The 142,835-nt window shown below is 39.4% G+C and overlaps 11 protein-coding genes across 13 annotated transcripts in view; 6 read left to right on the forward strand and 5 right to left on the reverse strand.

Moving 5' to 3' along the window:
• The window catches only part of LOC145466437 (uncharacterized), a 96,893-nt gene extending 94,557 nt beyond the window's left edge, over window positions 1–2,336 (forward strand). Inside the window, exons 7-8 of the mRNA XM_081450159.1 lie at window positions 948–1,244; window positions 1,951–2,336. Of these exons, the coding sequence (XP_081306285.1) occupies window positions 948–1,244; window positions 1,951–2,336 (683 nt within the window). The remainder of the gene's footprint in view (window positions 1–947; window positions 1,245–1,950) is intronic.
• LOC145466452 (uncharacterized) overlaps window positions 1–10,511 on the forward strand; it is a 23,132-nt gene extending 12,621 nt beyond the window's left edge. The window contains exons 5-7 of the mRNA XM_081450174.1: window positions 5,290–5,460; window positions 5,750–5,845; window positions 5,919–10,511. Of these exons, the coding sequence (XP_081306300.1) occupies window positions 5,290–5,460; window positions 5,750–5,845; window positions 5,919–6,526 (875 nt within the window). The 3' untranslated portion in view covers window positions 6,527–10,511. The remainder of the gene's footprint in view (window positions 1–5,289; window positions 5,461–5,749; window positions 5,846–5,918) is intronic.
• Window positions 10,512–17,245: 6,734 nt separating this feature from the next.
• Window positions 17,246–18,704, forward strand: LOC145465090 (angiopoietin-related protein 7-like). The gene is made up of 3 exons (XM_081448875.1): window positions 17,246–17,519; window positions 17,791–18,173; window positions 18,345–18,704. Exons 1-3 carry the CDS (start codon window positions 17,246–17,248, stop codon window positions 18,660–18,662), a joined length of 975 nt encoding a protein of 324 aa, XP_081305001.1. The 3' UTR covers window positions 18,663–18,704.
• A 3,293-nt stretch (window positions 18,705–21,997) lies between these two features.
• Window positions 21,998–50,268, reverse strand: LOC145466427 (uncharacterized). Of its 2 annotated transcripts, none has more exons than XM_081450145.1 (19): window positions 50,068–50,268; window positions 48,379–48,601; window positions 47,772–47,903; window positions 46,505–46,773; window positions 45,973–46,162; window positions 43,947–44,317; window positions 42,961–43,550; window positions 42,055–42,321; window positions 40,961–41,088; window positions 39,999–40,246; window positions 38,899–38,991; window positions 37,594–37,651; window positions 29,519–29,762; window positions 28,907–29,027; window positions 28,170–28,228; window positions 27,663–27,742; window positions 26,287–26,399; window positions 25,590–25,797; window positions 21,998–23,441 (listed from the first exon to the last, which is right to left on the reverse strand). In XM_081450145.1, the coding sequence occupies exons 1-19, from the start codon at window positions 50,150–50,152 to the stop codon at window positions 23,132–23,134; spliced, it is 3,789 nt and encodes a 1,262-aa protein (XP_081306271.1). In that variant the 5' UTR covers window positions 50,153–50,268; the 3' UTR covers window positions 21,998–23,131. The 2 variants fall into 2 exon arrangements, with proteins under 2 accessions (XP_081306271.1, XP_081306270.1); XM_081450144.1 differs by having other exon boundaries at window positions 27,651–27,742.
• An 86-nt stretch (window positions 50,269–50,354) lies between these two features.
• LOC145466434 (nucleolar protein 9-like) lies at window positions 50,355–58,209 on the forward strand. Of its 2 annotated transcripts, none has more exons than XM_081450155.1 (7): window positions 50,355–51,056; window positions 52,196–52,517; window positions 53,058–53,256; window positions 53,825–54,106; window positions 55,063–55,299; window positions 56,116–56,412; window positions 57,306–58,209. In XM_081450155.1, the coding sequence occupies exons 1-7, from the start codon at window positions 50,432–50,434 to the stop codon at window positions 57,528–57,530; spliced, it is 2,187 nt and encodes a 728-aa protein (XP_081306281.1). In that variant the 5' UTR covers window positions 50,355–50,431; the 3' UTR covers window positions 57,531–58,209. The 2 variants fall into 2 exon arrangements, with proteins under 2 accessions (XP_081306281.1, XP_081306280.1); XM_081450154.1 differs by having other exon boundaries at window positions 56,116–56,505; window positions 57,306–58,128.
• A 1,212-nt stretch (window positions 58,210–59,421) lies between these two features.
• On the forward strand, window positions 59,422–65,787 carry LOC145466439 (ATP-dependent RNA helicase DHX33-like). Its single transcript, XM_081450161.1, has 5 exons — window positions 59,422–60,353; window positions 61,475–61,563; window positions 61,974–62,156; window positions 63,409–63,740; window positions 64,178–65,787. The coding sequence occupies exons 1-5, from the start codon at window positions 59,521–59,523 to the stop codon at window positions 64,850–64,852; spliced, it is 2,112 nt and encodes a 703-aa protein (XP_081306287.1). The 5' UTR covers window positions 59,422–59,520; the 3' UTR covers window positions 64,853–65,787.
• Window positions 65,788–68,733: 2,946 nt separating this feature from the next.
• LOC145466468 (guanine nucleotide-binding protein G(o) subunit alpha-like) lies at window positions 68,734–82,016 on the reverse strand. Its single transcript, XM_081450188.1, has 8 exons — window positions 81,553–82,016; window positions 81,187–81,229; window positions 80,927–81,068; window positions 80,634–80,794; window positions 75,314–75,442; window positions 74,186–74,315; window positions 71,574–71,727; window positions 68,734–70,511 (listed from the first exon to the last, which is right to left on the reverse strand). Exons 1-8 carry the CDS (start codon window positions 81,668–81,670, stop codon window positions 70,324–70,326), a joined length of 1,065 nt encoding a protein of 354 aa, XP_081306314.1. The 5' UTR covers window positions 81,671–82,016; the 3' UTR covers window positions 68,734–70,323.
• A 10,414-nt stretch (window positions 82,017–92,430) lies between these two features.
• LOC145466429 (GATOR2 complex protein WDR59-like) lies at window positions 92,431–122,500 on the reverse strand. The gene is made up of 24 exons (XM_081450147.1): window positions 121,905–122,500; window positions 121,420–121,469; window positions 120,630–120,765; window positions 119,575–119,660; window positions 118,468–118,548; window positions 117,257–117,294; window positions 116,785–116,873; window positions 116,311–116,427; window positions 114,154–114,231; window positions 112,190–112,364; window positions 109,018–109,097; window positions 107,592–107,804; window positions 106,556–106,720; window positions 105,480–105,575; window positions 104,794–104,935; window positions 104,105–104,177; window positions 103,241–103,403; window positions 102,061–102,188; window positions 101,169–101,360; window positions 100,445–100,628; window positions 95,821–95,999; window positions 94,954–95,096; window positions 94,583–94,690; window positions 92,431–93,786 (listed from the first exon to the last, which is right to left on the reverse strand). Exons 1-24 carry the CDS (start codon window positions 121,962–121,964, stop codon window positions 93,650–93,652), a joined length of 2,913 nt encoding a protein of 970 aa, XP_081306273.1. The 5' UTR covers window positions 121,965–122,500; the 3' UTR covers window positions 92,431–93,649.
• A 1,713-nt stretch (window positions 122,501–124,213) lies between these two features.
• LOC145466555 (Wilms tumor protein 1-interacting protein homolog) lies at window positions 124,214–137,388 on the forward strand. Its single transcript, XM_081450270.1, has 8 exons — window positions 124,214–124,928; window positions 127,936–128,037; window positions 128,788–128,855; window positions 129,546–129,602; window positions 132,453–132,583; window positions 132,682–132,733; window positions 133,376–133,444; window positions 137,170–137,388. The coding sequence occupies exons 1-8, from the start codon at window positions 124,895–124,897 to the stop codon at window positions 137,371–137,373; spliced, it is 717 nt and encodes a 238-aa protein (XP_081306396.1). The 5' UTR covers window positions 124,214–124,894; the 3' UTR covers window positions 137,374–137,388.
• Window positions 137,389–137,426: 38 nt separating this feature from the next.
• On the reverse strand, window positions 137,427–141,170 carry LOC145466532 (chromosome transmission fidelity protein 8 homolog). The gene is made up of 3 exons (XM_081450256.1): window positions 140,698–141,170; window positions 140,420–140,531; window positions 137,427–139,389 (listed from the first exon to the last, which is right to left on the reverse strand). The coding sequence occupies exons 1-3, from the start codon at window positions 140,718–140,720 to the stop codon at window positions 139,171–139,173; spliced, it is 354 nt and encodes a 117-aa protein (XP_081306382.1). The 5' UTR covers window positions 140,721–141,170; the 3' UTR covers window positions 137,427–139,170.
• Window positions 141,171–141,294: 124 nt separating this feature from the next.
• LOC145466475 (ataxin-3-like) overlaps window positions 141,295–142,835 on the reverse strand; it is an 8,505-nt gene continuing 6,964 nt past the window's right edge. The window contains exons 10-11 of the mRNA XM_081450197.1: window positions 142,672–142,781; window positions 141,295–141,932 (exon numbers count right to left, since the gene is read on the reverse strand). Coding sequence (XP_081306323.1) covers window positions 141,874–141,932; window positions 142,672–142,781 — 169 coding nt within the window. The 3' untranslated portion in view covers window positions 141,295–141,873. The remainder of the gene's footprint in view (window positions 141,933–142,671; window positions 142,782–142,835) is intronic.

Consider the following 142,835-nt stretch of genomic DNA (forward strand, 5'->3'; position numbering starts at 1 on the left):
ACTACTTTCCGAAGTGGTCGGATAACTGTAAGATCAGTGCAGTGGTGGATCCAGACTGGCATATGAGATTGATGACGCAAGAGTACCGGTCTGAAAATTCTTCGTCTCTCCGTTTTTCTTCAAATTATAGGATGTGGACCTAGGCCACTCGACCTCTCTCTGGGATCCGCCACCCTATTTTTCAATCCAAGCAAATTATTGACGGATCAAACCTTGCCAAGATATTTCTTTAACGGGACCACCTAACGGATAGCAAATGTCGCAGAAATAGTCAACCTCCTTGGGAGAACTGCTTGAAATCCGTCTCCAATCTTCAACATCTGCGTTTCTTTTTTGGTTTGTTTCCTTTCTTATACTTGAACACGTGACTTTAGATTAAAGCAAATAAGTTGAATTCGAGAGAAATTTCGTTAAGTTAAGAAGAAAATGTGGGAAAAAATTCCAGAAATATCGATACGTTGGGGGACAAGAAGATGCGAACAGGGTTTTTGTTTTAAAGGCATCGCACAGTGATAATTTAAAGTTAAATCCTTTATCCATGCTTCACTTAAGCCCTTCGGCTTTATAATAAGCAGCGCGGGTGTACGGCAAAAATATAGAAAATCGTGACAAATACTTTTTGATCAAATCTAAACAAATATTTCCTAGGAATTGTTTGGGTGGTGTGTAGATTTAGGCTAGAAACTAAAAGTAATTAGTTTAAAGGCAAATCAGTTATACAGGAATTCGGAATAGACCACTCACACGAATTGCTTATAGTGTATGATAACGAAGCCAATCAGATTTCACCATTTGATAAGATAAGATAAAAACTTTATTAATGTGTCGAAGTCAGTAGCATACAATGTACACTAATTGGGGACACCTAACTACAAATACTTATCTAATAATTAATAATTAGTATACTAGTAGGATTTTGCTAATCGTGGTTATTCACTGCTTGTCAGCTGCTCCGAAATTCACAGTACCACCGGATAAGCTATCGCGCAGCCTACTCGCATTACCAACCGGCAACTCAGTGAAGCTGGACTGTTCTGCCGAAGGGCATCCTCGTCCTACCGTGACATGGTATAAAGACGGGACGCGGTTTCTGAAGAGAAAAGATGGAAGCAGAATCTACTTGGGTCGATGGACACTCTTGCTAACCATGAAGGACTTAGTACCGACTGACACTGGGAAGTATACCTGTAATGTGAGCAACGCGTATGGATGGATCAACCATACTTATTATGTGGATGTTCACGGTAAGATTTACGTTCTGGATAGACTATAAGTGGTCTGTCATTTCCCTTAGCTCTCTTTCCCGTGTGTCTTTGAGCTACTATTTCTTACCAAATTTCGTGGAGGTTGAAAAAATGAAAAAACAACGTCCAGTGTATAACATTACCCCGTGTAAAGAACATTCACGAACTCTTTTGTTGCGTAAGAACTTGTTTTGTTTGTACAGATACGACACAGCTTGATATAGCACGTGATATCACATAACTATAATCAATTGTACATTAGACTTTGATCAGTCCTTTTGCGAAGCGAAGACGAGAACACGAGATAGCGATTTTACGAAGTTTTATGTTGTAAATAGGGACAAATTTCAAATTAAACGGAAATCATTCAAAATACAATCTCGAAGTTTATTAAACCCCGGGAAAACTGAGTATCATGGCTAAAAATTACTCGAAATGGATTCTCTTGGGAATGAGGCTAACTGGCTCTCTTAGCTTTCATCCTCTCCTGTTATGAGTACTTTGCTAGTCAGTTTATTACATTAATCATGGCCACTTTTTTGTTTCTAGTTTTACAAGCGTTATAGCTATTGCTTTTGCCGCTTTTAAGGGTGGTGCCCGCTATGTTACTGATAGTGATCACCAAGAGTGTAGTAATTCATTTTCGTTTTTAAGTTACAAGTTCAAAGGTATGTGATATTAAAGTTAGCCTCTTTAACTCTCTTAGAACGATCTAGAGCTGAGCCAGTGGTTCTGCCGATGGATAACGTGACGGTTTATGAGGGCGAAAACGCCACCTTACTGTGTAAAGCGTTCAGTGATTCGATGCCTCATTTCCAGTGGCTGCGATGGCATTCATCTCCTTCAAACAGTACGACCAACAGTACAATCGAACATCCACACTACGAAGTAATCAAACGTAACGTACAAGATTCAAACGATCATTTAGTTTTGCCACCAACCAACAACAAGTTTGATTTCCATGGAGTGAAGCTGACTTTGGTTAATGTAACTAAGAAGGACGAAGGAAAATACACTTGCATTGTGGGAAATGCGGTGGGTTACGCCATGGAGCTGGCCTACATCATTGTTTACAGACAGAACGGTAAGTAATCATTGCTAATTGTGAATGAGTAGCACAGTTTTCTCACTTTCGGAATTCTTTTGACTTTTTCCTGCCACTTTACGAAGCTATCAAACCGGAACATTACTCAAACCAGCATCCACGTTTATCGAAAAAGAAAAACAAGTTTGATTTCCATGGAGTGGAGCAAATTTTGGTTAACAACAAAGAAGCATGAAGGAAAATACGCTTGCATTGTGGAAAATGCATGGGGTTACGCCATAGAACAAGCCTAAACCATTGTCTGCAGACTAAACCGTAAGTAATTGCCTGGGCAGGCTTTCCGGGCAGAGCCGGAAAGCCGAGGAGGCACCATAGAATCCGCGCGTGTATGAAAAAATGGATATAAATATTGTAGAGATTATAAAATCGATTTGACCAAACTTTGGCGAGTCTAAGCGTAGCGGGTAATTTTTCAGCAAGCACACAAAGTGCTCTGGGTAATTTATTCCACGAGGTTGCTTCGGCAGGTCCTTCGGGAGTATTCTTTGCGCCCTCAAGAACGGTCAATCCAAACGTAACCTTTTAAAAGTGCCTTGCTTCTGACATTGATTTCTTTGAAGTTATTGAGCAATACTGGAAATAATTTTGCCTTACACAACTTGATTTGTAAGACATGTATCAGCCACGGGGTAGACGACAGACTCGATCGAAAAACACAACACGCAGACAGATCAGAATCTCAACAGAAATAAGCTTAAGACCTCAGTGTTGTTGTTAACATTGCACAGCTTCTCTGGAAAATATAATTAACGTGAGGTGGCAGCTCTAGTAAAAACTATTTCTTGTCATTCAGATTTGTGAAGTCATGATGGTGACTCTTTCCGCCCGTAGTTCGGTTTCTTAAGTGAATATCAGTTTAAAACATGCTGGTTAGGCAAACATGTAGTTTGCTATTTGTTGGCGCGACCTGACTTTTAAACTAGTCATTCTATTATGACTGTAGAAATGCTATGGACACTAAGACACAATTTTTTACCTGGTGAATGATGATTGTGATTGTTAAATGTCATAACGAGAGCTTTTTGATGAGATGATAAATTGAGAATTATGAGAAGAATTGTTAAAACCAGTGACACGCGTCTCTGCCCTGCCATCATGCGATGTTGCTGAAGGAACTTGTTCGTAAAATTCATTCAGTGTTGATTATGGTGGGATTTCATTCCGATTAAACCCGGATTGGAAACGAAAACTGTAAATCTGAGATGATGCTTGCAATTACTGCTTGCCTTGTTATGTGAACATATTATTGCCAGTAAGGTTTCATATTAGTGATTCAGTTATTCCCCCTGTTTGGGACAAATCTTATGGTACTATACGGATACCTGCGCTCACGTGTTACCTTTCACTGCTTCCCATTCCCCTAGGTTTAGGGGTTGCTTGGAGTGACAGTTGTGAAAAAGACTATCTAAACAAACTCCCCCGGCTATGCTGGGTCATGATTGTCACCCCTAACTGACCTCATGAATTCCCCGTCGTTATTTTTTCTTTTCTGTTCCTCGGTTTTCTACATATTTGTGGTTTTATTCTTTTGTTAGCCGAGTTGGAATTTAAGAACTCCTCAAGGTTTTCACCTAGACCTATTTCTTTTATACAGTACTCTCTAATGTTTCTCAGTTAGGTCAATTGGGAGGGGAATCTGGTTGGGGTCATCCTAGTTTTATGTAAAACTGGTAACTACCGGATTTGTGTATCGCACGTAACTCGTTTTTTTGATATTTTAGGGTACATATGGCATACGAACCACAGTAAATGTTCGAAAGGGTAAAACTAAGCGGACAGATAGTTATTTTCTTCATTGTCTCTCGACGTTATTGCCATAACGTTTCAATTCTTCTTAAGGTGGCCGAACACAGTTTTCGGGCACGCTTTTGCTGATGCAATTCAGCGTGCGCACAAGGATTGCAAAAAAACAAACACGCCGTCAATAGAGCGATCATTTAATTTACTTAACACTGGCACTATCTGTGCTATTTTTCTCTATATTTGAACGCAGTGTATTGATGGCTTTAGTCTTTTATTACAAAGATATGTTAGAAAGGTAACGATGCAAAGAACCCAGCAATTCTCAGCTTTTTCTTTGTTACCGAAAGAACCCAGTCAAATGCAGCGCATGCGTAGTAAGCCAAAAAATTGCGATTGAATGAAAAATTGCACTCTCGGAAATACGCCTATTTCTCGAGAACCTCTCATTAGAATTTCACGAAATTTTGCACGAAAATATTAAGAAATAAGTAACTGGAGTATTGAAAATAAATGAACTTTAACAAAGGAAATTCTAGATGTTCTAGAGAACCTTCAACAAGGGATAATTAAAGATCTCTCTGTTAAATTATTAGCAAAATGGTGTTAACTTGTTAGGATCGTTACAAGGTTGTTGCAAGCAAATTATAAAGAAAATCTAATGACTAGATTTTATACAAATAAACAAAACCGATTTTAAAGGCCTGTTTATAGTTATTCATGTTGCCATGGCAACGGCACATACGTCAGCTTAACCATCAAAAAACCAAAGTTTGTGTTAGCTTGCTTGCTTGCTGCCATTTTTGGCGACAGAGGGATCAAGAGTTTTGGAGAAAAAGGTGAATGAAACACAGGTATCAAAACTGTGTTCAGCCACAATTTAAATTTATTCTCTGTCTGCGTTTTGTATCTAGTCTGTAGTCTGCAGTCTGTAGTCTGTACCTAGTCTGCATTTTGTACTCGGTCTGCAGTATGCAGTCTGCAGTCTGCGGTCTACATTTTATACTGACTGGTAATGCTATAAGGTCCTAAAGCAGGAATGGCGAACAGACATTGAGCTAATTTATCACCCATTTGCGATCCCGAAAAATACCGAAAACGTGTCAGATTGTTGCAGTTGTCCACCAGGTCTATATCCTGGTCAAAATATATTCTTAAATTCATGTGTGCTAATGATTATTTTCTTTGGTTTATTTTCAGAAAATGCAACGATGTCAGATTGGAGTCCTTTCACTACGTGCTCAGTATCGTGTGGGGGTGGGCTCAAAACACGCTATCGTGCTTGCAACACATCGCGTTTTGGGGGAAAAGATTGCTCAGCGCTTGGCCCGCTCTCTGAAAAGCAGCGATGCAATATTCACGACTGCAACGGTGAGTCATTGCTTACTTAACTTTGAGATCGTACGCAGTGCTATTCAGGGTTGCCACAGACATCCCTTTTCAATTAATCTGATATTTGCTTTTGACTACACAGGCAATATATTGCTCTTTTTAGTGTAACTAGTAACTTTAATACTTGATAATTGCTTACATATCGTGATGTATTCTCCTTAGCTTGCCCGGCCAGTGTATATGTGGTATAATAGTCGTCTAATTCCGAAGCTTTATGCTCTATTTTTATGAATAATCTGTTTCTTTCCATGTTTATGTGTTCTTTTAGGGCTGACGTTCAGCAAAATCACCTTAGTTTCAACCGTCGGATTAGTGTTTTTCATCGTTGTAGTAGCACTGGCTGCTATATTTTTCAAGAAATACAGTAAGTCAAACAAAAATTGGGTTCGCTGCCTTCAGCTTTTCAGAATTTTTATTTAACTTCGTCATTCCTCCAGGGGCACGGCGTAAACCAAATATTCCGGATGGCGCAGATGAAGAAGAAATAGCACCATATGCAACGGTTCATCTCAGCAGTATTTTTCTGCTAAATGCCGAAAATAACGGCCCAGGCAATAATGACATACCGCTGGAAACCTTGCCCTTCCAGCTGAGGACACCCCAAGAAGAAAGAGCCACTAGTAGAACAGAGTTGCGAAACTTGGCGTACGAAAACACCGACCGCCTTGGAAGGCCATCTGTGAGTCCTGTCGAGTATCTGTTCTATCAGCCTCGTTATGAGAATGAAACAGTTGATAGTGCAACTAGTAAAGTAGTTATAAGGCCTGGCTACGACAAGCTGATGCTCGCTAAGAGGGGAAAAAAACCATGCGAGTATCACTCACTCATCCGCGAAACAGACCTAAGGTGTAAGAGCCGTAGAGGAGATATCACCGACAGCGAGGGTGAAGACAGCATGAATATTTACACAATACTGGAAGTACCCTCTAGCGAAGAACGCAGTCCAGCATGTTTAATGAACCAAAAGAAAAATCAAGAGAACTCGTTGGGAGAAATCGAATCTGAACATATTGAAAATGTCTGGAAGAAAGAGACTCTGGTCTAGATTATCGTCTTCTGCTGGAAGAGATCGGAGGTACAAGGTGAAGTGTAACCTTTAAGTTTTAAACCGAACACTGGTAACCTGTCACCGCGTTCATAAGCGGCTTTTAAAATGAAAGATCAACATGGTTTGTTTGATTTTTATAGCAGTGATCCGTCAAAAGTTGCTGAACACGAGCAAACAGCGGACAAAGAAAATGCAGATCGTGCGACGTTCCGGGTGTTAAAAGCAGGCACAGCCGTGCTTTTTGTTCAGTAGTTGGGGAGCCGCGTATCGGCGCTTAAGAGGGAAAAAAAGGCGAGGGGCTTGGGGAGACAAAGGGCCTGAACCCCTCTCTCACTCTCATGGTCTTTCTCAGATCTCTCTCCTTCTTCCGCTCGCCTTGTTCTCCTTTCCCACGCAGTCGCGCGCCATGAGAAAACCAGGCAGGAGGTGATAGAGATTAGATCCCCGATTTCGCTCAAACTTAGCATAAATGTTGGGTTTGGTGAGTGAACGATTATGACATAAAGAGTAGGGCAAAATATTTTATTCCCTTCAAGTTTTGGGGACCCCCTGCAAAAATGGCCATTTGACACTAATTTATGCATACTTTATTAGTCATCTTTGGTTTAGTATTTCTACAACAAGAAAGCCCGTGTGCAAATGAAATCCACTCTACAACTATCAGTCCAAAAGGTACCGCACACTAGCCGTTTTTTTTGTCGCAGAACTGAAGATTTTTTGTCGGGACCAAATCGGGTCAAAATTTTTCGGGCCATCAGCTTTCCGCACACCAACCGATTTTTTGTCGCGACTAGGCTTGGGGCCGAGTCATCCAAAATCAAGATGGCGCCTATTCCACTGACGTGACTTTCATGACATTTCCTAATTGGTTGAGGCGCGCGCGACTCCTGACAAATTGTCTTGGTCCACCGCACACTAGGCGAAAAGGCCCGACAAGACGTTTTGAGATCTAGCACTGTCAGGTGTTGCCCGACAAACCCCGATCTTGTCGCAGACTTGTCTGAATTCACCGCACACTCGCCGGCAAATGAAGAATTTTTTTGTCGGCCGACAAAAAATCGGCTGGTGTGCGGCGGCCTTTAAGCACAGATATTCATTTGAACTTGGCAATTTGATTTCTCTCCGTGGCTCTATCTTAAGCAAGGTGCATATTTCGTAGTGTTGTGAACAGCCTTTAGTTGATGGCAAATATCTGCAAATACCCATTATTCTAACATGGATAGTGCGACCAATTTCCAAAGTTCTCAAAAAAGCCATAAAATTTTTGGGAACTTCAATATTTTTTTCTGTACTGGCGTACTGTTTATATAGGACTTTGCGATTTATGGCCATTTCATGAACCTCCACTAAAACACAGAAGCCGTTTATGGTAAATGGTATTGGTCACTTGATTCTTGAATTAAGCTAACTTAAGTTCGCTTTTTTCCCATAGCCTGAGACTCTTGTGCCACTCCGATCTAACGCTGATTTGATCATTAGATGTAAAACGTTTTCTTAATAGGTGATGGGTTTATATTACTTGTGCATATGAACAATTCGCTTTATTGAATAACTCGTCAGGAAACAATAAAAGTTCTGTTTTTCCCATCTACTTGCCTGTCATGAATTATGAAACACTTGTCTGCTTCCCAAACATCGAATATTTATTTTTTATACCATAGCGCGCGCGCTGGTCCTACCTAATTCCTACTGAGCCACCATGAACGAATTCTCTATATACGCACTGCCATGCGCATATGACATGACGTGTGCAAATTCAATTTAGATGCAAAATTTCCGTCGAGTTTAGTGCAAGTTCCTTTTGTTTAAGTTTCGGCAATGTGAAGATTGTTCTGAACGATCCAAACCCTACTTCGAGCCTTTGACTTTTGCCAAGCTAAGATGTTTACCTAAACTTGAGTATTTTGACTTTGTTTGTCTATATTTTCATTGAGTATTTTTAACTTTGTTTGACCACATTTTCATTATAATCAGCTGAGCTTTCATTGACAATTTTAGAAACCAGGTTAAGCGTTTTCGTTCAACTATTGCTCATCTGCGTGTTATGATCCTAATGACCTTTGTTTTCCTTCACCGTGCATTGTGAGAACTGTGCATTGTGAGAACTCAAGAAGTTGCTCGAGGCGATAGCCGAGAGCAACCCTTACGCTTCTTTCGTGCTCTCCAAACTTCCCGCGTGCGTCCATAACTCGATATACGCACGGTAAGCATGAACCAATTCTTTATTATCTGAGGATTCAACGGAATTTTTGGTCTTATCGGTTTTTACCTGGCTTTAAAATTAAATTACACGCCCCATTTGAGGGAAGAGAGAGTGATTTTCCTTAATTAATTCTGCTGCAATATCGAAAATGTTCTTTCCTTGTCTAAAAAAAACATAGTGATTAGTGTTCTTCCCAAATAAAAAAAAGGCTTAGATTTACAAACTTTCAAAATTTCACAGAGCCTAGACGATAACAGAATGCGCATGCGTTTAGATCAGGGGATTTCTTTGGTAAATGTTTATGTACAGCGGGAAACCAGATGGCTCATTTTCGATCGATTTTACTACCCTGACACTGAAATTTCTTCCAAAAATGTTGTATATGTTGTGCTTGAAGTTGACTGAGAAGATTTAGTACAGAAGAGCAACATAAAATAGAACTTGAGGTTAGAACTATTGTTTTACATGTCACTGACACATAAAGGTTTTGATTTGACTTGTCCTCCGAATGTCGATTGGAAGCGATTTCGAATGCTAAGCTGCATCCTGCCAATTGTGACCTTCATGTGCGATATATTATTGGCCTGAGGTTGGATACCCTGTCCAACACAAAGCAGTACTTTTACTTCCTTGTTGCCAGATGTTTCATATGGTCCTGCAAAACAAAGAAAATGCTAGGTAAAAAAGAAAGATTTCAGAGCTTTCTGTAGTCTTTAGTACCTTTTGAATCTTAAACCTCAACGCTGACCAGGTACTGGGTTTTCCATTGGATCGCGGGCTCAAGCCAGGTTATTTCTCTGGGGGAAAGGGAGGGAGTACATGCAAAGGCAAAAATTTCGGTGAAAATTAAACCCTGACGCGTTGCTGACTTTTCTTCCGACATATTCCCTGCACAATCGTCTCTTCGAAAGTTCCTGCGTACGTAATTTCTACAATCTTGGGTACACTCATTAGGCATGGTTTGTTAAAATGTAACTAGAAAAAATAGTGAAACCACACACTGAACAATCATATACTCACAATTGATCATTGTTTGAGTTTCTGATCCAGGGAAAAATATCCTCTTTTCATTGATGGTTAATTATTTAATCGGGAGCTCTGCTTTTACGCTTGGCTAAATCTTTGTATTATTGGCTTTTTGTGTGTGACTTCGTAGAAACTGCTGGTGACTCTCTTTTTCGTGCAGAGTGCACTTATTACACTATGGCTATAAGGCATAAAGGCAATAAGGCAATAACTAATAAGGCATTATGGCAATAAGGTATAAACTTTAATGTTGGTATAATTAATTAATTTCAATTACTTCATTAGGCTTGCAGCAAGGGGATAGGATGGGGTAGATGGGGTAGGTGCTTGTGAGCACTACGTAAGATGGGTAGTGCATGTACCTACGTTACTTCTTTGATCACCTCAAAAAGCTATATATTTGTTTCAGAAAGCCCCTTGCTCTCCTTGTGGTACTTTTTCTCTTTAGAACAAAACCAATATTTGCTCTAAATGCATGCGCAGATTAATAAGCGTTAGTGTCAACTGCATATCAGGTGGAAGATTTATTTCATACAAGATCACACACTAACGTTGAGCGCTTTTCCTTGTGGTAGAACCCTAGTAAGTCATACGCATGCGTTCTAGCATCGTTAGCACGATACAAGGATGTTACGGTGACTGTGTGTCTTTTGGAATTACGCCCAACTTGGTTCACGAAATATCATCTGTTGTTTCCAACCTACACTAGTGCGTTTATTTCATCCTTAATTGTCTCTATCAAAGAGACCAAAATGTTCACACCCGCAGCCGAAACTCTCCGGCGTAATTTGCATTAAAACTTGTCAAATTGAACAAAAACCCAGGAAACTGCTCAAATATTGCTGCAGACTCCGTGGCACCTACTGAAAGCATAAATTTGATCTGTCTCTGAGGGGACTCGTTCACCGATGAAGGATATAATCTCGGTCGAGTAGCGCTGCTTACTTTCAATACCTTTTGAAACCTCATTGAAACGCTTCTCAGTTGTAGTAATCGATATCAGAGTGTTTTTAAATTTAAGTGGTTTTATTGTTAACGCCAAAGGTGGCAACAGAACGTGCTGTTCCGTTACAATTTAGACTGTTCACAGTCCCCTATTTTTCCGTGAGATCGTAGATGTAGATCGTTGAGCTCGACGGGCCGCCATCTTGATCTCTTAATGCGAGCGAAACTGGAGAGAGTACAAAATGCCCGTGGGTAGGGGTGGTGGAGGGCACGGCTGACGGAAAAAATAGGTAGACTGTAACAGCTTCACTCTGTCCCATGTTCAAGGGGTGCGGCCGCCAGTTTGGCGCCTCCGTTAATCAAATCAATTAACAATCTCCTCCCCTGAGAAAAAACCTGTCAAATCAGGGATGATGATATGAATACATGTTACTGTGTTGTGAATTTCGAAACATTTTGAAGGTTTACTAAGTTGAGTCGAATGAATGCGGGACGGAAGAACTCTTCTCTGACTCCAAAAAAAGCGGCAAAGCCCGCAGAGAATTCCAATTATTCAGATGCGTGCCGTCTTTATGGCATAACTGTAAAATTTCAGTCGGAAATAAGAACAACCAACAGAGCTTTCAGCCATTTCCTTCGCCAAAACGAAACTTTGATATATTAAACTCTTGCCAAAACCAGTTGGAAGAACCGCCAAAACATCCTTTCCTTCGAGTAAACGAGAAACGGCCTCCTTTTGCTCGCACTTTAATACCAATCCTCCAAGACAAGAAGCACACAGACGATCAAAATCAAAACATTCTCCACAAAATTATCTTGAAATCCATGCCATTTTGGCCTGAGCCACGAGGTCACTCAAGTTGTCAACGCTCTGCTACGCTCTGATGAACTCTATTGTCCCTTCGACCAATCAGGTGTTGCCGTTGCTGGAGCGACTAACGTAGCGAACACCAGACAGAGTGAAGCTGTTACAGTCTCCCTATTTTTTCCGCCCCGTCACCCCCACGCTATTAAGCCCAACCGCCACTACCCACGGGCATTTTGTACTCTCCCCAGTTTCGCTCGCATCAAGAGACCAAGATGGCGGCCCATCGAACTCAACGATCGACATCTACGATCTCACGGAAGAATAGGGGACTGTGAACAGTCTAGTTACAATTTAATAATTAGATTAGTTCTTGTTTATCGGTCAAAAGAAATTTGCGTTTTAAATAAAGCAAATCGTTCCTCTTCCATTTCTTCATCCGACATTCAACTTTCTTCCATCTATCTCCAGCTGTGAAAAGAATACAAGCACATCTTCCGTGTGTTTTCGAGTAAACAAGAGTTTTAGGTTACATACCTTTGCGAGGAAAACAAAAGTATAAAGTTACAAACGTTTTCGTGAAGAGTAAAATTGTCAAGTTCGCTACGTAAATGTATTATTTAATTTAAAATGAGCAAAAATCAACGTAAAACACTACAGTAAAATTCAGCTGTCTTGACAAACGGTAATTAATTGTAAGTTATTCTTGGACTGTGAATGAAAATACACATCAAACATACACACTGCTAAGATTATGTCTCATCAAAATCCCCAGCTGACTAGCAAGGTCAGTACAAACCAGGAGTGAATAGCAGGGGTTATATAGGAACTGTGTCATGAGTACTGCGTCAGAGCTATACATTACACTGTGCACTATCTGAGATTGTCTCACTAGTTTATTATCGTGGTCCTGCGTTTTCTACCAAAGATCGTGACAATGACAACTATCACAGCAGTTGTACCACATCATTCAAGTCCGCCTAGTTATACAATAACTGCCTACGCTCCACCCTAAATGGTCCTTTTTTTTTGCAATTTTTTTAATTTTTTTTAATTGCACTTATAGTACAGTACAATAAGCCACACAACTTTCTAACAATACTTTATTTTACGATAACTGCAGAAATTCTCGCGCGCTCATTGGCTAATTTTCATCGTCAATATGCGGACAGACTCATGAATTTATAAATTATGCGATGCGTCAACGAGCGAGAGCGGACAATTTGACAATCTGTTATCTTAAAAAACAAATTGACGTCAGTTTTTCATGCGTCTGTCCTGTTGTTGACAATGAATTTCGTCATGACATTGTCAAAGCAGTCTGCGGATCCACTCGGCTATCGCCTCGTGGATCCCCAGCGACTTTGACAATGTTATGACGAAATTCATCATCAATAACAGGACAGACGCATGAAAAACTGACGTCAATTTGTTAACTTACAGATACCGAATTACAGTATGTTGCTTACAATAGACTAGTTACAATAAATTACATTACTAAACGTACACTACATACACATACATTACTTACAATACATTACTCACAGAAAACTACTTACAATGCGTTACATACAATAGAGTCATGTTTACAATACTTTTTCGGGAGAGGGGTTCAAGAAACAACGTCGAGAGTTTATATGAAATTGCAAGGTAAATGGTCCTTACCATCCAGGCAAAATTCTAAAAGCTGGCAAGGTATGGTCTGGTACAACTGGAAAAGCTACAACTACTCTGCTAAACGAGCTGTGATGAAAATCAAACCAGTTAAGAACAAGGCTTGATTGCAGTTGTACGGTTTCGATAAATTTTAGATTGAGAAGGATTAGTCGTTTGAAATTCGTGTGCCACTAGGAAACCTAGACTGATGTGAGGTCTAAATGAAATTAGCTAAGAACCACGAAATCAGTTTAAGCCAATAAATAAGTAAATAAATACTAGCGAATTAAGTATCGTCCATTGTCTTTCAAAGCCGCATCAATCAGTAAAAGCACGCTGATGCTTAATCTTAAATGTGGTGAAGGTGATGGGTGTATATGAATTCTTACCTTTACCTGAACATTTGCCTTCAATGTAAGAGCTTATATCAGATCAGGAAACAATAAAAGGTGTCGGAATGCAATCTACTTTTGTCTTCTTCATATGTTGCACGTAGCACATTTGTCTGCTGTTCCAAATCACTAACTGTCTTCTCAAAACCGCGAGCTATTGAGCTTGTAGCCATGTAGAACAGCCAGTTGGGTAGAGTCTTCGTTGACGGACGGTGAGGCGCGAATGAGTCCCGCGCGAAGGATCGAACTTCAGTGGAATCAAATTACGACGAGTGCCCCGCCTAGTGAGACTGATAAAAGTAGGTTTTGTTATTCTTGGATTTCGTTCTAAGAAAAGTTCGAAATAAAAAACCGTCCTGGAAATACCTTATCCTAGTGAAACGTTGTGTTAGACGCAGTCAGCTAAAAACTAGAATAAGTACTGGCGTATTTTGACTGGCAGAACATTTTGAGCGTTCAATTTTCGATCACATTGATGATTTTGAGCGCTCCACAGTTGTTCAGGAACACGCCATAACCCCATCACTCCAAACGTGATAATCTCGGCTGACATGGTTATTCAGATTTCTAAGGTGGCAGTTAAGAAATTGGCGATTTCAACACGCAAAAAGGCTGAAAAGGAGAAATTTAAGCAACGTCAGGGTTCTTTCCATTCTTCAGCTTTTAAGCACCGTGAAAGAAAACGAGGTAATAATACTCATGCTTTTACGTTTAGTCTCAGATAAAAATCTGAGACTGATTCTACGTCCTGTGAGTAAATCGTACAGTATCATGGACTCCTGACAATATGAAGATATTCTTCCTTTGAAGACGTGCGTGCAATCGACGACAAATTATTGCATGAAACTACTTATGAAATTAATGTCAGAAGTTGCTCAGGCTGGGTACTTTTCGGAAATTTGGGTTGGTGATGTGAGGCCAACATCCTGAAACCCTTACCCTACTTCAGACTTAAATATGCAATTTGCCTACCCTATTTTAGAACCGACCCAAAAATCGGACACGTAATGCTTTTCCTGAAGGTATTACAAATCCGAAATGCTTCGGTTTGAATAAATATTTGACTCAAAGAATTCCCAAGGTTAATTCCTCGCACTTGTCAAGAGATGAATAATAACAATTGCTGACGAGATTGCCGCGAATTTCGAACCCAAAAGGTCAAAATTCATATCATAGTCACACCAAAGAGGATCAGAAACCTTACGCAGCACGTAGCCTTATAGCTCCTTTAGATGTAGCTTGTGAACAGGCTCTCTAGTTGAGAATGGGGCGAAGAGAAAGCAGGAAGAAAGCGGATAGAAGAGAGAGTACGGGGAAGAGAGTGGAGGGGAGAGCCTGTGGACAAAGAATTGAAGCCGCCGTTCAGCCCCAAACCAACCTCCACCCCATTCCCCCCTCAGCCACTTCACTCCTATCCAGTTCCCTCTCGGCCCTTTCAGCCTGTTCTCAGGCTACTTTAAACGTGAGTACCAACCCTAGTCCCTCAACACTCTCTTCTTCCACCCCAACATTCAAAGCAGCTTTCATCGTGCTTTTACTGCAACTTGCCTTACAGATTTTACCTTTCCCAACATTTTTACACAATGGTACGTGAATGGAATGTTAAGTGTGTGTGTTCCCCTCGACAACGACAAGAAAGGTTTTAGTAAAATGGCATCAAAGAAAAAAATGAAATTTATGTCGTTTCACATCTTCTCCTGGACATGAATAACCAGTTTATCACTAACAGCTGACTTGTTTGTCTTCTGTAGTAGCATTCTTATAAATTATCCGCGTAGGAAAACTGCCGCTCTACCATTCTAAATCTACAGAAGTGTAGCATCTCTCGTAAGCTTGTAATTCTCTTCATTGTTAGCAGCTGTTATTGTTTTAGGGCTAGGGGCATTGTTTCTGTTGTTTGTTCCATTGTTCTCTCAAAGGGTAGCAAGCCATTCATGTGAGACCTTACGAGAGCTGCTACAGCCCCCTAAATTTGGTCCGGGGAAAAAAAACTCAAAGGCGCCCGTTTGTGCTTGTTACTCAATATTCCGTCCACGTATATCGAACTGGAGTTCCCATAAAAAATCCATTCCTGTAGAATATTTGCGTAGTTATTTGTTTACCCAGTGTTTTTTCTGTTTTACTAATTTATCTCTTTACTGATAAAAAAAAGTGAGAGGGGAGATAAAGCTTCCCAGCCCCTACCCCCTGGGCGGTACCTGTATGCAGCGCCAATCACAGGCGGCCCAAGCGCGAGATGAGAGGAAATAATTAATGTAAATGAAACGTACGCGAACGTGACTCTTCCCTTCGAGCGGTGTTGTGTTACAAAGATGCGATTTACATGGGTTTGTATGGGAACTTTACGGGTTTGCTTTAAATAGCTAAAATTTAATGTTCTGTGAATAAAACTGACTTACCTTGCTTTCCTGTCGTATTCTTTGTTGTTTTACGGTGTTTGAGGCCGTTTTGAAGCGTTTTCAGCGAGCCACTACCAGGGCTAACTCGCGCCACTTGCGCCAATTAATGAACAAACAAATTGACGGTCAGTAACAAAGTCTTAACATTATTCACAACAAGAAAAAAGGTTCATTTTTAAGTAAACACCGCGTTATTAGTTGTCCGTTGACTTAGCTAAGCCAAAGAAATATACAGTCGAAGAGTTTATGTTTTCATTCGAAATGCAAGAACACCAAAAGGAAGATGCTTTCAAAGTGGTCAGGATTTGTATAAATATCGACAGAAAGCCAACTCCATCGTTTTATTCATCAGTGACTTGTTCTTGCGATTTCTGGGGTGAATAATGAGCTTGGTAGGATTTTCTTATTACTGATGTTTGTAGTCTGAATCAGGCAGAAATTTATCCCACACTAAAAATTTCACTACGTATAGGAAAACTTGGTTCCAGTTTCGTTCAGCTTTTCTTAAGGTTAAGTCTTCTTTGGTTTTACGACACTCAACTGAGAAACATCCTATACACGTGTAATTCTAATGTCAACAATTCCCACGAGCCAGAATAAAAAAGATAATGCAGTCAGGTCAAAAAAGGGTTGTCTAAATTTGTTTTCGTCGACGTCAGATCGGAGAAGAAGCGGTCAAATTCATGTATATCTTATTGTTAAACAAGGCCTTCTGGCTCTACTTCCCTTGACAGTAAAATCTTGCAGAAAGTTTTTTCTCTTATTTCTTGGAATTGGAAAGCATCTTTTTGTACGTTTTGTTACACGGAAAAGAAAAATTAAGAAATTGCAGCCGCTACAGGTTTCTCCATACCTGAGCCGAGTCAGGGGACCATTTGAGGGATATTTCAACGATTATGTTGACTCGAGGTATCTTAATGTTTTCTTTCATGCATAAAACTGAGATGTGCTTACTTAATATTGAAGAGCATGAATTGTTTGAAACAATGCCGTAAAGGGGAGCCGGTGCATCTCCTGACTCGGTCTGGTGAAATCCAGTTTAATAATTTATGCCAGTTTTCGAAAAACCTTGTTTCAGGGAATGCACTGTAATTGACAGGGAAATAAGAAAGAACAAAAGCACGTGTCAGTTTGAATCATTTCTGTTGCGTTCATTTGTGAAAACCTTCCAAAAATAGTCGCACGAAAAAACATGTTGAACCGCTACGGTTGGACATCAAAACATTGTTAAGATGAAACTTTGTCAGTTAGTTGTATGTTGCTAACGACGTTCGCTTCAAGTTTCTGATCATGACGAACCTGGGTTCTCATTGGAGTCTGATATTCGAGTTCCTTATGTTATGTGCTGTCGGCATAACCATCTCGAAAACAACCCTAAGCACTAACGTGTCCCAGGTTTCTGCTCCGAAGGACAAGTGTCACAACATGTATACTTCCAACAATTTTTACGCAGGCCCGAATAAGAAGGTCGAAGCGCTGCTGCATGAAATAAAGCGGGAGCTCGGTGAGATGCGACAGGAAATCAAGTCTCTGATGGGAAACAAAACGACAAGTAAAGGTCAGGGTAAGTCGGTTTCCAACTTAAATTGCGCAAAAGTAAATGAAAGATTACGAAAAGTGTTTTTCAGTGATTTCTATCACAGAACTGTAATCGTGTTTCTAGATACTGGTCGTTAAAGCATTTAGTGGCACTACTGACTTCTCGGTTGACAAAGTTTAAACAAGATAACATTCGAAGAAAAAATGTTATTTTATTCTCCGCTTGGGCTGCCTCAATTTCAGTTGTAGTAAAAGGTAAGCGCTGACGCCGGGATCTTTTACTTTGCAATTTTCAGTTTACAAGAACTGTGCGGAAGTCTACAAGGCTGGTAAACGAATAAGCGGTGTTTATACCATCGACCCTGATAATGCTGGAGCCTTTGATGTGTTTTGTGACCAAACCACAACCGGTGGGGGCTGGATAGTGTTCCATAATAGACTGGATGGCTCGGTTGACTTCTACCGCGGTTGGGAAGACTACAAACGAGGCTTCGGAAATCTGAACGGTGAATTTTGGCTCGGATTGGACAAGATTCATCGCCTGACAAAACAACGAAGCAGGCTTCGGGTGGATCTTGAAGACACGACTGGAAAAACAGCTTATGCCGAGTACGATTTCTTTGGTGTGGCTAGTGAGAATAGCAAATACAAACTGAGTCTTGGAACATACTCTGGTACGTGATTTGACGCTTCTTACTCTCCATCAGCCATTTTGCGAAGATCAATTGACAAGAGTTGGCCACTGTTTAAGAATATTTAAAAAAAGCTTTCAATATAATTTAAATCGAGCCTAAAAGTCATACTTCCTGATGTGAAATGCATTCCCAAAGTGTTCAACAAAATTTCGTAGTTTTATGTCTGTCAACATTGTGTAATTTTTCCCTTTTTATGTGACCTTGTAGGAACTGCTGGGGACTCTCTTTCTTATCATCGTGGTTCTGCATTCTCCACCAAAGATCGCGACAATGACAACGCTCAGTCTACCAACTGTGCCACGCGTTGCAAGGCAGGCTGGTGGTTCAATGCTTGTCTCGACTCCAACCTGAATGGTCTCTATCATCATGGCAAACATTCTACGTCCTGGGAAGGCGTGAACTGGAACAAATGGAAAGGCCACAGCTATTCCGCTAAACGTGCTGAGATGAAAATCAAACCAGTTAAGAACTAGAACCAAGTGTACTTACACAGCTTTGACAGTTCAAAATACTTTAAATGCGTTAGTTACTTGAGTCCTGAATCTCGTAGCCAGTGATTAAAACAAAGAAATTTGCATTTTGAGTCATTTTTACCATTCTATTGCTGATGTGATCTAAATAAATAAAATAGGTGATGGGTTTACATTACTTGTGTACACGAACAATTCGCTTCATTGTATGACTTCACAGGAAACAATAAAAGTTGCTGTTGTTCATCTACTTGTCTGTTATGATTGATAATGAAACACTTGTTTGCTTCCCAAGCATCGAATATCTTTACTGTTTGATGATTAAACGAAATTTTTGGTCATTTCAGTTTGGTAATTGAACTAATCATCCCATTTCAGTGAGGGAAGAGAAACTGAGAAACTGACTGAAATAATTACGCAGCGTCACTTTCTTTAATGGTCCTTAATTGTTCTGCAAGATCGATGTTCAAACCTTCAAAGGCTGATATTTTAAGTGGTAATTATATTTGCCTGTAGTTTAAAAGCGCCAATGCTTCTGACTCAATAATGTCCATTTGGAGCCAACTCGTTAATTTTACCTCACTCACTCAGAAATATCAGAAGAATTCCCTTCCGCAATACGAAATCGGCTCAGTCAAAAATGAGACATATTGTCTTTTTTAACTTTCGGATTTAAGTCTTGTTCTCGCTCTTTTGCTAGGATCACGTGACCCCTAAACGATTGACCGCGGCAAAATGTCGAGGCCTGGGAACTAGGCAACGTAAAACGGATACGTGGAGATATAACAATGCCTTTTTTTCTTCAAGTTAATATACAGCCCCAAAAACCAAACAAAGTGACAATAAGTAACTGTCTTAATTATTCACGACAAGAAAAACGTTCTGGTTCAGTGTTAAGTAAACACCACGTTATCACTTGCGGTTGGCTTGACTCGTAAGCCAAAGAAATTTACTGTCGAAGAGTTAATGTTTTCGTTCAAAATGCTAGAGCACAAAAAGAAAGATGCTTTCAAAGTGGTCAGGATTTGTACAGATATCGACAGAAAGCCACCTCGATCGTTTCATTCATCAGTGATTTATTCGTGCGATTTCTGAGATGAATAATAAGCCTGGTAGGATTTTCTTATTACAGATTCTTCCTACACTAAACAAAATTTCACCAAGTAAAGGAAAACTTCGATCTAGTTCCGTTCAGAAGCTGTTCTCAAGAGTAAGCCGGTGAAACTCGACTTTGAAATATTTTCATTTTATAAAAACGACGGGCATTGCCAAATTAAGACAAAACTGAATTGAAACGGGACTGTTTGTTTGGATTTTTCTTACAAAAAACTATGGATCGTCTCTATGCTAATTCTAAAGTAACGGAATAATTACTAATATACAGGCGTAATTCTAATGCCAACAATTCACACGAGCCTGAATAAAAAGATAACGCTGTCAGGACAAAAATGGGGTTGTTTAAATTTGTTTTGGACGACGTCAGATCGGAAAAGAAAATGTGTCCAATAAAGACGTATTAGTTACGTAACTGATACGTTAAATGAAGGTAAATTGGCGGCTGCTGACAAATTTTGTATATTTTGTATATTTACTGCTGTATCCTTTAAATACATAAATTAGCCCGAAGAGAAACACACAACAAGTCGACTATGTGCTATTCTATTTCCCTCCCCTGATCCTCCTTGCCTACTACATGAGGCAACTACATGAGTACTACACGAGGAACGCTGATTCAGACATTTGACGCTCCTTTTTTTTGTTTCTGGACATTGTCTTGTTGTCACGTACAGTCACCCAAGGGGTTTACTCTTCATGCAAATTTTGCTCCTTGAAATTTTTATTTCTACCATCTCGATATTTGTTTTCTTTGCCAATTTCGTTCTTTAAAAGTACATGATATACATACACGAAACGTATCTAGGTTATTAAATCATGCAATACACGACATTTACATTTTTAAAAATCAAGTTTGCTATTACGAAACTAAGTTCTGGAATCAGGGTTGAGTGACTTATCACACAAGGCACGAAAATAGTAGAAATTCATAGCAAATGTGTGCAAAAATGGCGGATTCGGTAACAAATTCTTGGGTAGCCGACTGAGTCTGGTAATGCGCATTCAGTCATTTGCGAGAAGAGACTCCTTCCGAGGCCATCACTTCCCCACACCACAAAAGCACAGGAAACTAGGCACCAGCTAAGTGCCCTAAGAAGTCTGGAATTGTGTTGTTAGCTTTATAGCCTCTTGACTGAGACACAACTATGGGACACTTCCAATGCTACGAGTTAAACTACGAGCCACACCAGTCGTTGGGTGAACCAGTCGGGAACAAATATCAGCTGAAAACGAATATTTCTAGTATATGAGGATGGACTGTGCTCACAGTTTTCGCATTCGTTGCTAATAAGAGGCAAACAGAGGCACTTGCCTCAATCATTGTTTTGTTTTCTGTTGTTTATAGTCATCATAAACACCCTAAATATGTAGGTAAAGGTTTTACCCATGACCATAGCCTCAGTCCTTGTATCTACGAACATTTCTGGCTACGGCCCTGCGTTGACTGGGTAAAAATCGGAAACTCTTCAACTGCTTCAACGAGGACTACCCAAAAGCGACCAGTATTTCTTCGACTGATATTATCATTATTATCGGATTACAAAGCCGAGGTGTGCTTCAACAGTACAGAGCTGGGTTGTTCGTGGTGGGAAAGTTCGGTGAGTTGTACGAGAGTTAAACTATTTGCGACCCGCTGATCTATACTAAAGTAAACATGATACTTACTGTCGATTGCTGAATGTTTAATTAATGTACATCTGTAATTCACAACAGCAGTTGTTGTATTTTCACAACATTCTACTGCAGTTTTCTAGGCCCAGATAAATAGTGCTACCAAAATAACGGGTCTAGACATGAAGATATTTGATTTATACATGACTTACAAGTCGTCTATAAATTAAAATAATATTTTCCCATGATAATTTTGCTTCAACGAAAGGATAAATATCAATTGTATCAATTCCTTTGACATGATTACACGCGCGTGTATTAAAATTGTTACAATCTGTGCAATAATTGCATATTTGTTACACATTATATTTGGGGATTATATCAAAATATTCTCGTACAATATATTTGTTGTACTTGATTTTCATTTTGGCTTATGCTTTCTGTGCACAAGCAATTGAAAACATACATTTACATGGAATTTCCAAAAAGATATGAAAATAAGATATCGCCTCCGGCATAGGTATGAATAAAATGAGAGCAAAGCATTTTTAAGACAAACTGGAGAAGCAGTGACGTGGAAGTGGCTACAAACACACAATAAAAAGCACCTATTGGTCAAAAACTTTAAAACTGAAATACAGAAAACTCAATACTAAAATAGCGTCTTTAAAATGCAGCAGTTTTCGATTGATTGTTGAACGTAATAACTGGTTTGCTTCAGTGAAGCGTGTATCGACCAATCAGAGAAAGCGTATTGTTTCTTCCACCAATCAGAGGCAAAACAGCAACCAAGTACGCGCGTTTTCCCGCGCTCTTGAATCACGTTACCTATTTTTGTTTTGCCCCCTGATTTGTTTACTGCGTCATAGTCGTTTGTTGAGAATGGCGGAGTACTTTCGTGTTGGTGATAAGACAGTCAATAGAAAACCGGCAAACAACTAGGTCTTTAGAAATTGTAGAGCACCCAAAATAAAGTAGGTACTCCATAGCCCAGAGGTTTTGAATCAGGAAACACACCATGCCGGCTGGCAAACGTAAAATACGCATTTCAAAACAATTTAATCACACCCGCATATTGCAATAAGTTTCGGTCCGTTAGAAACTGGCCAAACCAGTTAGCCACACGACCACGCGTATCTTTGACATTTTGACCAATAAGAATCAATCTAATACCAAAGTCATTTACCATGGCTTTGAGGCCCTTTCCCAGTATGCCTTATAACCCCAAACAGTAAAATGATTAAAATTAAACGTTACTAAAGATACAGCCTAAAAGTTCTGAAAATAATCAAACTATTTCAAAAAACAACATGAACCTCAGGGCTGGCATTCATGGATTAAAAAACCACTGTATAATGCGTTTTCTTAAAGTGGTTTTTCTTCATGGAGGAATAAAAATGATAAAAAATGGGGAAGATAAAAGGTCAGAAAAGAAAAATAAAAGGAAAATTGTGAGCCCTCTTGATGGTGGATGTCAAAGAAGGCTCTCTTTTGAGTGGTACATAGAAGGCCTTCTCTAGTGGCAGGCAGAGGAAACATTTCTCAAAAGAGGCATTGGAAGGCCCTTATTTGAGTGCCACATAGACGAGGTTCCCTCCTTAGAGGGGCTTATAGAGGCAAGCTGACAAGCGAGCGTACTTATAAAAACAAACCGGATTTCCTGAAAGACAAAAGCAGCTCAAACAGCTTGCATACGGTACGCTTTCTCCCTGTAGGAAATAAAAACCAGGACATATCGGTGGTTCTTACACGGCACCGGGTGGAGTCGCGCCGTTTTCGCCATGCGGCATCAAGACTTTAATCTGGTCTTGCGTAAGCTGTGTTATCGTGCGAGATCGCTTCAAGGAAGGCGAGGGAGTGGCGCGCCATGTTCTTACGCTGTCTTTTCTGACGTCACTGGGCTCCACGCAGTCTTCATCCGTAGCCACACTGGCCATAGGTGAGTCTAAACAAGCGGTGATCATCGTAGGATGAGTGATTAGCAAGTCCCGGATTTTATCAGGGTCTGGTCTGTTAGCCGGCTCTTGTCTCCAGCATTCTGTCAGTAAGGTGTTTCTGAAGTTTTGAAAGAGTTAAAACATGTTAGAGTGGTGCACTGCCAGAAACTAATTCTCTGGCTTCGTGTTTCGCAACAATTTTAAAGTGCACCTAACCCCAAAAATTTTTTTTCGCTAGAACGAATCTAATTATTATTTGAAATAGTTCTGCGAAAAAATTTTTGGATTCCGTTAAATCCTCGATTTTCTGTGCCACGACGAAATCTCGAAAATAGCTCCAAAACACCGCCATTTTGTTTCACGACCGAGTTTGAGGAGAATGGGTCCAGCGGCTCTTGTGACGTCTACCCAGGAAGGTTGGATATCTCATTTCCTCTCATCTCCTTCAGGATGGTGCAATACACATTCGAAAAGTGCGCAGAAACGCCTTCCAGAGGTGCTATCGGCTGTTGCAGCAATATTCCAGATTTAAAGAAAGGTATACTGTACAATTTACTGGCGATGATCGGCTAATGGTGCAATAAAGACGTAAACGATGGTTGATTTTGTCGAACCGAAACAAGCGAACTGAATCTGTGAGAACCATTGAAGAACTCTCACTGGAATTTGTTCCGGAGACTTTCGAACGCTGTTTTCATAAATTTTCTGCTTAAAGCTAACCAGCAATTTGTAGAAATACCACCGACAACCTATATCTTCCAATCCCGCAGTATTTATAACATAACCGGCAAAGTTGTGTGATCCGGTCATGATCAAGAAGCGTTATACTGATACGTAAATAGATCGCAACTGTACGCCGCTAACCAACACTTATTTCTCTTTCGATTTAGATGAAAGTCGAAGATTAATCCTCTAGAATTACATGATAACAAAATTGTTAGACTCACAGAGTTTTTCGAAGGTTTGGAAATCAGCAGTGTGACAAAGATTCTGTGCAATAGCGTCGAAAATATGACCGCTTAACATTATCTGCGGACCGCTTAGGGAACACATCCTTTTCGCTTATCCGACGAATTTCACTGCAAACTTTGAGAACAATTTACATTGGTTATTTGGAGTTACGACTTAAAACGTGTGACAATGTGAAATCGGTAATTGTATGAAATGTTTCCTTCCGCCTTGCTTCCCGCAGCTTCAAAAATACAGCTCCAAACAATACGATTTTCAATCGATCGAAGCCAATGTTTTGGAGGTCATCAAGTCTCGAAAACTGCAACACGTACGTCGCTCTTATAAACATGAAGCATTCAACTGAAAGTAAAACACAAACTGGATTTAACAGAACCTTGACAAAATACATTCTCGGTAAGGACAAATGTAAACGGGCTATAAACACGCGCGGGAATCTTATGTTTAGTTGACGAAATTACCATCCAAAGCAGTCCTTGAGTTTTCTTTCCTGCTGTTCGTTTGCCTGCTCCTCCACTTCGTATCTAGCTTTCCATTCCTAATATACAAGCAGCTTGTCCGCAAAGACGTCTTCCCCGTCGTCGCTTGAAATATTGCAAATTGCTCTCAAAGCTCTAAGCAGTGAGTTCACAGTTGTCGAACGTGCTCGATCGAAGTTTATTTCGGAGCCTTCCGAATCGAAACTTAACTCTGACTCCAGTGACGAAAAAGAAATGATTCTGAGAAAAAACTTGGACGTTTTAGTCCCAAAATACATCGGAACGATTAGTTTTGCATTCTATTTTCTCGAGCAAATACAGTGAGTTGACTGAGGCGCTATTGTGTTTGGTTCCTGGGTAGACGTCATCAGGTACCGCCGCCCCAGACTCCCTAAAACGCGGTCGTGAAACACTTAATCGCGACTTTGAAAGGGCATAGAAAATCGAGGATTCAACCAAATTCAAAAATTTCTTCGCCCAAATGCTTCAAATAAAGTCTAGATTTGTTTTAGCGAAAAAAACATTTTGGGGTTAGGTGCACTTTAATTGGCTCAAGGGTTCTAGCTTTTGCCTCTCTGATTTGTTTCGATTCTGAAACCAGTTTGAATGTAGCAGCAGAGTAGCATACATACGTAAAAGCACACTTTACTTTGAGGAAGTTTCCAGGTTCTCAAAATAGCCCAGCGAATTAAGCTTAACAGATGAAAGAGACCTAGTTAACCCAATCGACGAACGAACGACTTTTCCACATCTCACAACATACAACAAAATACAACATGAGAAGGACAGTTAGAAGATTGGTTAAGGTGAGAACGTACAGTTCACTTGCACATCCTTGAGGTTTATCCATGATGCGTCCCTGTTTGACTCTCTCCACTACTTCCCCGTTCGAGAAGCCCTGGTAAGGAAAACTACCGAACGTAGCCAGCTCCCACAATGTCACGCCCAGACTCCATACGTCAGACTTTGTCGTGAATACACCATCGGCAAGGGACTCGGGCGACATCCAGCGAACTGGGAGCATGCCTATTGGTAAAACGCGAGGCATGTTAGCAGACATCATGAGAACACAGACAGAATGGCCGACCGGGAGGACTGGGACTGCTAAACGACACTTTGTAAAGATGAATGTCGTTAGGTTAGAAAAGGAAAAGACTATCTTCTTATTTTGACAAAACATGACGGCACCACTGTTCTCTGACTTTCCACTAGCAAGAAAACAACATTCACTGCCCGTAATGAAAACAACCAAAAGAAAAGTAACCAATTTACGCCTTTTAATTGAGTTAACATCTTTTGCAGCAAACTAATTTGATCGACCATAATAAGACTTTTGTCAGCAACAGTCCAGACTAAAACCTGCAGCAATTTTAATGGTAGACGCTCTTTAGAGCGGAGTAACCCAAATGAAGTCACCCAAAAGATCTTCCAGTTTTCCCTTATCGTCTCTTCCCTCTCTACAAACTAGACACGAGGATATCAGTTAGAACTGGCATAAACCAATCAGAATTTTACCTTTTCGTCCAAACCTGTAGTAATCCGAGTCGTACATGGCCCGAGCCATGCCAAAGTCTCCGAGTTTGACCACATATCCTGATCCAACCATGCAGTTCCTCAATGCAAGGTCACTACAACAAAAGTTTAGAGTAATGATTTACTACAAATCACAACCCTTGGTGTTTCACCCTTTGCAGTTTTGGGTTCAACATAGAAATACAACCGTCAACAATGCAGCAAGAATAAAACTGATAAAACTGCTAATATAAAGAATCTATGTCTTGATGCATTTGCTAACTTTTGCGATTAACAAAACTACTCTCTAACTCAAAAAAACCTTAAAACCATTAATATTAAGCAATTAGATTATGAGCTCGAGATTTCTATCGCGTGAGAATTGACGAGGGCGCAGCCGAGTCAACTATCACGCATAGAAATCGAGAGCGAATAATCTAATTGCCTTAGTATAAATCTACTTGTCGTTCAAAAATTTTACATAAATCCTCCTCACAGACACTTGGAAAACGCCAAGAAGCGGCCGTCATTCTGTTAACAAGCGCACACTGATACGCTTCTCGCTATCTATCACAGAATAGATGGTGAGTAGCGTGGCCAATCAGATAACAGCATTCGTGGTAGAACGCCTTTTAACTTGCAAAGATCAAAGGTGCATTACATCATGAATTCCGAAAATTACATCAAATTTTTAAAGCTAGTTTAAAGAGGTACGTTTTCAATAAGGATTTAACCTGCTGATAATATTGTAAAAACACCAAACCAAAAGGTGTCAAATAATACGCCATACATTACAGAAACAATAATGGTTGAAACGTAATTTGACTGCGAGCAGTCTCTCTTTTTCTCGAGAATCCGTGGGGAAGAAAGCAAAACAAGTAAGCGTGCGAGCGTGACTGTGAGCGTGACGTGCAAGCGGCGATGCCGCGAGCTGAGAGTAGCGCGGGCGTCGGAAAACGATTACAGTCACGCTCACACGTTTACTTAATTTGCCTTATTCCCCACGGTTTTCGAGGAAGAGAGATTGCCCGCAGTCCAGTTGAAACTGGAAAAAATTGAGAGAGAGTATATACAAGGCTAGCTGACTATATGGCTGTCCATTCCGCTAAGGTGAACAGGTCTGTTGAGTCTGTAGTTCCTCAGTTGTGAAGGAGACAGCTCGCCTCCCTTATGACCCGCCCTTACAAACGAATTCTTGTGAGCATCAGCTTTGAACAAGTTATACATGACAGAAAATGACAATTTTCCAGAGTTGTGTACGCTCATGCAACAAACAAGTTACAAGTTAACGAAACAATCTTCATCCCACGCTGTAGTGGGAAAGCAAACAAAAACAAAAACAAAAACAAAAAAAACATTGTACATACCGATGGACAAACTTCATTTCAGCAAGGTAGGCAAGACCGCTGGCAATGTCCACGGCCATCGAGGTCAACTTGTTAGGAGTAACATCTTCGGCCTGAAAATGGATACGCGTTATTAAAACTGGACCAACAAAACAGGCCATGTACACCTTAACTTATGAAATTCAAACGCAAACAACGGTTATCTATCACTATCGTGAACAGTCGCTTAAGGGAAATTCCTTTCGCAATTTGAATTCTATTTCCACTTCCGGGAATTGCCTGGACATTTGTCAAGGATGTTGTTAAGTAATGAGACGTGACCTATTTTGAAGGCGAGCTGATGTGACTATGTTTCAAGCGCTCCTGTTCCATCTGACTCGACAATTTCGAACAATCGGAGATTCAATGGGAATTTAACAGTTGCCGAAATTTAAGGCAGAAAGAGGGACCGATATCTCAACAAACTCTGCCGAATTTTTTTTTCTCTAATGTTTCAGGTATTTTTCCAGAGTCCGACTACGTTGAAATCAACGAGAGTACCTCTTTGCAGTCCTGATTTGCAAATTGACGTCTGGCTAACAAGAAGTTCTTTAGGTCACCTGAGAAAAACAACAGGCAATCATAAATAAGACGACACGACAATAATTTGGAAAGAGAGCATTACCGAAAATAAATCAGTCAAAATGAAGGAAAAAACATAGTTGGATGGGTTTAAAAATCGATTCTGAATAAAGAACGAGTCAAACGGGAATAATGAGACAACACGAGGTGGAAAAAGATAGCTTGCGAGGGATTACCTAGACCACACTGGGGATCAATTCTCTGACCATCATCCTCTCTTGATATAAATAAGCCTTCGCCGTTTGAATGGCTCGACATACTTATTTCCTAAAACCATAGTATAACGTGACGATTCACGTTATTCAGGCATTTAACTGCCATGAAAGAATGCCACCACAAGGAAAATGTCGGATATATTTGTCAAAGTAAAGCACAACAAAACTCCAGATATGTGTGTATATTCCCCAATTTTCAAAACTGCGCGTGTTGTGAAAAATATTTGAAGAATGATTTTTTTTCCATTTTCTCCATTTCCTCCATTTTTCGCACAAATTGGCTCGGATATTTGTCCTTGGATATTATCTGTTCCTCAAAGCTCAGTTTTCCTTGAGCTACGTTCTCGGAAAACCGCTCGCTTCTCGGAACACATAATGTCCGCGGACAAATATCCGAGCATATTTTCGCGCCAAATGGAGGCTAATGTTTATTTAACATACCGTGTATCATCAGCTCCATCACTGCAAAGGCGGGTTCTCCCTTAGTGCATACACCCAATAGTTTCACTATGTTCTTGTGATCAAACATCTTCATTGTTTCTGCCTCGCTGAGAAATTCAAGCTTTTAAGAAAAAACCATTACGAAAGTTTAGGAATGCGTTTATAACAAGAAGCTGATCTGTGGAAGCAAAGGGTGATTGCTTGAGGGGTTTGTGTACTGAAATTGAAAATGCACTCTTGCTTCTCTTAACTAGCATACGTCACAGACAAACACAACTAAGGGACTCTGTACTCCCCTCCTCGACGTAAAACAAAAATGCTCTCAGACAATATTTGCATTGAAGATATGCGAGGTTTTCCGGTGGCCTTTAAAAGTACTGATGTGAAAGCCCTGGTTTAGTGTTTTTTTGCGCTCTGTCACCGGTAAAAGAAACTCAGTGATTACAAATGTTCATATTCGTGACTGGTTGCCATTCCTCGCTTAATGTCAGTTTTGAGAAATCAATATCCCCCAGCCCAGCTAAGCTGATGGATTTCTTTACTCTCACCAAATATCTCCTTAGAAACGTATCGTTGTCGTAAGGAGAACTTAGAAATTGATCGCCACTATACCTTGTCCTCAGGTAAAGAACCAATCTTTAGAGACTTCACAGCCACTGGCACCCATTCCCCCTCGCCCCTCAGCCCGACAACTTCTCCACCGCACACGGCGCCAAACGCTCCTTCTCCGAGCTTGCGATTCAGGACAATGTTTTCCCGCGGGATTTCCCACTCGTCCAAGTGAAGCACTGGAGACTTTTCCATCAATCCTAACTCCTCCATCCTCTGCTGCGTTTCCTTGTACTTACGATCGTATCTGGCAAAAAAAAATTGTCACTCACTGAATGGAGTGGATGCGCGGTGGCCTCATGCTTGGTACGCTCGTCTCCGGATCGAGAGGTCCGGGTTCGAGCCTTGGCCGGGGACATGGTGTTGTGTTCTTGGGCAAGACACTTAACTCGTACAGTGCCTCTCTCCACTGAAGTGTATAAATGCGTACCGGCGAATTTAGTGCTGGGGGTAACCCTGCGATGGACTGGCCTCCTATCCAGGGGGGAGTAGAAATACTCCTAGTCTCTTCATGCTACAGAAACCGGAGATAAGCGCCGGCCATATGGGCCACTCAGGTTCACATGCAGACTTTACCATTGGATGCAATTCAAACGGGAAGATCCATGCCCTTTAATTTGACAAATACGTTTACAACATCACATCTCTGACGGAATATTCCAGTAAGATCTACAAAATTCCACCGTGAAACTAAAGTGGTTAAACTCGCTCGTGTTCTTCTAAAGGAGTGTTTTTCAGTTAGTTCAAATGCTGTGGTTCCGTAAAAAACCAAGCAGACAATCTAATTGGGCTACGCCAATCGTATAATTTATTCCAGGATTCAAGATTATTCGATCTAAAGAGGTAATACAAAACTCCATTGAGAAACCAAACAGACGATCGGAATATAAACGCAAACCTAAGTTAAATTGTTTTAAGCCTGAGTTACAGTACTAAACTTACTTCTTTGACGATGTCCAATCAGATTGTTTTGCGGTTTGTCCAGGTCAGGAAACAGATAAACAGATTTGAAAACAGCAGAAAACGGGTCAGCGAAACAGGTCAGCAACGAAGGTGTTCACAGTGAAAATATCTGCGACAAAAAAACTAACTTATCCAAGCTCAAAGGTCAATTGACCGTATCGGTTACGCGGCTAAATGTCAATCAAAAGGTATTTACGAAATCAAACGTCAATCAAATGCTAATTGTTCATATATTAACGGAACATGCTGATTTTGCAATTTTAGAGCAGAAATGTTGTAAACATGCAGGATTGTCATAGGAATACCAAAGGAAAACCGGCTACACTAAAAATGAACGCAATTTACTCAGGCCCATCATAGAAGAAGAAATTTCATGAAGATAGATTCAAAACGGTACTTTACTTTTTTTTTTCCTAAATAGATCGTCGTACTTTATCGTGAAACTCTGGACAAACTATTTAAGGGCAATCTTGACTTAAACCTGGCACGGTTTAAGCTTTAATTAGAGCTTCTCTTTAACTGACGGTTTAAGTTTTAATTAGAGCTTCTCTTTAACTGATCTTGAGGTTCTAACGTCAATGTCTCCGCAACTGATTCTAATACGCGGTGTTTTGGATTGAACTAACCCGCTTGTCACCAGGCTAACTTTATCGCAATTTGAGACGTCACTGCGTTATAGAACATGGAGTGTACAGAAGAAGATTTTGATTTTATTAGGACTATACATATCAAGAAACGATTAGAAGGACGCTTCCTTTTAAAAACGCTCAACCATGCGTAATATCCATAATACCCATGATACCCCATTAAGCTTTGCAAACACAAACATGGCGACGCACGGGAAATTTGACAAACCAAATAGAGAATTACCGACTTCGAACTTCAAGCACAGTTTTACAAAAACAGTTACGGTTCGAAACAAAACTGTTTTGAAGCCAAGATTCCCTTTAAAGGGCCCCAGTCGGCCTCCGCCATTTTCGATACCGTCGAAATTATTGATCTTGCATGGAGAAGCGAAATCTTATTGCTTTAATGTAAGTTGTGTTCCTGAAAGTATGTTTTTAAATTATGTTAAGTAGTTTCACAGTGATTTCGTTCGTTTCGACATGATCCGAATAAAATATAACAGCCAAATTCTCGCACGTAAACAGAAACAAAGGTGTCGCTGACTAGGGCCTTTTAAGAACGCTTCAACCCTACCCTCCCCACCCCAGTCGGGATGACAATGTGCAGTACTTATTCAGAGAAAACTCGCATCTCCAAAAATGAATTGAGCCCGCAATATCCGTACCCGAAGTTGTCTGGCAAAGTGTCATATCAGACTATGGTGAAAACTATCGGAATGCCTGGACAGTCAGCACTGTTACTTTATAACAGTTCCCTGACTTCATAATAAGATACATAGCTAATAACGTAAAACTGATTTTCTTCGCCAGGACCAAAAAGGCTCCTAGTACATATACACCTCTACACAAAATATTTGACACCGTAATATTGTGCTGAACCATTAAAAATCCATCTTTAAGTTCGTTTTCTGATTAACTTTCAGAGTTTAATCACGACCTTTTCCCTGTATCGTGTTATGATAATTAGTTCCCATATGTTTATAATTCACAATTCCAATGATGCTGCAATTTTTCCGGTTCCGATGTCGTCTTCGCGAACGGGCGGAGGTGTTGGTGGCTATTTTATCTTGTAAGTAGTTTGGTTAGAGAGTGTTTGCTAAGCTTTTGTACATTATGCCAGCATTTTTTCGAACATTTTAGTGAGGCAAAAGCATTAAGCATTATTCGAGCATTTTAGTGGCATTTTCCCAGAAAATGAATTTTGTCGACAGAAAATAGAGATAAAATTATCTTTCACGAAAAAATGAAGACTTAACTTGAAAATGAAAAAAAAATGAAAATGCCACCCTTAAACAGCCGAGTGGAGACTGAGGAAAGGTCAGCGGTAGTCAAATCAAATTAAAGGCGGCCATGTTTGTTTAGACACCTTTGTGATAAAAAAAACCTACATATGAGCATTAACCGAGCACTTTAATGACTTTTTGGGGGAGGGGGAGACCGAGCATTTAAGTGGGAAAAATGAAGCATTAAGGCGGAGCATTTTAGTGTACAAAAGCCTAGTGTTTGCAACGCTCATGACGTCATTCGCACCTCCTCATCTCTCTGTCGTTTCTCCTCGATTGACCCCGAAAGCCTTCCCGTATCACATAGTAGGATGAAATGTTTTCCTAGGCCTTTTCATGAAAATCAGTCCGAAGGAAGTACCTTCTATTCCGTTTACACGTAGCGACTGTTGTTGCTTGCTCAACGTATAAACCACAACGACAGACAATTCCCTGTTTAAATCATATTTGTCTTTTTACTGTATGAACCACAGTAAAAACAGCTTCCTTTAAGAGGAACACTTAATTAACTGATTCATATTAAGAAACTATTTACTCTTATATTTACAAACGTTCACGTCCCACGACTGTTTCAATCTCAGTAGCTTGTCAAAACTCAAATCAGTCAGTAAAACAATGTCCTTTAAGAGGAACACTTTAACTGATTCATAATAAGAAACTATTTACACTTATATTTACAAAAGTTCAAGACGCCGCGACAATTTCTATCTCTGTAGCTTGTCAAAACTCACATCAGTCGGTAAAAACAATTTCCTTTAAGAGGAAAAATTGAACTGATTCATATTAAGAAACTATTTACACTTATATTTACAAACGTTCAAATCCTCACAACGTAAACTGATCAAAAGGCAAAAACCAAAGGTATATCGCGAGCGCGTTCATTTCGTTTTAAAAATAACAACATCACTGTCAAATCGTCCGTTATTACATATTAAAAGATATCAAGAGTTTTCAAATGCGTTAAATCAATGTCCAGTCTCTTTATCTCCATGGTGATGCATTACATGAGTCACTGCTCCGAGGCCAGTTCCTTTTCTGTTAGTAATTTCATTATAAGCTGAACATGCTCTGGCTCGGCGTGCAGTTCTGAGAACTCGTTAATCGTGGCCAAGTCCAGTTCATATTCATCATCCGAGGAATCATCTGAGTCTGAGTCTGAATCCAAGCCGTCAGGGAAATAAGGATCTTCAGGCACAAGCTGAAGTTGTTCCATCGTCAGTTGACTCGCTGATTTTGTTTCCTCTGTCTCAACTGCTACCAACTGCTGCTGTTCGATTGTTACAAAGCCTGGCTCGTTGTTGAGTTTACTTTCCATTCTTTGGAGATGCTCGCTATAAATTAATGCGCTGGGTTGTGTCGATTGTAGCAACTCAGTTTTCACCAATGGAGGAGACATGGTTCGTTCTTTCAATGGAGGCATGGTTGGTTCCTTCACAGTTTGTACCACTGGTTCACTCACAGTTTGCACCACTGGTTCACTCACAGTTTGCACCACTGGTTCCTTTACAGTTTGAACCACTGGTTCCTCAGCAGCTGGTGTGTTTGTTAACAGGGTTTCTTCCTTAGACATTCCTACGGTGGACGCTAATGGCCTCTTAGCATCTGCCAGTTCTCCGAGCTTAGTCTCCACAGGCGTGTATGTATCACCCAGCTCCTGGGTTTCCATCGCTTCTTCCTCCACGGGTATCCTAAAGCTTGCTTCTGATGTTCCCATACCTGTAGCTACCGGAAAGTTAAAATCTCCAACCTGTCCAAATGGCATCGGCATTTGACATGGCGCTTGCATTGTCTCCATTACTTCTTGCGCAACGCAGGGTGTGGCCGCTACTGACTCTTGATCTGTTTCCATCATCTCTTCAGCTGGCTGAACGAGGAATGACTGCATAACATTCGCCCATGCAAATAAAAACTCATCAAAAATAGACCCTTGGTTTGTTTCCATTTCTTCTGTTTCAACGTCTCCAAAGAAAATTCCACTTTCCTGTTGGTCTGTTTCCATTGACTCTAACTCTTCAATAAAGCTTGCACTGAATGGGGCCTTAGCTTCACTCGGCTCTCCAAATAAAAAGATCTTTGCATTCTCTTCTCCGCCTGTCTCCATTGGCTCAGGCAATGCAGTGAAGGCTCTTTCCGGTGGACTGTCAACTACTTCCATTAATTCCCGCTGCTCTGCTGTTTTCTGTAAGTCTACTTCGTGTATTTGCCCTGAAACAAACTCAGTTTGTTTAGACTCTGAGATGGCATCTGAACTACATTCAGCTTTCCTTTTGGCATGTCTCGTACTCCTTCCCAGTGCCATGTTCGATGGATGCTCGGTGTTTTTTATACAAGCTCGGGCGTCCCAGGATCTAGGTTGTTTACATTCATCCTCGTTTCGGGTTCGATTTGTTCTAGCGACTAAAGGCTCCTCAACGATCTGTTCTTTGTGATCTGACGCCTTTCCATTGGTCTGGAATTCGCTGACTTGTGAATCTGCACAGACATTAGCAGACTTGAAATGACATGAAAGTGCATCTGGTGACGAGGCATTCTCCCTGAACTTCTTCCTACGAAGCTCCTTGTTCTTCGTTCGCTTTACTCTGGAGACTTCAGGCTTCATCTCGATCTGTTCTTCAGCCGAAGATGTGACATGGCCATGGGTTGAGTTAGCTTCTGACTCTGTAGAGACATTAGAAGAGCAGGTCGACTGACCTGAATGCAGATCTCCTAACGAGGTATTTTTCTTGGACGTGTCCTTAAGGCACCCATCTTTGTTCTTTGCTCGCTTTACGCCAGAGACTTTAGACTCCATGTTAGTCTGTTCTTCAAATGAAGATGAAACATGGCTATGGGTTGCGACAGCTCCGGAATCTAGACAAAACGTAACCTTCTTCGCCTGACGTAAAGGCGCATCTGCTGAAAGGCGATTTTCCCTGCCCTTCCCCTCAATGCGCTCTTTCTTGTTCTTTGCTTGCTTTACAGCAGAGCCAGTGTGCTTTACCTCAATCGGTTCTTCAATTGAAGATGTGTCATGCTTCCGGGTTGGGACAGGTTCTGAATCTGCACAGACATTAGCAGACCTCACTTGATTTGAACGCACAACTCCCGTTGCCTTTTCCTGATCCTGTTGTTTAACACGAGGTAGGACAGGCACATGACTGGTCAGAATTAAACCTGGCATGACTTTCCCTTTCCCTTTTTCTTTGACTGGTGCAGCAGGGGCAGGAGTGTCCACATTAGCGACTGAAAATAAAAATGGTGTTACCCTCTCCTTCACTTTCTTTTCAGTCTTGCTATTACACACCGACGCGCTGTCAGCAGAATCCGCCTTAGAACGGAGAGTTGACGGTTGCATTACTTCTCCGTTCGCTTTGCCTTCACTGAACAATTTCACTTGCGTCTCCGTTCGTTTGGCAACTGCTGGGGAAGCGTTCCACTGTTTCTTTCCAGCCCCGGAATGCAGCGAGGAACTCCACAGCTTTGGACCAGTATTTGGTGGAACTCTTATTAAGTTCACAGGATCATTCCACGCTGTCCGTAACGCGCCTGAACACTTGAATAAATGACCCTGGTCAGATCCGACTGGAAAGGCAGGTGGAAAAGGCACAGTACCAGGATGAGCGGCTACAGTCTCCTGTAGTTTTACTGCTTGCCGAGAATGATAAACATTTGCAGCCTTGTCAACGTTCTGTGCTTTCCTTTCAGTGAAGTAAGGGTGCTTCATTTCTTGAGATGTCTCGAAGTGTTTCTCTCCGTTGACTTGACCACGGAACGTTAAACGGTGCACACGGAAGTATAAAGCTGAAACAGCACTTCTGATACGACAAAACAATTTATAAACTAAATGCACCAAGCTCAAGCCTTCGGTTACTTTGCCGTTTTGTCCTTGGCGTTGATTTCTGCTCTCGATGTCGCTGTTTGCTGCAAAATTCTTCAAGTCTCTAGAATCTGACTCGGAAAATGTTACATGTGGATTTTTAAGAAATGGTGCACCTTCTTCACCCTTGAGGTAAGCAATAAATGCACGCTCCGTATGCGGCACCTCCACCATGCTGTCTCCATAAATATTGTGATAGTCCTCAGACACGCGCTGGACGTAGGCGTAAATTTTCTCAGGTACAAACAACAGCGCATGTGCCACAGAATTGACAAAAGCAAGAAAGTGATGGCGGAACTTGCTCCTTTTGTTCAGTTCTCTTGAGGCTGAAGTATGATTGCAACAGCACGGACCAGTCACTGAGTCCTCGCCTTTTCTGTACGCTAAAAATGCAGGATCCACATCCTTCCAGACCGCCGTGTTGTCAAAGTAAATATCATTGAATCTCTCCCACTCGCTTTGAACGTAAGCGTAGACTTTCCTCACCAAAGAAATCACCGTATATGACAACCAAATCACAATACACGGGATAGAGAGACAAATGATAATGAACAAATCACGAAGGACAGACCTTCCGCGCTTCATCTTTGAATCCATTTGTCTCGAACTCTGAACAAATTTGTTCTTTGATCGCGTTTGTGACGATTTCACTTTTGTCTGTTTCGTTGTTCGTACTTGCGCGTGCAGTAACGCGCGCGAGCCGAGGCGTGCGCTGATTCAAGCACAGAATGTTTCCTCTTTACTTTTAAATGGAAAAGCTCCGCAGAAAAGATAGACAACAAAGGATATTTCTGTCACAATAACATAAGCGAGAATTAAACTAAAAAAAAATTGCATGCTTATAAGCCAGCTCATTATAATTGGTCAAACAATGATATTTCACGACAACTGTCAAGCTTTTCCACTGGTTTCTTGGACGGTAAAGAAGAATATCATCAATCGGTTTTCCCTTGTCGGCAGTTTTGGATTTCCTCGCCCGATTCCATTTCCTCCCGGAGTTATATTAACAAACGTTGATTCGAATGCAGTTTAGATGTGGACTATGAGAAGTGAGCTAACCTATAGCTAGAAGTGTTCTAGCGCTCTGAGTTTACCAGGATATTATTGAGCCTCATAATGGCAGATGTCTTAGAATTTTCAAGTTATACGTCGGCCGTTATCTTACTCTGTGGTCAGCTGTGTTTAAGCCTAAACGGCTCGTTCGTACTTTGGCCCATTGCGCCATCACAATCTATACAACCCACGCTTTGTTTAAGGTGCCAGAATTTTGACTTTACTCTTCCCTTAAAGGAGAAGTAGGCGGTTAAATATAACTTACAATTAAAACCTAAAAACAAGAATCGTCCCTACCTTCTCTTGATGCAGATCCATATGAAAGTTATAACAACAACGAGGAACAAGCCAATAGCTGTGGAAAGGACGACAAGCAATGAGGTTTATCCAGCACGTTTAGTTTGCAGATAGGTAGCAGGAAAAAGAACAGTACTGCTTTAAATTTCACAAAACGAAATTAGAAAAGCAAAACTATTTGCATCTAACCAGTAGCAAAAGCACGATGAAGTAATCAGAACTCGATGTACAAAACAAGTCATCGGAGCCAAGCACGGGAAAACATGCAGTCGGCGCCAAGCAATGCGAGCTAATGCGCGTAAAGCAGTTGGTTTTGTTCCCCGGGGGTAGTCCTAGAAAAATTTGGTGAGGGTGTGCGGCCCGCTTCCCAAATCCCTTAACCTATTTATGACCTGACCAAAAATTTGATACCCTTTTTATGACCTGACCCTTAAATCATTACCCTGATTCAGACCTGCCTTATTAGTTTAGTTAGTTTCCTAGTTCAGACCAATGTTAAATTGCTGTAAACGTAATTAATGAAGGGCTTTTGTTGATGGTCTTATCGATAGTAATGAAAAAGTAGCTTCTTCTTCAAAACATACCGTATTCAAGACTAGAGTGCAAAAACCATACACTATTCAAGACCAAAATGGCCAAAATCGAAACCCTATTTATGACCAAAACGGCTGAAAACCATACCCTTTGGGGTCGCACATACCTACACAGCCCATAGTAGGGAGTACCCCTTGGGGAGTTGTTCTAATTGGTTAAAATCAAACAGCTTTACTCTGATTTATTGTGCCATACGCGTCGCAAAGCAAACACATCATTCTCCTAGCGCCACTGAAATACGTTATATCATTGGAACTTCTCTATCAAAAACTGCGCGCTAGGATCGTGCACCTTTTTATCATTGTGGCAAAAAAAACTTAAAACGACCACCCAAAAAACTGAATAAACGTTTGCACTACGAGTTCTTAAACTCCTTTCACTGCAGTTTTTGTTTGTATAGCTATAGGGTCGTATAGGGATCGACCCACCGATTTATCTAACTTTCACTGTTAAGACTATCTCCTCTTGAATGGTGTAATAGGAGAAAAAGGGCGGCTTTGCCCTGCAAATCTTCGCAAATGGCACACAAAGCGGTTGCAATTCTTATAAACCAATCAAAAACAAAAACTAACACTAGCGTGCCAGGAGATGGTAACCGTCACGTTGCTTGGCGACTGTTTCAAAAATCGCAAAACGCAAAACGCAATACTTTATTTCCCCCATTTCGATGTATTTTGGTTGTAGTAGTACAATTATAATCTATATATTTACCTATTGCATTTATAACAGCAATTGCTCCAGAGCATGAAGTACCAAGAGCAGCTCGGAATGACTCCACGGAACACACCTCACTGGTGGACGGCTCTAACACAGAAAGAAAAGACAGGACATTCACGGGTTAATGCACAGGTATACTAGCCTAGCTAGTCTATTACAGATTTCCTTCTAGCATATTGTCAAGTTAAACTAACAATACCCCATTCTATCGATTTTTACACCTTGGTATGGAGACCATGTTGAGAGTCCGAGCTCAAACCACTTGAATATGTTACAACTAAAACTTTGCTGAAAGACAGTTTCTTTTTCCGTAGTAGTTTATTTCATAGTTTGTTGTCTGAGGCCCAGTTCAGACGCCGAACTTTTCATGAGCCGAACTTAATTCGAATTTGGACCGACCCAAATTATCAAAAGTACACCTGTCGATTCAGACGTCGAACTCAATTCGCCGAACTTTATTTAGTTTAAACCAAACTCACATCGAAATATCGGCGATTTTCAGGCAAAGTAAAAACTGCTAGTAAAATACGTTATAATAATTTATGCATTAGGTTCGGCTCATGAAAAGTTTGACGTCTGAATCAAAGCCGTTCCAAAGCCGAAATTCCCGGCTGAGCTAGGCGGGAAGAACGGTTGGGCCGTTCCAAATTCAAATAGGCGTTCTTAATTGATTCAAACGCCGAACTTTTCATGTACTTAATTCAATGTATTTGGTTCGGCTCATGAAAAGTTCGGCGTCTGAACTGGGCCTTACAATGCAAACGCAAGTTAATCTATTTTGAATTTAAAGTTCAGGTGCAAGCCACCTTGATGAGCTCTTTAGCACTTTGGCAGACATTAAACAGGTTGGATTAAAAAAAAAATGGTAAATAAAAATACAGTTGGGAACTCTTTTCATCTGGCTATGAACATGACCGACAAGTGATCATGATGCAGCACTGATGGAAGACAGTTTTAAAACCGCATGCATGACTGCAAATGACACATTCACTTAACCACCGCTCCAAATTGTCATTATTGCTGGATTCCTCTTCCAAATTGAGATTGTAAAAGACACCACTAAGTCTCAATCTTGAAGGACACATTGCACTTACCTGGTCTGCCATCAGCAGGTCTTCTCCCCCCTGGCCACTGAATACTGTTTTCATTCAGCTCTAGACAACTTCTACTTTCAGTATCACAATGAGCATACATGTTGGGAAGCACACGTCCCACTGTCACTGCCCTGCTGGGAAAGCGCTGCGCCATTTCAACAGTGGGGAGATGACGCTCACCGTTTCTGAAAATCACACGGCCAGACACACCACTGAAGTTGGTCTGCTGCAGATATTGTTTCAAGAGCCTATTAAAGAACAAATAGCCGTTGAAATTCTACCTGTCATTTGGGCCAAGGGAACAAGTGCTGCTTTTACTGGGCAGGCCCTTTTTTAACCCTTTTACTCCCACTATGGCTGTTCAAGTTCTAAACTGACGAAAAAATTCCAAATTTCTGATTGTAAAGTCTCGCAAAATTAACACTACCACATGAAAGTACTCCTCAATAGCTTTAATTTGAATAGTCACACACTAGGGTTTTATTCATAGACTGAAAAGTTAGAACCTTACGACCTTGTACAAGACAATAAACAGTCCCATGTGAGAGCACTGCTTGAAAGCTTTCATTTGAATGTTCACATGTACAAAGGAAAGCTATATGTCAGTACTGTCTTGTGGTACTGGATTAATTCAATCCAGATTTTGACTCGGGCGTAAAAAGGATCAACTCCCCCCCAACCCCCCCCCCCCCAATCTCACAAACAAACATTAGATCATCCCTGATGATGCCATGGATCGGCAAAAGCTTGGATTTTGAAAGATTTTACATCAATCAATTTTACAGTACTTTCCGTCCTCATTTTAACTTTTGTCAGTTTTAAACATTACAAATATTAATGAGCTTAGGTCCAAAGTTGAACATGGCGAGCACAAAAAACATATATGGTATGATATATCATAAAGTACTAACTAAAATTAATTTAACACTTTAAAACTATCTTTTTAAAAGGAATTTACTCACTTAGTTGACTGATTAGTTCTTATTGTATCCAGTCCTGTGGGATATGCCTTAAAAAGTTTATCCAGTGCCAGTGCATAGGCCCACATGGCATCATGGGCAAAACTTGCATATCCTGTTGGAGCATGACCCTTCAAAACAACATTAGTAACACACCCATTTAATAGTAAGACTGAATGGCCTTAGGTGTCCTGAGGGGCACTACAAGCACAAGTAAGTAAATCAGTTAATAGGCTGTGTAGACAGAAAACATTTGAAGGCCACATCGTAGTCACCGTAAAATGGCTGCTAGTCAGATGACGCGAAATGTCAGCTGTTCACTTCCAAGGGCCTGTTTCTCGAAAGCCCTGAAACTTTTCAGGCCTGTGAAGTCATTTTTAGTCCATCTGTATCTAAAAACGGAGAAGTGTATACGCCTGAAACTTCTTGTATGAAGGGAACCTCTGCTCATCTTAAGAATATGTGAATAAAACAGCTCTGTACTCGTAAGTTTGAGATTTTGCTATGGCTTTCCAGGTCCGAAAAGTTTCCAGGGCTTTCGAGAAACAGGCCCCAGACCAGAGGAGGGGTGGAATCTATAAAGTCTTATCAAGAAAAGCACAAATTCCAGTCAGGCTAACCGACCCTCACTGGGTGAGCATCCTTGTCTTCATACAAATGTAGCGTGAAGAGACTAATAGGAGTATTGTTGCTCTCCCTGGATAGCTCACCCTGCTGGCCAAGTTCAGCATTCAGCCAGCTATCTTACCAGTACTGGATCCAGAATAATCGTTGGATGTTGTCCTTCTGTAGCATTTTTAATGAAAGTGGCCAAGGATTTTTAAATGATTTTAATATCATTTTACGGTAGTGTAAGGCCTCAATTGAACTTTTGCCACTGGATCCAGAGTCCATCCCCATACCAGTCTCCCAACATTTCATAGTATGTTGTAATTTAAATACCCTTGGAACTCCTATAAGAAAGCCCTGGGCATAATCCCTTTCAGCAACCACCCAACAAACCATTCTGTAGTCAAAAGACAATTAGTAATAATACAATACATGTGAAACACTGGAAGCATGCTCAACCATCAAGACAAATAAGTCGATTAAGTCACCTCTTTCTTGACTCTCTTTTCATATTCTTGTCTCCACTGACCCACAGTGCCTCCACTTAATATCTTAGCCCATTTAGTGCCGTAAAAGGCATTTGAGAGGGAGAAATACCCTCCACTGACAAACTCCTTCATGTCGGCGGTGGAGCACGGCACAATCAGCATCCCATCAGTGCTGTGGCCATGCTCTTTAACCTGATCCACATGCCACCAGCTATCTGCCAGCCATGCAGGCAGAAACCAAACATAGCCTCTCTGTGGAGTCAAACCCTGGAAAAACCATTCAGTTAGAATAACATGCAAAATTAATGCATCTGTCCCCCAAAAGAAACATTTGAACTGGATTGATCACAATCAGTCTATGATGTCATTTATTTTAGTGGCTTCCTTCCAGTGGAGGTCCTTCATATAAACTTCTCAAACTCATTAATAATTCATCAAGTTGAAACAAAGTAAATCACAACCATGAAGTAGGTTTGGATACCCGGTCTTAATTAGCATAAATTTTGGCGATTTTACTTCTCCATTTACTCCTTAGTTTTTGCTTCAATTGAGAGGATATATCAAACACTCGAGCCAGTGTTTCATCGGCTATCCAAACACCTCGAATTTTGTCAAAAATACTCTGCTGTGCGTCGTATTTTCAACTCTCTTCTCAGTGTTTGGATATCCTGATGAAACACTGTCTCTCGTGTTTGATATATTACATCCCAGAGGGACTGGGTGTGTTTTCAGAAAGAACTGCAATTTCCAATTTTAAAATGCCTATATGGGAGCTATAAAATGATAAAACCCTCTTCTACATGTTTGGCACTTGGTAAAGTTAGGTCTTAGTTAAAGTTAGGTTTAGAGCTGCTGGTGTTTAACTTGTGAGTTCTGTAGCATTAAAACATTTATGACATTGCTCACCTGTCTATAGGCTTCACAGACAACAGCTCTTGCCAGACCCTCAAACAAAGTAGCAATAATAATCTTTGCTGAGCTCTCTAGCAAGGACCTCACATAAGTCTTTATATCAACGCTGTCTTGATTTGCAATTTGTCTGGCATATACCAAAGTAATCCCTCTGCTCTCTAAATACTCATGAATAGCCGTCACAGTCTGCGACACATAGTTTGTATCAGTCAGTGATGCATACTGCTTCCATTTGAAGAAATCAAACACAGTAGCATAGGCATATTTAAACTCAGCATAGCTTGGAGAGGTTCTAAAGAATAGTGGGTATTTGTCGCGATCTGCCAGTGCAACACCTTCCACACTGTATCCCATGATGATCGTATTGTACATAGGTGCAACTTCAGCAATTATCTCAGTTTGAACTGAGCAGGCCGGGCCTAAGATGCCCACTATGGATTTATTGTGCACCTGTGACATAAACTCGATGAATGCATTGAGAATGAGAGCTGTTTTGCACTGTGTGTCCTCTATGATGAGCTCCAAGCTGTAATTATTGAGAATCTTGTAATCTTGGTTGATTTCCTCTAGAGCCATCAATGCTCCTACAGCAAAGAACATGATAATTAATTTCTAATTGACCATATGAAATTAATGACGTGTGTAAGGTTAGCATGCCTTGTCCAAAGTAACCCGCAGTGCAGGCATTATCTTTTAATGCAATGCACAATAGACCAAGTTTTCGATGGTGCCATCTTGGACTGTAATTGGATGCCTGACCGATACATGTTTGGGTTAGAGTAGGGGGAGAGGTTCATACTGATTTTTCTTGATTAATTTCATTTTTTATCATGATAATCATAATTAAGAACTAGTTTGTGATGTTGATTCAGGCCTCATTAAAGATCAATTTAGTTATCATTATGCACCGCTTGCAAAGTGGCCGCCAGTGCTGCCAGCTAGTTCTGGCTTATCTTTAATCATAACAAAACAAATTTTACCCTGCAGAATTCCAGGCCTGCTCCACACTGCATCCTCACTGACTGACAATGGAAACATCCCTCCAAGATAAACTGGCACCTTATTCAGACTCCCAGGAGGGAGCCATGACAACCAGATATCTCTAGTCTCGCGTACCCAGTCACAAGCAACTTCCTGGCTAGTCAAATTACCTCCACCATCCTTGTGTTTGTGAAAGAGTTCATTAAGTGTGTCTTTATCAAAGTGCATTTTTGACAGTAAGTAATACACATCAGGGGCATTGTCCTGAATTTTTCCCCAAGCAAATTTGCGCAAGTGGCTAGGGGGAAAATCACAGTTGTAATAATAATCCAGTTGAGATGTCATGGCTTTGATGAAGGACATAATGGCACTGAAAGAAATAATTGAAAAAGTCCTTTTATTAATAAAACCTTAAAATCAGCACTGTCTTAGGCATTGCACAAAGCTTGCTAGTTTTTTTTTTTTTTTTTTTTTTTTTTTGTCTTGACTCCAGTGTCCACTTTCTTTTGGCTGCAACTGGCCAATTCCAATCTTTTGTGTTGCATGCATAGAGTGCTCATTTTTCATCGTCAAGCAATCAACCTTGATCTGAAACAACAGGAGGCCTTGACATTCTGGGCTCTTAAAGAATGAGATTTGCACAGCTTGTCCAAGGGTAATTTAATTTTGTGAGTTGAATGATTCACTTTTATAATCTCTAGATAGAACAACAGCATTCTCGTTGTTTATAATGGCCAGAAGATTCCTTTATAAACCATTTGAATTCAAGAGATGACACCACCTAAAGACTGTACATAGCTGGTGATATTTGATCTAAGAGTAGGGACAACATGCTGTGGGTTTATATACATGTACCAGTACATCTACATGAACAACATACACGTACATGCAGTGTGGGAAATTAGCAGTCGCACACTCGCCAATGTGAGTGTGAAAAGCGTTGCACAAGTGCAAATCATTGATCACTCACCCCTTTGGCGAGTACAATTTTCATTTTTGGGAAACAAGTTTGTAAGCTTAAATATTGATAACACTCCTTTTTATTCTCCATTATGGTATTAATTTCTCCTTCAAGAAACCCAAATAATTTGCCAATACAGAACATACTGTTTCAGTAATTCAAAATGAAATACGGCTTCCACCAGTGACAATTTACATAATGGTTACACATGTGTGAAGTGATTCTGCTGATCTCTATAATTTTTTGTCTCTAGTAATTAGTGCATGAGAATTGGAGATTTGCTTGCTAAGAAATGAATCTCACAAAGATTTATCTTGAAATAGCAACTACTTTCAATTGAAAGTTTTAGTACCTCAGTTGTAGTCATCTTTAGGTTTAAGGTCATTTAGTATAATTTTTCTTTGAAGGAAAAAAAGTCAGTATTTACTAGCCAACAAGTTGTTTCAAGCTCTAATGTCTCAATTCTAGGGATCTATGCAAATTTGGTGCCAGCTGTTCGTTCAGCTGTTTTTCAGTTAAAACTATGGAAATGTGGGAAATTTTCCAAGATGTGTCAAAGAAAGATGATAAAAACATCGTAAACGGACCACAACAAAACAGCTCAACATGAAATGGCAAGCTGGGCATCCATGATTACAAGATACCGAAAAATTGTATGGCTTGTGAGTCATTGGGAAGATTCTTTTAGGCACGGGGAGGCATCTTTCTGGGCGAGTGAAAATTACACCGGGCAAGTGGATTTTGAGAGAATGGCAAGTGCTGTCAAAATTTAGTTTCCAACACTGTGCATATGCGGTAGAAAAGTTTAATTCTGATCCAATTCTACAGCCCCATTTACTGCAGGTTCTCCACAGGCCAATCCTCCAACATTGCCAATACCATTTATACACCTGGGTAAAAGCCACTGAGAGGTTATATGGTAAAATCTCTTGGACCTTCTATTTCTCAAGGCTCCTGTTAACTGGAACCAAAAGTTGTTTCCCTTAGATTTATTTTTCATTGTTCAAGATATTGGGATTCAACTGTGCACTTACAGAATCTTAACCAAGCAATGAAAAGCACACCTGCATGGAGGAAAGCTTATTCTTGTCAAATGTTTTGCTCTTGACACAGTATTGGGTTCCCAGTTCAATACCAGGAATGGTTGACCAGCCACTCTACTGATGACACGTTCAAGTTCTGAGCCTAGCCATGCCACTGATATATTCAAACCAAGGCTCTTTATCTGTTGTCTGATCAAAGATCCATAGTGGTCTACAAACATGAAATAAAACAAATGAAAAATATTCGCTAAAACTCAGTGTCAAATTGTTAGACATACAGTGTACAAAATAGCTTAAAGAAGAGGAAGGGTTAATGAATCACGAATTTCAGACTTTGTGAGATAGTGAAATGAAGAGACTTTACAATGTCTTTAGTACAAGCCTGGGATTTTCTTACCTTGGTAGAAGCAAACAATACTCTGAGTAAGTTCCAAAACAATAGTGAGGCAACATGTCTGGCAAAAATTTGGCCAAATTTCTTTGATGTGCAAATTACATATTTGAAAGACAATCTGTCACATCTGGAGAACTTGAAACTGAAGCAAAAGCTAACCTGGAAAATCAGCCAAAAGAACAGCACAGTGCAGTCCACTATCACTAGCATTGCACTTTGCACCACGAAGCCAGCCATCATTACAACCAACAATATCTTCACATGATTTCTTGTACTCTGAGATATTTATATACGAATTGAGCAGAGATGCATTGAGCAATAACTGTGTTATCACCGACTCCAATTCTAATGCTCTCCAGTTATCTGCTATGATTCTACTCTCATTCCACAAGCTTTCGACAAAGGAAGTAGGTAGATACCATCCAAACCTACAAGACAAATGTTGACGGTTTTTCAAAATATTAATGGCTTGTTATGTTGTTAAAATTATGTGAAACTCATGACATCCAAATCACAGACGGCTGGCAGCCATCACAAATGCAAATGGGTGGTACAGATGAGTAGGGAATGAGGCGAGAACTGCACCCATGTCTTATCCCATTCACCTTTAGGCTAAAGTGTCTCACCTCACAACTCCTGCTGAAATTTCGAGAGAAAAACAGACTGCCAGCTGTCTATGTAAATCATAGAGGACACTTAAATTAAATTCAATGAGAATAGATTGAAAAATCAAATTTATTTTGCAGGGTTTAGTTTTGGTAACAGCTGATGTCAAGGAAAATCTATTAAGTTGTCGTCTTGTGGTAACTAATGTATTAGGCATCAAAATGTCCTAGGTACATACATAGGCATTGTTCATCCCATTTCTTACATGACATTGTATCTTCTCAAAAAGAGCCTGTCTGAGAATTAAATGTATATTTCTCTGAAGTGATTTAGGCCAGTGACCATTGTCATAACCAGAATGATGCCTACATTAAAACATTCTGCAGATACTGCAGAAAATAATTATGACAGTGTATAATGTTTTGAACTACCTGTAATGTTTGAAATTTAACAAGATAATAATCAATATCTAGTACTAAGTGCATACAATGTAATTCAGAAATACTTTAGACCAGGAAAGTGCTATGTTATTTTCAGCTTTTGGTGAGTTCATTATTAGTGGTTTTACATGTTTACAGGCCTTCATTAAATGGCTATTGCTGTTTTGGTTGCCTGCTATGCATGTCGGTTATTGTGTGGATTTTTTTCCGATGACAAACTAAAATAAATAGGAAATACTGTCAGACAAAACATTTGGCTGTCTTACACTTGTCATATCTTTGTTACTTCACAATCTGAGACATGTATATACTACTAAATAATTGAAGCTTTTGACGTAACAGAAATTAGATGATTAGAAGGCTCAAGGGTAAATAGTTACCTTCCATGAGTAGTGATGGTTCCAGCATTATCCACCAACCTATTCTCTATCCACTTGTTGTATTGATAATCAGGTGGTACCCAGACTTCGGTATTGATCATAACATCTGGAACAGCACTGGAATGACAGCCACTATTAAACGTGAAATAAGAAGAAGAGTATGTATTTATTTGTTTTTTATACTTAACTTAAGGAGGAAAAAAGTGTTAAGATGTATTTTTTTGAACTTGGGCTTGAATATATGTGGCTACCAACAAATTAATAGAATTCAAGGACACTTCATTACATATTGGACTATCAGGGTCACCATAACAACCACATAATTTAAGGATAAGGTTCTTAAAATTATTAGCAGCTCTAATGAATTTATTGTCCTCAAGAAAGCCCTAGATGTCTAATGAATTCAAGACCGCAAGTTGTTTCTTTACAATCATTCAGGATTCTAAAGATATACAAGATCACCGAGATCATATTCTAAAGCCTGCAAAAGAATAGGTTTATGATCGCATGATCATGGAGCTACATTATGTTGTGCGTTGGCGGTAGTTTGATTTTCCTTGCACCATTCTTACTCAAGCATACTATATACATGGCTGCATATATGTACCCGTGATTGTCGCACCCTGCTAACTTCAGAAGAGCATCATTTACTGAAAGACCAGAATCATCAGGGACCAACACAACATCTTCGTATCCTAACACTTCCTCCAACAATACACGTAGCACATGGGTAGAAATCTGATGAGATGCCCGTCTACTATAACTCAGTTTCAATGGTAATAAAGAGATAGAATCACCATACAACTTGAAGTGTCGTTTTGCAGTGTGCCCTTGATTGAAATAAGAGAGAATAATGTGATTAATAATACGGTAATAATCTTGGTTCTACCGCTTATAGGTCTTGTAGGGAATACATTATTGTGCACACTCACATTATAGGAATACTTTATGGAAATTATATCAAGAATAACGCCTGGAATTAGACAATGTTGCAAAAGTGTATTGGTTCAAACGTCTCACTACTTCAGCATTGCATAATATCCATACTGTAAGATAAGGTAAAGTCTGCATACGAGCCAAGTGGCCCACCAGGTCGGAGCTTATCTCGGTTTCTGTAGCATGAAGCGACTAGGAGTATTTCTACTCCCCCCTGGATGGGATGCTAGTCCATCGCAGGGTTACCCCCAGCATTAAGTTTGCTGGTACCCATTTATACACCTGGGTGGAGAGAGGAACTGTGAGAGTAAAGTGTCTCGCCCAAAAACACAACACAATGTCCCCGGCCAGGGCTCGAACCCAGACCGCTCGATCCGGAGACGAGTGCACTAACCATGAGGCCACCACGCCTCCCCAATCCATACTGTAGAGCTGTTTATTTTTTTCTTCTGAGAACGAAGATGTTACACCTCTATAGTTGAGTGTGAGGGGTCTTTGTTTCATTAGGTAAGATGAAACCTATTAACCCCAGGTTTCCACTGGGGCTTAGCCAATCACTCAGTGTGAAATGCAGACTGCAGACTGCAGACTGGGGTTACAAAATACAGACTGAGGGTAAAATGCAGACTACACACCAATGGTGAAATATCGTGGTATTTCCATTACATGTATCAAGTGGAAACCTGAAACAGGGTTATTCAGGCTTATCAGAGTGAAAGTCTGCGCTCCAGTTAGCCTGTTACCAGTTAGCCAGTTACCAGCCTCTGGTTAACCTGAATATCACTCAGGTTACCCTGAATTTTGCTCCTGTTACCCTGTTTATTGGCTCTCAATGAAGCACATGGGAACATGCAGTCTGCATTTTCCCCTGGTCTGCCATCTGTATTTTCCCCTGGTCTGAAATCTGCATTATTGTCTCAGTCTGCACTTTATCCCAGGTCCGCAGTCTGCGTTTCACACTGACCGTTTAGCCAATTATAAATTTAATTATTGTAAGTTATTGTACCATAAATTTAGAATCTTTACAATTTTGAAACATCACATTAAGTAAGCGTTCGCGATTTGCCAGAGTAAAGGTAACTTTACTAACACCTTTTAACAATATTCGTTTAATGGCACTTCATGACAACCTTCCTGAACGGTGAGTAAATGAGCAAAGTGCAAATACAGGACATCTTACATGTATGTGTTCGTTGAACGCGTAAAAAGTTCACAGGATCTTTATTTATAGACTTCAAAGCCATGGGAAATCCAAAATCATTATGTCAACAACAAATTAGATAAAGAAAACAACAGAAATCTGATTTAATTTGAGTCACTAAATGTCGACCTCTTACAAGCTCTATGCTTGATAGCTCACCTTCAAAATCGTTTCTGACGCATTTTCCAGCCGCCCTGGAAACTTCTGCTGCGACTAGTACGGACAGAAAAATCCAGGCAATCATCTTCCCTCGTTCATAATTGTGAAATCGAATCCTTTCCCTTCAAATTGTCATTATTTATATTTAAGGCAGCTGTTCACATACATAGCGCTGCCTACGAGGGAAAGGACTGTTTTGTTTTGGCCGAGCGGCTCGGGCAAGCAACTGGAATGGGTACTAGTTGATCTAATAAGGCTAGGATCCTAAGTCCATACGTGGTTTCAATATGGCGGACCATCTCGACCTTGATGTCTAAGAAATTTTGGGTCATTTTCTGGTGCTTTTCAAAGTAAATGAATTAGGATGAAAGACAAGAAGGCCAAGAAGCAGGTTAAGGTAGCATCTGCGCTCGATGAGCAAACCTTTGGCTACTTCAAGAGGGTGGAAGATGTGATAAACGAGGACGATTTTGAGGACGAAGAAAGTCGAAAGCTCTTCGTTGAAAACGTGTTCACACAAGTGGAAAACAACGAAGTGAAGCTTTTCTGTGATTTGATTGTAAGCAGAACTATGGAAAAGCTTATTGTTTATTTAAGTGATGTTCAGATCCGCAAAGTGATGCAGAATGTAGAAGATCATTTCTGCAAAATCGCCATGGATAAATTCGGTAGTCACGTGTTGCAATCTCTGGTTTGTGTCATTCCAAAGGCAATAAGATCGGAACGCAGTAAAGTCAGGGAAATTGATCACGACGTTGAAGACTTAAAAAGTGCAGAGGAGCTCTTTTTGAGCCTGTGCGACTGTCTTAAAGAGAACTTATCAGAACTTGTTAACCATATTTATGGGAGCCATGTTGTAAGGGCAGCAATCGAGGTGCTGGGAGGTGTGAAAGTTGCAGACAATGTTGTTCGTAGTCGAGCCTCTCGGCAGAGTAGAGAAAGAAGTAATCAGTCAGATGAGAAAAAGCAATTCATCAAGCTAACTCAAGGTATTCATTATCATTTGAAACTAAGAGAATTTAACTGATAGCTACATGTACTTGCCACTTCATGGTTACATATATCTACCTAGTGGGGTTGGTTTCACTACCTGTTGAGTTTGCTATGTTCAAGTTCACTACGCGTTCGCTAACCACATCTTCCAGTTTGCTACCTATTTAATTCGCATTTGCTACTATTGACAAACAGGAGCCCATCACTAGGAGCATGCAACTCCTATAGTAAGCCTATGTAGCATTTTTACAGACCAGTCTATTTTTAGACTTCTTTTCCCACAAAATAGGTTTCGGTCTACACGGGCGCACATTGGCAAGGGAAAAAAATTGCTTTTCTTTTCATCTTCCAGTGAAATGATGATCTCAGTTAAAAATTAAGTCCATGCTTGTGATTGGTCACTGAGGTTCCTTCGGGGGTCTGAATTGACTGTAAATTCTAACTAAAAACAGATCGGTCTGTGAAAACTCTGTGACAGGAATATGGGGTAGGTGCACGCTCCTAGTGTTGGGCTCCTGCAACAAACTAAAGCTTCACAAAACAAAAATATATAGACCTAAAACTTAATGCATATATAGATTATTCCTCCTTCTTTTGACCACTGCCGGGTCAAACTTGGTTAGCTGAGGAAGCGGACTAGGCCTTTGGTTAGAGAACATGAAGCAAACTTGAGCATAGCGAACTCAACAAGTAGGGAAACTGGCGTGAACCATTACTGGCCATGAAGGCAAAGGTGCATAGTAACTAGATGCTGTCACAGGTGAATCCACCTGTGACAGAAGTTTAGAGGGGGTATAAGGACAAGTCCCTATTTGGTGTGAAGGCTTGTTCATGATTTATACTAAATATTTTGAAAAACTACATGTGCATGGCTAATACATTCTCATGCCCGTCACATGATTCACATGACTCAGTCACATCCATCATTCAGAAAAAGTAAAGTTAAAGTTAAATTATGATGGAATGGACAAACATTTTTCTGGATCCACCCCTGTTTCTAAATAGTTTTTTTTGAAATGGGATCTAAAATTGATATTGTAGTTATGCAAGGTGTATCCATGTGATTTAGTGTGTCTTTAGAATCTATTCCCGACTGCCATTTCTGACGTTACCGTATTCTTTCTTTTTTAACCAGTGGGAAATGCTTTTGGAGCAAATGCTATCAAACCCATGGAGACCGTTGCAGTTCCAGAGAGTTTTCCACCAATTCTGAAAAAACTCACCAAGGTCATAATGAAAATGGAGCTGCAAAAGTTATCTCTTCATCCAGTCAGTAACCCCCTTCTGCAGACGCTCCTGTTGGTTTTGCACAGGAAGGATCAGTCTTTATGTATGAAGTTGTGTAAGGCAGTCATGTCACAAATTGACATGTTCAGTAGTAAGAGAGGAAAGATCAAAGGTCCAAGGGAATCGAAGGAATTAGGTGAAGTTGATGAAGGTGTAAAAGAACAAGAAAGGTGGGTGTGTTCTCAAAATATAAAGATTTTCTTTGAAAATGCTTTTACGATACATTACTGTCACAGCCTGTCCGAGGAGGAGAGGTTGGCTTGGGGCTAACAAACCTTGCGCTATAAGTCAGAACACAAGTTGTGCTATATTGTGTTTAGAAACAGCAGCAGATGAATTTTCTAATACCAACTGGGCAAATGAGGTGTGAAGACTTACAATGTATACATAAGACCTGATGTAACTACAGATGCCTTTAACTCAGCAGCCAAGCTCCTTACACCAACTTAAGTATCTATGACATAATAAAACGCTTTGACTTTACTGAGAACTGTTTTTTTTCTTCCTTCCAGAATTTCAAATCTTGTAAGACATATAAAATTACCTATTACTCTCATTGTAACTTTGCAAAGTGACATTTCACATTGATTTACATGAAGAGGGTGAATGGACAGTCAGATGGACGGACTTAATTTACACCTGAAATTCAGTTAAAGCAAGTTAGAAAACGTTAACCCAGGTTCAACTTTACAATACAAAATTGTTTTCAGCAACTACCGAGTTCCTGTTCTTCTTGCCAATGAGATCAGCAGTCACCTAACAGAAAAAATTCTGCATGTTGTTACACCAGAGCTTTGGCAGGAGATCTACAACTCTTACTTCAGTGACCACTTGGTTCAGTTGTCCAGTCATCCTATTGCTAACTTTATTGTACAGCATCTGATGGCAAGTACTAGAGAGAAATCACAGGTTGGCAAATAGTGATTCGTTTGTTCTTGTGTACCATTTATGAGAGACCTGAGACATTTCCATCCCACAAGCATGATTGATCAATTAAAAGCTAAAATGAAGACAATAATTTTCATCGCTTACAGTACTACTTTCTCAAATTTTACCCCAAAAAACTTCAGTTGCCCAAAGTATAGAATCCACCAGCCTGAACCCAAAATCTACCAGCCCCAGGTTATGGGAAACAACCATGCTATTATTACCATTAAGAAGTTCCAGAAAATACCTATATTCCCCCTCCCCCTCCCCCTTCCCCCACAGAAGGGATTGGAAATTCCTGGGGAGATGGGGAGTTCTCTAAGAACAAAAAATGTAAAGAAATGTTTGAAGCTTAATTGAAATTTTGAGAGAGGTGGGGGCTCTTGGACAAAATCCCTTCTGTGGGGCAGGTATGGATATTTTCTGGAACTACACATTGTAACTTTGTGAGGTAAAGAAATAAATTAGAATGCAAACACCTGTGTACTAACCGTAATTTAAACTCCTAAATTCAACATGGTCTGTCTTCATTGTGACTCATTAATTTTAGGCAGAACAGATGATTGCTGAGTTGCTGCCATATTTGGAGGATCTCCTTGCACTGGGGCATATGGGTGTTGTGGTCAGAATGGCAGAAGTTGCAGTCCGGTTTGTGATAAAGCAAAAAAAGATGTTAAAAGCTTTGTTACGAGCATTCCACTGTGAAGGAAAAGTTGAACGAAACAGCGCTGTTGTACTGATATCCTCATTAACAACATATGAAATTTTCTATGGAACAAAGCCAGAGCCAGATGAAAAAGAAAAAGTTAGTGAAGAAAACAGTAACTCTGTGGTGAGTTTAGCGGTACTTTCAGTAAGACGAGGCACCTGTGGGAGAGCCACCGGTATTCTTTTGTGGATGGCCAGCAATAGTGCTAAACAGATTTCAAAAATTAACCCTGGACTCTTATTGCTATCTGATGGGTAGTGCCCAACCACCTACATGTACTTCAAATCATATTTAAAGCAGGGCTGTCTATAAGGGCCGTAACCCGCACCTGTTATGGCGGAGCATGCTTGATGGGCCCTTGATGTTATGGGTAAACTTACCTGTAAATGATATAATGTACAATTCATCCATAAAGTAACATGTTTGTTACTGTAGTGAAGATCACGGCTACAGGTGAATCAAAACTTTGTGATAGCCCTGAAAGGAACTGGTTAAGAACCAAGTGAAGCATAGATTATATGCCTTTTCACATGAAAGTTTTTGTTTATGATGTCTTGTTTCTCTTCTTAACTTTCTTGGCAAGTCAAAACAGAAAAGTATATTAAACAGAGGCTACATGTATTTGGCAAACATTTTTATCAAATTACATTGATATTGTGGCCATATCACTAGCCTGTGTAGCTTGGCAGTTTTTAAGCAATTTGAGTGACCTAAGAAAGCGGCAAAGCCACGATGACAAGCTGGGAGCCTGGGAGAGAGACAACTGAGACAACTTCACCGCTCGTTTTTGTGGCTTTGCCACTATGTGCACTCACCCTCAAATTCCTTAAAAAATTGCTTAAACCGCCAAGCTACACAGGCTACCATATCACCTGTCATCTTCAATCCTGACTGGTTCCACATATTTTCCTGTGCTTTGCATCAGCTGCATGCATTTGCTTGGAGTCTTAATTGGTTTGCTGAAGTTATCCGTGTCCTGTTTGGTTAGCTAGAGTGATTACTTTGGTTTGGTTTTACAACACTCAATTGAAAGCCACTCTAATGTAGATGTTAATAGCAATGTATTTTTATCTTTTTAGGAAGCATCCCCACCCACTGCAAAACTTAAATCCATCAACTTCCATGGAGCCCTCTTGCTGAAGACATTGTTTGACTTTGAAGACCCAAGCAAGTTGGTCAAGAGCTTGCTCAGTCTGTCACTGGAAGACCTTGTGACCCTTGCTAATGACCCAATGGGTTCATATGCTATTGAAGCTTTCTTGAAGAGCAGATCGGTGCCATCAGAGAAGAAACACATGCTTATTGAGTATTTAAAGGTACAGCTTCTGTCATGAGAGTTATATGAAAAATGATTGAAAACCATTTTCTCTGTATAGTTTTGAGGCACTGTCAGCCAGTTGATGGGAATGCATATAAAAGAATGCTGTCAGCTTTGTCTGTTTTTCTGTTGCATGCATTGGGAATGGTAAACATTTGTTGGATCCTAGGAAAAGAGGCTGACTACAATCAGTCTAAGGTCTTGCTGCCATGATAAACTACCAAATTCTCAAAATCTTTACGGACTAAAGTGCAGAGAAATAACATTTTGATCTTCAGACTGAAGGTCCAGTTAGTGTTTACCATGAGTGTCAGACTTGCAACAAATATTTTTAGATTGTTACTGTATTACTTTGTAATCCCTCCTAAATTTGAAATAGTCTACTTTTGTGTGGAAAACCATTTTAAAGACTTTGCAAAGAATAACAAGAAGTGCTTCCACTATAATTTTAAAATTGTTTATTTTTTTTTTCAAGAGGGCAGGTAACAAATTTTGTAAGCTGATTTGTTTTTAATACATCCTGGATTTTCCGATCTCTTCCCACATTCACGGTAACGCTTTCGTGAGTTTAAAAAAAATGAACTGATCTGAGAGAGAGGAAAAAAATAAGTATTAAGTCATTTACCTCCCTAAGGTTGGTCCGTAAATAGAGAGACTGAATACTTACAGGGCTGCATGAAGGCAGTACAGTACAGTACAGGCAGGAAAACACTACTGAAAATTTCCAGACTTTTTTGGGACACATTTGGAATTTCTATAACTTACGCCCGTCTCCTATTGCTTCCAGCTTAAAATATACGTCTTGATTTTTCAGGGGACCTTTGCAAAACTTGCATGCGAGAAACAAGGTAGCCATGTTGTGGAAACGTGTTGGAGACAAGCAGAAGTCAAACACAAGGAAGACATTACACAGGAATTGGCTCTCAGTGAGCAACAACTAACTAGCAACTTTTATGGCAGAATTGTGTTGAAAAATTGCGGTGTCGAGCATTTTAAAAGAAAGGACAATACATGGCATGAAAAGGAACAGAGAGCAGCCAGGAAAAGAAAGCTACTGGAGGAGATTTTAGAAGAGAGAGAAGACAGTGCAAAACAGAACAAGAAAGCTAAGGTAAAGGACGACCGCAAGTTTTCAAAGCTTGCTCCTGAAATGGCCGCTTTGGGTTTCACTGCAAGTGGAAAACATGCTGCTGATTCTGAAGGGGTAAGGACTGCTCAGGCGAAAAAAATCTATGATATACCCTCAACTGAAACACCATCCATTTTATTTCGATTGCACGAAAAATGTTTACGTGAAAAGTAACGAAACTATAATTCTCTTTTTCTGGTGAAACAAAACTGTGTAAACTTGAAGAAACTACGTCACGGTTTGCGCATCTTGAAATTTTTAGCCTAGATTTTTCAAGTTCGCGGTTTGTAATCCGTGTTAATCTTCTCCATCCTTAACGATCCTTGTTCCTTTATGGTTTAAAATTATCCCTTTGATGTTTTTCTATCTTAGTAGACTATTATTTTCAGGTTCCCTACAAAATTGTAGTTTTACGCTTTACTGGACCAATGGCTGGCTAAAGGGTCTCCATCGTCACTCCATGAAGTTTTTTTTTTTTTTTGACACTTTTATGTTGGTTTTCCCATTGTTTGACCAATCAAAAAGCGAGGTAATCTGGAGAGCGGGTTAAGACTCGATAGCCACGTGCCGTTAATTGCACATACGAATCTTAGACGTTTGATTGGTTGAGAAGTTTGGAAACCCAACAGAAAGATGAAGAAAACCCTGACTGAACGTGCGAGCCTGGCACGATACATTTCATTGGGTTCTTCTGAGTTGACGAAGCGCTTTTTTTTCATATTAATAGCTTTTGCTAATACCAGGAAGTAGTCCATGTAGCAAACTAGAAAATAGAAAGAGAAACAAAAAGATATAACGTGACATTGGAGTAACACTGGATATAACTTTAGCAATGGAAGTTGATGTTTAATTTTATTTTAATTTTGTTTTTTCAGGAATCTGATAGTGATGGCGCTAAGGAGTCAGTTCCTGCTCTGTTTGAAAACAAAAAGAAACAGAAACAGTCTGGACACAAAAAGAGCAAAACGAAGAAAAGCGAATACAACGATTCAAGTGAAAATGACAATGTTGCTGAGTTAGAATTCATTACGGACGCCATCAAAGCCACAAAGGCTGAGAAAATGTCTAAAAAACAACAGAAAAAGAAGAAGCAAACATAGCACAGCTGCGGTCTTGAGTAGAAACCAAAAAGAGTTTAGACAAGTTTGCGATAAACTATATTTGACCACAAATGCAATATATATAAAACCTTTGATCCTTCCACTTTTAGGACTTGACTTTGAATCGCGAAACCCACCCAAACTTCGTCTTAGGTCGAAACGAGAAATCTATCTTTCTTGTAACTGAGTGACCGAAGTTGTGATACTCGGAATTTTCTCTAACTAACACTGCTCGCTCAAACAATTTTGGAAAGTGGAATTTTGAAGGAAAAGTCACCTACTCACTGTTGTGTGGATTTGTTTTCATAATGGTGGTGTTCATGTTGTTGCAGTTGTTGTTGTTGCTGCTGCTTTAATTCAAGCCCTAGTATTTTAACAACCTTAACACAACAAAGCTTTGTAATATTATCGACATAGTGGATACAAGCAATTTCTCCTTGGTGCAGAGTACAGAAATTTGAGTGTGTCAAAAAGCAAATAATAGAAAGTCATTAGTTTCCGAAGAAACTTTTACCCTGCACCAATCGCCGATTGGTGCAGTAAAGTGATGCGATACATGTCCCTACAGCCTCGGTATTTTTAAAAGCTGAAGTTTCGATAGTGTTTCCCTTCGTAGCATCTCGCAGCAAATCGTAAGAGTTGACGCAGATTGGCGCTCGACGCGACGCGTCAATTTTCTGAGGTGCTCACTGAATAAGTTACCTCAATTTAAGTTTTGTCGTGAAATCCCGCTTGTTTTTCAAAAGGAGACTTGTTATGGTAAGTATTTTCGTGTTCATAGCGTAATGGACTGCTTTTTCAGCGATTGTGGTTTTAATTACTCTGTCAGTTCAGGCCTCGGTTGTTTGGAGGCTGGATAACGCTATCCACCGGATGAATCACCATCCAGCGGATAAGTGTTAACAAAACAAACCACGCTATCCGCTAGATAGTGATTTATCCGGCGGAAAGCGTTATCTACTTTTCGAACAACCAGAGCCTGAACAATAAAAACTGGACAAAAGCACTTGAACTATTTAACAATAAGATTATGAGCCCGAGATTTCTGAGGTGATAGTTGGTAAGGCTGGAATCCCAATCACCTCATGGAAATCGCGAGAGCGAATAATCTTCTTGTTTTAGTAGAATTCTAACTAAATTTCTTTAAAATTAGCGATTTCCATTGGCGGATTGAATTGTTGTTTGAAGCTCGTCTTTGTTTGTACGCGTTCATCAGTTCATTGAAAAGTTTGGAAGTTTTAAAAGTCGCATGACGGTCAATTATCTGTACTGAATTATCTTGTCATATTTTTAAATTTAACTCGAAACAGTGGAGAAACGCGAAAGCATTACAGTATGTGGACCACCGCCAGCCACTGGCCACTCACCAATGGCTGATAATGTATGAGTACCTCAGCCAATCAGATTGCAACATTTGCATTAGTATATCGGTAGAATTCTATTTATGTTTTTTATTTAACACTCTGCTTGCAATCTTCCCAGGCTCAAGCAATAACAGGGAAGGATAAGATAAATTTCCATTGAGCCATTGGAAGCCTGCTGTTTGGAATGACTCACGTTATCTCGAGGTAACTGAGTCAGTATTCCAGAAGGAAGTCAGGCTAGTCATCTAACCATGAGATTCAGTTTCCACATTGAAAGGTGTATATGAACTCGGACGGGAGTCCATAACTAGAGGTATACATGTCACTGTGCGAACGATGTCTATACAGGTTAAGTTATTTTTAAAACCACAGTTCGCAACGAATTTGTAGGATTCTTTTTGGTTTCTGTATGAATTTCGTGGACTGTGATGTCGATATTTTCCTTGCATAGTTCAACCGAAACCATGAAGTAAAGTTGAGAGAAGTCTGGAGACTGAGGTATTTTCGTTTCTCCTACATGACGCACTAGGTGAAAAGAAAGATGGCGGACCAGGTGTGCCTCGGTTGTAGTCTCTTTGGCCTTTTTGAAACGTAGTTCTTCACGTTGAAAAATACTTACAAGCGTGATGTATCCAAGAGTGAAGAGATCACTCTCCGATACTGGCAGTCCTTCGGCAAAAAGAACTTTATTTCGATCGTTTTCCGTGTCAGATGCGGCTGGTAATGGCACACAGCGTGAAACTAACGGGAATTCAAGACACCACCACCACGGCCACCAGACAAGCCACAGTCCCGCAAGAAAGCAGCGCTTTCATTTGCCGATCTACACCGGACGCAATGCAATAATTGCTGAGGTACGGAGGAAGGAAAATGTGATTATTGTTGGAGAAACGGGCAGCGGGAAGACAACTCAAATCCCTCAATATCTTCACGAGGTGCGTTTGACGAAACTCGGGGCCATCGCATGCACGCAACCCCGACGTGTTGCGGCGATCAGCATCGCACAGAGGGTCGCTAAGGAGATGAGCGTTCAGCTGGGAGAAGAAGTAGGCTACACGGTGCGGTTCGAGGACGTGACTTCCGCGAAAACTCGCGTTAAATACATGACAGACGGAATGCTACTGAGAGAAGCTGTGAGCGATCCTATGCTTCACCGATACTCTGTTGTCATTTTAGACGAAGCACATGAGCGAACTGTGCATACTGACGTCCTTTTTGGTGTTGTGAAATCAGCTCAGAAGACAAGGAGAGAGAAAAATATGAAACCTCTTAAGATCGTTGTCATGTCTGCCACGTTAGAAGCGGAACATTTCTCGCGTTATTTTAGCAGTGCTCAAGTGTTGTACATTGAAGGCCGACAGCATCCCGTGCAGGTGATGTATGCAGTTGAGCAACAAAAGGATTATGTTCATGCTGCACTTGTGACGGTCATGCAACTCCACCAAGAAATGCCACCTGGGTAAATATTAGCATAAAATACTTAGAACTCCAGGATCATGTGTACTAAAGGCATCCACATTTGAGTGTTGATTGATGCCCTCAATTGATATCTCGCTGGACACTTGATTGACATGTCGATTGACACTCAGTCTACACTAGATTGACACTCATTCAACATCTCAATCGACACTCGATCGGCAATAAGTCGATCGTTGGCAGAGTGTCAATGGACTAATATTAATTTTATCGATCGACACTTGATGACATGTCTGCAAAAATTAGCAGACTCTCAACTGACTGTAGACCGAGATGTTGAGCGGGTGTTGACTGAGTATCGCTGGAGGTGTCTATCGAGTTTGATTGAGATGTCAATCAAGGGTATCATCTGTGGTGGACACTTGACCACAGATGTCTTTAGCACTTGTCATCCAAACTGCATAGGTGCCACTGGATTCCTGTTACATAACATAAACAAACACTTCTCTTCACATGATTAATGCTTCCCCTGCTCAAGAATAATCTGAGAAAATTCCATACACATGCCTGATGGCATTCAGGTTAACAGCTTTACAGAGGTTCATCAAATGTTTCTGTACACAAAAGATCAAAATATTTGAGCAAAAACCTAGAGTCTGTTGAGCTACAACATCTGAATGGAATAGGAAATATTCTGCTAATGCTGTGCTTGCAAGTAAAGGCTGGGCAGTGGGGCATTGACATGGGGATCAGAACCTCCTCTTTTCATTCCCTTCTCTCCTGCTTCTCTTGTCTTTGTCTCTTGACTCCTACTTCTTTCGTGGTGCTCCCATCCCTAGGTAAACTAGGAGGCTTCAAGCCTCAGCTGATTGTTAACATTTCATGACCTACTGACATAGCCACTATGAAAGAGTATACAATTTCACCAGCAAGAGTTTTGCTTGCTTGATTATATAGTGCAAGTCAAATACCATCGTTTATCTATGGCATCATCGGGGAGCCAGGGGGATGCCACATTCCCTGATAATGCCGCAGATTGGCAAAAGCTTGGAATAAAAAGAAATACAGTAGCTCAACACCTTAATCAAATCATCCATTTAATCACCCAACATGATTCTGAGGGACAACTTCAAACGTTTACTAACCTGTTTTGATTCTGTATAGTGGTGACATTCTTGTTTTCCTGACTGGGCAGGATGAAATTGAATCTTTAGCAAAGCTGGTAACAGACTGTGCACAACACTGTGGGCCAGGTCAGTCAGTCCCTAAAGTCTGTATGATATAAATTCTTATTACTGCCTTCACCTTCACCTTCACCTTCAGCCATCCCATTAATGCTAAGTGGCACATAAGCCCTGATTACTGCCTTTAATACATTTAATTTATTACCTATGGAGAGTAAATTTATTTACCAACTAATACTAATCACATCCTAATGAAAGCCTTGCTTCCACAGCATGCCAGGCTCCTTTGGTCTCACCATGGGTATTTTGGCTCAACTACAGTGCACATGTACATGTACATCTTGCCAAAATACAAACTATGGCTCAACCAAACTCGTTTGATGTGCCGTCAAAGCATACCAATAAGGTAGATTTAAATAAGTATAAATACAATTGTGTCTGTCAAGAGAAATGATAACATTGTTCTTTTCTGTGAACAGAATGCCCTGAACTTTTGGTGTGCCCCATGTTTGCTGCTCTACCATCACAGCATCAAATGAAAGTGTTCATTTATGCTCCTCTTGGGAAAAGGAAAGTTATTCTGGCAACAAACATTGCAGAAACATCAATTACAATCCCAGGAGTGAAATATGTTGTGGATACAGGATTTGTAAAGGGGAAAGGTAGGTTGAACACATTACAATATTGCAGTAAGGACACTCAACTTTAAACACTTGACATTTGTTTGTGTTTTTTTTCGGTGACTATAGAATGGAGGTTTTCCAGTTAATGTAAAAGGTTAGCACTTTACAGTGCAAAAGCACTAGCTACTCTTGTATGTCGTTGATGTAAAAAGCCCTCATTCTGCATGTATATTCACTAGAAATTGTACAAAAAACGCCGAGTGTTCACCGTTAGCATGACCTTAATATGATTTCCAGCTCGTACTGCGCACTCTCAAGAATTGTTTGCATTTTTTTTGTTTCATGCACAATGGCACAAAATGTAAACATTTCACAACTACATACATGAAGTAAATTCAAAGTTTCATGTCAACCACCATTATGGATGGGAAGCAACGGGAAGCTCTATGTTTCATTCTTTCTCTTGCCACTTGATGAAACAACTTTGCAGCGGTAAAAACCAATGAAGTAGTTGGAAAAAGAATTTGGAAGGCCCCAAAGATAAGGTATGTGGTTTGTAACAAATAACATTGATTCGCATTCTATCGAGTGAGGGTTTTTTTTTTTTTTTTTTTGCTTAACAGTAGGGTGCTGAAACTGCACAGTACGGACTGGAAATCATCTTTAATATAACATAGAATGATATATTTTCTTTTAATTTTTCATAGAACACACAGGTAGGCTGCCTAGATGTGTGTAGGCTGCCTGTTTGTTTCATGTACTTAAGTAGTACTGAAAGAATTGTCAGTAGTGACTTAATAGTTAGTGTGCTAGACTCTAGGTCAAGTTGTCTCTGTCCAAGCCCTGACCAGGGTCATTGCGTTGTGTTCTTGTGCAGACGTTACTCTCATAGTACATGTACCTTTCTCCACCCAGTTGAGTAATTTAATTTGTACTCGCAAATTAAAATAATTCTGACCTTAACCATTGGATTGACTAGTATAATCCTATCAAAGGAGGAGGAGGAGAAATACCAGTCATTTCATGCTTTTCAAACTAGAGATTTAATGGCACTGAGTTGATAGGTTACGGTCCAAACTGGCTCGGGTTGTTCGAAAGGTGGATAATGCTATCCACCAGATAAATCACTATCCAGTGGATAGCCCTGTTTGTTTTGTTAATGTTTATCCACTTGATAGCAATTTATCCAGTGGATAGCATTATCCATCCTTTGAACAACTAGGGCCTGAAGGTTAGACTACTTGTTTCAGGTTTCCCTGGTTGATTGATAAATAAATTGTCTTTTCGCCAGCTTTTCATCCTAAAACTGGTCTTGACATACTGAAAGTACAACCAGTTTCAAAGGCACAGGCAAGGCAGCGCTTAGGACGAGCAGGACGTGAAACTAGTGGAGTGTGTTATCGTCTTTACACGGAGGAACAATTTGATGAACTAAAGGAGATGACTACTCCAGAAATCCAGCAGTGCAACTTAGCTAGTGTTGTTCTGCAGCTCATGGCTCTTGGCATTTCTGATGTGCTTCATTTTGACTTCCTTGATCGCCCACCACAAGATGCTCTAGAAAATGCACTAGAACAGTTGGTGGTGCTTGGTGCAGTACGAAGAGGGAACGGTGGTTACGAGGTATGAATTAGTTCCAATACAAAGCACCTTACATTGTGCACTTAGAACAGTTTAAACTTGACTGTTGAATATAAATTGCACTTCCTTTGGTTTTGCATTAGAATATATATGCTATTTGATTGGCTCAAAATACTCGGCATACGCTTAACTTACATGTACATGATCAAATCAGAAGTAACACCAAAACCAATTGTGACTCACTCACACACGTTTGCCCACACTTCACATCAGGTACATATAGTTACTTTGAATTTTGATTAGTTTACTTGATCGTCTGTGTCCCTTATTATTGGCCAACATGTTTACTTTGGTTCTAGTGTGGCTACACTCAATTGAAAACTGCTCTTGATAAGAGTATTTAATTTATTGAACTCTAAAGATCTACAGCCCAAATCTGGGCCCAACAGTCTCTCCTAATTGATTTATTTTCATTTTAGCTGATGCCCCTAGGCCGTCAAATGGCTGATTTTCCATTGGAGCCCAGACTGGCCAAAGTGATCTTGGCATCTCGAGAATTTAACTGCAGTGAGGAGATAATTACCATTGTGGCCCTTTTGTCTGTGGACTCACTCACATACACCCCACAGAGTAAACGTGATCATGCCATAGCAGTACGCAAGAAGTTCATTTCATCAGAAGGTGATCAGATGACTCTTCTGAATATTTACCGAGCCTACAAAGCCGTCAATGGCAACAAGGAATGGTGCCATCAGCACTTCATTAACTCACAGACTGTTAAAAGAGTCATGGATATAAGGAAGCAACTAAGAGATATATGCACAAGACTGGAATTTCCTTTGAATTCTTGTGGCAAGGACACTGTAAATATCCGTCGTTGTCTTGCCATGGGACTTTTCATGAATGCTGCTGAGCTTCAGCTTGATGGAACATACCAGACTGTGACACATCGGCAGCCAGTCGCCATTCATCCTACATCAGCCTTGTTCAGTTGTAAGCCACAGTATCTTGTTTACAATGAACTTATTCAAACTTCGAAGTGCTACATGCGCGATGTGTGTGTCGTCGATCCCTCTTGGCTTCGTGAGGCTGCACCAAACTATTTTAAAGAACACAGACTTCATTCCCTGCCGACATCAGTTCATTCTTATTAATCAAAACAAAGTTGAAGTTTTAAACAGAACAAAGATATCAATTCAAAGTTGAAGTTTTAATGCATTAAGGAGAACATTGACTGCATCCTTCTATTGCTGAAATGAAATTTGTTTGTACTGACCATACACCACTGAGCCAAAAATGTTACCTGTCTGAGTTTGATGTTAATAGACTGAAATATAATAGTCATTACAATATTTATATGCTATAACCCCACAGGGATGGCAGTCATTGGGGTGCTTGCACTTGCATTGACCAAGGTGTCTTGGTTGCCACTTACACATGTATGGAGTTTTCAAATTGAAACTCTCGCATGTTTTGTCATGACTGAATTTTTTCAACTACCTTAGCAGGACCATAGCCAGAAAAAAATTATGATGCCCGTGGTTAAATTCTCTTTAGCATTGTTTAACCTTCTCCTTCCACAAAAATAAGAATGAAAAAATGACTGACGCAAGTGCCTCGGTTTGCCCTCATACTGGCTATAGCCTTGTTTGGTGTTTAGTACTAACTATGCTACTGTCTATAAAGTTGATTTACGAAGCTAAATCAGACACAAGAAGCACCTTTACACCTGTACATTAGACATGGACATAAAGTAAAAGTCTGGTACCTTTAATTTAGTTCTATTTTTTTTCAGTTTCCGAATGCTACGAACAAATATTCTATCACTTTTATTTTGAAGCTCCCCTTGGAGTGTACATGTAATTTAAAGAGACCAAAAGTCAGTGCTATTATAATTAAAAATGTAGTTGTTTATTATTAACGACAACAGTTGAATTTTTGTAACTGGGAATAGTTTTATTGTCAGTCCTTGTCACTCCCAAAGTTGATGGATATGACCACATATTTGCACATTGAAGATTATACATGTTTCATTGTGAATACTGTAATAATTAAAAACTTGATTTTCAGAAAACAAGTGTAGTCAAGAGGTTTTCTGGTTTGCATCAGGGAGTGCGTTTTAAACTATAGCGAGAATTAGTTGAATAATAATAAATTGATTTTGTGATGGAATGTGAAGAAATCAAAATAGCCACTCTGGGGAAATTTTGAATCTTTTATTCTTTACTTTTTTTCTTTTAGCTAAATATCTCTTTGCCTTCACCAATTTTGGTATGTTTCATTGTTCTATTACAAGTTATACAAAACGATGGATCAGCCAAGACACTGTCTCTTCAGTCCAAAACCTTGATTTTGTTAAGGGATGGGTGGGGCAGAAGATCAAAGTCTTTATTCCCTCTCATGGACTTTCTAAAAAAATAGTAAAGACAGATAAAACAAGAGCAAAAGTTGACAAAATTTTGAAGTCGTTGACCATCAGTGTCAGGCACCCTCATGAAGTTTGAACTTGTTTGGGTGCTGCTTGTTTGGGAGGGAAAGAAGTCAAAAAGATCTCCAATCATCTCTACTAGGTTAACAGAGCTGCACCAACGATAAACTAAGTTGAATGTCTTAAACCAACTCTTGTCATCTTTTAATACTATACAAATCCCCAGGGGAGGGGGACTCCCATATAAAAAAGATGGGGGTACTCATCAAACCTTTTAGGGATTAAAAAGCTGTTTTGGTTCATCTCAAGGTGTTCAGCCTCAAAAGCACCACAGCGGGAGATTTTGTGGAACCTCTTGGGGTATAGAGCCCAAAAGATATGATGGGAAATTGGGTTTTGTTTTAGAATTGGTACCTCGTAAGGGTGAAAAATTTCAAGCCACACCCACCAACCAGGATCTTGGTAGCTCTTAGGGTTTTTTTTCAAAATTTCTGACCAGCACCCCCATCCTTTTTGTATGGGAGTCCCCCACAGGTACAAGTCACCCAATGATACTGTACAAATCACCCACTGATGTTGTATAGATCACCTACTGATACTGCACAGTCCAACTACTGATACTGCACAGTCCACCTGCTGATACTGCACAGTCAACCTGCTGATACTGCACAGTCAACCTGCTACTGCACAGTCTACCAACTGATACTGCACAGTCTACCAACTGATACTTCACATTTCACCCACTAATACCGCACAGTCCAACTACTGATACTTCACATTTCACCCACTAATACTGCAGTCAACCTACTGATACTGCACAGTCCACCTGCTGATACTGCAGTCTACCAACTGATACTACACAGTCCACCTGCTGATACTGCACAGTCTACCAATCGATACTGCACAGTCCACCTACTGATACTACACAGTTCACCCACTGATACTGCACAGTCCAACTACTGATACTGCAGAGTTCACCCACTAATACTGCACATTCCACCTACTGATACTGCACAGTCCACCTACTGATACTACACAGTTCACCCACTGATACTGCACAGTCCAACTACTGATACTGCAGAGTTCACCCACTGATACTGCACAGTCCACCTACTGATACTGCACAGTCCACCTACTGATACTGCAGAGTTCACCCACTAATACTGCACAGCTGTCCACCTACTGATACTGCACAGTCCAACTATTGATACTGCAGAGTTCACCCACTAATACTGCACATTCCATCTACTGATACTACACAGTTCACCCACTGATACTGCACAGTCCAACTACTGATACTGCAGAGTTCACCCACTGATACTGCACAGTCCACCTACTGATACTGCACAGTCCAACTACTGATACTGCAGAGTTCACCCACTAATACTGCACAGTCCACCTACTGATACTGCACTGGTTTACCTACTGATACTGCACAGATCACCTACTGATACTGCACAGTCCACCTACAGCACAGTCCACCTTCTGAAAGGTATAAACCATCCACAGACAACCCACTTATACTGTACAGACCACCCACTGTTACCATACAGATCACTCACTGAGAATATACAGACCACCCACTGGTATTGTGTAGACCACCCAAAATAATAGCAAAAACAGATACTGTATCTCATTGATGAATAACCTCTTACAAAGATGTTCTTTGGCCTGGTCATGCAAAAGGAGCATATTATTGCTATTATTTTTAATCCCTGTGTGCTGAAACATGACATGATTATCTGACTGAATGCCTAGTTGATTTGAATGAGAATAGCTTAGCTGCCTGCAGCCACATTCTTCACATGCATGAAATTACCTAGTGTGACTGCAAGCTTATTAGGAAGCAAGATAAAAGCTTGTCACTCGTGTACAAAAATACTACATTCAGGCAAGTTTGTGTTTTCTCATTTTAAAATTCCTGACAGGGAAAATATTGAAAGGCTAGAAATCCGAGCTTACAAAATGGCTGAAGATAAAGATAACTTCCAATAATACTGTGTGACTTGCTAATGACCAGCGGTGAAATAAAACCACAAGAAAACACTGCAAGCCAAAATGGCAATATTTTGCATCAGCCTTCTGATTCATATCATAAAAATTACTGAGCAATGGTTGAACATCTGTTTTCAGTAAAAGTCAATGAGTTGTCCTCAACTAATATAGGTTTACAAAAAAGTTGTAAACAACTTGAAAGCCGGCCGAATATAATTCTAAGATCATTTAAAAGAAAAGGCCAACTTATATTGATTGCTATGGCAAACTTGTCAGATAAATCCATCCAGAACAATGTTATATCTGTAATACCCTTGTGGTTTGTGGTCAGAACAGCTGAAGAATAACTTTCATCAATTCCAATGAAGTTTTTGATACTTTGTTTCAAAGTTTGAATATTAATTTGAAAAGCAATCACTCAACTGGAACGTTCAGTGGATAGTGAATCATTTTATGCAAATCCTTCTGTCTCTGTTCCTGGGGGGAAGCCTCTTTGAAAACAGAGGTTTTAAAATACGTTTGTTTAATGAAATGTTTTTTTCAGTAATAAAATATTTAAGCAATCAAAATATTTGTTTGTTTCCCTTTCATGCAGTAATTTGATGAGTGAATATTTAATTTCGAAACTGGTGAGAGGAAAGCTAAATTCACACTGACAGAAGCATATGTGATAAATTCTGAAATATGGAACACTATATATATCAAGCAGCATTCACTGCTACTGGTCACATGTTCAAAAATGTGATTTTCAATCTTTCAATCACTGTGGCCCTTTAACATCATTTTAGGGTTGGCTAGACAAACTGCATGGCATGCACAGTGCACCAACTTCTTGACTAAACACAGAGCTTTCAGGACTGTATTATTGATCATGCATGATTCAATAACCAAGACTTAAGACCAAGATAGGGCAGTAGCTGTGCCACTGTTGGATCTAATCTCTGTCAAATTGTTGGTCAGGAAATGTTGTACAGTTATAAGTGTGTCAAACTAAGCCTGATTAGTATAAATCCAATTGCGTTCTATCACAAATGCTGTTCTCTAATTCGCTACGCTTTTCACTATCTATTCTCTATTCTATTCTCACCCTCCCTCTCCCAATAAGATTACCATGCAAGTAAGCACACAAATTGATAATGACAATAAATTGTTAACATCTGCGACGTTATTGTAACTTCCATGAATATGAGAGGAGCATGAGGAATATTGAACAAGACAGTTGTTGTTAAAAATTGTTAAATTTACATCAGTTTGTATGTCTAAGTGGCAAGAGCTGTCAAGTAAACATCTTTAAATGGTGCAACTTTTGAAAGTATCATTTGAAGCAAATTTTAAACAGTGATTGATGCTCAGTGCTGTTGTTTGTATACTGAGACAGTGGTACATATGTTAACTATTTAACAACAACCCATAAACAGATTACAAGTTATTGCTTTTCCATAATTTAGGTGAATAAAGCACAAAGACAAGTACAATGCACGGAAGATCTCTATTTCGTTTCAGTCCATCATACTCTCAGAAGAGCTCCAAAATTTTGTTCTAAAATGAACTACTGGTTAAGTAGGCGAGGTAATTTCATGAGCTATGTTAATATTAATAATAATTATAAATCCTACATATACAGTGTTCTCTTCTCATTCGATCCTAATATCTGAGACTTTGACACAATCAACAAGACCCAGCATTAGAAATAAGAGGATCGAAAGGGTACAAGCTTAAAAACCATGGCATTTGCACGTTATCATTACTGTAAATTTACAGGGTATATTGTGACATGAATAAAAATTTCAATCAAAAATAAAAAAAATTAATGAATATCTTTGGTCTTTCTTTTAATTGTGTGTATTGAGATGCAGTTGGAAGAAGATTAATTCTGAATTCTCCCAAAAGTACAGTACATTATGGTGGAGAGTATTATGCAAATGAACTTGTAGAGAGGTTTAAAATCCACATGCAAAACTAATGTTGGCCAGTGGCTTTGGTCTTTTTGTTCTACTTCATTGAACCACATCATTATCTTGAAGTCACTGTACGAAGGGTTTCCTCCATAACCAGAATCTCTTTCCATTTTATACGAATTGTATTTCATGTCGATGTTGACACCAGCTTGATGAATTTCACGCAATTACCATTTCCTTGAGACATCCAGCAATGTTTCTTGGAAGGATTTCTTGATAATGCTGAAGGCTCATGCTCATCGATTTAGTATAATCCACATCCTTTGAGGTTATTGGCAATTATTGTATCAGTAACAGCATTAAATACAAAAGTGATATTGTGAGTGTCTGTTGCACATGTAAGATGAACATATATCTCTTTTTCATCGTTCAAGTTTTTTGCCTCAAATTGTTTCCTAATGTAGGCACACCCATCTTCATATGTATTTGGACCTGCAAAAAAACGGGAAAAAAATTAGTAGTAAAATGAACATCTAGGCTTGGCATCCAAGTGAGCAGATAACCTTATCAGGTAAATAAAGGCCCATTCAGTGAGCAACCTTTCTGCGCAGTTGACCATATAACTAGACAGCAGGTCTGCTAGCATGATGGCATAGAAATTGAAGCCAAGCCAGCAAATTGAGGGTAGGAAACTACATCATATAGGCAAGCTATATCTTAAAGGGAAATGTATGCAAACAGTAGACAGAGATACATGAACATCTACTGCAGAATTCCAAAAGTAACCACAAACAACCTTTGTTACTTTTGGATTTAACAGGTTTTTTCCTATCAATACTTTCAGAGGGGGTTTTCTTTTGGGTAGCCAAAACATGTGATGTCCAGGGTTGATTCAATTCCCTAAGAGCCTGTAGGATATCACCAGCACTAAATGACAGCATAACGTAACATGACTTCTACTGTTAATAAAGAACAATTAGGGTGATTAAAATAACAAAAGGATACAAGATGAAGAAAAAAACTAACATCACAACAGAACAATCAATCTACTGTTGAACCTCTCTAATAAGGACACTGAAGGGGCAGATCTGAGTGTCCTTTTTCAGGAGGTGTCCTCAACATTTAAACAAATTCTGGTCTGTCTGGGACCAAGTAAACTACCTGTAACCGGAAGTCACCTGGGACCACGATTTATGCACTGGGAAAAGTTATATGATGTTAATTTTATGGCTGAAAGGTTGGAGAACTTTGGGCCAGAATAGAATTCTTTGAAACATATTTGACCAACACAGTGCAAAGTTAAATTTCATTTTGGCATAATAAGCCTAGAAAATGGCTGAGTTTCACCAATACAGTGCTCTTTTACATAGAACAGGGAACACTACAACATTGTTGAAATAACTACATGTTATTCCAAAATGCTTTATCTCCAAATTAAGGAAATTTTTTCAGGAAGCTCATAATATGTAAGTGCAAGTTCAGCTACTTACAATCACATTTAGATAATGTTAAATGAAAACCACTTATTAGTAAACTTGTTGATCAAAAACTTACCTGAATAATCTGGAAAACATATTGTGAGTGGTGAAGTTGTTATTTTTTCTTCAAATAAATCCTTTTTGTTGAGGAAGAGTATAACTGACGTTTCAACAAACCATCTGTTGTTGACTATTGACTCAAACAATTTTAAACTTTCTTCCATCCGATTCTGTAGGAAAATAGTAAGTCATTTAGAATAATCAGCTCTTGCTACAATTTCTTGAGCAATTAAGAACTGTTACTTTATGGCTAAGACTTGCCAATATAGGTGTTGTGATTGGCAGTTAGAACCACATTTTCTTCAGCTGATACACACAGGCATTATGTCAAACCATCTTAATGCAGCCCAGCTGGATGGCAGAAACTGTGAGTAATTAGTAAAATGTGGATGGGAGCCATGTGAAAAACTTCTCATGAACTCTTAGTGGCTCAGACATCTACAGAGAATATTACCCTTGGTCATTCTTGTACAGGCTTTGCCACCCTCGGCCTTGCCTCACAAAGACCTAAGGCAATGTTCTCAAAGTAAATCAAAATGGTAGTGGAGCAAAATGAGTTCCAGAAATAGAGTGTAATGAAAGATCTCAAAAACAGTCATGATATAGTGCAAAGTAGATCTAAATAGTGTCTGGTCTGTGTAAAATTGTTACTTGATTGGTAGTTTTTAGAAGGCAAGTAACCAGTTCAGGGCTTCAAATAATTTCCCAGCTGGCACTGGTCAAATTATCCGGTCAAAACTATTTTTGCTTCGACATATCCCATTTTTGGCAGCACAAAAATCGATTAAGTCTTATCGCTATAAAAGTGCCCCCTACCCCCTTCACATGATGTTTAAATATGAAACAAGAAGATCTGTTAGATCTTATAACCACACTCTTAACATTTAACTGTTTTCTTAGCACTACAATCACAACGCAATGCACATTCCAAAGCAATCCTTAATGATTCATTGATTACTGTAGACACTACATCACTTGATCAACACAAACTGTATTATTGTACCATCAGTCGTAGCCATTGTGAAATCTCTGATGACGTAATAGTCTTAATCTGGAACTTTCTTCAGGATATGTAAGGGCATGAAGATACGAACACTATTAACACCAGCTTTCTTTCTTAAAAGTCACGATTAAATTTAATTGTTTTTTCCCTTGAGTAAAGGGCTAGCAAAGAAGTCACACGAGTCACATAATTCAAGAATTGCGTTATCCACGGCTATCTTTAGTACGGTGGTTATTTCCCTACCAATGACATAATCCTTGCATGTTCTGACACGTTCTTTGCTTGGCTTTCAAATATTTAATTTTCCTTCCGATCTATGAACTCACTGCAATGAAACGGCCAAAGAATTTACTTCACTTGCCTAAAACCACAAGAAATACTCGCAAAATTGCAAATAAATTGATGACCGTCACTTCTGGCGAAATAAACTTGCAAAGTAAACACAATCTTATTTGTCACGTACCAAAAGTGAAAGCTACAACATCAACGCATTCCATGGCTGACGTAATATCTTTTTTAGCATATTTATTATTCCCTTTGAATCCAACACTTCGATAAAACCAAAAGAAAAAATATTTTACCCCCAACAAAGAAAACAATATCTGTAAAATTGTCTGCGTATTAATGTTTTAACAACTTCTGGTGGAAAAACATCACATGTTGCGCGACTCAAAATTTCGCCGAGAGGGAGTTTGGGTCTGGTCACCGACAAAATGAAAAAACACAAAAAAAAAAACCTGGGTAGAACATGAACCGCGCTCGGCCCCTGGTCGTGTGGTTAACAAGTAAATTTTCAAAGCATTTATTGTACATGAGCATCGATCTCAATGCAGGAAAAGTGGAATGCATGATACAGCAAAATCACTATCACATTTGTGCCAAAATTTGCAATGATAGCTGGAAATTTTATGACTATTACGAATCATTTATTAAAAGTTCTTGGTCTGGTAGTTAAGTATCCGCCGTTTTTCTCTCCTTTTTCACAAACGCCAATAATATTGAACCTTTAAATATTTAAAACTTGACACTATAGATTTTTTCCTGAGCAGCGTAAACAACTGGACAAATTGTCCAGCCATCTAAGGATTTGACCAGACAAAAGCTATTTTTGACTGGACATTGTCTGTTGACTGGCCATTATTTGAAGCCCTGCAGTTGCACAGATTTGTACAGTGTGTGGAAGACACAATGGCCTAATGGTAAGTGCACTTGATCCTGGATCAAGTGGTCCAGGTTCAAGACCTGGCCAGTGCCACTACACTGTGTTTTTGGGTACAATACTTAGTATACATGTAACTCTCACTGTGCCTCTCTCCACCCACATTCATAAATGAACACCAGCAAAATTACATCTGCTTTCAAGCCAAGTGGCCTATCAGGATGGCACTTACATGTATCTCCAGTTTCCATAGCTTGAAGTGACTAGGACTGTTTCTACTGTCCCCTGGATGGGATGCTGGTCCACCACAGGGTCACCCCCAATATTAAATTTGCTGGTGCTTTTCTTTTGAATTACAAAGAATATATTTAAACTATAGGTGGTCATCTTGAAATATCAAGGAGGCAACTGGATCTAAGCAACTGGATCTAAGTTACTTATTTGCCCTGGTTGACAAATGACTTACTGTAGTTTCATCCTCTTGCAGTGTCAAGTCGTATGCACTTAATGAAACACAGTATATTATTGCTGTGACATCTTCAAAGCAGTGAATCCACTTTTTACGCTCCGATCTTTGTCCTCCAACATCAAATAATCTACAATCAAGAAGCAAGAACACAAATTCAAAATTAAGTTTCAAACATAGAGCCCTTTGAGATATTTTGCACTGAACACAAGAAATATCTCACAAACACACATAGTAAGGAAAAGTATAGAATCGATGTGTGAAATCTGAAGACTGTTCTTGCACTTGCAGTGCAAGTGTCACACAACTCTTAACCATGCATCATACCTGCCTGAAATCATGCTGACACATTAGATAATCCTACAGTTACTGTTATTCATTCATAAGTCTCCTTACTGACAAGAACGTGATGTTGGCATCAAGGTAATATTCTTCAGTTGATACTTTTTATTTTTATTCTCTAGTAAATACTTTATTAGAGATCACATCTCTCCACTGGACAATGCATTAATGTAACATAATTCTTTCCAAATAGACCTAACAATAGACCATTCCCACATTCCAACAAACAGTAGCACCGAGTCGAGGTCAGGGTGGACAAAAATACAGCAAATGTATGGAAATGTCCACCCCAACCTCGCTCTGGTGCTATTGTTCGTACACACTGAAGTGGAATGCGGGAAAGGTCTATAGACTATCACTCAAACTCTCCCCATTATTTGTTTATTTAAAAAGAGGGTACCAGTCTTTGTATAGACCCCAAAATTCCTTACAATATCTTTTTCAAAACATGCAGTATTCTGGAGGCAACAATTATTTCACAAGAACTGGTCAAGTTTACATCTCCAGTAATTTTTTATAATGATAATCCTTCTTCAACAGAAATGTTTTCTATTTTCATTTCAACTATAGAACGATGGTGATTGCTAGACTCCATAGCTGGTCTCCATGAAATGTTACAAGAAAACAATGATCCCCTAACTTCTTAAGCTTTAAAGAAAAAGTTACCATTTTCTTTAAAGGTACACAATGCAATATAACAAACCACCTTGAGAAATTGGTTGTCAATCAAAACTATTAAACTGAACAGTTCTTGAAATAGCAATAAGTACTATTTAGGCCACTTACTTGAAATGAAGTCTCTTGAAATCGAATTGCACCTCAACAATGCCTGTTGTTTTTACTCTTGTTCGTAAGAGATCCTGTTCTGTTGGTTCATAACCAGGGGCTCCAATTCTGTCAAGTGCATCTAAATAGCTAATAAAAAAAACAAGAAACGGGAAATTTAGATGGCACCTTACTGTAGTTTGTATACTAAGCAAGTTCAGTGCAACATCTTTTGAGACACCTTATAACAAAAATACAATTAACCCAGACATCTCACATACAAGGACACACAGATACTCAACAGTAACTTTATTTGAAGTCAAAAACCATGGGAAGTGTTTGTACAATCTCATAGCAGACTCATGTTAATAATGCTCAACTTAAAAAAAAATAAATAGATTGTTTTCACGTGATGTCATCAAATTCCAAAATCCAAAACTAAGAAGCCATGAATGTTTTTGTCCTTATCAGGCATGAGAGAATCTAAATTTACATCTGTTTAAAAATTTTCACCTCAACAGTATGCTTGGTTTGGAAACCAGTGCAGCATGAAGTTCAGAGTTATGGCAGTGCGTGACATGCTGCTCTGATCGAGTTTCTGAAAAAATATACACTTATCTAGTGATTTTTAGCCTTTTTAGGAGTCAAAGTGTTAGGAAAAGTGCTGGTGCAAATGTTTGCTGGTTCAGTTCAGATAATCAGTCACCTAGATAGCCAAAGTAAGTTCCAGATGTTTACACTATTTTCCGACCGCCATGTTGGTGGAGCAAAGAAGAGCTCCACCAACATGGCAGCTCCATACTGGGCTCTGTAAATTTGCACAAAACATTTCAATGAATATCTGAAGTTAGGGAAAACACAGAGACCTAAAACTTGAAGAAGTGTCTTCTTTACCTATCTACTATAACATTACAATTTTGACTTTATCCGAGGAATAGTTTTTGATTTATTTTTTCGTTGCGTGACAGTGAAAACGATCTATAAAATAAGGTAATCCTGTAAAAATCCATTACATCCTGTGAATAACACCAAACTATAGACCTACTGACTTCCTCCCTAAAACACTGCATTTACAGTATAAACTCATAAGCAGAATGAGGACACCCACTGAAAGGTCCAGTTAGGAAAAACAACCTCCCATAACAGGATATGTAAAAAAGGTCAAGGTTGGCATACATGTAATTGACTTGTCCAAGAACATTGCCGCTGTACACAACCCATGGAAGGTTATTGTAAATTCCCTGGGGGTGGGGGGTCTCAAATGTTTCAAAGGAAAGTATCGCATAAAACAGGAATTTCAGGAAGGAGAAGAGAATAAACAAAAAAACCTTCCATGAGGTGGCATGGATATTTCCTGGACCAACTATGGTTGGCCATTCATTTCAAAATTACGACAGGGTATACGCGGGTTTTTCTGCCGCGTATACTAGTTTAAGCTTTAAGCTCATGTATACGACCATTTAGATCACGTATATACGCATTTTTAAAGGGCCACACATTTGCGTAAATTCAAGTGCGAGGATATGCGAAATAAATACCAATATACGTGTCCTACAAGGACACATATATACGCATGCTAAAATGCGCGTATATGCGAGTCTCGTAAATTACGTTTTATATGCTAGCACGAAATGTGCCTTTTAAGAGAATGGCTGTTCATGTATGATAGCAATGAAAATTACTTTAACTAGGAATTGTCAATATGGTGGCAGAGGTAAAATGCCTTGTCTTGCTCTATCTGCTATTTAATGTTTGTTACTGCAGCTCTCCAGTGAATGAACTTCTAGAAACAGTTATGCGTGTTTTGAATGACTGTTCAAGATTTTATCCCCACGCTAATTGTAACATGGCAGAGAACTTGATCATTCATCGTGAAGTTGCTGTGGATTCTGTTCACCGTTTAGGACAGAGGTGCCCAAGCGAATACTGAGAGAATTCTGCCTCTCGAATTGCTGGTGAGACAAATTCAATACTTACTACATAGATGGGAAATGTTTGCAGTTCAGTTTTGAACTTGAGTAATCTCAAACTATACAAAGCATAAGCAGTGGAAGACATTTTTATAGAGAAAAATCTATATTTGGGTTAACTTTTAATCCTGGGTTAGCATTAACCGGCTTCCGAACAACCTGGCCCTGATGATTCGAGAAATAAGACTGACATGGGTTTTCCAATTCTGGTATCAGTATCATGCTGGGTCATTTGTGAAGTAGAAATATCAATGTTCAGCATCAGTGTGTAAGGGAAAGGTTTTTTTCGAACTGACCCAGAAGGGTCTGATTTGAGGTGGTTCAATACCATCACAAGGCGTGTTGACAGCGTCAGGGGACCTAATTCTCTCTGGCACACTGTTGACTACACTACCTTATCAGTTGTTGGAGGTTTGTAATACAAGGTGGTTTTGACAGGGCTTTAGACTTTAAGTTGTGCAACAAACAATTCTGCTGCGACTGGGCTCGCTCTGTTCTTAGCTGCGGTGAAAAGTTATGGGTTGTCCTCTAAAGTGTGTTCAGACGAAGGGGATGAAAATTTAGAGGTAGGAAGAGCTATGCTATGGCACAGGGGATTTAATAGGCGAAGCAAAATTGCCGGGTTGTCTGTACACAACCAGTGAATTGAGCGTCTCTGGAGAGAAGTCTTTATTCAAGTCGGTCAGTTCTACTACACTCTGTTCTACCAGATGGAAGAAAATGGCATCCTGGAATCAACCAGCATAATTGATCTGTTCTGTTTGTATTACATATTTCTTTCCAGAATTAACAAGCAGTTAAATCTCCTAGTTGAGGCATGAAATAACCATGCTGTACGCACAATTAATATGAGTGAACGCAGTGATTTTACACTTGATATATGTAATACTGGAAATACTAGCTGTCAGGGACACATTTGATGATGACACCCAAGCAGATGAATAATCTGGTGAAGACCCAATGGGAGTTACACTAAAATCACATTCTGTCTCCTAAAACTCCCCTTGAGGTATTGATATATCATAGGCTGGACAACCCACTCTCCCATTAGAAGCTGATACGGTTGGCAAAGCCCTAATGGGAGTACACTGAGGTGCATTAAACTGTTCTTAAGGCAAACATTTCCCATGTAAGTAGTAAATATAGTATTTGTCTCACCAGCGATTCTAGTGGCCGTATCCTCTCAGCATTCGCCTTGGTACCTCTGTCCAATGAGTCAACTCAAGGATTAGCTTGCGTAGCTTGACTGCTATTTTTTAAGCAATTTGAGCGCGAGCGCACAAAGCGACAAAGCCGCGAAAACGAGCAGGAACCTCCCCAGGCCCCTAGTGGCTACGCCGCATTTGACGCTTGTTATCGCGGCTTCGCCACTTTCTTAGCACCTTCAAATTGTCTAAAAACCGCCAAGCTACGCAGGCCACTGAACGATGGACAGGGTAATCCACAGCAACTTCACGACGATTGGCGTTAGGATAAAATCTTGAACAGTCATTCAAAACACGCATAACTGTTTCTAGAAGTTCATTCACTGGAGAGCTGCAGTAACAAACATTAAATAGCAGATAGAGTAAGACAAGGCATTTTACCACTGCCGCCATATTGATGATTCCTAGTTAAAGTAATTTTCATTGCTATCATACAGGAACAGCCATTCTCTATAAAGGCACATTTCGTGCTGGTATATAAAACGTAATTTACGAGACTCGCATATACACGCATTTTAGCACGCATATATATGGGTCCTTGTAGGACGCGTATATTTGGGCATTTATTTTGCAGATCTCCGCGCTTGAATTTACGCAAATATGTGGCCCTTTAAAAATGCGTATATACGTGATCTAAATGGTCGTATATATGAGCTTAAAGCCCATACGCAACGTATGTAAACAAGTATACACGGCAGAAAAACCCGCGTATACTCTGTCGTAATTTTGAAACGAATGGCCAACCATAAACAACAAGTTATTGAACAAGGTTGGCTTTGACAGGAGAGCCAACAATCAAATCTCCTGTCCAAGCACTCATGTTATTTCACCGAGACAGTCCAGGACAAATTATGACTGTCCTTCAGAAAGCCCGCCATATCATGATACAAGTATAAAGATGGCTGTATGGTACATATATATGGGATAGATAACAATCAGTACAACCCTTAAGTTCAGTTATCAAAAACAATAAACATACATGTACAGCTCTTGCATACTCAGCTACAAGTAATTAGAACTAAAGTAGTGAGGATTATAAATCAGTTTTCATGAACCTAATATTGTTAGCCATCCAAAAATTTACAAAATAAATCATTTTCAAGAAGAGGAGGACACTTGCACCAAATGATACTCAACAAGCCTGTTGTTTAGGTTGTTAATTCAATAAGAAAATTTAATTTCTATTAAGAGATCTGAAATTTTGAAATATTATTGAAGAATTTGGGAATAAATAAAAAATAAAATTGTTATGACATTGAGACATTGGTTTCCAACATGAAGGCACGAGAATACTAATCACAATATCAAGAAGTTAGTTTTTTTGTTTGGAAATAATATTATGTATCATTAGGAAATGCCAAATAAATCACCTCTTAAAGACTCAATTATTCATGCGATTACAATAACAAAATACGTCACAAAAATGTTTCCCACAAACACAAATCAAAGGTCTGGGGTAATTCAAACAAAACAACAAGTTGTCACTCGAGTTTGAAAACTCAGCCAGTCAACACCACAGTGTCCAATGGGCTAATGAACGACCTCGATAAACACCACGCTTCAAAAAGCAATGAGCCCCGAATGTTTACAAATTGGAATCTGTAAACTTGGCAAATTCGAACAAACAACATCCGAGTCATTCTTGAAAACAGGAAGTGCAGCCACATATGCCTCCACCTATTTTACGGTGGCACGTGTTAAAACAACGTAAAAAATATCAGATGAACACGTTTTGCTATACACTCATAGCAATAGAGCAAACACAAAGGTCGTAGATCATGTTATAAGGGTAACTCTTTCGGATAACTTTATGTGAAAGGGGGAGCAAATCACCCAAGGAGACGTGGTCTTCCTAGAAACTTTCACTTTCCAGGCCGTGGTTCAAAACAAAACATTATATTATTTCAAATCCCTTTTCTAATTTCAGAAATACTCGCCAATTTCCACCATAAACGCGTTGCTACGTTGGCCTGTTTGGGTAAAAGTTATCACGCAGCATTTTTAAACCACAGGAAACTGTTTCAATTTCGGGGCATGCCCAGAAGAGACTCCCAGACGGATCAAAACAACAACTTCAAATTGACCCGATTGTGACTGCCGTCTGTGTTGGTCCTTCACGGAAGACAGTGACAGCAAAATAGTTGTGATGCTAAATCAAAAACTTACTATTTCGCTGAATCGTTGAGTTGATATTCTCTGGCTCTCCTGAAACACTGAATTATACCTCCGTCTTGCCACAACCGCTTCATGGCTCCTGTTAACTCGGGCGTGAACGGCTCTTGGTCATCCGCCCTGGCTACCACATCGAAAACCATCTTCGCATCCGTCTAAAATTGTAAAACCAATATTCACAACAATTGCACGGTTCACTAATCCTTCGACTATCGTCCCAGTCGAATATATGAAATAAGATAACTGATAAACAAAGAAAAGTCGAGGCAAAATTACAATGATCATACCAGTCTTTCGTCTGTTTCGAAGTCTATTCGTAGCTTGTCCATGGCTCGAATGATTTTTAGAAGAGAGTAGATCGCATTGCTAAAAACAAGGGGCTTATATTGATTGTAATCCTCTGCAGTGAAACCACGGTCATGAATGATTCTGAAACAGGAAAAGCAAAGACCAAACATACCATGAACACATTAGCTTTTGCCTTGTAAACAGAGCGGGTAACCAAGTTGTAAACAAGCCTATAAAGAGTCGCCCAATTTGTACCCACCTCATTTGCTTTACTATGGTGCTTTTCCCAGATTCTCCTGCCCCTGTGACAAATACGACAACGATCAGGTTGATTCTCGGAGAGAAAATAATTATTCACAAATATCTGCAAAGTCATCGATGCCGGCAAAATCGGCCTGTAAGGTCCACGCCTCCAGAGTTCGTAGAGTCAGCTTACTTGCACAAATTGCTCAGTCCGTACGCTCAATGTTCGACATAAATTTCATGCTCAAGTGAGAATAAATAATATCGAAACTACCAGTCAAAGTCATAGCACGAAGAAATAAAAATCCGTCCTTGCAAAAACAAAACAGTCCCAATAAAAACACAAATAGACGTACGAATACTGAGCTAAGTTCAACCCTACCTAGCAGCAACAACTTGACTTCTCTTTCCGCACGGACGCTGTCCGCTTTTAAGTTTTTGTCGATGGCTTTGCTCCGTGCAAGGGCTGCCCTATCTTCTGCACTTAGAGTGCAACCCATTCTGGAGGAAGGCCTCGACTCCTAGGTCTTTTACCTCCAAATAATGAACGAATTCTGAGAATCTATCTGCTAGCCATCGGCATTATATACGAGAATCGATCAAATGAACGAGTCTCGTCTAGGCCCGCGATCGCCGTCGCCGTTCGAGAGGGTGGAACATTTTTGTATCTAATTAGGGTAGGGTGGGTAGATCAGTTGTTCATCCTAAACATACGTTGAAAGAACTTAAAATTTTCAGCAAAACAAAGCATAAATGTATAGGTTTAACCCTTTTTCGTTGTTTTTCGTAAAAACCATACATGAAATCATTTCTTTTGACAAATTAGTGTTAAGTAATAATTATAAACTGCTACCTCCCGGACGGGTCAAATTTGTTCCTGAAAAAATTTTGTCTCTTCTGTTTAATCCAATCAGAGGCCAAGGCAAACAATCTGCTGATCTGTAAAAATAACGTAGATATGTCGTGTAGTGCAACATGACATAAATTCTATAATTAACTCGTCAACACACAGAATAGGTAAAAATAGCATTGCGCGTTGCCAAATTGAAAAAAACAAAATGTGAGGGACTGAAAGATATCGCCTGGTTTGCGCATATATCATGCAAATATGTGTTAATTAGTTCCGCATTACTGTGGTAACTTGACGTCTAGAGCGAAACAAGGGATCACGCCACAACAAGTGACTTTTGTTTTACGTATTTGAATTAAAAGAGAATCTGGATTGGGGTGACTGGCAAACTTTCAAACCCAGGCCCTTGCCTCAATAATTTTGTCGTTGTTGTTGCTGTTGTTGTTGTTGTTATTGTTGTTGTTGTTGTTGTTGTTTATAGTCATTATCAACACCTTAGGAAGAGAATTTAACAATGGACATTGCCTCAGTCATAATTTTCGTCTGGCTACGGCCCTGTTAACGGTTAAATTTTCGGCGTTTTCTTAACTAAAAATTTATCAAATTTCCGCCCATCTCAGGTTCAGCTATATATCAGTAAAGTTTACAGATCTCGGATTAACCTGCGATAAATCGTTCTTTCTTTTCTTTTTATTTATTAAAAACACGAGGGGTTTGGGAGAATTCGAGACAGTTATGACTGCGACTCGGATTTGCATAACTTTCGAGAATTCTCCCAATCATCAAACGCCCGAGTGTTTAGATGAAGCTATATAAACACGGAAAAAGTACTCTATTGCTTTATAAATTATTTCTCACAAATACGCACGAATATAAAACGTCACAACCGTGTTAACATATTTTTATCTAAAACACACCTATCGACCAATGAGTGCGTGCTTGGTAGCTCAGTTATTTTATAAAAAAAATTTCGGCGAACTTCCTATAAAAGTGCTTTATTGCCTTGCAATAGAAGGAAAATAATCGCCCAAAAGTGGTGAAAGCAAAGTAGCTAAAAAGATTAAAGAAGAGTAACAGATTCAAGATTTCACCAGAATGGCAATTTTGATTCCTTGGTAAATTTGTTCCTAGCTAAATCAAATCTAATGCAATTATAACTGTAAATTAAACCTCCTCCGTCCACGCCTTTCACAAACTATTTGCTCTATTTTGCTCTGTGAACTATTTTTGCGCACGTTATTTGTCTGCTTGGTGACATAACGACTGCAGGAATCCATCCTGCTCTCTCTGGGTGCCTGAATATGGGATTGAACGGAAGACCCTCCGACGGTATAACAGCTGGGCCACTGTACTGAAAACGAGCAACAAGTCACCGTCACAACGTGCTTGTTGCTCTAGGAAATGCACCGAGACTTTTTTCATTTTCAGGCTTAGAAACCATGTATAAAGACAGTTTTTACTCGTTTGAAAAGTTTGCATTTCAGGCGCCCAATTTGATAGGGCGTACGAGTGTGCCCTCAGTGCTAGAGGACAGTGCTTTATTTTATGCTACTTAATTAACGAGTAAATACAAATTATACTCTCGTATCTTAAACCCTATTTACACCGTTGGTTGCAAAACAAACTCCTTTGTCCATTTGGCATGATTCCCTAGCCGGAAGATGGCAAAACAAGATTGCTTTATAACTGTTGCTGACATTTCTAAAGGTCAGTTGGCAAAACACGGACAGACACATTTCTTTGCCTATTTCCAAAATAACCGGCTCCTGCAGGCTTCGTCCACACACTGTTTTCTTCGCTTAATGAAGTTGTTTACGATTGATTAAAAGCCGATGGTTTCATTATTAGTCATCTAACCTTTGGTAGTACTCTCTGGAATTCTGGCTGCTTTTGGCAATGAGCCTATGATTGAACAGACACTGCAGGAGAGCCCGTTCTAAAGAAGACCGTGACAGTAGACATTAACTTTGTGGCTCGGCAAAACAACTTCAGTAGGTTTGCGGGAAATAACGGAAACTAGTTTCCTGTGGTAAAGTTGGAGACTGATTCCAAGACTTACAAGACAGCTGAATAGTATTTTACTCGTAGACTGTATTCTCAGGAATATTGGCAGCAATTCCAGTGGAATTTTAGCATGGAGAACGCGAAAGGTACAAGGACGGGACTGTTTGAAGTAAAACAGTGAACGTCTGCAACAGTTATGTTTTATTTGTACTGTTTCTTTCTAATTTACTGATTTACATATTGTTATCCACAAAGTTGTGTTATCACTTCAAATATGCTGAAGTATTACAGACAATGACTATAAGTTTAATAACAGATAATCTATGTCTAGTTAGAGGGTGACTCGGTTTTACGACAGGACCCTATGCCATACTTTAAAAGAATCGAACCTGATCTAATTGCTGGATTAACTGCGTATATTCGACAGGTTTGTATTAACTGATGCACGTTTTAAACAGTACATTTTCCCGGTTGCAAAATGAAAAAAAAGCTCTTGATTCAATTCATTTTGTTATATAATAGAAATGGGAGAATTTTTAACCATTTATCTCTTTCCGCGCTGTATGTTTTGAACACCCTCCTTGAATTAATAAACTTCTCTAGCTCACCACATTTGCAGAAGCCTCATTAATAAAACAGCCTGTAACCTTGAACCTCCTCGTGTGTTCAGAACCGGCTTGCTTATACATCGTTGATGGCTTCTCGCGAAATGAACTCGGCTGCAGTTCGGCGAACTCTCTACCTCGCCCGTGAAAGAACATCACCAACAGATATGTAGCAATTTACTTGTAAAAAAGGCAGCCGATGGTTAGCAAATCTTCGCGTATTCGTTTACCTTCCAATTCCTTGTAGTTACTTCGTCAAGATCTCAATTTTTCATAGCTGACCGGAGGGAGCCTCTAGTCAACAGAGGATTAAAATAACAAAAAGTTCAAATCAAACTTTTGATTAATACCGAGTAGCATTTTCAGTGATTCTAACTAGCATGATTCTGATCAACTTATAATTTCAGCAAGACAATATCTCCTGATGTTGTTCTGTAATACAATATTTCAATAAAACCATCATGGAATAAAGAAAAGACGCCCAACTAGAAATATCAAAGAGTATTTTATTCCTTTTTAGAACTTTGCCATCTCATCTGTGTGTTGATGGAGATATAAATTTAATATTCGGATGATTTCGGTCTGCACCAACTGCTGCAGTAAAGTATTCTCTCAAGTTTTGGTCGGATACAGTTTTAGATATCATTCGATTCAGTTTGAAGTTCGCAATATTTAGAGACGTTTTATGATAGCAGTAGGGATCTTATCAAAATGTAACCTTCGTTGCTCTAAATCGCCAGTAGCGGAGAAGCTTGGTGAGCCTCCCGTCAGCTTAATTCCTATCAGAATCGATATCAGAGCTTCCAAATGCATATGTGTACGAAATCGTCGAGTCTCCATTCATCTCTTTTAAATTCTTCTGTATCTGCCATGGAGCCTGTTTGACTATCAGTGCATGAGTATTCATAGTGTGTGTCCTATCACCAAACAATGCATGCGTATAATATAAATGATAGGTATAAACGGTACATTTTCAGTTTTCTATCAACATTATTGTTTTTAAGGCCATTTCTCTTTTGAAAACTGGTTTGCTTGCACGGGCCGAAGCACTCAGAAAAAAACCCCAAGAAATTTATTTCTTCTTGATTGAAATAGTGACGTCCTTGCTAGAGGGAACTATGCTGAAGACTGAGGTCTTGGTTTTTTCCCACCTAATTTATAGCAACAGTTTAAGACTGGCTCCAAAGTTAATAGAGGGGAATGGTTATGAAATCCTACAAAGTTCTTTGTTGTATGTTTTTGTTCGCTTTTTTGGCCTTGACCGTGCACAAAATACAGTAGTTGATTAGTACTGACTGAGGAACTGACCAATAGAAACGATTTCGTTTCGTAATTCATGTATACTGTAAAGATTGAGATTGTAAAGATTGTGCACGGTCGGGGACCTTCCGACACAAATCTTGGCATCTTTGTTTGCTCCTTTGACGTTTGCCAGGCTTCATAACCACTCCCCTCTGTTAACTATGCTGGCACTCAGACGACGTCTGGCTGGCACTGAAACTACAGGAGCTTTAAAACAGATAAGAGACGAACTTAAAAACACAGCGACAATAAACCATTTTACATTTGTCTGTTCAGTAACCTGGGGCCCGTTTCTTTAAAGCCCCGGAAACTTTCGGGCCCGTAAAGCCATTTTTGGTTCATCTGTATCTAAAAACAGAGAAGTGTATGCACCTGAAACTTCTTGTATGAAGGGAACCTCTGTTCATATTAAGAATATGTCAATGAAACAGCTTTGTAATCATAAGCTTGGAGATTTTGCTGTGGCTTTCCGGCTGCGAAAACTTTTCGGAACCTTCGAGAAACGCGGCCTTTGAATGGCAGCGAGGCTGCAGGTGACCTTGTTTTGATACAGACCTCGTTGCTTTTGTTGTGTAAGTCAAGTTGTTCTTGTGCTAACTAGTTGGCATTTAAGCAGAGAGGTCTGTATCAAAGGAAGGTCACCTCCAGCCTCGCTTGCATTTAGTGGCCAGGTAACTAAGCACGCAACTGTAAATGGCCCATCTACATGACAAATGTTAGAAGCTTCGAACGGTAACTATACGGCACTTGTTGCTTTTGAGTCTTTTACAGAATGTCCTAGTCGTTCACGGTTTGCGGTGAACGTGAGTCAGCGCCAAAGAAATCAGTCACAAAAACAACTGCACCAGTGAGGATCCAATAAAGCAAAGTCAGTCACTGAAATTTGTGATTCTTTCTTGTTCTGTTTAAAGACTATTGAACTCTTTGTAATTCCATTTGCTACTGACAGCGTGCTTTAGATGCTTGCGCTTCAGAATTTGAAATCAAGAAGGAGACTATTGTATTCAGAGGCTCAGTTTCCTGTATCATAAGAGGACTACAGGAGTATTTCTACCCTCCCTCCCCTCGGATGCACTAGGATTGTTACTCCATCACAAGTAATCTTCCAGAATTTTTGCCTGATTTGCCTGTAAAAATTTGAATTCCCTGTACTTAATTTCTGCTCTGAGGATGCAAGAGGCACCATGAGAGTAAAGACTGCGGCTAGAGGTCAAACCCACTGCATAGGTCTCCGCGCTTCCAAGGCATAGTAACTAATAAGAATAATTATTGATCGCAGTCGAATGCATATGCATGCCTGATAATGATCATGTCATAGAATGAAATGTTTGCATCGAAATTTCCACGTAAAGAGAAAGCGATGATGTTTGAAGGGAATGGCAAGATCTGAAAGCGTTCCAAAGACAGTGCGCGTGCGCGTACGTCACTCAACCGATACAGCAATTTGATTGGTCAGTTGTATATCGAGATAATCATCTTGTTTCTTGTTTTCGTTGCCGTGTAAACCAGATGCCTCTGTTTTGTGTTGTTGTGCGATCCAGACTACAGGTCCAACCAGTAAAGAGATATTTCCTGTTTTTCTCGGGTTGAAAGTCACAGAAAAATTGTCACCTAGAGACTTGTTTCCCCGTAATGAAGTTTACGCGATTGATTCAAAGGACAGTTAAAGTATTAGTCATCTTACCTTTGGTAGTATCCCGTGGAATTCTGGTAGCGTTTGACAATGGAATATGTTTGGACAGCCACTGCAGGAGAGCCGCAGACAGAACACATTAACTTTGCGGGTCTGCAAAACAACTTCAGCACGCAGGCTTTCAGGGAAACATTGAAACCAGCTTCCCTGTGGCGAAGTTTGCAACTGGTCATTTCCCAAAGATTTACAAGACAGCTGAAAAGTACTTTAAATGTCGGCAGTGTTGGAAACATTCCCAGTGCTATCTTAACATGGAGAGCGCGAAAGGTACAAGGACAGGACTGCTTTTTTAATTTACGTATTGTTATCCACAAAGTTGAGCTAGCACTGCAAATATGCTGAAGTAGTACAGTTGATAAGTATAAGTTCGGTAGGAGTTCATCTATGTAGTTGGAGGATGTCTCGCTTCCACGTCAACAATAACTAGCTTTATTTGCATGACCATAAATACGTACAGTGTTGCAAAACCTTTTGTAAACTAAAACTAAAACAGTAACGATTATCGTGATCATGTAATAATGTTATGATATAGCAATCAAGTTACATTGGTTTGATGTGAAAGTAGAATATTGCGTAGATCAAAGCAAGATGAATTAAATTTTGCTAATTGAATATTAATATAATGATTTAAAGAAGTCATAAGTTCGCCGATGGCTTGTAACGAAGATAATTGTTTAAAAGTCGGAACGATATGTTCTATTTTTTTTTTTTTTTTGTAAAATTTATTTCTTTGAATAGAGTATTTTTTGCAATACATAAGAAAGTGTGATTCGTCTTCAATTTGATTAGATTCACAAATAGGGCAGAGTCTGTTAACCCTTGGAATTTGATCACATTAACAATCTCAGTCCTTAGTTTGTGATTGCCTATCCTAAATTTCACTGATTCTTTTCTTTGCTTAGTTTGCTTGTTAGGTCTAAATAAGAGGAGGGTGTATAATCGTTCTTAAAATGGTGTTGAAAAATTCTAGTTTAGTAGAGTTTTCCGATAACCACCCGTACGAAAGGACTCTATGCCAAATTTTACCTGAGCCGAATCTGATTGCTGAATTAACTCCTTGTAAAAAGTTGATTTGCCGGCTTCCAAATCACGGCGAATCTCTTGATTGGACAGATTGAATCCATTCTCTTATGTCATAGAAACTCATGCAATAAGGAAAATGTTTATAATTTATCTCGTTCGTTGCACTGTCGTTGGCTTAATAAACTTATTCAGCTCGCCACATCCAAATTTAAAAGGTATCTTCACAAGTCTCGTTGATCAAACGCCCTGCAACCTCGCACCTCCTCGTGTGTTCAGAACTCGCTTCCTAACGTCTTTGATTCTCGTGAGATGCATTTTGATGTACTGTCTGTCTCGCCCGTGAAAGACCAGCGTCAACAGATATATAACCATTTACTTGTAAAAAAAACTGTCGACGGTGACCAAATCTTCGTGTATTCGTTTACTTTCTAATTCCTTAAAGTTACTTCGCCAAGAACTCAATTTCTTTTAGCTCAGAAGCAGTCAGCGGAGGATTTCTTAACAAAAAGCTGAAATCAACTTTTAATCAAGGCCAAGCAGCCGATTTTCGGTGAATCTAATTGGAATGCTTCTCGTCAACTTATCATTTCAGCAAGACACTATCTCCTGATGTTGTTCTGAAACACAATATTTTAAAACTAAACCTTCATGGAATAAACAAGACACGCATCTAGAAAGAGTAGTTCATTCCTCTTAAAAATGTCTGCCTCCTCGGGTCTGTGTTGAGGGAGATAATTTAATATTCTGAAAACTTCAGTTTGCACAAATGGCTGTAGGACTGTAGTAAAGTATTATCTCGCGAGTTTTGGTTAGATACAGTTTTAGATATCATTCAGCTTGAAGTTCGCAATATTTAGAGCCGTTTTATGATAGCACTAGAGATCTTATTAAAATACAACCTTTGTCACTCAAAATCGCCACTTGGCGGCGAAGCTTGGTGAGCCTCCAGTCAGCTTAATTCCTATCAGAATCGATATCAGAGCTTACAAATGCGTACGAACTCGTCCAGGCCCCATTAATTTCGTTTAAATTCATCTGTAATTGCCATGGAGTTTTGACTATCAGTGAGTTCTCATATTGTATGCATGTCTTATCACCAAACAATTCATGCATATATAAATGATAGAAAAAAAGGTAAATTTTCAGTTTTCTATCGACCTTATTGTGTTAAATTAAGACCATCTCTCTTTTGAAAACTGATTTGCTTGCACGGGCCGAAGCACTCAGAAAAAACCCAAGAAAGTTATTTCTTCTTGCTTGAAATAGTGACGTCCTTCCTAAAGGGAACTATACTTAAGACTGAGGTCGGGTTTTTTCACGCCTAATTCATAGAAGCAGTTTGAAGACTGGCACTGAAAATAAAAGAGCTCTAAAACAGTTAAGATACGAACTTTAAAACCCATCAGCGACAATTTACATCACAAATTTTAGAAGCTTCGAGAGCGAAGCACTAGTTGCTCTCGGGTCGTTTATAGAACATCTTATTCGTTCATTTTGTAAACGTGAGTCATAGCCAACGAAATCAGTCACACGAACAACTGGACTAGAGAGTATCAAATAAAGACAATGTCAATCACAAATATTTTCGGTTCTTTCTTGCTCTGTTTAAAGTCCCATGAACTCTTTGTAATTCTATTTGCTACTGAGAGTATGCTTTAGATACTTGCGCTTCAGAATTTCAAATCAAGAAGGAGACTATTGTTTTCAGAGGCTCAGTTTCCTGTATCATAAAGGGACAACAGGAGTATTTCTACCCTCCTTCCCCCGGGGTGGGTTTTCAGTCTATCACAGGTGAACTTCCAAAATTTTGCCTGATATCCGGTAACAGTTTGAATTGCGTGTACTCATTTATACTCCTAGTTTGATAGAGACGCTGTAAGAGTAAAGACTGCTTGCTTGAACTCAAACCCACTGCCTAAGTCTCTGCGCTTCTAAGTAATAGTAACTAATAAGGATAATAGTTCGCAGTCGAATGTGTATGACTGATAAAGGTTATGTCTACGTTATAAGTATAGAATGAAATGTTCTGCATCGAAATATTCACGTACAGAGTATACGATGATGTTTGAAAGGAATGGCAGGGTCTGAAAGCGTTCCGATGATCAAAGACGCGGCGCGGACATGCGCGTTTGTCCCTCAACCGACACAGCAATTTGATTGGTCAGTTGCATGTGAAGATGATCGTCTTATTTCTTGTTTTCATTGCTATGTAAACCAGATGCCTCTGTTTTGTGTTGTTGGAAGATCCAGACGACGGTGAGAGATATTTCCTGTTTTTCTGGGGCTGAACGTCCCAGAAAAATTGCCACTTACTGTGATTACACAAGGTGTTTTTTTCTGTGGTTTTAAAAACCAAAACATGTTTTTGTTCCCCGAAGCAAACTTGTTTGTATTTTGAACCATTGGTCGCGGCGTTTTTCATCCTATTGTAAAGTCTCAACTATTAACCCCAGCCTAGGCTTATGCATGTCAGAAGTTTATACTGTGTTGTAAACTTCTATTTATGTTCATTGTTCCTACATGCTTACAGTGCGACTACTCGAACCGGGCCACCTAGAAGAAAACTAACCAATCAGAACTTAATTTAAGGTCGGCAAATACGAGGAGACTAGTCCCTACAACTAGTCCCCTGAAGAGTTTACACAAAGGGACCGGTCGCAGGGTCTTATCTCACAAACAGTCCACACGAAGCGTTTTGAGGAACAAGTCGCAGGGACTCGTCCCAAAAATTCAAACCAGTTTGAATTCGTGGGACTAGTCTCAGGGACCAGTTTGGTCCCTGCGACTACATTTCGTGTCAAAAGTGGCCAGTTCACACGATGAGACTTATCCCCGCCACTTGTTGCAAGGACTAGCCGCAGCGACTAGTCCCCTCGTGTGTACCGACCTTAAACTGAGACAATGGACTGGTAGCTTCTCGTGACGTCAAGTAACGGTCTGTTTGACGTGAAAACGTAAAAACTATTGACTCCTCTGCGTTATATACACTCTTAGAAATTCAGTCCTTGACGGCGAATTATCATAATTATAAATCCCTCTCAAAAATTTAGCTTGAAAAGACATTTTGCGACAACTAAACTGAGACCTTTGAAATGCTTACAAAATTTAGGATCAAAACCAACCAATCAACAAATGGCAAATTTTCTTGAGAGTTTCGCAACACCTCGCACTTTGTTAGGTTTTCAATTTTGTTAAGATCTATTGTTCGTATTCTTCAACGTTACTGGTTTATTTGAGAAAAAGGTCGCTATCCTTTGTTCTCGAGTAATGTTCTGATTGGTTAACTCTTGTTCGAGTAGTTGCACTGTAAAAGAGGGCTTTCACTGATGGAGGGAGGTGGTGGTGGGGGGGGGGGGGAGGTGGCTGGGAGGGGGATGCTGGTCCATCGCCGCCAACCTCATCGCCGGGTTACCCCCAGTGTTTAACGCATTTTGCCAAAATTTCAGGTAAATGGCGAATGTCTTTAGTCCTCAGAACGTCCTGTTTGATTGGTCAAACATATATATCTTGCGCATGTCTGTTTCAGCCCTGCCTAGTTTACTAACAATTCGGGGATGGAATACTGAATAATGTGCAACACTGTTAAAGGATATTGAGCATTAGCCTAAAATGAAATTACAATATTAACACTATATAATATTGTAATTTCATTTCTATAATTTAGTAACATCTAAACCTGAAGAAGGCTGGCACTACGCAATATTGTGATTTCATTTTTATAATTTAGTAACATCTAAACCTGAAGAAGGCTGGTCTGGCCAGCCGAAATATTGTTTTAGTAGTCTTTGACTTCTCGTTTTACTTTTCAAGTTTAGCTGATTAGATCCCCTGTGAGATCCAACATTCAATCAAGCAGGATCTTTGTTCACGGCTTTGCAGTTTATTTAGTTTCTAATACTAGAAATGGCTGCGAAGGAGACTAAAGGCCGATACACTCGAGGGGTTTTGCTCCAGGAGCATGCTCCAGGGTCAATTTGCACGACTAGTACACACCGGGGCGCATAGTTTGGGAGCTTGCTCCATAGTATGATACAGACGAGGGAGCGTTTTCAAGTTTGTTCAATTTGCCCCGGGATCTTGCTACCAAATACATTTAACCATTTAATGTTGTTGAGCATTTTGCAGGGTGGAAGTTCTGCCCCCGAGAATGAATTACGCCCATGAAATCGTTGGTACACACAGAGGAGCTTTGCTGCTGGAGCTTGCCCCTGGAGCAAAACCCAGGAGCAAAACCCCTCGTGTGTATCGGCCTTAACCCTCGAGACGTAAAACAGTTGCTGCCAGTTTTACATCATTAAATGTGACTTTATTTGAAAACTTTTGTCTCGTTCTAAGTAGAGGTCAGCCTCACACGTTCTTCTCAAGAAAGATCAGAGGCGTCGCCACACTCCGATCTTTCTTGAGAGCGGGTGGTTGTGTCGGGGCTACTGATTCTGTTTACTCAGTTATTTTGCGACCTTGAGCGCGGGTCGAGTACTAATAGAATCTTATACAATTCTTCCTCATACGTGGTATCTACAAGCAGTTACATCGGGTAACTGCCTCTACAGGTCTTTCCCCCCAGAGGATCACTTGCGCTGGGTGTTGATCGAATTTCCTCCCTATAAATGTGCCACAGTTTTGTAGTACTGTCAATACACTCTGCTTCGGCAGCGAGCTGTCAACAATTTCGTCCCATCAGAAGGAAAAAACAAACTCCAGTAAAATTTACCAAGTAACACTGTACCTAGCCATCAGTTAACTTGAATCTCTACGTTCCCTTCCATTGAAATTAAAGTCAACTTCGGCATTCCCCAATTTGTAGTATCTGTAAACTTGTCTCATAACTTTCTTGAAAACTGCCACATAACAATTCCATTTTCTGCAACTTGCTTCGCAACGATTTTGTGCGTTGAAACTCGGGTAGCGCACGGTAACGTTTGCTTCGCTAGTCCTCGCTAACCCGTGTGCACATGGTTGCGACAGTGTTTCCCATGTAACCCCCCTTGTGTAAGGGAAACAGTCAATCCACGATAAATGTCCCAACTTCTAAGCATCTACAACCACACCCTGAAGGACAGACTTCCATTGTCTCAAACCAAGTCATGAGATGATAAGTGTGTCCGCCGTGACCGCACGCTACACAGAAATTGCTGGCTCCTGGTACAATCAAATGAAAAAAGACAACGTTTGTACACACGAAATCAGTTAATCATACCCAATACATAATTCATGAAAGTTGTGGTCTTAAACCCTGAGCTAACACAACTTCGTGGGGAATTTTTAGAGAAAAAGAGGAGTTACATCCGATAAAAGAAAGAAGTTTGGGAATTTACGGAATTATTAACATACATTTTACGTTTATTGGTCTTTAATCAAGTAGCACATTAACGCAACTGGAGCACAACGGAATGAAAGAAAGAAAATATAGTTCACTGGTGGGTCCGAATCTTTACAAATATTCAGTAAAGTTTCGTCACAAATGCGAAGATCTTTTCCACTTGTTTTTTAACAACATTTGTAACAGATACAACACCAACAAAAGACCTGAAAGCCGCATGCATAGCGAGGGTTAGATTGAAATTGAGAGTCTTTTTAGCAAGAAAATAATCCGTGGGCCAACATTGAGATATGAGTGAATGAAATGACACACGACTGAAAACAAATACCCTCTCTATCTGAATTTGTTAAAATTGAGCGCCAAAACGCTTTCGGTGTTTTGGCGCCAAAACTGCGCGACCGCTCTCCTCAGCTCTCCACTGAGAATACACATTTTAGAGGAAAGACGATGTCCGTTGGCGGCAGAGATCAAACAGTATTTGTTTTCGTTCAACTACGTTTTTCTAAGAGTTGAGGCGAGGGATAAAGCATCGCACAGAAGAACTCGAGATCAGTTTAGGCACCATGAAATGACTTAAAGTAAGATCTACTCAAAACTCGTTTCTCTGCAACTTACCTCTGACAGCAATGTGGCATATAACACACTGAAGTCCCAAAGCTTTACAAGAGTAGCACTGAGCTCCACGTAGCGTATGCGTACAGTTGTGACAACGAGTGCTGAACTCTATAACAAGACAAGAACGTTAACGAGAATAATCAGTCGAAAAGTTGACAACAAAATGAAATAAAACGTTTTACGTACCTAGACAATGCAACTCTCAAGCTGCCGTACTGCTAACGGAGTTTTCTTAAAACTTATTAAAATGTACTGCAGACAAAAACTTGCAACCTGAATGACCTTAAACAAAAGCATACCTCACATGACTAAAATCTTTTGCAATGCACTCTACAAAATCAGGCCCTTTTTGCTAGGAGTTTCTCACATACCCACTCCATTATGCGGTTGTTGAGGCTCACTTAAGAATTTAATCACTTCAGCTCTTTTGCCCAGCAGATTCCAGCGGTACAGAACATCGGCATACTGCTTCATGTAGTGATCATGTAATGGGAGTTTTGAAATATCAACAAATCTGAAAAAGAATGCAAACCATTTTACCGAAGAAGCTTAGTTTAAGGAGGTATATCACGATATTTTAAGTTCTTTTTCTTACGTAAAAGAAAAGTAATTTCAAATCTAAATAAGTAAACCTCGAAATAATGTAGAAAAACATAAAAGAGAGAATAATAAACTAGGATGGTTATGACCGCTGAAGATGCAACAAAAGATAAACTTAGAAAATATTGGCCAACTTTTTCAAGATGCGCCGTTACCTCTGGCCCCCTCTCTGTCAAGCAACGTTGCGTTTCGTGACGCCGTCCGACGAAGCTTAATGAGAAAAGAAGTCTGCGGAATGAAACAAACTACAGTACCGTACTGACAAGAAACAAAACAAGCTTAAGTGATTGTTTTCGTCGTTTTCTGTCGTTCAGACACGCTGGCTCCAATTTCCGTATAATGGCACGACTTTGAAGTAAGAAAAAAAAATGCAGAGAAGGAACTCAGCATGTCAACACCCGCAGTTTTCAACTGTAAATAGAAGTTCAAGTTCGTCTTAAGATCGTGAGAGATGATTGTTTTCCATCACTTAGATTAAAAAAAAAAAAACAATTTTGACGAGGATCGAAATTCTGAACAAAAGCCCATTGCAAACTTCTGAGTCCGGATATCGCGACGTTTTATTAGGCGCGATCTCTATTCAGGATCTAAGGTAGTCTTTCTATGAGTGCGAGAGGAAGTGAGCGTTATTTGCTTACCTACAGTCTTTCTCGTATTGCTTCCGTTGTTCTTCGCGCGGATCCTTTGTGCGGATGAACACCGGCGGAGACCATCCGCCGCTCAGAGGCAATGTGATCTCGCTCCATTGTTCCTCTACTGGACACAGATCACTCATGTGCTCTGTGACACTTCCCAGGGACTTTGGACGCTTTATAGACTATAGAATGACACAAAAAAGAAAAAGAAAAACAGAAAAAAAAAACAAGGAGAGCAAGGGGTTTCCTAAAGCAAGTATATTGATTTGCGATGTTCACTTAACAAATTGACGTCAGTTTTTTATGCGTCTGACCTCTTATTGATGATAAATTGCGTGATAACATTGTCAAAGCGGCTAGGGAACCACTATAGAATGACACAAAAAAGAAAAAGAAAAACAGAAAAAAAAACAAGGAGAGCAAGGGGTTTCCTAAAGCAAATATATTGATTTGCGATGTTCACTTAACAAATTGACGTCAGTTTTTTATGCGTCTGATCTCTTATTGATGATAAATTGCGTCATAACATTGTCAAAGTGGCTGGGGAACCACGAGCCGTAGGCGAGTGGTTCCGCAGTTCCTCTTTCCAAGGAATCAGAGGATTTACAGAAAAAACAATCTTCACTTTCGGATATTTTGAACCTCTTAAGCACTTGAGTAAGAAGTCGAGACCTCCATGCTTTTCGAAAAAAGCATTTGGAATAGCTTTCCAAGCATCAGTAGAAGGGTTTTCTTGTAACAGTCTTCCGATCCAGCTTAAACGGAACGCTTTAACTGTTATGGCAAAATTTGGAAAATTAAGACCACCTTTTCTCATTTCTTGAAAAAGAACTTCCTTTTAATTTTATCTTTTTTGTTTTTCCATAAAAAATTGAAAAGTTTCGTTTGGACTCTTTTACTAACTTCTCGTGGAACAGTTAACATCGAGGCCGTATATACCAATTTTGAGATTCCTAACGTTTTAGCGAGTAGGGTTCTTCCCATGAGAGTGAGGTCACGAGACAACCAAATGTTTAATTTGGTTTCCATCTTTTGGATTTTTAGAAAGAAATTCAGGTTATTGTTTTTATCGCTGTCATGTGAAATGAACGTTCCTATGTTATCGGCCACCAGTTACTTAAAACCATAAGATTATTTTCATCCTTTGGTATACGCGATACAGTTCCTCGCCTCTGAGATATAGACAGCTTGCCTGTTTGGAAGGCTTCATTAAAAGAGTCAATGAGATTTCTCCATAGAAGTTCGAAGAAAGTTTCATAAAATTCTTTTGTAAAACCGTCGTCACCTGGAGTTTTGCCGGGTTGGAAGCCTTTTAAGGCATTTAACAATTCGTCTTTCGTCAGGTCATGTTCGAGTTCACTTACTTCGTCTTGGCAAAGTTTTGGATTTTGTAGGTTCGAGGTGAATAAAGCAAAGTGATCCTCATAGTCGTTATTTTCTTCTTACGAGATTCTAGAGGTCAGGAAATTTTTGTAATAATTTTCTGTTTTCTTGTTTACCTTAGTCATATCAGAGATAATTTCACCATCTGTTGTTTTAAGTTGGGTTATAATCTTTTTCTCATAATTCCGTATTTCCAAATTGAAGAAGTATTTCGTCGGTTTCTCGCCATTTTCGATCCACCTGGTTCTTGATCTGAACATTCCCTCTTTTCCCTTTATAGAATAGATTTCAGTTAGTTCTTTTTAAGGTTTTCGAACTCCATTAGAGTATCGTCATCTAAATTTTCATTATTACAAATTTCTTTGTCTAGCTCTTCTAATTTGCGTTGAATGATAGTTTCACGGTTTCTCAAATTGAACTTTTTCTTTTTGGAGTAGGCAATTGTCGTGCGTCTCATTTCCATTTTCAGTAGTTCCCAGTACAACTGACGGTTCTTGACGCTTTCGTATTTTTCTTGAGAGGGGTAGTTACTTTTAATTAAGTTAATATACTCATTGTCTTTTAGTAGCGTGTTATTAAATTTCCATTTTCCGGGCCCGCGTGCTGGTGCTTGGTCAATCTCAATACTTAACTCTTATTAACCGAGCAGGAGGTCTGTGTGGGAGAATCTTGACCGAGGTCGTGAGTACAGACCGAACGCAGTCAGGTCTGTACACACGACCGAGGTCAAGATTTTCCCATACAGATCGACTTAGCTCGGTTAATAAGAAAGTTTATTATATGGCAAAGAAGAAAACTTTAATTCGTTTAATGTAACTGGTTTGCTGACATTTTGCTTTCAAACGGCGATGAGCTTAACTTAAACCTGCCGAAATTTGCTCGTCCTCTTTACTTCTTTTTTTTTTTTGTCATCAGGCTTTTTGGCACTTCCATAAATGATTGAGAAGAAAATAAAAGAAAATGGTGAACGTTTTCGTATTTTAGTTTGCTACCTTTTAAACGCAAAATGAAACCGGTCTAGCTAGATGCCGGTCTAGATGGGAAAATCTAGACCGCGGTCAATATCGATTTCAGCTAATCAAATTCGTGCATTCAGTAGTCCTCAGTCCTTGTGAGACACAGCCATATAATAATAAGGAATACAGCCTTATGATCGGGGGCGATTGAGGTTCGTGTTTCTATTCCCTTTACTTGATTGGTTAATTGTTTCGTAATTATAAAGAAATCTATCCTGGATTTCAGTTCTCTATTTTTAGTTTCATAGGTATATGTTTTTGAATTTGGGTGAAGTCTTCTGTAAACCTCAACCAAATTAAGCTCTTTCATCAGGCTCAATAGGCCGTTCCTATAACTTGTCTCTCTCCATGGAAGCCCACCAGTCTTATCTAAGTGGCCAAGTGTACTATTCCAATCACCTACCATAATGACCTTAGAGATACACGTTTTAGATACTAGAAGATGGGTGAGTTTTTGCACGAAAGGAATTTGCAATTGGCAGTCAGTCGGTGCATAGACATTTACTACAAACAATTTCTCTGTTGTTAATTTCAAATTAGCAAAAATATACCGCCCCTCTTCATCACTTTCTATGGTTTCTAAAGGATAACCGTTTGGTTTCACTAGTATACATACACCTCTGGAATGTTCTGAGCCGTGAGAGAATATAATCTGTCCACCCCATTCAGCACGCCAAATTGTTTCATCGTCCTTTTTAGAAAATGTTTCTTGAAGGCAAAAGACTGATGCTTTTTGTTTCTTTAGATAACAGAAAATGGTTCTTTTTCTTGTTTACGAAGAACAAGAACAAGAAAAAGAGCCACGGACGTTCAGTGACAAAATCTTCAATTGTGACATGAATTTGCATACAACAATAAAGCATAAGTTATTCTAAAGGGAACAAAAGTAACACGGATTGCAAAACAACATTATACCAAGACAAAAAAAAAACAAACAAAAGCACAGTAACACTTAAAAAAACTTACTCTTCTGGGATTTGCCTGCGTCCTTCCGAAAACTCGACACAAATAAACCAAGGTCAAGTGAAAATTATCAACAAAATCCCGAAAACGCCGTCAGTCGTCGAAGCAAACTCAGTACGATGTAAAAAGACCCCAAAATGGTCAAATGCCGGGAATAAATGAGGGGAAAAGACGCCGTAAACTTGCCGTAAACAAAGATAAGGGAATTTTATTCAATATGACGCGAACATTGTCAATAGCTTTTCTCGCCTTTTGATTGGCTTCTTAAAAAAGTCAATAAAATGTCGTTGGTTAAAAAGTTGACAGTTTGACAGCTGAAAGTTGAACTTGAAATCTTGCATAAATTAAAATTTTATCCGTCTGTACTCTTATTGATGATAAAAATGAGCCAATCAGCGCGCGAGAAATTAAACAGTTATTGTAAAAAAACAAATAACGTAGTGGTACATGTTTTAGTAGAGTACACACGTACCTGTCCCACCCCACCTTCACCACTTTTTTGCCTCTAAACTAATTAATTAAATAAAATTACTTAATTAAACAAACGTTTTAAAGTTTACACCTCGGCACTTTAGTGCCTTATTGCCTTAGTACATTAGTGGATCGCAGCTCCAAAAAACCATCCCAATAGTGCATGCTGCACTAAAAATGACGTTGAGAAAAACGCATAGCAAAGCGTATGTTTTCGTTGTTTTCTTCTCAATACGATTACACTTAACCGAAGAATTCTTATTTTTCCCACCAAGCCCAGGGGCTCATCGATGCGAGCGTTCAATTTCGGTTTTTGTGGCATATAGCAGATGAGAGAATTCCTATTCTAACAGGATGGGATGTTACTACATCGCACCCTAAAATTATTAAAATATTCTGAAGGCACTTCCATAAAGTAACCAACCAACTGATGTCAGATTGTCCAAAACATGTGCCGGTACCCATTTATATTCCTAGATGGAGAGTAGACTTTCTAAGAGTCCTAACTAATAATTCTTCCTGGCCTGTTGCGCTCGAAGATTACCCTGTCGCTTTGCTCGAATAGATGAATAAGCGAAGGATTAAGCAAAGGCAGACTTGTGGCAAGTCTAGATGGGGAAAGGTACCGTGTCTCCCCCTTCCACAGACAAAAAAACGACCTCCGCCCAGCGCTAAGACCCAGAACTTCTGGACTCGGAGAGCTGCGCACTAACAGTTAGACACAAGAGCGAAAGTAAACAAAGTAAACAATGTTTTGTCTTTTCTGTCCGCAAATCCTCCCGACGGCTACGTACCTGGTGAGAGACGTCTGAACTGTGTGGAGAAGAGCCATACGTAAAAGACTTGCTTGTGGTGATGATTTCTGGCTTGGAGTGGGTTTTAGGCGGTTTGAAGGAGTCTGGAAGAGAGGGATGAGCCAGCACACATGACAGCATTCCTAGCATCTGAATATCCCGGATGCTTAGGTAATAGTCCATTCTGTTGATTAGAAAGGCAAAGGTGATCGAAAAGTTTAATAGCTAAATTTACTGCTGCTACAGTGCCACCTCGATAAAAGACGTACTCAGATTGAGCAAAACCCGGCCAGCGAGAAGTAAAGTTAGAAGGCTGCATGCATGAGAGTTGCAAGTTCAAATGAGCCTTGCCAATCATGGTAAAAGGTATTTAACGCAATGAAACAACCAGAACTCGAACTGCAAACCATGCAACCTGTGCCGAGCGGAAAAACATGCAATCGGCGCAAAGCGCAGGAAAACATACAACAGGCGCCGAGAGTGGGAAAACATGCAACCGACGCCAAGCGCGCCGGGAAAATATGCGACCGGCGGCAAGCGCGGGAAAACACCATCGAGCTCAGTCACGAGTGACGTTGGTTGTGCTCCTGATTGATTTAAAATTCGGCATTGTTACTCTGATTGGTCAGGGTAAAATGAATCAGAATTCTGAAGTTTCTTCCTTTCGTTTTAGAAGAATTATTAACAAATTACTTTTCGTTATGACGGGCTAAAATATACTCACAGTGAACTGACCATCTTCCGACCAAACGGATGTAGTGCCCAGGGAGACTCATCCATCGAGTCGGAGGGCGCGAGTTTCTTGTCGAGGACTAAGCTCAATAAGGACCAAGTCTGCACCAGGTCTTTGCGGCCGGTAGTCATGGCAGCTGATAGGTTCTTTTTACAAATTTCACTGATATCATTTCCTTCAAGCCTTGAGGAGAAATTTAAAGTAAAAGTTTACAAAAATGGAAAATAGAAAGTAATAACTGAATTTTTCAACTCACCGTTAAAACATACAGTAAAAGTTCTGCTATTATCTCCCTCTCTTCAAACACCCTCCTTAAAAAGTCCCTAAGAAAAACAGCCAATTTCTACAAAGATTTTCACCTCTCAACATTATGAACCAAGACAAGACGGGTTTTTTTTTTAGAACCATCCGTCCATCGCATTAGTTTTTACTGGAACTCTTTTTAGAAAATGTTCGATTAAACAGAGTTGATTAATGACGTGATAAACTTTCCCGTCACTTACAATCCCCAACCCTGCAAAAATGGTTTTCAAAAGAAACAAACTCTCGGGTGTTTCACAGAGTTTTTACGGTTTCTCAAATCCTCACCGTCATTAGAATAAGTGTGGGGAAAATACCTTCTGAAGGTTATCAAAGCCAAGACAAATCTGTTTCCTTGCAAATTCTTACACGTTGAATAGATAACATCCGAGATTCCTAGGTTGAAAGGAAGTTTATGGCTGCTGTTTTTTTCTTTTGCCTCATGAACGGCAAAAAGGATTCAGCCGGTCCTCCCTTTATTGACGAAAAGGCTTGAGAGTCGCTGTTAGGTAAGTCACCTGGCCTGTTGGATTGCGTGACTGTCTGCCAAAAGGAAACAAGCACGCAAGAAATTGGCACTTACGTGTAAGCTTGTCCCAGTGACTGATGAATGGGCATCATGACGCTGACGTCACGAATCACAACGAGGCCAACATCGCTGTTCCGTGAGGTAACCCCACTATACTTTTGTCCCTCTTGCAGATCCTCTTGCTGTGAAATGCGAACATCCAACAATAAAAAGAAATGAGAAGGGATCAATTTCTAAATTCTCTTTGTCCTTTTTATTCAAATTCAACCAGACAGGTTATGAGGATGAAGAACTTGAACACAAAACTTGAAAACCAGATTCTTCAGGGAGAACGTAAGAAAATGTTTGGGAAGAGCAAAAAGAAATTTGCTCCTGATCTCTCGCCTAGAAAACAAACTATTGGCTTTGGGTTTTCGTAATAACCTAGAATAGTTAATGTCTTATTAGCCGAAGCCGAAAGTTGAGGCCAAAAACTCTTACCGTAACACCCATTTATTAAGGATATCACCAAAATCCAAATCCAAATCCAATAATTGTTTTTATACAAAGAAAATTATGTAGATAACTTTCATCCAGTGGTGGCAGAGGCTTCAGTAACGTTTTCAGCAGGGAGGCGACTAGTTTTCACAGGCGAGGAAAACGTTTTGAAGTGAACCTCTATATGAGACACTTAACGTTAGATGGTCAAACCAGGCGGGCAAAATCATCCTTACAGCTGGTCAGTTTACTTGGTGTGCAGCCCTTAATGAAACCCCTGACAGTGGTGCGCAAAATCAATTTCGTCTAAACACTGAATGGAGACTCCATTTGTTCGGTGCTTAATCTTAGTTTTTTGTGATCATTTTCGTCTTTAGATAGTCTTTTAATACTTCCTCGGCTACTTTCGTGGATGTTGTTGCCTTTTGCCGCACGCACATAATCCACTTTTTGCTTTATTTCAACGTCCGAAATCCGACTGACGCACACAAATAAAACATGGTGGCTACGTAACCGTTCTCAAGTGATGGCAAAACTGAATCCCTGAAGCTATACTGAAAAATATCCAGAATCAATTTAAGCTCACAGAAAAGAAATTGCGACCTCAGTATATAATAATTCTAGCTAAATTACTTGGTCCTTCGCCAATATAGACTCGAAATTGAATACAAGTCACTCGGATAATCCTTTTCATTCTGAAGAGGTCCATTATCATAGCACCACATTGAGACTGCCACGAACTGCCTTTTCCGCTAACCTGACTAAACGTCCTGTAAAGCATGGTCCTTGAGGTAGACTGCTGACCAAATGAACTAAATGTATGACTGTGATGAGATTTGTGAAGCGAGCTGTTAATGAGGGGCGGAAGGGCCGGGCCACTACTGGGGCGAGAACTGTACGCTGAGAAGGCCGAGAGAGACCTGGTGGAAAGAAAAGAGGAATGTAACAAATTATTCTCGTCCCCAGAGCCACCTCTGCCCATTAGCCGGCGGAGCCAAGGATCGAGGAAAGGGTGACTCTGGAGACACATAATGTTATTGCTAAGTTCTTTGACTCACACTTTTAATAATTCAACGCTGGTTTTCTTTTGGGAAACATCCACTGGTTCGATTATAGCCCTACAGGCCAGATTTTCATGAAGGCAATTTAAATGTGCAGTAAAATTCTGATTGGAAGTCACATTTACATGTTTTACTGTGGAGAACTTCACTGAAAACTCTCGCCGTAAGCCGGTTTTAAACTTCTTGAAGGTCTGTAGATGCTGTACAATCAAACGCTTTTAATTAGAGATCAGCCAGTGGATATTTCTTTGCGAGAAAACCAGCGTTGAATAGTGACAACTTCAGTTCAAGTCTCTAACAAATCAAATGTGTCTCTCGAGCCACCTTTTTTTTTTTTCGTTCCAAGGCCCCGTCAGCTAAGAAGGACACGACGCGCTGGGGACACGAAGGGAATCAACTTTAAAAAGACACATGCACAGCAAATAATTGCATTGGTCAGATTATGAGAACATCAAAGCAGTTTTTAAATGATCAAGATTTATTACTTTGTTGAAGTACACAAGAATGTACCAAGGTGATGTGATATTTTCTGCGTAAATACTAAAAGTGAGGTGTGGTACCTTGGAGTAGGTTCTCCACCAGACCCCACACGGCCGCTATATCTTCCAGGTAAATTAAAGCACACCAGTAATCCTGAGAAATGATAAAAAAAAAATAATGGATTGACAAATACAGGCGGATGAGAGCAGCGGCATACAGCTCAAATTCATTTAATATCTCAGTGCCAATTTTTCTACCCATTCAGGTTTATACGAGAGTTTGGTTATCAAACATTTTTTCACTCGATGGTAAGAGTCCCTTCTCCTTTAATTTGTTGGCATACACTAAGTATAGAAAGGTTACAGCAATAGAACAACAAACCCAAACAACCCAGTTGACCAATTAGAACTCGAGGCAAAAACGTGCGATCTGCGTCAAGCGCAAGAGAAGCAAGTTTGACCCAGGAAATTATTTAAAACCCACTAGCAAGTTTGATGTTACTCAAGAATTTTGATGTTGATGAATTTTGATGTCAGGCTGGTCTTGCTGGTTTCTCTGTTATGACGTTAACGTATCTTGTCGGAGCCGAGCACAAGAGATTGGTCAATACGAATCAGAAGCACCTCAGGGAATTCAGAAATCAGAATTTACTAGAAAAGATACATTGAAACGAAATCGAACCAAAGCTGTCTGATGGAACATTTCATGACCGGATCATTTAAAACTGAAGTCAGGCATTTTTAATATCGCTTTTGCTAAATCAGCTCACCGCAGGCACAGAATTTGGCGCCAGATGTGCGAGGAAAGGGAATAGCTGCGTCTGAGTAACTACCATAGGAGACTGGGTCGAGCCGGCCGTGAAGCTGGGGAACAGTGGAGGTGTATTGGTCCATAGGTAAGTCTTCTTGAAGCTGTGTGGATTAAAATAATCACAAAAATATTCGCAAGGAAAATAAAATTGTTAAATATTAAATGTTCATAGGGGTCAATGCGCCCAGCTACACATAGCTGGTTCACAGGCATGCCACTTAAACTGAAAGAAACTGAAAGATAGATTCCCAATTGGCAGAGTTTAGTCTTTAAGCGACCCACAATCTCTTGAAATTACCAGACAGCGAGGCTTTACTCGCTACGAAGTGCAGGGGGTACCAATCAGCCAACACTCTCCTCGGCGCTTCACAAACGTGAAGCAACTTTCCTAGTCAGCGGTCTTGAAAGACATTGAAAGGCAACATGGCGGGAAACTAGCAGAGAACAATCGGTATCGAAAATGAGTTTAATCTGAAAATGTATTTGAAAATGAGTTTAATTTGCATGTGAATGAAATCTCATTTACAATTGAAAGGATGGGCACCGAGACTCGTTTTGAGAAAGAAGTTAAAGGTAATTCGGAAATGGCCTACTAAACTTCCTCTGTATAACAGGTTGAAACCGGCTACTTTCGTTTAAACTCACCGTTAATTCCTCAAGATGGCTGACCAGTTGACGAAGGCACGGCTCAAGGCAAGTCTGGTTCAACTTCACATGTGTCTGAGCTGTTTCACGTAAAGTCTACCAGGAAAAAAGCGAAAGAGCAACAATGAAGAAACCTCTTTTACATAGTTTGTCTCGGAAGCTTCTTGCTTGGCAAAATAAAATTGACCTAACAAGGTTTCAAAGCCTGATCCAACCTGGTTCAGAAGTATTCGTGCATAACGCCGTTTTCAGCCATTAAATTATAATAAACCAGGTGGATAAGAATGTGTTGATTATCTACTTTGTGCGGTATGTTAAATGTAAATGCTTCCGTATTATAGAAACTTATCGTTTCAAAGTAGTTTTCGCTTTCTTTGTTTGTTTGTTTTTTTTAATTTTCAGGTATTTGTGTTTACCTACCACATTACATGAAAAGTTACATTAAAAGGCAGAAGACTTCAGTGACATTCTTGAAGGAGCCGCTTAATCTACCTGGATAACTACAATCCCGGACAAAAGTAGTTGGGACAGTTAAGCTGCATCTCGTATCCTCCATCTCCCCCAATTAATGTTGGAAAATGTCGCGTTTGTTTTCAACAAAAAGGGAAAAAAATCACCTGATTATCAACATTGTAAGTGGGGGGAGGGGAGAACTTGCTTGGTGCCCTAAGATTTTTGTCCGGGATTGTAGAAGTTTAAAAATTAACGTTACTTTCGGAATTCTACAGCACCCAATTTTCTCAAACCAATGGAAATCATAACCGAGACGGTGTTAGGATATCAGATCTTAATTAGCATATATTTTCACGATTTTATCTCACCGTCACTTCCTTGATAGTTTTAGTTTCTCTTGGGAAGATATATCAAGCACTTGAGACAGTGTTTGACCACATTTCCAAACACCTTGGAGTTGATTTCGAAAAACCGAGAAAATACTCCGTTGCGCGTCGTTTTTTCAACTCTCTATTCGGTATTTGGAAATGTGGTAAGACTCGGACTCTCGTGTTAGAATTTCTACCTTTAAAGGTGTATTGCACAGACTATGTAAATGGCAGTACGTTGTATTTCTTACTTACCTTCATAAGTTTGGTCTTGGTGTTCAGGTCAATGGAGGTGTCAGGTGTAAATTCAAATGATGGTATGGCGTTGTTAGGATAGTGTTTGGGGAAGTTTATTACTAACGATACAACATTAGGGCCATTGGTAACATTCACTGTACAGCTTCTATGACCTGCGTCCATCTAAAAAGAGAACCAATTTCAAATTTGAGCTAAAAGTCTACACCTAACCCTAGGTTTCGCCGTATCTTGAAGTGCTAGCGAGTTTAAGGAACCTCGAAGGCGACACCGAGGACAATGCCGATTAAAAAATGTTTTATATTTTACCTGCAAATTTCGCGATACTCTAAAGTCATTTACTTTGTTTATCACTGTCAAAACTATCACGAAACTGAATCAGGGGCAAAGCGATAAATTTGAAATAAAAACTTTAAAAAAGTGCCATCGTGGTTTACGTTCTCCAGACAACGCAGAATTTGGTCATTTCACGTTGTTGTTTCAGAGGACGGCAAAGAAATGTTCCAAGAATTATAACGCACGCGCTTAGATATTGTCCTGCTCATTAAACCTTTTGTTAAGCGACGTTCCCGTTGCCGTTTTCTTAAATTCCCTAATGTTTCCAATGAATACGGAAAAACGTTTTAATAAACAAAGCAAAACCCATCACTATTTTTGATAGAACTTAAACAACGAACTATATACCAGCGTTGCTACAGTGCAACTAGCAAATTTCTTTGAAATTAAGTCTTCTACAAGTTAAAACTATCTTTCAATCAATCATCAACATGGTTAAAACACGAAATAGTCTGCATGCAAAAACGAGCTAACATGGTGCAACTCTATTTCGATAAATTCGCCACTAAGCAAAGTTTTTGACCAAACCCTTTAATTGTACATGTAAATAACCTGATATTTTTCATATCCATTCAAACGTTTTAGAAACGGAAAGAAGCAAAAATGTACATTACAGCTTTAAATGGCTTATTTAAAAATAATCTGATTCAGTCACGGAGGGTAAACAAGCTAAGGGCAATGCAAGGGTGTTCCATTTTACCTGTTCAACGATCACATTAGGGATGTTAACATTGATCAGCGCAAACTCCTGTTGTAAGGTATGCGGTTGAACAGCCATATCAGGAATCACTTCAGCCGAACCAATTATAACGGACTCTGAAATAGCCGTCTCTATCAAATCGTCCCGTATGGCCAGGCCCGTCTCGCTTGCGGTCTGAGATGGAAAATTCTCTGGAACATCTCCGCTGCAAGCCTATTAGGAGGAAATAAGGATGTATTGCACATATAGAAAGCAATACTTCTAACTAACCGAGTTCGAGGTCCGTACTGTAAGTTTTTCGAAGGGGAATAAAACGACGATCCATAACTTACAGTAAGGACCGTACAGTACGATTTTCTGACCAATCACTGAGTGCGCAGTAACTGAGAGATACTTTAAAGAAACTCTCTTCACTCAACGATAGACTTTCTCAAAGTCATTCGTGGTTTTACCTAGTCCTCTGGCTTTACAACGTCCGGTCTTTGCATTTTTCTCCCTCTGTGCTCGGCTACTTTAGTTAGACTTACGCTTAAATCCATTCTGCCCGCCAACAAGACAAACAATTAAAGGATGTGTAGCATTTTTTGCGATGCAAACATTGCTTTTCAATCGAAGAACTCAATGTCCCAAAAACCCAAAGGAAACGAGGTTAGCAAAGATTGAAGAGAATCAAAGTTCAAAGTTAGCCTGGTTTTCACAACGACATAAGTACAGACATAAGCTTAACGGTAGTGAGAACGCCCACAACATAAGTATGCGCACGCTCGCATGCACAAAATGAATAATTGCCTAATTTTCGGTTCCATACCTCCTCGATACAGTAAAACAAGATGGCCGACGATGATTATGCTTGTAAGCACAAGCATAGTTTTGACTCTGATGGGTGGAAAAAGCCAACATCTTCCACTGCCACTAAATGTGAATTCTCTTCACACAGGCGTGGGGGTAATGAGAACAAGGCAATTGATCACCTGGGCCAATTGGTTTAACTTTTTAAACAGATGACTTTTCTCAATTAGTTTTAACAGAAATGTATGGACAGCAATAAAATGCCTTAGAGCCATGGTCAAATGGACTCGCACGTAGACGCAAGTTGAAAAGCTGGGTCTACTTGCGACTCTGTTTGGCCATGCCTTGCGCGCACTTACGTTGACTTGCGATGACTTGCGCTCACTTTAGCCGAAATCAAATTTGCAGGCAAGTTAACGCAAGCTTTTACCGTTTGGCCACCCAACCCAAGTCAACGCAAGTTGAGTGACGTCCATTCGTTGTTATAGCAACCTATTGGCCAATGAAATACAGGATATGTCTGCCTTGAAATGGTGTTTTTGCGATTTCAACTTGCGGCTACTTGCTGGTTCGTTTGGCCACGGCTTTATTTTCAGAGCTTGTCAGTCCACAAGTTGAAAAACTCCCTTGAACTCACCATGAGCATTCTTGGTTCCATTGCCCACAGTCGGAGTGTGGAATCTTTAGCCCACGTGACAAGTTGAAACTGCTCCTCATCTGGGATTGTAATAACAGACAGATGCGATAAGGAAAGATCAAAACAGAGTTCGTTAGCTTGTTCAACTGACAACTCGAAACTGCATTGAATGTGTGTAAACATGTTTTTCTTGCCTGGAAGAAACTGAAAGTGTAATGCTCAAAGGTTACAAAACAATAAATTAATAACAATTTTTATGTTGGATATATCGCAACAATAACGTTACATCACAATGATGGTAAATGACAAAATAATTCATTGATTACATCAATAACAGAAGACGCTATACAGCAGTCTTCTTTGCATTAAAAAGGGTTGTCACGCAACTCCGTTAGTCGGGAGAAACGTTGCGTGACGGAGAGAATGTTTTGGTTTCCTTTGTTGTAATAATCTTCTCTTTTTTTTCATTTTCACTCGAGGTTGTTGATTCACACCATTTTCTAGCTTGCCTTGATTTCAAGCTACATACATCTGTCTGGATTCGCAAAAACATAGCCACAAAATTTGATTTGTCACTGATAATCTTGATACAATTCTGTCCGAGAGCTAGCTTTCCACAAGGCTTATCGTAACTCAAATAAAAGGAAATAACTCTCCTGTATGCCTTTTGAGGCCAGAAAGACTAAATTGACAGTCATTTCGTTGAATCATGAATTGTACAATTTATTTAAGAGTGCTTTTAACATGAAATTGGAGTCTAAATGAACACGAACGTACAGATGTCAAAACTGCGGCAGAGAGCTGATCTATAGCTTTCTAAAACCTGCATCGTCATAAACGGACTGAACAAGAGCTTCCTACATCGAGAATCGATTGAACTCCAAACAAACCAGGCCATAATTATGACGGTTAGCGAACACTCAACATGTTGTCATTACGCAAATAAATTTCTTCCGCGAAAGCGAATCACAGACAGTTCTGATAGTTAGCTAGGCCGAGAACGCCAAAAATTGATAAAACAAGGAAATTCTACTCACGATCAGCGCTTGACCTAATGTTCTTCACCCTGCTCGTGGCCATGTTTTGCTCGCAAATAGCAATGTCCCGGATGTACTTGAATTTTGTCGAGTGGGAAATGGCATATCCAGATTTTTTGGCTAAGTCTTTAGCCAAATCAAAGTTCAGACCAAATAACGCCAACAGCAGCTAGAAATGTCTAGTCTATTGCACGTCTAAGCCCTAAATTGATGTGGCTAAAGATCTTTGCTGTCTAAAGCAAGCACAACGTTATCGCCACAATGCAACTGAACAGCCTAATATTACGGGGCTAAATGACGTCCCGTTTCAGTACATCTCATGATCAGGGCCCTTTCATGTACGATAATGGACGACGCTTGCTAGCAAATCGTTAGACTTGCACCTTCATTGGACTTAGTGATGTACTTGGGCAGACTTCCTTTTGGACAGAAGTTATAGAACGCTAATCGGTCGGCTCCTTCTCAGGGTCACCGCGCGAACTGAAATTCACACGAGTGTAGCCTGGTCTCACCAATTAAAAAATAGCAGGGGAGGGGGGTGGTAGGGCTAAATAGTGATACACCTTTTGCTGTTCATTTACAGAAAATATCCATTCATTTGAGTCCAAATTTGTTTCATTATGGTCAATATACTCTCATTAACACCAATATGACCTTCATTTGCGCGTAAGGAACGTTCAAGAATAACACTTGCATATGTATTAACATTCAAAATCATGAAAAGATAATCAATACCTTCCTTTGACATTCATTGGCTGCAAATGTATTTTCATTTTTGTCGAAAAAAAATTCGTTGTCACGAAACGACAATAATTTATACTTTTGGACAATCCTTCTTCAACAAAAGACTTTCAACAACACAATTTGCATGAGCACGCACAATCAATTGCATTATTATACAACCATATCCATGAAGGTGACAATCTTAAGTGCGGTGAGACAAACATTACAGCCATAATAACATTTATTTTTGGAAGAGAGAATATCAAATTTGCTGAACAATTTATCCCTCAATTGCCTAACTATTGAGGGATCGTGGCAAATATGTTTGGATGAAACGATACCATTGTCCACATTTAGGCCCTGATCATCCTTTCGCTGTGTTCAAATGGGATTCTATTTCATCGTGGAATTTGTGGGGAAATCTAACTGTCACTTTATCACATGTATACTGTAGTGCGCCCCCTGAGTTGTACGCAAAAGGTTCGTAAGAGGCTGAATTTATATCTGCAAGGTGAGGATTGTGAAAATACGATTAAAAAAAAGGTACATACGGTCCCTAGTTCTATAATCAAATTTTCGAGGAAAATTGGGCGCGATATCTCTGTTCAAAAGAATTACGCTAATGAGCTATTGTTTTCTCTTAACGTTAGGTGAAAACACGGTAATGTCTGTCTCAACGTACTAAAGATTGTCACCTTCACGGATATGGTTGTATAATAATGTAATTGATTGTGAGTGCTCATGCAAATTGTGTTATTGAAAGTCTTTTGTTGAAAAAGGATTGTCCAAAAGTGTAAATGATTGTCGTTTCGTGACAATGAATTTTATTTCGACAAAAATGAAAATACATTTACAGCCAGTGAATGTCAAGGGAATATATTGTTTATCTTTTGATGATTTTTAATGTTAATACCTATGCAAATGTTATTCTTGAACGTTCGTTACGTGCAAATGAATGTCATATTGGAGATAATGAGAGTATATTAACCATAATGAAACAAATTTGAACGCAAATAAATGGATATTTTCTGTAAATGAACAGCAAAAGGTGTAATAAAAAATAGATAACAGCAAGAAGTTCTCTACATTTCATGCTAGGTAAGCTCTATAAGCTGCTCCCATTAGGAAAGACCCTCAAAAAAAGAAAAAAATCACAAGCTAACGGAATGGAGGGGTTCAAATCTGCGGGCATGTTTTTGGAAAATCGGACAGACGAACATTATGGTGTTTTACAACTATTCCTCGCCAGTCTTAAAATGAGCTGTTCTTTTAGTTTTTGAACTACGTTTTTTAAATAGGTTAAACAAGGCCACGTGACCAGGTCGTCATCTGTGAGCAGCCATCTTTGGGATGCCCCTCCCTCCCCTCCCTTCAGCATGAACAGAGATCAATTCCATAATAAACAGGCTTACCATCCAGCACTTGTGATCTCCACTGGAATTCTAACACAACATGACTGTGCCCAACAAATGTGTTCACTGGAGTGGGCTTGGGCGAGTTGATATCTGGGATGTTCCATAGCGACAAACTGTGTTCACCTCGAAGCAGTTGAGGCACCGTGACTGTCACAAGACCCTCGCCAAATGGCTGGAAATAAAAAGAAAAGTTAGAGCAGAAAATACATCAAACAATTAGATTATGAGCTCGAGATTACTATCGCGTGATAGTTGACGAGGGTGAACTGCATGTTCAGTTGCAAGCGATGTTAGAATTAAAGGTTGTGTTGACCGAAAAATGATGTATATTCTTTCTTTGCAAGTTTTATACTTGTATCTTCATATACCTTTTGCAATATCTAGTAAACTTAAATTGATCAACCAGGATGCGTAAAAAAGTTGAACGTTTTACATCCACGCTCATTTTGATGTATTCTGATTTAATTGCCTTTTGGTCCAACTGATGAATGCCAAAAGGTGAACTCTACTTACTACTCATTGGTTTAAGTAGGCAGGTTACGAGAATGAAAGTTGTAGTCAGCTAACTAGAAAATAAATTCTTCCAAGGAGAATAACATATAAAAGTATGAAAAATGTTAATATGCGCTATAAAAGTACCATTATTACTTAGCTCTTATTAACCGAGCAGGAGGTCTGTATGGGAGAATCTTGACCGAGGTCGTGAGTACAGAACGAACGCAGTGAGGTCTGTACACACGACCGAGGTCAAGATTCTCCCACACAGACCGACTTAGCTCGGTTAATAGAAGGTTTATTATATGGCAAAGAAGAAAACTTTAATTCGTTTCATGTAACTGGTTTGCTGACATTTTGCTTGCGAGCGGCGATGAGCTTAACTTAAACCTGCCGAAATTTACTCGTCCTCTTCAATTTTTTTTTTGTCATCAGGCTTTTTGGCACTTCCATAAATGAGTGAGAAGAAAATAAAAGAAAATGGCGAACATTTTTGTATTTTAGTTTGCTACTTTTTCAACGCAAAATGAAACCAGTCTAGATGCCGGTCTAGATGGGAAAATCTAGACCGCGGTCAATATCGATTTCAGCCAATCAAATTCGTGAATTCGGTAGTTCCCAATCCTTGTGAGACACAGCCATATAATAACATTATTTATTACAACTTCACCACAGCTGTTTTTTTCCACTGATTTTTTTTTTCCATACTTTGATATGTTAATCTCCTTGGAAGGATTTATTTATTAGTATAGCTGACAACAACTTTCATTCTCATAACCTGCCTACTTAAATTTCCTATAAATAGGTAAAGAGAATACCACTTTTCATAGGCATGCAATCCGTGCACAGGGTGCAATAAGACTTATGACCGCCTTTACAAAAGCAGTTTGAACTCCCATACAAACTCTGTATTCTGTTTCCTTACGTGGACATCCTTGTAAGCGGCCGCGGAAACTTTGAGGGCTTACACTTTAGCTTTTTCCTTTGTTTTTAAGTTCCCGTGAGGAATTGGGCCTGACTATGAAAGATACTCATGAACACTTGTAGACTACTTCACTTCATTTTGTTACAGCGAGACTGTTTACTTAATGTTAATGTTGGTGGCAATAATTATTATGATTGCAATACACACCATAATTATTGCGTCTTTGCATGAGGCAACAGAAAATTCGATCATTTATAGTAGTAGGGTGGTGTTTTTTGCATTCCTAATGTTTATTGTTTGCTGGACAAGCTCCCGTAAGCAGTCATGTATCCCTTACACCTTTAGTGGTCGCTTACAAGAATCATTCTGTAAGCAGACAGCTCCAGCTACGGACACCTTTTTAGCATCCCGAGGGTGACCGTTTACGTGAGCTTCCAATGTGTTTACATTGGCTCTAGCACTTCCAGAGAATTGTGGACATATACTTCTACATAACAGTCAAGACTTAACCACTGCTGGACTTATTACAACTTAAACTTACCGTAAATCTTGCCCTCCATACAGGAGAATTTGCATTCAACTTATTTTCTGGTTGGCGAGGATTTTCTGTATTCCACAACTAAGATAAATCAGAGCTCTTGATTATCGACTGAGCTATAAAGTGCAGTTGTTGATAAAGATGTGTTACATTAAAACTGATTCAAATCAGATCAAGTACTTGTATGCTACGTTTGATTCTGAATGATGATTTTGAAAAATTGCCGCGTGTAAATAAGCACGATCTCCCGGTCTCCAGAGTTTTTAGCTTAAAATATCAAAGATGAATCAACGGAGACAAACCCTCCTACTAATATTTTGTATAAGTGAATCCTTTGCGTTAATAATTCCAAATGTTGCCACTGTTTTCACAAGACTTAACCCTTCAAGAGGCGTTTGAAACCACCGCACAAATATACAAAGAGCTAAAAGGAACGGAATTCGATGGCGCATTTTGCAAAAAAATGCAAACTTCTAATCGATAGATTTTTTCATTTTTTTGCTAAACAAAGAAAATTGATAGAGAAAATGATCCATCGAAAGAAAAACAGGGGTCACCGCACGTCCAAGATCATTAAATCCAGGCAAAGCTATAGCAATGGCCATCTGCCCTATCCTTGTTCATTTTATTACTTAGCGCGCGCTCGATGCGTGACGTGGGGTGTGAATTTGCAAATAGGCATAAAAATCGCAACTGGCAGGAGGCAGATCAGGAGCGGATTGTTTGAAAGCTGGTAAACATTAACCCAAGATTAAAAGTTAAAGAAGTATTGACTTTTCTAGGATAAAAATCTTTTGTGTAGTTTGAGATCATTTAAATTCAAACCTGAAGGACAAACAATACAAACAGAAAACCTCGCCAAAAAGTTACAAAAATGAAAATATCAACATTTTCGCTAATCCTGGGTTAGTATGGCCCGACCGGGCTTTGAACAACCTGGCCCAGTTGGCTATTTACATACATGACCGAGGAGTTGAACTAGGCTCCACCGAGAAACAACCCCAGCTTAGTGATCAGAGTGTGAATTGAATCCACTTCGAATTTCAAGTCTGGTGCCCTAACAGAGAACATGCTGCTACCCCTATTCACTGGCATTACTTAATTTTGAGCGTATGTCGTATTGTATTTAAGTTTCTATCACTCTTGTAGCAGTCACATCGTTTTTCTACCTCGTGCAGTTTTTCTCCCACCCACCCTCCCTGTTTTCTGTATTAATTTTCTTAGCAACAGGGTAGGTAGCAGAGAGGTTTATTTCTCAGTTTTTATGTTCCATGATTTATCTTGTGTCTTCGGATGTGGAAACAAACTTCTCTCTTGGCCAAAAACAAACGGTGCTGTTCATACGTTGTTGGCGGGGACAATTTTATTCCAGTAAGTGTTGTTTGGACAATTTGGTACCAGATATGTAAAATAGCAATGACAGTATATTGTGATCAAAATGACTTATAGAAGGTAATACAACAAAAAAAACCCACGTGTAAGAACCTAGTGGTTTAAGACCTTGCTGGCAGAAATTTTCCATTCTAATACCCAAATATATAAGAAACTGCTTAGCCAAGCAAGATCAAGCAGGTTCTTATACATGGGTTACAGCTGAATTATGATAAACATTTTAACCGAGTGTGACTTGAAGATTGAAAATTTATATTACAAGAAAATACACATTTGTAAACAAATCCTATGTATTGTATTTTCAAGGACCAAACCCAAGTTTCATTAGAAATTAAGAACCCACTTGACCTAAATTGCCAATAAGTACCCCAAAGTACAAGGATCTATTAGTTGCCAGACTTCAAAAAATGTAGGTTCTTACATGTGGGCTTTTACTGTATCTGAGGTTAGCCCCATCAAGGGTGATTGATGTCCTTACTATCTATGTCATGGTTGAATGATAAGGTGGTTTGTTTACTGCATTGTACTGTAGCTTTCAAAATCCAAACCACTCTTGATTTAAATTAATTCAAAGATTTTTTTTAAAAAGGTAGTACTCTGCTGTGCCAATTGGGGGCAATATGAGTAAATAAAGAAAAAAATATTGTAAATAGAACAGAAAACTTGTTTAAAATCCCAGCTGGTGGAAGGCTGACCAGTTGACTATTTACAAAGTGGTTGATTTTGAAATTTTAACTACAACTGTTACACTCTTTTCTCTAGATTTACCTGCACTGTAGAGTCGTTACTGCAGGTTGCTAATGTTGTACCACTGGAACGGGACCAGTCCAGTCCATGAATCTTAGATAGATGAGCTGTGATGTACACTACAGGTGTGTTACCTTTCTTTAAAACAAGAAACAAGTATAAGCACTGGGTCATTCATGAGCAGTTGGGACAGTTAGTATACCTAGTAAGACTACATTCCATTGATTTCCACCAGTTGCTCACGTCTGGTCTACTAATGCAGCCTGAACAGTGGCTAGTAATCAAGCTTATTATATCATTTAGGGGTCAAATAAAGCTGGTCAAAGTCAAGCACAGATTGGTATCCTTTAAGGGTTCAATTCAAATTTTCCAATAAGCATCCCCGACCTTTTCATACGGGAGTTCCCCCATGAGTTCTGGTCCCAAGGGTGTCTAATAATTAGAATCCCTTGGGACCAGAATAAGGTGTTAGGCCATTACACTTATGACACCTACCCGAAGATCCCAAATTCTAACATCACCATCATGGCTGGTGGCAAGAACATGACGGTTCACTCTGTTCCATTTGACTTGGGAAGCTCCAACTATGATGGGATCAAAGAAAAAAAAATTAAAATTAAGAAAAGAAGACATAAGAAGCTTAAGTGGCAAAATATTATTATTATTATTATTATTATACAGATGGAAATAAACAAGTATGAGTAAATATATTTAACAAAATCATAAAGAAAATACAGATCACAACAAAAGTAAAATGACAAACTCAAAAAAACACCATTAGGCTTGGTTTTTGTCAATAGACAACCTATCCAAGCCATCCTGCAGCTAGGGTGCAAAATGCATCTTCTTGGGTTGGAAATATCCCCTTTTTCTCCCAACTTAACATGTGCCTCCTGTAAATAGGCACCTTCCATTTGGGGACACAAGTTGAGGAGTTAACTTTTGTCTGTTATTGCATCACACATACCAATGGTTTGCAGTGAGCTTGCTGGTTTTTTCCTATCCCTGCAAATAACAAAGGGGAAGAGAACAATGATATAGAAAATAAAATAGAGCTTTCAATTGATGAATCTTGATTAATTTGAGATGAAAGAAGTTTACTATGTGATGCACAGACAGTAATTCTTGGGTAAGTAGGTAAAGTCTGGGTTTCAGCAAAGCAGCTGCACATCAGGCTGGCTCTTATTCCAGTTCCCATAGCATGAAGCTTTCTTCTTCCCCCACCCCCAGAATTCTTGGGTTGCACTTGACATCATCATTCTCTAAAATCCAAAACTAAAAAGCCACCAATGTTATTATCCTCATCAGGCATAAGAGGGAATAAATTTATATTTGTTAACAACTTTTCAGCTCAATAGCTTGCTTTGTCTGAAAACAGGCACATTTTAAATTTCAGAGTTATGATGGTGCGTGACATAAAGCTACATGTATGAATGTGCTTGTCGAAAAATATTACATTTACATCATGATTTGTAGCCTTTTTAGAAGTTAAAGTATCAGGAAAAGTGTTTACATCAATGTTTGCTTGATCAGTTCGCAGATAATCAGTCGCCTAGATAGCCAAAGTAAGTTCCAGATGTTTACACTATTTCCCGGCTGTTGTGTTTATGCACCATGGAGGTACACGTACAACAACATGGCAGCTCCATACTGGGCTCTGTAACTTTGTGCAAAATATTTCAACAAATATTTGAAGTTTGGCAAAACATACAGACCTAAAACTTGGAAAAGTGTCTTATTATTTTTTTTATTGGGTGAAAGTGCAACCCAAGAATAGCATGCTAGTCCACCACAGGGTTACTCCTAGCATTACGTTTGACAGTATGCAGCTATTATACAACTGGGTGGAGATAGGCACTGTGAGAGTACTGGTAATGTGTCTTGCTTCAGAGTGAAAAACAGTGACGCTAGGACAGGGATTGAATACATATCATTTGATCCAGAGTCCAGCTCACTGACCATGAGGTTACCACACCTTGCGTCAGGTACATAGTCAAATAATAAGATTGTCCGGAAGCCCAACATTCCACTGTGGGAGTTAGAATTGGGTCACAGAAGTTGTACAATGTATCATGCATCAAAGAGACTGTCATATGACTAAGGGCTGTATGTCAGTTCTGCTGTTGACTTTCATACAGAGAATCAAAAGAGGAATCACTTGAAAAAACAAGGTCTAACCTCAAGTCCCAGATGTAAATAAACTGATCCATTGAGCAGGTAGAGAGAAGCTGAGGGTCAAACCAGGACCAGTTAAGATCACTAAAATCAAAAGCAGCATTAGAATGACTGATTAACAAAAAACAAAGCAAATTCCAAACAGCCAGCTTGAACAGGTTACTACATCCACAACGTATCTGTAACAGCCAGTGTACAAATTACAATTCACATTAAAATAGCATGTACTCTTACTTGGTGTTTTACTATTATCTAATTGGCTAATTAACAATAATTTATCATTCCACGAGCCCATGTTGGAAATGAGATGGTAGATAGACAATGAGGTGTATAGTGCTGAGTTGGCTATAATCATCTGATATCCAACAAGCGCAAGTGGAATAATATGTTTTACTAAAAACGTTCCTAAAATATAGAGCACTATGCTAAAATAAAAATAAAAATCCGCAGAAAATCACACATGCACTTGCCATTTTTGTAGAGCATGGTTTAATGGCTCATAACCCATGATGGCTAAGCCAATGAAAACTCTTGAATTGCATTTATCCAATAACCCTGTTTTTAATAACATGTTCATAAATTATTAACTAAAAGTTATATGACAAGTTTGACTTTTCTTTTCAGCACTGTACCCAAATATAGAACTTTAACTTCAAACCAAAATATAAAAGACAAACAATCTCTTTGATATTCCCATTTAGACTGGTGGTCAACTTAAACAACTTAAGACATAAGATTATAGTGCACTGGAGTACCGAATACCATCGCCTAGTTTTCAAATTTGGCTACACTTTATAATATCAGTGCCTTTAGAAGAGAGGCTGGAATTGCCCATCTCTATGTTGTGGGTTAAACTTGTTTTTGGTTTTTAAAATTTTTCAAACCAGTTAGATTTTCATTTCCCTTTGATATTGATTTAGATTCATCATTTTGAATAAGGAAACGTGACAAATCACAAGAATACATGTAAAGCCAGTGAAAATGGAGTGGGGGAAGGTGGCAAAAATTAAATGGGTCCTTTCTTGCTCAAAAAGGAGAGGTTGGAACAAGATGAAGGTACGCCCTTCCTTCCTGATGGCATTCACTATATGCTGTAAATGTACATTGTACCTAATGGATCTTGTGTGCCCTCTGAGAACATGTTGCTGTAAACCATTACCATCTCTCCATGTCCAGATCTCTGTCTTTTGGTTTAACTGCAATGTGGCAATGTAAATTTAAATTCAATGAAAAGCATTATTACATCCTGGATTTATAAACATTTAATAAACTGAAATAGAATATTTAGCTATTATTTAGTAGGTTACCCCATCCATTTGTTCTTATAAATTTAGTTCTTCTGGGTGGAGAGAGACACTGTGATTTTCAAAGTTTAAGGGCACTTTTGCCTACCAAGACTATTACTTCAAAAAGTCAAAAGTTAAAAAATATATTTTACACAAAGACTGATCAGTGTATTAAAATATTTAAATACTATATTAGTCCAGTCGCAGTCAGACCCTTCCGGCCAGAGCATGTTCACAGGCTACTTTAATAAATGTGAATATCCTGGCACCCTTATGTGGGGGCGCAGTGGCCTCATGGTTAATGCGCTCGACTCCAGAGCAAGTGGTACAGGGTTTGAACCCTGGCAGGGGACATTGTGTTGTGTTCTTGGGCAAGACACTTTACTCTCACAGTGCATCTCTCCACCCAGGTTTATAAATAGGTACCAGCAAATTTAATGCTAGGGGGGGTAACCCTGTGATGTACTAGCATCCCATCCAGGAGGGAGTAGAAATACTCCTAGTTGCTTCATACTACTGAAACCAGGATAAGCTTTGGCCTGATGAGCCACTTGGCTCGTATGCAGACTTTACCTACCTTACCATTGTAGTTACAAAAGGGGTGTTACCATGAGTTATGCGTGGATGAGGGTTTCATCCTTCTTAAACTGCCTTTATGAGAAATACGATTATTGAGCCAACATATGGTAAAGAATTTGTTACATTCTGTTAAAAGATCCATTCCAATGATAATCATCCTTCTACATGAATTAGGACAGTTTCTGTTTTTAGGAGAAACTGAAAGCAGTCTGCGGTTTTGAAGGGACAAAATATGGCAGTTTGCAGAATGTATGAGCCCCTATGTTAGACCCTCATTCCCCTTAAGGTTGAAATACTCACTGCATTAGCAAAAATATGAGCATGTGAAAGGTGAGGGTTCCACTCCACAGCCCCACATTCCCACTTGCTGTTCCTTGCCACCTTTTTTTTTATCTCAATAGGAGCATTTAAGTCAATGAATGCCAGTCCTTTACGTCTGTAGGAGGACAAAGCAATAATGGAGATTCAAATCTTAAAATATTACCTTAAATTTATTACAAATTCCAGTAGCTTATTAATGCACCTTTCAATAACATGCGGACTCTAAAATTCAAAGCTCAACTGACAAATGCCTTTTTCACTACCGTCAATCAAATGTTCGGCGGCTCCTCCCAGCTTCCGACTATGTTGTCTGAACTGTGCTCAAAGATTTGATTTGATTACCATCTGCTCGGCAGTAGTCGGAAGCTGGGAGGAGCCGCCGAACATTTGACTGACGGTAGCAAAAAACGCATTTGTCGGTTGAGCTTTGAATTTTAGAGTCCACATGTTATTGAAAGGCGCAGTAAGACTGCTTTTTAGGTTGTTTAACGACTGCCTCGTGAAGTGGAGGTTGGGTGCCTAAGGCATCCAGGAACTTCCACTATTGGTAGCCAGCTCCTAGATGGAGACCGCTCCCATGGCTAGCAAATTCTGGCACCCCAGCCAAGAGCCCCCACACGGAAGGGAGAAAGGGGGCATAGAGTTAAAAAGTGTTGGACTAGATGAATGATCATGATATATCACAGGCTAGTATATCATTGACAGAAGTAAAATGCATTTATGGCAAGCCTAAATTAGTAAAATATTAAGACATGGAAGATTTACTCACGATCCTAAGACAGTAAACTGGCCCGTGCAGTCGACAGCCATGACTGTTGCCTGAAAGGATAAATATTCACTGGCAAATAAAGCATTGGAATACATGCATGTAAATTGAGCTTACTGAGTCGTAAGCTTCTAACGCCCAGCTACATAAGCTCATGAGGCTCAAGCTTTGCATAGACGTCACACGAAGGCATTGAAGGTCAGCAACAAATTTTTTCAGATTTTTTGCAGCTTTGATTTTTACCTACACACCGTAAAATTAAAAGGCTTTAATCAGATAAGTGGATGATGCAATAAATTGAAAATCGAGGAGAGTTAACTCTGCTCGTCTAGGCATATCAATTAAAAGATAAACAAGTTGTGTCCAAATTTGCTTGAAAGACTGATTGATAAATGATTGATGTGGAGATCACCTCGACGCGCACTACCTTTGTCTATAAAATTATTAAAGGGAATGAAAAGTAATAATTACCACAAAAAGAAACTTACAGCACAGTCTTTGTAAGGCGCAACAACATCTGGGTAAGCCGCCATCTTGGATAGACTCATAGGAATACCCACTGATCGATACTTTGACAACTGCAGGCTCGCTACTGTGATCGGAACTGGATTGGCATTCGGAAGTATACCCGGGAGAACTCGGTAGAACTCTCGGAGTCCGATTACTGTTCGGTTCTTCACAGCGGGGACTCGCTGGGTTCTTCAGTGGGACTTTCGCAGAGAAGCGGGGAAAGTGGAAGAGATTTGCAAAAGAAAAGGCAAAGGGGAAAAACGCTATCATGTTGAAGGTTTGTACTCAGAGATACTAAGTTTTTCAGTTATAAAAAAAATTAAAACATAGAAATAAGGGGAGAATATGGGAGTGGATCAGAGTTCATTGGTCAGGAAGGTCAACTGCACTGCACTCATTTGAACAGTCAGGAATCTATTTGAGATATGTTTGTCAGGTTGGTCAAGTGGACTGGAGGCTACGTTGAGTGCTTTTAACTTAGAAACACGAAGCTGTATTTTTACACTTACTTGCAGTTACGAAAAACTCGACCACTTCTATTCTAAGTCAACTGTCAAGGAATTTCGTTCCACCGTTCCCCGGCACCGTCCCCTCATCCAATCGGGGAAGGCGGCTGTGACACAGGCTTTCATGACCTATCATTCGTCCAGCTTATATATAAGCTCAAGTATTGTTCTAAAATTTTGTCTATTGTCGCATTGCACACAAAATATGGACTAGGAATAGTCTCTCTTTTCAGAGAAGAACACTACGCTAAAACATACTGAGCGAATGAGCGGCAAGCGGCTGCAAGACGCTCGTTCGCTCAGTTTTCTGCGTTGCATTTTTTCCGCGGATTTTCGGGGAAAAGAGAGACTACTTGCAGTCTACACAAACTACACTGGAACTCCGTTTTTCAACCTATTCGTCGTCGCAGCCACATATGGTCCGAAGAAAACGCTTAGTCGACCAGGGGTGGATCCAGGGCCGAGTAGTTCAAGTGATTTCTAGAAATCACCCAAATGTGTCCAAATTTCTCAGAATGCAGGAAAATTGCATTCTGAGAGCACTAAATTTCAAATTTTTGGGGGGTGAGCATACCTCCAAACCCCCCTAGTTAAGTTGATGCAAATCACTCATGTAAAATCCTGGGCCGGGTTGTTCAAAGCCCGATTAAGCTAACCCAGGATTAGCGAGAATTTTGATTTCAGTTTTGTCACTTTTTGTTGAGGAGTTCTGTTTATATTGTTTACCCTTCAGTTTTGAGCTGTAGTAATCTCAAACTACACCAAATATAAGGGGTGAAAAACATTTTTAAACAAGAAAATACAATACTTCAGTTAATGTTTAATCCTGGGTTTACGTTAACCGGCTTTCGAACAACTCGGCCCTGGATCCAGCCCTGACCACTATTTAGGCCTTTAGCTGTTTTAGTACTAACGCCAGGACTAATGAATTCCTGTGGCCCAAGCCAAGGGTGGTCGTATTAATTATTAACACAGGCTTAGTAGTTCTACAAGCAGAGGGGGGTTCCAGAAGTGGGGTACATGTAAGCCCTGTCCAGACCCCCTCCTGTAGACTAGTGGTATAACATACAGTTCTACCAGAGAGGTGTGCTATTGATCACATGGGATGGATCACATGCATGGAATTTGAACATGGCCATAGGTGCTGACAGCATCATTAGTTCCACTTCACTGGCTACATTGGCTTTTTCAAGAATCCGAAAAAATTTTTCTTAAGGAGTAACTTTTACCACTGGTCATCATAGTCTAGCCAGAGGCAAACAAGCAGGCTTATAATTATGTTTGCAGGATCACAAAAATAAGACATTGGAACAAATCTCTGTCACAGTTCTACTATCCATGGTCACAGTTCTGTAACATAAAAATAATTATCATTTTAAGAGGAAGAATGCTCTAAAGAAAGTGTCAAGGTTCAAGCTAATTACAAAATTGAAGTGTGTGTGTGTTGTAGTACGTATTGATATTTTCACACACAATCAGGAACCCATGCTTACAATACAATATTATAAGTGATGTTGATGTAAAGTCAGTCAGTGATAGGATTTCCAAACAGAAAATCACTTGGAGACAACCTGCTGAATTATATTATTTGTATGCCACTGCAATCAAAGCTGCTTCAGGGATTTGTTTGGCAACATTCTTTACATTAGTAAACTCACGTTTTGTTAGATATTTCCCTTGAGATAATTGCTTGTCTGAATTCTTTGAATTCCGTGCTTGTCAAATGAATTGGATAATTGGCATGTATTGTGGATAGCTTGTCTGTTGTCTCTGGAGGTGAATTGATAACATGCTGACATTTCAGCCAACTTGTTAGAGGTATTCTCAAAAGTGGGAGTAATGCGTGAAGTGAGAATGGCACTTTGTCACTGATTTTTATTGTACTGCAAATGTGGAAACCAATTCTTAAGTGCTGACATTTTGAGTGCTTTTATTCCCATGCAAATCTGAGCAAGAATTGCTGGAATGTGCCAAATCTAATGATTATTTTCTGTTTGCATGCATTAATCCCAAAAGAATATTTCTGGCTGTCTGTTTGAGTTATATGCTTACAGTCCCAATCAACATCCATTTGTTTTGTTAACCCAATGTTATCGCCATAACATATGCAACATCAAAAAATTTTTCCTTCGCTGTTTTCCAAATTTCCTTTCACGAATGCTTTTGCCATTTTAAGAGTTTCCATCGCATGTGATCAGTTCTTTACTTCTCACAAAAATCCTGATGCTTGAATGTGTTATGACCCATAAAAGACCCAACACTTTGCAGATAAATGGCTTAACATTCTCTGTCCTGAAGTAAAGCCAATGACTGTTTAGATTAACTATAATCTCATCAGCTGTGTCCAGTCTATCAAAAAAGAGGTTAAACTGGGGTCACAGTCTGCATTTTCTTGTCTGCATGCTCAATTCCTTGAACCGGCTTGAGTAGTGAAGCTGGAAAATCTCTTCTGAGACCTCAAAATGGAACACAACAACCTGAATTGCCAATTTTCAGGTAACACAGTTCAGTACAATTTAGCTGCAGATTCTGTTTGTTTCTGAATTATTTTAATTGTCAGGATAAAGGGTTTGATCAGCATGAAATACAGTGTACCATATTTTCTATAGGGATGCCTCATGGCTTCAGGTTTCTGTGGACAGCAGTCATTATTTTCACATGTACACCACTCCCTTCAGTGTTTTGTGGTTAAAATAATTATTTCCTACCAGACAGTGCACAATAACACCATCACATTGTTCTTGTGTTTATACATTCTGTGGTGACAATGACATATTTACGCCTCGTATATAAAACCTACATGTATAAAATATCTCAAATTTCTTTTGCAATTTTGTAATGCAACTCAATTTTTGCCAGCCTTGCATGAGAAGCTTTGAATTCCTGTGAGTCCAGTGTCACAAATGCTTTGTTTTCAAGTCCAAAGAAGCAGGCAAAAATTCTGATCAGCCTTCACAATTCCTTCACATTAAACTCGACAACTGTGGTGGTCTGAAAGGACATGATGCTGATTAGATACTTTTCATACAAGGTCAACTCTACATGTGGATTTCTAAGGCTACATTCTGGCTGAATTAGCCTATTTACAGTGGAAAAACTTTAAGGGTAGTTTTGCACCCCAGACCTTACCTTAGTCAAGAAATGTAAGGTTTAACTTATCTTAATCTATGGAAATATTAGGAACTGAGAAGGTGACCAGCTTCCAGTTGGTGTGACAGCTCAGTCGTTAGAGCACCGAACCAGTATTGCTCTGAGGTGATGGGTTCAATGTCTGTTCAATCTTTTTTTTTAACAAGCATTCTTATCGCCTTAGCTGTGTACATAAACATGATCTCTCTTGTCTTTAAGACTTTGTCTTGTTGAGGGAGCTTTTTTTCTTCCAGTGAGTGCTCTTGTCAGGAAAAAAATTTGATGCAAAATGTTTGTTTGCCATTTTCATTCTAGAATTTAGGATGATGTGTATATCTTTTGTATATAATTCAATGGTCATTTCCCCCTGTCTGCAGGGTATCATGGACCATAGTTGTTTCATCAAAATAAACATCCAGTCCAATGCTACTTCCCATTATGCCAAAAATTCCAGAAATTTCGGTCAGAAGTCAAATCAAAAGGTGCATTTCGGTTTGGTTCGACCGAAATATTCGGGACCACCTCTGGAGGTGGTCCACTTTGACTAGTCAGACCGAAATTTGCTAATCCATTTTGACAAACTGGTTCATTGCCCTACTTCCCTTCAGTAGATTTCACTTATGTAGGGAATTTGGGAAAGGAAGGAAAAATGGTAAGAGACATTCCTCTTGGTTGGCCTGGTTTGATCGGAAAATGTTGTTCCATTTTCCTCAGTTAGTCCCTCTGGTCTCTGACCAGTCGCTCTGGCATAATGGGAGGCACCCCAAGATGATGAAACTTTTATGCAGCTTCCATGTAAATTATTCCCTGCAGGTGCATCTCATAGAGGGAATTGGCCACTAGAGAGTCCCCGTTTTAAATCTCACCTCATGCTCTGGGTTTTCCAAAAGGACCGTTTTCCGATGGTGTAGCCTATTGAAATTTCACCGGTCCCCTTGTTGCCCTCTCCCAGGATTTTAAAAGCAACCAGAGGAGTAAGTGGCCAAGAGAAAGCTAAAATGAAGGCTACAAACAAATGGTGTACAATATCTGTACAGTTCCAAAGCATCATGCAGTTATATATACAAGTTATGCTGTGCTTTCTCTTGGTACACCATCAAATATTCACAAGTCACTTCTCCTTTCTCAGTATACACACAAGCCTTAGGCAAGTGTGTGTACCAAGAAAAAACAAGTGACAAGTGGGACATTCCATGGTATACCATGAGAGAGTGTTACATAACGTTTTTATATCATGCCATAGAAAACACAGTGGCCACGATGAATGTGACATACTCACAGTACACATTGGGAAGATTTGGTCTAGTACTGTGGAATATACAACAGCTTTTTTGTACTCTGATTGGCATATTTTCTATGGCAATATGGTATAAAAGGAAATATCGTAATGCTATAACATGCACTCCTCTTGGCTCCTGGACAACGTTAGTCCACCACAGGTTCAATTTGGAGTATGACTTTTGTTATCAGGGTTTAGAAAACAGCCCCAAGAAAATACGCATGCTGATTGGTTAAAAATCGTGTTTCTATAACTCAATACAAACACAGAACTAGCACGAGTTGTTGACGTAATGATGGCGTGTGCAAAGAGAATTTACATTTTAATGATCACATTGAACAAGTTGTTTCTTTTTTTCATTGCAGTGTTTTCTGAAAGAAATAGAAAACATGTTCTGCGTGTTTCTATCAAGGTATAGAAACACTTATGAAAGTTTGGGAGAACTCAAAAAAGCTGTGGAAACACTCACCTGCATCTCGTGTTCCCACAGCATTGCCTGTTCTCCCAAACTTCCACTTGTGTTTCTATAACTCGATTGAAACACAGTACATGTTTTCTATTTCTTAAATACTTGATAATAATTCTATGTACACTGTAAACAGTGTAAACACAACCTCTGAAACAAATTCAGTGGTCAAAATAAGTGTAGTTATAATTGAAATTCAAATCTCAGAAATCAGCATTTTTTTAAATTTTTTATTTTAATTTCTCAACCCTAACAAAATGTGTTAAAGTAGAGCCTTGTTGATTCATTACTACCAAAATGCATCAAACATCCCCAAATTTGCCCCTGAAAATGACAGAAATCAGGCAAAATAAGTGTGGAAAATGCAAATTTGAAATTTGGTGACTGATATAAGAGAACTGCGATTTGGTCTGTATCAGGGACACTTGTAAAATTTCAGTCTGATGTAGTAAGTATATTTATTTAATGTACAGGAAGTCAAGACTTTCTAGCAACCCCCCTTCCCTTCCTCCTCCCCTGTCCCATAAAGTGCATAGCTCTAATAATTAAGATAACACATACAACTGGAGATTGAAAAAAAGCAGATGAAATGTCTCAAATGTGTTCATCTTTGCTGTTTTTCTTGACAGGTGTGTGTCACAACTGTAACAAGCAAATTAATGGCTGTGAATCAGCCTGTCGTGCTATGGAACATCTCTACCATGTTCAGTGTTTTCTCTGTTGCTCTTGCGGTAAGGAAATAAATATTTTATTATTCATAACTAAAATATTATTATACAGGCGAACCTCCCATAAGCGCATATGGGAGGTGGTCGCTTACGAGAGCTAAGACCATATTGGATCACAACTTTGTCTCATTAACATATTGTAACTGCAGAGACTTACCCCATGTTTTAAATGTTTTATTCATGTGAAAAGTCAATATTGAGAAAAAATCTGGTATTTCCTATTGAGTAATTTCCATCTCATGTACTACCATGAATACGATAATGTTACAACACCTTATTATCCAATTTACACTCTATTATCTGTCAAGTGGTTGCTTACGGAAGGTTAAAAACAAAAGAAAATTTCAAACTTTTAGCTCTAAAAGTGGTCGCAGTCGCTTACGAAAGGTAGTTGCTTACAAGAGGTTCAAAATATAGTGATTTGACTCGGGATTTTTTGGTATTTTGGAATACTGGTCGCTGAGGAGAGGTGGTTGCCTATGAGAGGTGGTCGCAACTGGAGGTTGGACTGTATTTGACATTATTATTAATAATAAGTATAATTAAAATTTTACTTTCAAGAGGTTCATTGAGAGTTGCAATAGACGGTCCTTACAAATTCTAGAATCTGCTGTCAGTACATGTTTACATGAGCACTTTTAATTCAGGTGTCTGTGTTTACTTTGCTTTGCTTTGCTTTGCTTTGCTTGAAAGGTATCTCTAAGTTGTGAATTAGGGTAATCCTCAATATTTACACACACTTTCGTGCGGTAGGAAAGCAGCTGATTGGCAAGGCATTTTATAACATTGATGGAAAGGTGTACTGTGAACAGGATTATACGGTTTGTATTGACCACGACACTTTTGCTTTAATTACATGTATAAGGTCTATTTCTTATTATCTCATTATTTCAGTTCATTTCCTACCATTGTTAACAATTTAGTATTACATTCTCGTCCCCAGAGGCCATGCTCCTTTTGGTCAGCACCAAGAATCGCAACCTCTAGGCCGGTCCAATACTGGAGGTCTGCGATTCATGGACTTACAGTCAAATCTGACAAATCTGAGCATGCTCAGAAAATCAGGCCCAGCCAGAGGTCACAATTCTTGGTGCCGACCGAAAGGAGTGTGGCCTCTAGGGACAAGAATGAGTATATGACTGGTAAAAAAACAAAAAAATGGGGTTTTTATTTTGTGTTGTCCTGAAATACAATAATAAGCCCCAGGGCTCCCCTCCTCACAACTCTGATAATAAGTCCTAGGCCTCCCCCTCTAAAAAGAAAAGAAATAAACATAAGAACAGAAATTGAATAATTTAGTATTAAACAAACAAGTAAATTAATAAACAAATAAATAACCAGCTGCTGGTAGTTAAAGTGAATTCTGATTATAAAATGTTACAAAACATTCAAAAAACACCCTGCACCCCAAAATAATCCCAGCAAAAACCTCTGTTAAGGTTTACTGTACTCTTAATCTACAACCAGGATGATGTTATACATTTTTTTTAGCATTTGGTTTTATTTTTCAGAAGCTTGAGCTTGCTCCTAAATATTGTTATTTTTGTGGAAAGATAATCAAGGAAAAGGCAAGTTAGAATGTATGGACACCATGTTACTAGTTAAACTGTTGTGATACAGTGTAACTTTGCAGTATATTTCTATGAATGGCAAAAATGCTCATGAAACTTCCTGCTATTGTTCACAATGTAAAGTTTTTTAAGTTGGAAAATATTTATTATTTTCCAAGTTGTAGTTGTGGAACGATTTCACTCCATCACTGTCTTCTTCACTCCATCACTTCCCGTTAGACATTTGGAAACCCAGGGGGGGACTCCCATTTGAAAAGGCAAGGGCTGCTCTACCAAGGGAGATCAATGTGGACGTCGCTTGAACTTCATTACACCCCTAAAGATACCACTTTAAACAAATACCGGTACAGCACAAGGAAGACATGTACAGATACATGTAAAGTAACACATGTAGGTGGGCCTGAGTAACAAACAGTTTCTTAACGTTGGACTTTTTCATTTTGCAAATATCACAACAAACCCCAGAATGGAAGAAGGCTTAATGGAATTTTTCGAAAGCTAGACTGCCCTCACATCAAGTAGTTCCTTGATGACCAATGCCTTATAACACCCTTTCATAATTTATTTTCCAAGTTCAGTGGCTCACAGCCACTTTGTTTAAATATCAAATTTACATAGCATCCTTGATCAAAACAGCCAGAGTCTGTAGGCTGCAAATACAGTAGCCTTTTATCCCTCCCAGCCAGGAGCAATCAGAGGGTTTGTATGGTCTTGGAAAACCTGGAAAGTCATGCAATTTTACAATGTAATCTCCAGCGCTGGAAAGTCATGGAATTTTATAATGAAAGTTTCTAGGCATGGAAAGTCATGGAATTTTATAAGTTAAACATAATTTCAAGGGCTGGAAAGTCATGGAATTTTATAACATTGTTATTTTGGATGGCTGGAAAGTCATGGCATTTTAAGTTTAAGTTTACATTTTCTATTATTTTAACATTTTTTTAATAGTATAAATTTTAAAAATAGAACTGTAACCAGGATAAGACATATTGGAATAAAAACGTTCTCTGGTTAAAAATAAATTGAAAACATAAGCTTTCGGCTATCAGTCTATAGCCTTTCACGAATGAAAAATGTGGCGCGCAAGCGAAAATATATACGAATGGGGTGCGAAAAATTGAGAATAAAAACAAGCGTGAAAAAAGCTAGAAGATAAAAATGTAAATGAGGCCTGATTACAATAAAATCGAGTATTGCCTAGGCAACGGTTTTGAGTTGTTTTCCGTGTCGACGGTTTTTGCTGTGTGCCAAGATTCTAGTGTTTTGCGAACGCGGTAATTGCCTTTGTCAATGACACAAGCATTGTCGAAATCAATGGAGTGATTGTTTTGCCACACATGGTTGGCAACATTAGAGCCATTTGAATAGTTCTTCAAGTTTCGTTGATGTTCCTTTTTTCGGGTTTGGAAGCATCTTCTGGTTTCTCCAAGGGCAGTCTTTACATGGAATTTTGTAAACAACATTACATTGAAAATCTGAGAGTTGTCTGAACTTTGGTGACGGGAATTCTTGTTGAAGGGTTTTAAACTCGGATATCATTTTTGCGGAGTAATCTTGTGAGGGGCTCAGTTAGGCCGCTAATGTAAGAGAGACATGCAAAACCCTGGTACATATTAGATGGATCAGCCCATTTGAAGAACATAGAAACCAGTTCTTCTGGTGGAGGAACTGTTGATGGGGGTGGTTTCTTATTGAGAATGTTAGAAATAACAGCCGTTGGGCAACCATTAGCTTCTAACACGGCCCTAACATGATTGGTTTCACATGTTTTTCCTTCAATGCTGCTAGGGAGGTTGGATGCCCGGAACAAGAGGGTTGAGGCCGTGCTGATTTTGTGTTCTTTTGCATGATGGGAAGAGAAATCCAAATAACGGTCAGTATGGGTTGGCTTCCAAAATATATCAATAAAGGCAACTCCATTTCTTCTGGAAACCAAGGTGTCTAAGAAGGCAATTTGGCCGTTGTTTTCAAGTTCGATTATGAAAGAAATTTTGGGATCACAGGCGTTAAGAGTATCGTGGAAGGAAGAAACAGCGTCCTTGATAATCACAAAGCTGTCATCAACATATCGTTTCCAAACCCTTGGTGGGACTGGTGAGGTACTGATAGCTAAATCCTCGATCACTTCCATACAGAGGTTAGCAACAATGGGGCTAACTGAACTGCCCATTGCACAGCCGTGGATCTGTTTGTATATGCAGTTATTATAGACAAAATAATTGTTTGAAAGAGTGAAATCCAGTAGAGAAATGATGTCATCTGTGCTGAGAATTGTTCTGGATCGTAATGTGTTGTCATTGTTTAATTTGCTCCGAATGCATTCACAGGCTTTGTTGACTGGAATAGCTGTGAAAAGCGACACAACGTCAAAGGGAATTACATAGGAGAAACCGGAAGATGCTTCCAAACCCGAAAAAAGGAACATCAACGAAACTTGAAGAACTATTCAAATGGCTCTAATGTTGCCAACCATGCGTGGCAAAACAATCACTCCATTGATTTCGACAATGCTTGTGTCATTGACAAAGGCAATTACCGCGTTCGTAAAACACTAGAATCTTGGCACACAGCAAAAACCGTCGACGCGGAAAACAATTCAAAACCGTTGCCTAGGCAATACTTGATTTTATTGTAATCAGGCCTCATTTACATTTTTATCTTCTAGCTTTTTTCACACTTGTTTTTATTCTCAATTTTTCGCACCCCATTCGTATATATTTTCGTTTGCGCGCCACATTTTTCATTCGTGAAAGGCTATAGACTGATAGCCGAAAGCTTATGTTTTCAATTTATTTTTAACCAGAGAGCGTTTTTATTCCAATAAGTATAAATTTTGTTACAAGACAGATTATTCAAGCACTGGGGAGATCATACCACCCATCTTGTTTTAGATGTTCAGTTTGCCAAACAGAATTAGATGGAATTCCCTTTGCTCAGGATCAGGAGAGCAGAATATATTGTGTTCCTGATTACCATAGGTGTGTATAATACAGAGTGTTGTCCGTCTCATATCCAGTCTGAAAGCAGAGTGCAAGAACAGCTACAACAATTTTAACTTCTGTTTATGACTCCACAGAAAATTCTTTCCAACCTGTGCTGTCTGCCATAAATTAATTGTTCCTACAAAGGTGAGTTTTGAGCAGCAATGTAGTATTCTAAATTTCATCAACTTTTGATTTAGATCCATCCATTTGTAGATCCATCAAACATTACACCCTCCCAGCACCCACTTATTACAGCCAATTTTGCCAGTTCCAAAGAAAAGCTCTTACGCTGTACATTAGCCTACCAGTTAATATTGACAACAGACATTCTTCAGTGATACGAGTGACATGCTCTACCGACACTGTTATCTTGTGCACTGTATAAGGTATATCACCATTATGTCCAAATCATACCAAGAGACAAAATGAAAGCTTTGTATGGGTTAAATGACATGTTTGACAACATTTGTCCTATGGTGTTTGACCCTTGTAAATCTTGGTATAAGACATTGAACTATTTGGATGAATGTTACATTGTAGGCTTCTTCAGTTTGACCTTAAGTTGCAGCTAATTGTACACATTACTCTTCTCATTAATAATTAAACACACATCCATGACAGCCTGCTAAATATGGACTCCCAGATAATATAAGCAATTTTGCATCTGCCTGTGGTGTCTGTATTAGTTGTTTTCCATTGTAAAGAGTATTAATAAAAAGGACTTGAATGATGCTGCATCTTTACACTCTATAATGACTGAAGGCAAAACCTTTTTTTTATTAATAGGACAATAAGGAGATCCTTAGAGTTGTATCAATGGGAAAAAATTTTCATGTCGATTGCTTTAGATGTGAGGTTAGTGATTCAGATAGAGAAGCCACATCTTACCAGCTGCAAAAGTTTATTGCAAGGGACTCTATCATTGTTACAGCGAGGCTATTTGTCTATGCTGTCAACAGAAATTACAGAACAAGGCTATTGCCTAAGGAAATTTTAAAGGAGCCCAAGCCACCTTTTTAGTAGCCCAGAATGCCATGGTCAATCTGGGGGGTTGGGGAGGTTGGAGAAGACAGGGGGGAGGGGGATGGTGTGAATTGTAGAAATTTAGGGGAGGGATCTGGGAGCAGAGATTTTCCATGACACTAATATGGTCTAATACCAATCAAATTTTTGAAATAAAGCATTCAGCAAAGTAATCGATCAGGTCATGACTGAGAAAGAATACTATTTATGGTCAGACAAATTCAATAATTGGTGTATCCATGCAAGTGCTGCAGCTTTTTTTACAAAAAATTATGTTGCTGCTTTTGTTTTTGAGTTTTGTAATTCTATTTTAACAAAACATAATACATTGTACAAATCACGAGAAGCAAGCTGCAAATGAAAACAAATAAAAATGAAAGAGGCATCTGGGGGGTTTGAATTTGGCCTTACTGAAATGCACTTTCCTTCCCCGGGCTTGGGCCATAAGTATAAAGTAAAGGTGATTTTGAGGCAGCATTACCACATTATATTATACGAACTACAGAAAATATATCCTTGTATATTGGGCGAAGTCGTGACAATTAGTTTGATAATTTAAAACGAAGTCTGTATAAACAAAGCTTGAATAATAGAATCTCATGGACGACTGTATCAAATGCCTTCTTTAAATCTAAGAAAGCAACGGCACTGAACAATCTACGGTCTATAACCCAGCTATCAGTTGCCTCAAGTAGAGCTGTAACCATCCAGTGAACTGCATCGAAACCGGACTGATGTTTGGAGAGCAGATTATTCCTCATAAGATAGACATACAGCTGATCATAGATTGACCATAGGTATACATGTAGGTAAGGGGTATAATGGTATAAGGGGTATAAGGGTGTAAGGGTAGAGGGGTATAAGGCATATAAGGGTATAAAGGTATAAGGGTATAAGGGGTATAAGGGTACAAGATAGACAAACAGTTGATCATAGATTGATCATAGGTATAAGGGGTACAAGGGTATAGCAGGTATAAGAGTATAAGGGGTGTAAGGGTATAAGGGGTATAAGGGTATGAGGGGTATAAGGGGTATAAGGGTGTAAGGGTAGAGGGGTATAAGGCATATAAGGGTATAAGGGTATAAGGGGTATAAGGGTACAAGATAGACAAACAGTTGATCATAGATTGATCATAGGTATAAGGGGTACAAGGGTATAGCAGGTATAAGAGTATAAGGGGTGTAATGGTATAAGGTGTGTAAGGGTATTTAACAAATAAAGAAGCCTCGACTGTGCTCTGTTCTGTTGTAAAGCACGCAGGAAGCGGTAGAGCATGAAAGAAGTGTAGGGGAAAACACGAGACGTAGTCGAGTGTTTTTCCCTACTTCTTGAGTGCTCTACCGCTTCCTAAGTGCTTTACAACAGAACAGAGCACAGTCGAGGCTTCTTTATTTGTTTTATGATAAAGAATCAGATAATTTCCCCACGCATTCGGCTGAATTTTCAAACCAAACTTTATTTTCCAAACGAGCAAAAGTGGCGTCAGCCGTGCACTGTTCTCTGATAAAGCACGCTAAAATAAGCCAATCACAATCCTTGTTAGAATTGTTCAAATAATTTGATTGGCTAACGAAGCGACAGCTGTCAATCACAAACTGGACTTCAGCTAACCTTTCAGTTTCGAGAAGTTTGAGCGACTTTCGAGAGAAGAACGATGCCTTCAAAGTTCGCTTTTAAGTTAATTTTTAAATACGGATCTCAAGGCAGGTAAAGGTTTATAGTCCAGAGGAATCCGGCCGTATTGTGGCCCATGAAAACGAGCACTTTTCCAGTGGAAATTACGAAACGCGGAGCTCAAAGCTTGTGGATGAAAATGCGAAATGCTGGGTTGAATTTGAAAGGAGCTACAGTTATTTACGGCTTGTAGCCGCATGCAGCAAGATTGCCCGAACTAGCGTAAAAGTTAGAAAGACTTAACGGCTCCCACTGGTTCTACTTCGAGCACAGAAGAGAATATCAGAACAAGTTTTGCACTGACCACTCGTCGGTTTGCTTCGCTGAGATGACCGGAGAACGAGCGTTACTACACTGCATGTAAGTGTTGTTTGAGCAAATGAGCATTTTTAATTGTAAATTTACAAAAATAAAGCTTCTCATCATAAACAGAGCCAGTTCAATTGTTTTCTGTCGTTGTTTTACTTCTTAGTATAATTTCTGCCTTCGTAACAAAATTAATGTCTTTATCGAAGCACTGTTTAGGTTGAGAATTTGTGTATTTCGCTACAGCTGTACATGTTTTGTCGGCGGGAATCTAGCAAAACTTGTTATTTTAGTACAGTTTTAACACTACTGTTGCTAACAATGGTCTCTGTGAGCCATATTTACTGCAGAAAAATAGCTCGCTTCCAGTGCGTTTGTCTGAGTCACACGGGATGTTTAATTTGGGTCAAATTTGTCAAAATTCCGAAGCAAAAATTTGGAAGCCAACTTACTGTCATCAACCCGTGCTCTGTTCTCTGATAAAGCACGCTGTTTCAGCCAATCAGAGCGCGCGTTATATGAAAACTTTATTATAAAAGGGTATAAGGGGTATAAGGGTGTAAGGGTATAAGGCGTATAAGGTTATAAGGTATAAGGGTATAAGTGTTATAAGGGTATAAGAGATATAAGGGTATAAGGGTATATCGGTATCAGGGGTATAAGGGGAATAAGGGTATAAGGGTACAGTGGAATCCCGATTTTACGAACCTCCCAGGGAAACAAAAATTGGTTTGACAAAATTGGAGAGTTCAAGAAATCGGGGGTAAAATTACAATGTTTGACAGAGGAGGGGAAATGGCATTTGGTTCGAGTTATTGGGAGGTTTGAAAAACTGAGGGTTCGAAAATGGGGATTCCACTGTATAAGGGGTATAAGGGGTATAACGGGTATAAGGGTATAAGGGGTATAAAGGTATAACTCAACACATACATATGATGTAATTGTAATTGTTTCATTGCATACTACATTTTGAAATATGAGTCCTGGTTGCTTTTTTTTTATTGTTGGATAAAAACCTACTTAACAATGGTTTGGCCAGAGTACCATCTACGGAGGAGTGGCAAATTACTCCAGACTTTGTCATTCTGTGTCTCAGAGACTGTGGATATTATACCATTCAGCTGGTCTTTGAAGCTCCAAAAAAGTCTTTTAGTTTCCTCTATTTCACTAATCTGTTACTAACTGAGCATGAGGTCTGTACTGGGGAATATGCCCAAGGTTTTGGCAGTACTGACCAGGTGCAGTGAGGTCTATCCAAATTGACTGAGTGTCAATATTTCCCAGTATGGCTTGAGCAAGTTAGGTTAGTAAGTGGTTCATTATATGACACTTGCCGGCTTTTGAGGAATAAAATACACGGCTTACTGTTGACCATGGAAACTGTTTATATGGCAAAATCCAAACCTAGAAAGAACCAATTAGAATGCTCAGATTTATCTCAAGACTGCCTCACCATGTAATAATGGCAGTTATTTCTTCACTGAAGATTATTCTCAAATTTTAACTGACTTGAAATGAGGCTTATCTAGTGATCATTTTTAAATTAATAGTTGTTTTAATTTCTTGTTTTACAGGATTGTGGACTTCAGCTTTCAAACAAGAGACAATGTTATCCTCAAGACCAACACATCCTCTGTCTAAAGTGCAATGGTAAAAGAACACCAAAATCAAGATCACCACAAGTCACCCCTGTTAATACACCTTGCGATTCGCCTAACATTACACCTCGCTGTCTACCTCGTGGAAGGCCACGCATTTTGCGTGGTAAACGTTTGTGAATAAAAATCTCTTTAAAGCAATATCATTTTGTTAAAAAAAATAATTGCTTGCAATTCAGTTTGCCACGTATGTATGCTCAAAGTTGACATTCAAAGGTTATATTTTTAGAAGTAATGAAATATATTTGAAAAAAAGGTTTGCCATATTGAAGAGTTTGTTTTTAGTAAAACTGCTTAACCCATTGACTCCCGTGCTGCCCGTAACTGGCCGTGAGGAGCCTTGACCTTTGTTTCACTTCTGATGTCATCACCGTTGACCACAATTGGCATCATCTATGCTCAACTTCTGCAGCAGGAAAAGATCTTTCCAATGATACCCAGATCAGAGTGATTGGCTCAATGGAGCCTGAAATATGCACAAAAAATGCTCAAAAAGTTGAGTGAAAAACTCAGAGCAAAATTTCCTATGACTACACATGGCTACTCCACGGTAAAAATTGCCTGTCTCAATCATGCTTTCTCAGAATTGTTTGAAGTGGAAGCAAGCCCAGTAGAAGGTCAATCAGTGCAGCGAAAAGAAAAGAAAAGGAGAAAAAGGAAAGGTGAAAAAAAAAATTAAAAAATCAAAAAGCCTAAAGACGTAGGTCACTTTCAAAATTTTGATTTCTGTGCATGCCCGAGCAAAAATGTCATAAAACACAATGCTAGTGGAAAGAAAAGTATGCTGTCATGTTGCAAATGCCTTTTTGAGTAGATTGGAGCTAATTTGGCTCATATCCAGCTCCAAAATGTCCGAAAATGCATTTTTGGCATAAAGCTCCAGGAGTCAATGGGTTAATATTGTATAAATGATTATTTTCACTAATAAAACAATATTACTCTTCTGTATTATTACAAAATAATATTGTCATTAAATATTTACACATCACAATTCAGGAACACAGTTTTCTTTCAAGATAATTTTCCTTAAAGAAGCAACCCTACTCTGACATAGTGCCCTCCTCCGAATAAACACCCACCCTTTTGGCCAAAATAGCAAATACGTGCCCCTCATCCAATAAGCTCCCCCTTGCCCCTCAATTTCATAAATAGTAGTGATACAAGGGAAACCTGTTTCTGTTTGACTTTATTTATAATCTTTTAAGCTTCAACCACATTAGCGTCAAGATACATGTAGGAAAACAGTTTCTTTTCTGTTAAGTCACTTCCAGTTTATTTCCATCTCCATGTACTAGCAGAGTTCTATTATGTGCATCATCTGTTCTTTTAATTTTTGTCCTCTTGTCACAGTCTTTATAAATGCCGTAAACTTGAATCCCAGGCTCAGCTAGACTATTCTCTTGTGTTTGAGGACTGGTAATGTTTATACAATCATTAAATTATTGGGATGTACTTGGAGAAAAACTGTGCCTCCAACTTGATTAACTAGTGTCCTGGCACATGAGGGAATACAGTAGACATTTCGGAGAACTGTAAGGGAAGAATTTCTTCCAACACTGCAAGTTGTTTACCAAATTAAAGTGACCTTGATGTTTTGAGTAGTGTTACTGGTCATCTTCATCAAATTATGAGGAGTCTGAATGCCTTGCATCCGACTGCTTGAAAAAAATAATTCCCAGCAAAATTCAAAGCACCTTACAAATCTGACCTGGCTCATCCTTGGAGACCCAGGGGCAGCTAGTTGGGACATCACAATATTTTTGGGCAAAAGTTTACATCAAGAGTGGATCTTCTGCCTGAAAACATTGCCTGCCTGAAAATATTGCATCATCTCAACTAGCTGCCCTTGGGTCACCAAAGATGGACAGCTGGGCTCAATGGGACCATGTCAAAGGCATCATGCAATAATGTTCAGTATCACCTTGATATTGGTACAGTCTTGAAAACAATTGGCTTAGGTCGGGTCTTGAAAATAATTTTCTTCTTCACCAATGCACAGACATCATAATGTGTTTCACCTTTCTTGTCATGATTGTCCTCATCATTGGTTTTCTTGTGTAGTACTGCATATGGCTTGTCCAAGTCAACAACTTTACCAGTGAGTAGATGGTGACCAATGATAAGCATTGGTGTTCCCTGTAATGAACCCAAAGGGGACACTTTCATATTTGTAATTTAATTGTGATCAATATTGATTTCTTTATATGATATCAATATGATAAGGGATGATGAATGGTAAAATCTGAGACTTATGGAGACAGTGTAAGCCTTATTTGAAAATTCAATACTTTGAGCACCATAATTTTCTAAGAACCATTTCCCACTCTAATATGTTGTCAAGAAGACAGGGATATTGTCATGATTTTCTAGTATTTGATAGAACATTTTCAGCCTGGACTAACCAGTGGTGGATCCAGACCTTGAGCTAAGGGGGTGGGGGGCTGGTTTTGTTTTACTTGCCCTGCCAGCTTTTCTTTGCCCAAAATAAGGGTAGATCCTAGATCCGCCACTGCTAGCATTAAAATTTCAGTGCAGTGTGTGCCTCTATGTTGGACGTTTGGTGGCTTAACACTCCAAATTGAATGGCACTAGTCTTTATTAGTATAAATGTTCCAGCTGTGACAGGCAAGGCACTGTACCCTTACAGCATCTCTATGCCCCACATAAGCATAAATGGATATGCTGACCTGTTTATGGGACTAGCTGGATAAAATACTAGGGGGTGGGGGTAGCTGCAATGGACTAGCACATCTAGAGGTAACAAGACTCTTCTCTGTCCCTCCACAGCTCTCTGTTCCCTGATCAAACATGTATCCCTAAACGGTGATAGTGAAAACTATGGGTGACAGGGTAGGGAAACACAAACTAAACGTAGCCTGTGAACAGGGTTCCTAGCGGGATATATAGGCGACAAACAATTGACGCCGAATACCTTACTAGGGAGTCTGTTGACAGTCATAATGTTTATTCGGTGGTCGCATTGGTGAGCTTATTAAACGAGGTCCAGTATTAAGATCCCGCTGCTTTGGGTTTGTAAGTCAAGAATAATATTAGGAATTTCACAAGCAGTAAATTCAGGTCGTTGTGAACAATATAAGCTCAATACAGTCTACTACTTTTCTGATTATCAACCACGTTAGAGAAGACAGTCGTTCGCTTTACCGACCTTTCCATCGAAATGCAAGTCACCGATGGCCTTCCCTTCCAAACTGACGTCTTCCTTTGTCTCCAGTGTGCCCTGAAGTTCAATTATCGTCCAGTTATCAACGCCTGGAGCCCTGTAATAATCATTTAACAACGATTTACACGATCGATCGAATTAAGTTCGCGATCAAGCGTTGTAGGCTTAAAATTAGAACGATCGAATTAAAACGCTGAAACCTCGAAGAAAGTTCGTAATTATAAAAACACGTTCAATCAAATTTAACATCACGTACTGCTTACATTGATATCAATATCTGTACCATCTTGACTATTCCAGGATCAAACCCTGGCCAAAATGCCAACGTTTCTTATCCGAGTCAAAATGACGCTCTCTTCCGTGGACGATGTAAATTTCCCGCGAAATTTGCTAATTATCGTTATTTGAAAGACCGCTGACCAGGTGACCGAGGTGTCTCGGGCTCATCTGGGTGGGAGGAAGGCCGGGAAGGAAGGCCAGTGCCTGCTCCACCTAAATCATCTTTTCCCCCTGCTTCTTACCGTCTCATTAGTTGTGCCCCCTGTCCTTTATCCACCTAACACCTGCTTCATAGCATTGCCACCCCCTTTTCACCCAGGTTCCTTCTTCCCCACCCTCTCAAAGGTGTCAGGTAAGTGCAAAAATATAATATTCTGAAACCTTTTTTCTTTGTTTTTCAAGTCTCCCAGGTTGACCTTCTTCATGCCTTTTTAAGTAACTTCAAAATGCCAGTTACTCTAACTCATCTATAGAGATTAACCCTTCCCAACACAAGTCAGTGTTTTGAAAACTGCTACACCATTGGAAAATAAGGTGAAGCACATTTTTTATGCAAATTAAAGTGGATACAAAAATAATTAATATTTTAGTACAAGTCCTACAGTGTTGGGTGTGGTATTAAAGAGAGAAGTAAGCTTAGAGAATATGGGCTGGAATCAAAGGCTTAAAACAAAAAAAAAAAGAATGTCAAGCTACAATTTGAGGCAACTCACCAATAACAATAAATATATTAAACAAAGAAAAAGAAAAAGGTTCAATGGGGTTAAGGAGGCATGATAGCAAGTTGTATACATAAAGGCAAGTGGAAGAAAGGGCCAAAAATTTGTGTTCAGTGGATGGGTGGTCAATAAGGACGTGAAGTATAACAAGGCCGGCATGAGTAACAGTAAGCACTGATTCACTCACTTCATATCAATTATAATTATTATATTTCAACTATAATGGTTGCAGAGACACTCTGAATGGGCTCCAATGCAGTAACATTTATTTTTGGACAAAATTCCACACCTAGTTTACAATAGATCTCTTTTTACACACATTCACACCTTAGGACTAATTTTCAGAGTAGAGAAAGAAGGAAGGAAAAAAATGCTTAAAAAAACTGGAGGACTGTTACAAGCAATTTCATATTCTTCATTCGTTTGTTCATAAAGCATCTGCTAAATCTTCTCAAGAGACAGTTGAAGAGCAATCTGAAGCATTTCCTCTTCGGATAAATCTGAAAACAAGATAAGACAACATTGATTCAGCATTAAATATTTTAGTCAAGTATAAATTTTAACTAACATGGGTGGCAAGGTGCTCCTATGGTCGGCAGGTTGGACAGATAAAAACTGCCTGAGGCAATATCTGTTTTGGTCAAGTCAGATAAAGGGCCCTTAGTAAATAAAACCACCACTGACTCTGATCAAATTACAGTAACAAGATATAAGAGGTTTAAGAAGGGAGCCCAAAGCAACCCACCACGGCACTTTTCAGTGAGCCCTCAAAGAAAAAAATAAATAAACAAATAAATGAAAATAAATTTTTAATAATTATTTGATTAATGGTGGTCTCCTAATTTGCATCCAGCTGTTTGGCATTGTCATGCAGGGAAGGGAGCACTGTGTTCAACAACCTCAAAGGAGACTATAGACCAAGCTGATATATTTTTAGTTCCTGTGTATAATTTAAATTATGTGCGTTTATGTCATTAATTTAACACATTAATTACAGGCGTGGATCCATGACGGTTTCCATCATTTTATGGAATCACTCAGAAACCCAGGACAGAGGACTTTAGGGAGTTAAAATCCCCAACATTTCCTGGGAGAGAATGGCTACAGATCCCTTTAGAACCTTGTGCCTAATCAGCACTCATTGTTTTGTAGTTTTGATCACCATTTATTCTTGATCTGCAACCGAGTTGATACTTTTAAATGTGCCACTTCAAAAGTTTTTTTTGTTTATTAGTCTACCTGAGGATGCAGCCTGACTTGTGGGTGGACCTGGACCTGTCATTATTTGTTGAGATAAATCTGCTGTCACTGCAGTTGCGGTTGGATTGCCTGCTTGGTTTTGTTCTTTCCTACAAACAAAGTAGAAAGAATAACTTGTGGTGACCTAAGTCAATTTTGGCAAA

Source organism: Orbicella franksi, chromosome 13 (genome assembly GCF_964199315.1).
Source record: "Orbicella franksi chromosome 13, jaOrbFran1.1, whole genome shotgun sequence".
Lineage (NCBI taxonomy): Eukaryota > Metazoa > Cnidaria > Anthozoa > Scleractinia > Merulinidae > Orbicella > Orbicella franksi.

Excerpts from the sequence above, each read along its gene's own strand:
- LOC145465090 (XM_081448875.1), top strand. The coding sequence starts at position 17,246 with ATGACGAACCTGGGTTCTCATTGGAGTCTGATATTCGAGTTCCTTATG. Across the intron at positions 17,520-17,790 it reads AACGACAAGTAAAGGTCAGG|TTTACAAGAACTGTGCGGAA; the intron begins GTAAGTCGGTTT and ends TGCAATTTTCAG. Across the intron at positions 18,174-18,344 it reads TTGGAACATACTCTGGTACG|TTTTATGTCTGTCAACATTG; the intron begins TGATTTGACGCT and ends AAAATTTCGTAG.
- LOC145466427 (XM_081450144.1), bottom strand. The coding sequence starts at position 50,152 with ATGATTGCCTGGATTTTTCTGTCCGTACTAGTCGCAGCAGAAGTTTCC. Across the intron at positions 48,602-50,067 it reads CGTCAGAAACGATTTTGAAG|GGCACACTGCAAAACGACAC; the intron begins GTGAGCTATCAA and ends ATTTCAATCAAG. Across the intron at positions 47,904-48,378 it reads GCAGGGTGCGACAATCACGG|TGGCTGTCATTCCAGTGCTG; the intron begins GTACATATATGC and ends CACGTTTAATAG.
- LOC145466434 (XM_081450154.1), top strand. The coding sequence starts at position 50,432 with ATGAAAGACAAGAAGGCCAAGAAGCAGGTTAAGGTAGCATCTGCGCTC. Across the intron at positions 51,057-52,195 it reads ATTCATCAAGCTAACTCAAG|TGGGAAATGCTTTTGGAGCA; the intron begins GTATTCATTATC and ends TTTTTTAACCAG. Across the intron at positions 54,107-55,062 it reads AAGAAAACAGTAACTCTGTG|GAAGCATCCCCACCCACTGC; the intron begins GTGAGTTTAGCG and ends TTATCTTTTTAG.
- LOC145466439 (XM_081450161.1), top strand. The coding sequence starts at position 59,521 with ATGTATCCAAGAGTGAAGAGATCACTCTCCGATACTGGCAGTCCTTCG. Across the intron at positions 60,354-61,474 it reads CACCAAGAAATGCCACCTGG|TGGTGACATTCTTGTTTTCC; the intron begins GTAAATATTAGC and ends GATTCTGTATAG. Across the intron at positions 61,564-61,973 it reads TGCACAACACTGTGGGCCAG|AATGCCCTGAACTTTTGGTG; the intron begins GTCAGTCAGTCC and ends TTCTGTGAACAG.
- LOC145466468 (XM_081450188.1), bottom strand. The coding sequence starts at position 81,670 with ATGGGTTGCACTCTAAGTGCAGAAGATAGGGCAGCCCTTGCACGGAGC. Across the intron at positions 81,230-81,552 it reads AGTCAAGTTGTTGCTGCTAG|GGGCAGGAGAATCTGGGAAA; the intron begins GTAGGGTTGAAC and ends TATTTGTCACAG. Across the intron at positions 80,795-80,926 it reads TCGAAACAGACGAAAGACTG|ACGGATGCGAAGATGGTTTT; the intron begins GTATGATCATTG and ends TTACAATTTTAG.
- LOC145466429 (XM_081450147.1), bottom strand. The coding sequence starts at position 121,964 with ATGAGTCTATCCAAGATGGCGGCTTACCCAGATGTTGTTGCGCCTTAC. Across the intron at positions 100,629-101,168 it reads CGGAAGATGGTCAGTTCACT|AATGGACTATTACCTAAGCA; the intron begins GTGAGTATATTT and ends TCTAATCAACAG. Across the intron at positions 94,691-94,953 it reads ACAACCGCATAATGGAGTGG|AGTTCAGCACTCGTTGTCAC; the intron begins GTATGTGAGAAA and ends GTCTTGTTATAG.
- LOC145466555 (XM_081450270.1), top strand. The coding sequence starts at position 124,895 with ATGGAACACAACAACCTGAATTGCCAATTTTCAG. Across the intron at positions 128,856-129,545 it reads ACTGTGAACAGGATTATACG|AAGCTTGAGCTTGCTCCTAA; the intron begins GTTTGTATTGAC and ends TTTATTTTTCAG. Across the intron at positions 133,445-137,169 it reads TCGATTGCTTTAGATGTGAG|GATTGTGGACTTCAGCTTTC; the intron begins GTTAGTGATTCA and ends CTTGTTTTACAG.
- LOC145466532 (XM_081450256.1), bottom strand. The coding sequence starts at position 140,720 with ATGGTACAGATATTGATATCAAT. Across the intron at positions 140,532-140,697 it reads GTACAGATATTGATATCAAT|GGCTCCAGGCGTTGATAACT; the intron begins GTAAGCAGTACG and ends TGATTATTACAG. Across the intron at positions 139,390-140,419 it reads ACTTGCATTTCGATGGAAAG|GGAACACCAATGCTTATCAT; the intron begins GTCGGTAAAGCG and ends GGTTCATTACAG.